Source organism: Ostrinia furnacalis, unplaced genomic scaffold (genome assembly GCF_004193835.3).
Source record: "Ostrinia furnacalis isolate ACB-3 unplaced genomic scaffold, ASM419383v2 OfSCF2515, whole genome shotgun sequence".
Taxonomy (NCBI): Eukaryota; Metazoa; Arthropoda; class Insecta; order Lepidoptera; family Crambidae; genus Ostrinia; species Ostrinia furnacalis.
This window is the reverse complement of record NW_021132754.1, coordinates 78635-193863: the sequence shown is the minus strand read 5'-3', so window position 1 is coordinate 193863 and position 115229 is coordinate 78635. Positions and strand designations below refer to the sequence as shown.

Below are 115229 nucleotides of genomic sequence, written 5' to 3'. Positions count from 1 at the left end.
TTTTATAGTCGTGAAAGAAAAGTGTTTCACAATGTGTTAAAGTATTTGTCGAAGAAGAGAAATACTAAGGGTTCGGACAATATTTTCATTGAATAATTTTTCCGACAAGGGTGTCAAATTGACTGACATGTTTATCGTATAGTACAGTCCACTATGAAAATTAGCTGTTGTTTGTTTCAACTACCTATTTTAAAGCTTTTTGACACTTTCTAAGTGTTGAATTTTATGGAATTGGGAAAGAAGTAGTTACCGAGTTTTAAGCGTTCATGAGCAGACATTGCAGTTGAATATTCAAGTTCTGAATTTGATTATTGATGAATAATAAAATAAATCGTACTAGCTCGATTGATGTTTTCATTTAATTTATTTAAACCAGGTTACCTATAAGGGTCATTCCACAAAAATATGTCAACTCTAAGTCCGCGCCACATTTCACATGAAATATTTGTTAATATTTTATTCCAAAATTGTTAAATAACAGCTCGCAATGTGCTTTATTCATCACCCATTTATATTTTTTGAAACTATTTTTAAAACATCTTAAATTCCTTTTGAATGACCCAAAACGTCATTCCCTAGGCATGTCCGTACTCCAAAAGTTTGTGTTTTGGGACCCACATTTATAAAAAAATCAACTTTATCCTTTGTTTTAATTAACGAATAATNTGGGGTCTTTTGATAAAAAACCAGTAGAGTTAGGCACCACAGGGTGTCCAGCTACAATATAATAAGAAGATCAGTGGGTTAGATCAGATGGCTAGTCTATAGAACTTTACCAAATTGAGGTAAAAGGAAAAAAAGCGGTGGATGGGTCTTGTTCGCTTATATGGTGGACATGACAATTTCAAATGCATGCAGACTGCACTGCATAGTAAACCCATATAGTCGCTTAGATCAGCTAGCATTCCGAAAATATATAGTACGCACATATTTGACCTATAAAAGATAAATAAAAGTAGGTAGTCTTGCTCTAGTTGATGGAGAAAAAATATGAAATAATGGTTATAATCAAAATAAACCAGCAAACAAGCGGATTTGACAGCTTAAAATTACTGTGCGTTTCAATAGAGTCAAAACAGCTTATAGCAAGTGCCTGAAAATACTGTGCCAGGATGGAGAAAGCTTTGCTCAATATGACTCATAAGCGCCCATTGTACAAAACTTAGTACACCCCTGAAAATCTAACTTCTGATTTTGTTTTTGGTTTTCTTTCTGTTTAGTATTATTTTTGAAGTATTTTTATAAAGAAAATAAACATTGGCTATGTGAAATTGACCGTAGTTTTCATTTGGGCGTTAATGGGTTAATTTAACACAGGTACGACTGTACTCAGTGTTGCACTATCAAATGCAATTGACGCGCCTCTATGCCAGGGTTTTTATGTTCCTGGTCAGGCTATAGTTTCTTGGTACGTGGAACACTATTAAGTTGTGAGCCAAACTATGAAAACAAAGTAGTTTATTATTAAAATTGTATTGATTGCGTTTATTGGTATTGTCTTTCATGATTTATGTACTTTTTAATGTGTCCGAAACACTTTTCATAGCATTTTTTCCACTCAGCTTGAGGCACCTCCAAAGCATGGTTTTTGACCGCACCGACAGTTGCTTCTGGCTACATAAATCGCTGTTCACGCATTTAATTTTAATATATGGGTACCAAAAGAAGTGTTTAGATTCCAAGCAAGAATTTTGTAGCGTTGGACCTGTTTATTTCATATTTTGAGTGTTCAAATAGTCAGTTGTTTGACGAGACGTGTAAAAGCTCACATTTTCGTCACGAATGGCGATTCGACTATGCTGGTCAGTTTCCCTTATTAAACTGAAGACTTTTGGAAAAAAAGTGGCTGTTTACTATTAAGAATTAACCATTCTAAATTTCTCTAGTGACGTTTCTGTCATATAATCGGATATTTCGGAAAAATAGGCGACCGTAAGTTTCAAAGTGTTCCGAGCGCATGGGACTTTTGTTGGAATTGGTTCATCTTAAAACACCTCCATAGTCGATAGCTGTTTATTTTCAGGATCATTATGCATAGATCCTTAATTCGTCAACTGTCACAATTTTAAAAACGGCTTTTAAAGCTTTTTAAACGTATTTATCAAACATTTCCAAGGACTAAACGACACAAGTGTCCTATTGAGCGTTTGAAAAATTTTGTGACATCCAGCGAGAAAAAAACGTATTAACCATAATATGGTCATACAATATTTTATTACTGCTAGTGGAATTAATGCCTAGGGTTATCTCAATCCTACGATATATCACATGACGAGGTTTCTCTTCCATTTTTCTGACAACATCAATGTTTTCCGCCACAATTACCTAGTCATTTTGGACGACTTTCGCAAAGTTCACTGGTGAGCCAATGACATAAAATATTATACTTCTTAAATTAGCGTTTTACAATGGTAAAGGATAGATCTTTATCACCAAAAGTGAAATTTAGCTGACCGCTTCAGTTTTGTATTGATTAACCACGTCGAAAGTCATAATAAATCGTCGCGCGAAAATTTCCGCAAGTCAATTCCATGTTTTTGTAGTCAAGATAATTTTCAATTCAATGTTAATAATACAAAACGTGCTCAAATGATAAAAAGTTTTGAATAAGGTTGTAGTCAAAAATGTCAAACTTTTCATTAAAAGTATCAGATGTCGTCTAACAACACGTTATGTTGTCGAGGCTCACAACTTAAATAGTGCCTACTAGGGCAGATCAGAATGGCCCACACACAAACACTAGCATGAACACAGATCTGTGAGCATGAATGCATTCTGTAGCTTAGACATTATTTTGAGGTCCTCTACCTCACCTTGATGGGAATACATCGAGTTAACTGTACCTAGGTAACCTTGTATACTGTGGTGATTTATAATAAATCTGGCCATACCACAGAATACAATTAAGTTTAATACTGAGGGGTTGGGTTTTTTTAACCCAAAGTCGATGCTGCACTATTCTGAATTCTTTGTTAAAAATGTTCTTCACTGACCACTTGCATTGTGCTAAAGGATGAACAAAGGGCCAAATTTAGTTTTTCATACATTTAGTAGCATTGTTGATATAGTTCCAAAATACTGACACTATGCATGACATTGACAGTGGGGCGCCACCGTCAATACCGGATCGCTAGTTCCGATTTTTGCCATGTTGGAAACCATATAGTTGAACGATGGTAGCGCCCCCCTGTCATTGAGTTTGGCGGGACAGTTCAGCGTGGGTCATCTATAGAAATGTTGTGCCTGTAAGATATAAGAAATGTACGAAATACCACACTTACAATGTTTCCAAGTTAAATTAAACGTTGTTCTCCATCTCGTGAGTTTTTCATTTTTAATATTATTATAGCGATTGATTAATAGATTTACTAGCGACCCGCGCTTGAATCACTCGTTTAGGATGTGCAGTTGCAATGAAGAAATTATGATATGTAAGGTTTCGACTTATTATTCACTCAAAAAGAAATTCATTACATACTTACTTGCCCATCATGAACACCTTTACTTTTTACCGTTTGGTGTAGGTACTTAGTGATTCGAAACGGACATATCTGTGGAAACGGACTATTAAGCCGAGAGGTTCCGGGTTCGATTCCCGGTCGGACAGATTTAGAGTAGGCGCATACCGTTGATTTTAGTTGGCCGATAGTTGTGCCCGAATTTAATTTGTATGAAGAATCGTCCAAATCGAATCGGCGTAATGTGCGCACTCCCATACTGATCAACTGCCCGACTAAACTATCGGCCGATAAAAAATCAACGGTGTGCGCCTACTCTTAAATGAATTTTAAATAGGTATCTACATATCAAAATGTACCTATTTAAAAAAGTAGTATATTTGATAAGAAGAATTAAATAAAAATACGTAGTTTCCTGAACTTTCATAATAATCTATAATCCAAAAATGAATCGTAGGTAAATTGTAAGCGCATAACTCAACAACGCCTGGACCAATTTTACCAATTCTTTTTTTTTCTTTTTCCGATCATTCGTTTAGAATTTTCTCCTGCTAGAACAACGTTACTCTAGCAGGAATCGTTTTTTTCGTTTCGTACCAAAACTGAGGCACGCACAAATCTCTAATGCGGCGCACATTTACACCACGTTTGGAACTAATTATACGTTCTACTCATATCACTCTAGGAGCTACTTTCCAGCTGGAGTAACGTACACGTTCGTTGAAGTCTAAGGATGGTTTTTACGGCAAGAAAAATTCTAATAATTTCCGGGAAAACCCCGAGCGAAGCCGCGGGCGGAAAGCTAGTACATAATAAAACTACCTACCTACTAAATAGGTCAGTTATTAGTAATTGCATGTGCATGTGGATTGAGTGATCCTTGCTTCAATCTTAACAAAAATCGAGGAAGTTTTACTTAAAATATGTTAAAACATTGCGATGAAGTTTAAAAATTTGTTAAACCTAAGATAAAAATGTTATGGCCAATAAATAGGAGCACTCATACCGCACGCTTTAAGAAAACGTCAACATGTTTATTTCAGAAAATAAAGCCTTTCCACTTCTTTTTATAGTATAGAAAAATTGTTAAGAATATGTTAAAACTATTAACAAATTCAGAAATTCCTTGCACGTCCCGTTCCAAAGTTATGACGATTATTTAGGATCACTCACACCGCACACGGGCCGTATTTTTTTTCTGGCTACTGTTGCAAACTGTAGCGGTCAAACCTTATGTAGTCGTAAGTACCTATGGTGCCTAACATTACTACATAAATACTTTTTGCGGGCACGCGCGGCCAAGCGAGTAATGGACATGCAAAATTTTAAATATTTTTATTTATTCATTATTGATTTTAATGCACTTAAAGTAATTATTAATAGATAAATATACTAAGTCTAACTTACTACAGCCCCCTATTACCTCATTTCACGCTAAAACCTTTCAAACTAAAACATAAGTTTGTAGGTACCAGGTAGTCTAAGTTGTTTTTATTGTCATTATAATATTCACTACTGGTCTACTGGTTATCGCGTAAGATAGATGAGGTAGATATCTACCCTTTACCTAGGCATATACCTACTTCTTGGCACTTATAATACCGACATACATGATTAAAAAAAGTCTTCAAGCAAGAACCCTTGACTTCAATGCTTATGAAAGATTTTTTAACTTTCTAGAGTAGTCCTGAATAGATCCTTAAATCATTTTGACTGTCATAATCGATTACAGTAGGTAATGGGTTCAGTAAGGGTTTCAAACCATATAGTAAACAATACATTTTTATGGCTCTCCATTCAGTTAGTCAAATAATTCCATCATAAATGGAAATATCCGTAACCCTTTTCTACACATTATTCATCATCCATCATCATTTCAACCATATAACGTCCACTGCTGCTGAACATAGGCCTCCCCCAATGATTTCCACAATGGCCGCTTGGTGGTGCCCTGCATCCAGCGCCTTCCTGCTACCTTTATGATAATCCGTTGGGCTATGTCAACGACTTTGGTTCGTTTACGGATCTCCTCCTCATTAATACTGATTCGATCTTGTAAAGAAACACCGAGCATAGCCCTCTCCATAGCACGTTGTGCAATTTTGAGCTTATTTATAAGGCCTATATTGAGAGGCCACGTTTCCGAGCCGTATTGCCACACATTATTGCAGATCCATTATGTACATCTCTCCTATACCTTGATTTTTTAGAATCCAGCAGAGATGTAAACAAACATTTTCATACACAATTACACCATAATCACTTACGTGTTCATAATATCATACACATTATTTAACAAGCCCATGAAACCAACTTTATTTTCAAACCGCCTTATCGCAGGCAGCCCCCGGAAGTCCTCAAATCAATACTTAAATAACAATTTATTCTAAATTACTAAATCGTATACAATAAAAATTCTAAAATAATTACATTAAATAATAAACATGAAATATGTAATTGAATATAATATAGAATAAATTCTAAAACCACTCTAATATCTGCAACAATTTCCAGGAAGTAATCAAGTAAAGTATTTAATTTTAATAATGGGTTTTTAAATTCTACCAAAATTATTACAATAACTATTTATAAGCAACTAATAATCGTATAAAATACAATATTAATTCTAAAATCATTACATTTGTATGAAAGATTACGCGGTAATCAGCGGTTTACGAGGTATTAAAAAAAACTACTTACTAGATCTCGTTCAAAACAATTTTCGTTGGTAGTTTTTATAGTAATGTACATCATAAAATACCTATGTTTTTTTAGATTTTTCATTTTCTTATTTTAGAAGTTAGAGGGGGGGGGGGGGACCAACTTTTTTCCACTTTGGAAGCGTCTGTCTCGCTTAACTATTCGGTTTAGAAAAAAATTTTTTTAGAAACCTCGATATCATTTTTGAAGACCTATCCATAGATACCCCACACGTACGTTTGATCAAAAAAAAATTTTTGAGTTTCAGTTCTTAGTAACCCCGAGTCCTCAATATTTATTATTATTTTTTAATTTTTGCATCAAAATCTTAATGCGGTTCACAGAATACATCTACCTACCAAGTTTCAACAGTATAGCTCTTATAGTTTCGGGAAAATATGGCTGTGACATACGGACGGACAGACAGACATGACGAATCTATAAGGGTTCCGTTTTTTGCCATTTGGCTACGGAACCCTAAAAATGATAGAAGGTAATGTCACTTCAACGTCGATACCTACCATTAAAAGGTAACTGAGTTAACTGAGGTAATTTGATCGAACAGAAGCGTCAACACGCATGCGAAAATAATCCAGCGTTTTCGGGTAAAAGCTAGTTGTATAGGTAGGTATCTAGTACCTACCAGTGTCATAACAAGATGGTAGGAGGGTATCCATTAATTACGGGTTACGGGAGACAATTTTGGCTATTTTTGGTGAGATTCCGTGAGATTTTGCTCAACCCCCTCCACCTAATCTCACGTGAGATTTAAAAATGCATAATTGCAACTTAAATGAGTTAATCTGTGTGCGTTACCTCAGCGACATGGTGACGCTAATCAAGATGTGCATCTGTGGAAAAGTTAGTGCCTTATATCCTGTAAATGTGCCGAGAATCTTGCATTTGTGCCCAATAAGGTTTCGGAGTAAATGGAGAAAATAAGATTGCGCTGTAGTAATGCTTGAAAACGTTACTGCAGCGACATGATTTTTACCTATTAGCCTTAGCCAGATTTAAAGTATCTCAATAGGTAGCTTATATTTGTGACTTTCCATGGTCAAGCAGCGACATTATTTGTGCCCCCCTTATTTATTTATTTAAAATAGGTACACAAACAGATCACTTTCAATTATATAGCCATGAAATTAACAAAATATTAAATAACTAAACAGAGATCCAAAATCAGCGTACACAACATGTTTAGTACTAAATTAAATTTTGAGAAATTGTAAATGTCGCTGCGGTAACGTTTCGCAGATTTCCATATCTTCGGAACGACTTGATGGACATACATAATACGATTTTTTGTCAGCAGGTGGCATGTGATTAGTGCCATAGTCATTATTCCAAAAAAAAAACGTAAGGCTTAAATTCATATTATAATAGGCATCATATTATGAATTAGGTAGATGTGAAAATCGAAAATAGCCTCTAGCTCTTCAACCGCATAAGAAAAGCGCTCTGTGATTGCAGTGGCAGATGTCTATTAGAAATATGTACCTTCTGTGAAAATTTTGAAACCCTATGTCTAATTTTCGATGAAATAAATCAATATTACAACTAAAAATGGCTCACTTATTTCAAGCCTCAAAAAAGGCAATATTTAAGAAGATAACTGTTTTTCATGGTAATCAATCTGCAGTGCTTATATTCAAATAAATGCATACCGAATTTCAGCCTTCTACGGTTTGTAATTAACCGATAATATAATCAATAAAACAACGCAACGAGAGCTTTTCGACTATTATACGACCAAATACGGAAGGCCATAAGGCTGAAATTCGGTATACATTTATTTGCATGTAAGCACTGCAGATTGATTACCATGAAAAGCAGTTATCTTCTTAAATATTGCCTTATTTGAGGCTCGAAATAAGTGAGCCATTTACAGTTCTAAAATTAATTTATTTAATCTAAAATTAGACAGAGGGTTTCAAAATTTTCACAGACGATTAGACAGACGATTCATATTTCTAACAGACATCTGCCAACTGCAATCACAGAGCGCCTTTCTTATGCGGTTAAAGAGCTAGAGGCTATTTTCGATTTTCACAGAAACCCATCTAATTCATATGCCTTGCGTTTTTTTTTTTAATAATGACTATGGCACTAATCACATACCATCTGCTAACAAAAAATCGTATCTGTCCATCAAGTCGTTCCGAAGATATGGAAATCTGCGAAACGTTACCGCAGCGACATTAACAATTTCTCAAAAAGTACGGGGGGCACAAATGTCGCTGCTTGACCATGGAAATGCCACTGTTGCCTGAGAGGTAAGTTAGCAATAAAAATATGAATAGAAAATAACAGCATTTATTTATACAATTAATAATAATTATGTAACGTACAACTCGAGTGTAGGTGTGACAGTTTATATTGACAATCCTCTGAGGCGTAAGTCCGCCGCGCATCTGTCTCACTTCACTTCTAGTCACAGATAAGGATAGATGCAGCATGTGTCAAAAATTGTATGAAGCCGAGCGTGCCACTTTTTAAACGTCATTAGTGTCATTTTAGCGAATTTTAGTGATTGCCGCAACGTAAAAGTAATCGTATCATCGTACTGCATTTGCAAAGTCATCGAATGATATCGTGTGACTCGATTCGAAAATTAATTAATTCCGATAAAACTGATAATTTGTTAAATACAAAATCAAAAACATCTTTATTTACCTTTTTAAAATAAATTAATTCTTACAAATCGTCAAATCTCGTTATTTTTTTTACCCTACCAGCGTTTCAAGACATACATTTGTCAAGTGCATGAATACAGACAAGCATCAGTGTGTGTCTTATTGTTATGAGTAAGTACGGTTCCTTGGGATCGGTATGAGTGCACCACATACAGGGACCATGGTTTTAACTCTTAAGAGTACATCGCAGGATATGTATTAAAAACAATGCTACTTTACACTTCTTCTACTGCTACTTTATTCTAATTAATTATTTGTTACTTGTGCTGTTAATTACAATTCTCAATCCGTAAATAATTTCTTCTTTCTACCGTGTTCGTACTACTGTCCTCGTAAAATCATCGTAACCGATTGTTGTAATCGGATTACATGAACATCACTCGACCATGTATGTCCATTTGGACATATCGGAATGGCACGCTTTGACGATCAACTTGCTGTATCTACTCTAATCCATATCTGTGGTTCTAGTAGTAGTACTGGTAGCAGCGGCGTTACGTGTTTAATTCTTAGGCACGTTGCACCGCACCACCCAACTTTAACAGTAACTATTAAGGTGCGTACGGATTGCGCGTACCCTGGTACTCGTACTCAGTTTACGCGTATCCGGAACGCCTAGTCCATACATACATGGAGAGTACGAGTACCAGAGTACGCGCAATCCGTACGCACCTTTACGATAACCAGTGTATTTTGTAAAGATTTTGATAGATTTTTGACGTTTGTTAAAGTTAAAGTAACTTATTTTAACTAAACTAAGTATGGGCCGTATATTTGTAGGGGCTGTAGGGTGGGTTTACCCAGATTATTTCTGAATTGTATACTCCGACAGTTAGTTAATATAATTCATTGTTTTCTGTCACTTTGGCAACGTTATTGTTATCCAACATTCTGTGCATGTCGTGGCAACCTTTAATTAAGGCAACACCTTAGCTTAATTTATTTATAAGGAAACTGTGAATGTATGGTGTATGTTTTGTTGGTTGTCCTTAAATAAATAAATTAGTTCCAAGTTAATTGCAATAATATTGCACATATTTTATATTGCTTTGTGAATTATTTTCGAGCACGTGCCGGACTTACTCTGTCGCGATAGATAAATAATACTATACGAATAAATAAAAGGTACGTATGCAAGTTCAATCAACATCTCATTTTCATAAGAAGCAAGGTGAGATGGAAGTCTCATTAAAATGTCACATCTTAATTAAGGGAAGTAGAGTGTTGTTGTGTCATGGGGATGGTACGTTTGCATAAAGTAACATGCGTCTAAAGCTATTTGTGAGCACTGACACAATAGTGTCGGTCAGGCCGATTCGAGATCCGAGGAATGCTGGTTTAAGTCCCGCCACTCGCCTGTTGTAGTGAACCAAATCGTAACACTAGCATATTTAGTTTAGTATTTTCAATTGAATGATTTTCATTACTTTTATCGTTTCATCGCCCATGTACATTTCCATGACCACAAATCGTAAGAAAACGTGTAGGTACATCCATAACATTAAGTGAACACAGCTCCGTCTCAAAAACGTGTTCCAACGATAAATTAGAGTTATACATCAATTAGATTACCAGAGCAACAATTACATGGATATACATTACTTAATTCTAAACTGCTTTTCGGATCGATTAATGTGTTATTTTTTAAGTTAACAAGTAAGTTCCTAATTTTTTCCATGTCATTTTTTCTATGTTCCACTTGAAAGTATGCAAACAATTCTTTGTCTTCTGCAAATTTCAATATGATTCTGCTCAACTCTTCTAATTGTGTTTTCAGTCTATCACATTCGATTTGAAACAATTTAATTTGAGCGTTTCTTTCTTCATCGCGTTTTTTTAATAAACTTCTTTGCTGTTGATACAAAGCAACATATTCACATATAGTATCTGTTTCATTCTGTAACTGAAGAATAATATGTTCCAAATTATGCTTTTCGTCTGATAGGTCGGCTACTTCTCCCATTATTTTCAAAAAACGTTCTTGTAATTTTATCATGGCATCTTCTTTAGGAATGTTTAGTTTTTCAGTTTTTTTTATTATCTCATCTAAACTTGCATTGTTATTAGCTGTGTCCAATATAGAGTTGTCGAAATTAGCTTCTAATAAGGAATTTGCCTCTTTTAAGCTTTCTTTCTGTCCATGAGAATCGCAATGCGTAGTTGTTTCATAAGTTTTCTTAACATCATTAAACTTGTTTTCTAATTCTTTCTCCATTTCCCGATAGTTCATTTGCAATCGAATCATTTCTTCATCCTTAGCTCTTAGTTTCACATGAAGGTCTTTACTCCTTTCCTCAATGTCAGCCAACTTAATCGTTAATTCTCTATTTAAAAATTTCTCGGCAGCTAGCTTTTCAGTCAACTCCAATTTATCTTGACTCTGTAAAAATGTTCATGTGAATACATTTATAATAAGTAAACTTTTTGAAAATTAAAATTGATAATATTGTTATTTGTTATACTTTTATAACATTCCTAAAAACCGTTATAATCAAGTATTCAAGTTAAAACGATAATACACATTGTTTTAATTGGTATAAAAATCTGCCCATTGCGGACACGTGGCGGACACCCACAGCGTGCGGTGCGCCCGCACATGCATGGAAAATGCAATTCAATTAATTATGCTGCTGACCAATTTATTAATTCTTCTGACCAAGTAGTTATTTTACGGATTGACTATTTATTACGCAAACCCATATTATTTTATGCTGCCTATTTTACGATTAAATTGCTGAACAATATCAAGATTATTTGCGACACAAGGATTTCTGAACGATCTTTTTTTTACAAATCAAATATTTGTTGGCTAACGGTAACCAAATGATTTTGATGCTGTTTTTAGTGGCTAACGAAATGTTATTACGGCTGATCATTTAATTATATCACTTTATAAAAATGTAGGTATTTTAATATTTAATTGTAGGTGCTCCAAATTTTGTTGTGTGCAATAGTTTTTAAATAAAATAAATATGCATAGGACACACCCAGAGCAATAAGTTCGTGTATACAAAATGACACACGTTTATGTGAGGTATTACAAGAGTATTATTATATTAATCTAAAACCTTTGCATAATACACGAACCACTCGGCCAAACGACCGATAGGCGTATTTATTCAGGTTCAGTTTTAAAATTACTAACCATTTTAACAAATGATTCCTCAAGTTCTTGTATACTGGTTTTTAATTTTTTGTTTTGTTCAGTAGCTCTCTGCGCAGCAATTTTATCACTGGCAATATCAGCTGTTAATTTCGTCAAGCTTAGATTATCGTGGGCCTTGTTGGAGTTGATTTCCTCTTGTAGCTCCTGAACTCTGAGTTCACTTTTTTTGTATAAGTCAAAAAGTTCTTCGTATTTTCTCATACAATCTTGCAGTTCATTCTGAAAAAAAAAAAGGTTAATTAAATACTTATAGATAGAACCTTAGGTATTGCGGGTCTTACATAGTAACAAAAATGCAAATGATCGCAAACACTTCAACCGCTCGCTTTAGTGGAAACCGGGCTTTACTAAAAGTATAAATTCAAAAGTAGGTTTACTTATTATTTCCCTCAGCTTTAGCGTCCACGATTTTAGGGAAGGGTAGGGGTTGGGAGGATAGAAGCTACCCCCTAATCAGTGTTGGCACTAATCAATTAATTTTTTAATCAATTAATTAATTTGATTAATTTTAATCATGATTAAATTATCCTGATTAAAATAATCATGATTAAAAAAGTAATCATAATCATGATTAATTTGTTAATCATTAATCAATAATCATTAATTTGATTAACTTGATTAACTTCTTAAAATCGAAAACAATGTTAAATAAAACATTGAATTCTAATATTAGATGTTTGGTTTTAGGTTACAATTCTATGACAGGTCATACCTAGATAAATATAAGGTAACCTAGACTGCCCCCCGCCCCCTTCCCTCGCTGAAACTTCCGGTGCAGTCTTCCGACCTCCCGTAGGAGGATATCAGTCCACTTTAATTTCACCGTTCCAGCACTTACTTGCAACCCCACACTCCCACCACCTGCCCCCCACCCCTAGCCTCCCCTGAAACTTCTGGTACGAAGTCTCCTGCACCTCCCCAACACGCAAAACCTCCTAGTTTAGCACTTCTTAGGGGCTGGCTGACGATAGGGGACTTCTCCCCTATAGTCAGCCAGCCCGCTTAACTTCTTTCCTGACCCATTTTTGCTGGAGGATACCGGAAGAGTAGAAGGAATTGTGAGAAACAAAACTAGTGCGATGTGTTTTGATGGTTTTGAGTAGTGAAAATTGACGCAGTTTTTTGGGAAAACGACAGTACAACTCCAGATCCCCCCTTTGCTAGACATTATATAAGTACCTTTTCATACACCCCCAACCCTTTTCTTATGAAAATAGTAGATAGTTAATCAAATAATCAAATTAACGATTAATGATTATGATTAATTAATCTTAATCAAAATTTTTGGTTAATGATTAATTAATGATTTTAATCATTAATCAGATTAACTTTTTGCCAACACTGCCCCTAATAGTCCTCCCCCTCTCGGTAATGCTGAGTGAAATTAAACCGACTCCAAAAAAAGTGCACTAAACAGTAGAAAAATAGTTAAGTTATTACCTAGATTAAAGATTTATTATTATTATTTACTTTATTCATATTTCTTTCTTAGTTTGTCTGACACAGAAAAACTTTATCGCAGGGCATAGCGGGGGGGCCGGGGTGGCACGTCGGGGCGGCAGTCATGAGATGAGCTATATGATACTACCCCCCCCCCTTTAAAATAACCCTAGATAAAAACTATCCTGTCCTTTCCTGGGACTCAAATGATCTCTATGCCAAATCAAAATCGGTCTAGGCGTGAAAGCGACACAGAGAAACAGAGACAGAATTTGATATCCCCTAAATCAAACATTTCCAAGCAAGGTTTTGGAGAAGATGCCACGTACCGGAAAGTGCAGCGTGGGACGTCCACCCACAAGGTGGACCGACAAACTACAGGAGGGCGCTGGATGCAGGCCGCTTAGACGCGGTTATTACCAGTAATTATGAAATTCATTGGGGGAGGGCCTCCTCGGGAGGCCTATGTTCCGCAGTCAGGGTTCGAAAGGATAATTATCGTGATAATAACAGATGGATAATTATCGGTTGATTATAACAAAAAAATGCGCTCATGAAAATGAACTGTATTCGAAGTTTTCGAACGTGTATTCCGCACTTGCGTCTAGTGGTGGGTGTTAATCAACATTGATAGTTACAAAACGTATCTATTTAGCTCCACAATGATCAGAATGATCAGTAAGTTATCTAGCGTCAAAATATTTATCTATTTTCCAAGCTTTATGCGACTAGCAATAGGTAACTTGACAACAATCAGCAACCAAAAACATAAAGCAACATTCGCAATCTGAATTTCTTATGAAACAAATGTATCTTATACTGTTGATAATTATCCGATAATTATCTGATAATTATCCGATAATTATTATGAAGCGGAATTATCTTGATAATTTCGAACCCTGTCAGCAGTAGACGTCCTATGGCTGAAATGATGATGATGCTGAAAGGGCGAAGGGGTATGATGGAGGGGGGAGGTAGCTACCCAAAATCTAAGATGCATAATCTAAACTGAAATCATTACCATGGTTGTGACAAGCAGAAGGAGAACTTACCTGAGCTTTTGTACATTTATCATGAAGTTCTTTTAATTCTCCATTGTCTATAGTAGTGATTTCAACAGTTTTATCGTGATTTCCTTGAACACTTTGTAACCTTATTTCCATCTCACTAATTTGATCAATGAGACTACTTTCCCTGTTAGAAAGATTACAAATTTCTTTTGAAAATTCTTCATTTTTTAACATAGTAGTCTTTAACTGCTGATTTAATTCTGCAACATAGTGCTCATAATGAGTATTAATTTGGTCTTTCTCTTTTTGTGTTCCTTTTAAAAGTTCCTCCAAATTCTTTATTTTTTGTATCAATTCTTGATTATCAACTTTAGCATCATTATGAGCAATTAAAACATTTGATCCACTTGTAAGTTGCTGCAATTGTAATTTTGTACAATCTAATTCATTTTGAAGAAAATGGAGTTGATTAAGTAGACTGGTGTTTTCTGTCTCTTTTGAAGTCAAAATTGATTTGGTGAATTCTAGTTGTTCAGTCAAATTGTTATTATCATCAGTAAGGGATGTTTTTAAATTATTTAACTCTTTAATATGTTCACTCATTAATAAACTGTTTTCCGTGGCAGCCCCATACTTATCCATCAAATCTTTTAATTCGTTTTGCAAAAATAACACTTGTTGTCTAGCATTATTATGATTGTTGATTTCAGCCTTATAATCTGAATCTAGTTGGTCACATTTTAATTGTAATTCTGCTACCTGTTCTTCTAAGTTCCTTTTATTGGCAACAAGTATTTGCGTAACATTTACATTCAAATCTAAAGGTTCAGATTGATCAAATATCTTAGCAGCATTATTATCAACATTTTTATTGCCTTCAGTAAGTTCACTGTTATCAAGAGCACTAGGGTTCTGTGACAAACTAGTACTATCAATGGTATCCACTTCGGATTTATGTGTAGTAATTAATTTTTTTTCTTGATGATCCCTGAGCTAAAATAATGCAGAAAATAAAAAGTACTTAATTAAGTTTTAAGCCACAATTAACACATTCTAAAGTCAATAATTTCAAAATAGCATTGACCAAAAGGTATGTTAATCTCAAAATGAAAAGCAATGTAATAAACTAGACACTTATTTATACGATGTCAATGTTGTCAACATGAAATTGTGAACTCCCGTCAGTTTATAAATAATGCATGAGATTGTAAACTAACAGGTTAGGTTAGGTTCTAGATTGTGCCGGGAGGGGCTGTGGTAGAGAAGGCTATGTCCGGAAACCCACAGTCTCCTCCCACTTATGGCGAGTGACGGAGCACCGGGGTCTTTTTAGTGGGTATGCCTCGTCCTTCTGACGTGGTGAGCCCCACATAACCCCCTGTCCCCGCAGGGTAGGTATGCGATTCAACGCATTTTTTCCCCGTAAAAAAAAAAGGTTCTAGATTGTAATCCAAGTACGGCAGATTATAATTTGACGAAATTCAAAATTTTACGGTAACTGTACATCATAACTAGTATAATAAATAAAATTCTTTGATAACTAACTAGTAAGAATAATTATATTTATTTATCAGTTGTCAACTCACAACCTGCTGAGCCTAATAGAATTCAGTGGGAGTTTGTATGTGGATTTCTATTGTGGCACCTACAATTGGAAGGTTACCTACCGTATCTACTTATCTACGTATTTCTGATCATCCCATCTATATGGGATGATCAGAAATATCTATTATGTTTTTTTATAATTCAAACTAGGTACCTACTACAGACTTATCTTTAAATATCCAGTCGTACAGTGACGGATACTTGTGTTAGCTTTAGTGGGGCAAAGGATGAGACAACATCATAGCATTCTGCCGAAGTGTAGGTAATCAAAAATTCCTTACCTTTTTTCTGGCTAATTCTAGTTTTGCTGCTCTCATGTCCATCTTTTATCAAATATAAATCATTTAACATCTACAGTTGACGATAATTCGTATTAAAAATTTTAATATAAATAATTATCTGCGAAAATGACGGATTTCACACACATTACACATCATCACATCAAATTCATTATTTTTTTTTTTATTACTAGTAGGTACTACGCTTCTATTGCAAACGATTCTATTGAAGTTATCGAACAAATATCGCTCTTTTGGCCAATGAAAAACGTCTAAGTGTTCATTAATAAGAATAATGGCCAATTGTGGCATTGACGTTTGGTGACAGTTTAAAAAACCGCTAACACTGAGAGCGTGGTACCGTCCTTTTGACAAATAAACTATATACGTTCCGATTTGCGTAGTTTCGCCTTCTATCATATTATTTATTTAGATTTTTTAGATTTCATTTTTGTTTTCTTTACATCATTGTTGCCTTTTTTATCGTTTTAGGACAAGAAATTTTGTCTCTTAGTTTGCTATTTGTTATAACCATGAATTATTTTTATTTATTGAGCTTTCTAGCGGCTGGAAAAAATTGCGGAAAAAATATTCCAAAAGTTATTAGGTATGTCATTGAAGAAAAGGATTTTTGGGTTTCGGAACGTTTAATAAATGTCATTCAATATACCTAATTACCTACTATTTTTTTTTGTATTGATTACGATTACGATTGATTACGATCATACGTTAGCGATCCCTCCTCTTTCATTCATTGTTTGGTCAGTGTTTGCGAACCGTGTTTTACGAGTTAATCTTTTGATTGATTGATATGTAATTTCTACCAAAAATCATCGTCAATAAGATAAGAACAGATAAGCCATTTGAAGTGTTGTTATAGGTTATTATTGAATAATGGCTTTACCTTTGCCTATTCCCCCTTGTTCTAAAAGGGATGGCCTTACTGGACTTGGTTGTGAACGTTTTGAATACGCCAGCACCATGGCAACAACATTACTTGCGCCAGTAAAAACGGAAAGACAAATTCTTGAGCATTCCATGTCAGAGGATGATCCTAATGCGAATACTCAATCATCAAGTGAAGTAGGCACTCAGCCACGCTGGGGTCCACGGCACCGTGGCGCACAAGAATTGGCCGAACTTTATAGTCCAGGTGAGTAATAATTAGATAAATTAAAAAGAGTTTTTTAGGAGGTATTGATGTCACGTCAAAGTCAAACTTATTTGAATGTATAAAACATTTCAGTACATGCAAAATTTCCGATTATAAACACTAGGCATATTATAGCTATACATTTGCCAGTTTTAATGCAATTTTTAAGCACAACATACTGTATAAAACAATGTACCTATTAAGTACTAACTTTGTAGTATGTCATATAGTTATTGAACAGAAATCATAAATAAACATATAGACATGTATACCAAGGGTGTTGTGTTACTGATGTAAGTTGTTGATATACTGATTCCTACCTACACCTACTGAATATGTGTTGACGTGTGCATAACACATGTTCAGTAGGTACATAACTAGCTGTATGATATGATTTCAAGATAAAAATGGCAATATTCGTAGTGGTTTCGGTTTGGTATATAACAATTTTTTTCAACAGGCAAAAGGCTCCAGGAATGGGTGTGTGTGGTGGTTTGTTGCACATTATGTATTTGTGCTGGAATCCTCATGGCCAGACACATATGTGCCGATGTGTCGCTATTATTTGCAGCAGTTGCCGGTGTTTTAACAGCAGATTTTGCTTCAGGCGTGGTACACTGGGCTGCAGACACTTGGGGCACTGTTGACTTACCTCTCATAGGCAAAGTAATCATAATATTTTTGATAATGCAATCCATAAGTTGTCATCATGCCACATGCGTGTCTGCTTTGCCTTCTATTCTTCAATGATCCTGTATATCTTATTTTTCTATAACTTCTCAAGATAAATTAATAGTGTTACATTGCTGTGATAACATATTAATCTTCTATACTAAAAACACAAGATTTTTGTTTTATGTTTAGGCTTGAAGACTGATACACTGATAACTGTTTTTGTTGTTTGGTATTTTAGAGCTAGTCTTTGTAAAATTCCACACAATTTTGGCCTCTATCAACTGGCCAATCTGGAAAACATTGGGGAGGTCTATGTTTAGCAATAAAATGTCCTGTGGCAGTAATTATTCAGACAAAAATGAAACGATAATAATAATAAAGTGCTTGTGCATAATATAATTAAATGATCTTTCTTCCACAAATCATCTAGGCACGTTTTATGTGTTGTTTGAATGAAATTTTTCTAAAGCTTTACTCTACAACCATGCATAGCTGGGTTGCTTGTTAATCATAAGCATTTTTAATTTTATAATAGTTTCAATTGAAGAGGCTTTCGTGCTACTATTACATAAACTTGAATAAGAATGAATAAAAAATAAATAATTAGAATAATTTAGTAAAAAAATCGCTACCCAGTCGAACGCCGCGATCGTTGCTTACCTACTGGTGCTGTGTTTGACATTTCGTGATGTTGAAAACATTATACACTCGCGAGCAAAAGTATGGAATCACTTACATGAAGTTGTTTCCATGCGATCTTGTGTACTAACGATTTTATTAGTAACAAAAAAGTGACACCATTTTAAAGATTAAACTTTTAACTTTAAATTGATACCAAATTCATTTAAGTCACACCAGTATTTAAAAAGATATCCCGGCTGATGTGAAGAAGTAAGGAAAAAGACATAATATCAACTGTTTGATACGTCGCGAGTTGCGGCCTATTTACGTATGAAAGCACGTGTTTTAGGATTTCTTCTTCCACACGTTGATCCAAACACATCTTCGCTTCTTTTGACACTTTACCTGGGATTCTACACCTTCAGAAGCAGCATAAATCGTTGCACTATTGCAAGAAGGGCTCAGCCAGCGGGCTGTCGCACGTCAGCTCCACAGAAGCCAGTCCTGGGTTTCGAAAGTAAAGTTTTAAGACGTTTTCGGGAGACTAGTGGCTTTATCCCGAGACCAAGTTCTGAACAGCGCCGGTGCACATCGCAGAGAGATGACTGTTTTTTCATGTCAACCTCTCTATGAAATCGTCATTTGACTGGTATCGACGTCCAGTAAGAGCTCAGAAAAATTCGTAGGATAGCTGTTAGCAAGTGGACAGTTCGTCTAAGATATAAGCAATAGAATTTGACTCCAAAAAGGCCTGCAACAGGCTCGAAACTGACGGCAGGTCACCGACAAGCACGCTTTCAATTAGCTCGCACTTATTTTGATGGGAAGGTGAGTAATAGGCGAGTTTTGTTCTCCAATGAATGTGCAGTAGTCGAAGAGGTCGGGTCTATAGGCGGCCTGGGGAGCGATTAGTGCAGTGCTGGTTCACTGAAACAGTGGCTAATGGGGGTGGGTTGCTCGACTTCCCATCGAGATGTGTACTAGCAAATTGAAAGCGTGCTTTTCGCTGACCTGCCATCAGTTTCGAGCCTGTGGCAGGCCTTTTTGGAGTCAAATTCTATTGCTTATATCTTAGACGAACTGTCCACTCGCTAACAGCTATCCTACGAACATTTCTGAGCTCTTAGTGGACGTCGATACCAGTCAAATGACGATTTCATAGAGAGGTTGACATGAAAAAACAGTCATCTCTCTGCGATGTGCACCGGTGCTGTTCAGAACTTGGTCTCGGGATAAAGCCACTAGTCTCCCGAAAACGTCTTAAAACTTTCGAAACCCAGGACTGGCTTATGTGGAGCTTACGTGCGACAGCAGCCCGCTGGCTGAGCCCTTCTTGCAATAGTGCAACGATTTATGCTGCTTCTGAAGGTGTAGAATCCCAGGTAAAGTGTCAAAAGAAGCGGAGATGTGTATGGATCAACGTGTGAAAGAAGAAATCCTAAAACACGTGCTTTTATAGGGGGTAAATAGGCCGCAACTCGCGACGTATCAAACAGTTGATACATGTCTTTTTCCTTACTTCTTCACATCAGCCGGGATATCTTTTTAAATACTGGTGTGATTTAAATGAATTTGGTATCAATTTAAAGTTAAAAGTTTAATCTTAAAAATGGTGCTACTTTTTTTGTTACTAACAAATTCGTTACTACTCGTACACAAGATCGCGTGGAAACAACTTCATGGAAGTGATTCCATAGTTTTGCTCGCGAGTGTATTTCACTGAATGGGATTAAAATATAGACCAAAACTAGAAAGACAGTGATGTTCTTTTTTAAATCCATCAAGAAATGGCTGATTAATTATTTAAATTACCTCCATAATTATTTTCGCGTGGAACTCAAACATAGGCGGTACTGTGACGTCACGCCACCTATTCAAGTTTCAACCACAATACTTACCACCCCTGCACAGTGTTTTATTTTGGCTTAGAAGCGGACATCCCTGTTTTATTAATTCAATCGTTAGATATTACTATTATGTATAAAATTGATGAAGGAACTAGTAGTTGTATTTGCTTAGTTTCGAAGAAATATTCGATTTTGTGATTTTATAAAAAAACAGTTTTAGAAGCATATTTTCTAAAAAAATTGCATTAAGTCAGAATTTTGTAAATTTTACCTATCACTATAACGTCTACCTTTATGCAAAAATAAATGGTTATTGCTGCAGTAATTTAGGAATTATTTAATAATTTATGATTTTCAGAAAACATTTTTTCTCCGTTGTCCTAGAAAATTGGCATCCATTCTTAATTAATATTGATGCATGATATAATTATCTATAATGCCTGAAAATATTACTTGCCTATCCCGTGGGAGTTCGATGAAAAAACTATGAGCAGTACTATTCGTTTCGCTGTAAGTTTGCCGCTGGCGATATGACGTCACTCGAAAGGAAGCATCTATGTATAACTTTATCAAACTACATGTAAAATAGTTTTTATTGATAAAAAATGTGTATTTGCGTAAAATAAGACACATTAATTGCGGTTGGGGAAGGGGACGCGCATTCCACGGACCGGCGCACAGTAGTTTGATTTAAAAAAAAGGTGGACATACGATCGAAAGTCATAATTTCATCGAAACAAAAATTGTTTTGGATAGCATTTTGAATGCTGATCATCATTTGTCATTATGCATTTTTCGATAAAACGAGCCTTTCATGCTTAAAAAAAATATGACAAGAAAATTTGTATGGAGAAAAATCTTTTTTATTTTTTTTCTGGCTACTGTTGCAAACTGTAGCGGTCAAACCTTATGTAGTCGTAAGTACCTATGGTGCCTAACATTACTACATAAATACTTTTTGCGGGCACGCGCGGCGAAGCGAGTAATGGACATGCAAAATTTTAAATATTTTTATTTATTCATTATTGATTTTAATGCACTTAAAGTAATTATTAATAGATAAATATACTTAGTCTAACTTACTACAGCCCCCTATTACCTCATTTCACGCTAAAACCTTTCAAACTAAAACATAAGTTTGTAGGTACCAGGTAGTCTAAGTTGTTTTTATTGTCATTATAATATTCACTACTGGTCTACTGGTTATCGCGTAAGATAGATTAGGTAGATATCTACCCTTTACCTAGGTATATACCTACTTCTTGGCACTTATAATACCGACATACATGATTAAAAAAAGTCTTCAAGCAAGAACCCTTGACTTCAATGGTTATGAAAGATTTTTTAACTTTCTAGAGTAGTCCTGAATAGATCCTTAAATCATTTTGACTGTCATAATCGATTACAGTAGGTAGTGGGTTCAGTAAGGGTTTCAACCCATATAGTAAACAATACATTTTTATGGCTCTCCATTCAGTTAGTCAAATAATTCCATCATAAATGGAAATATCCGTAACCCTCTTCTACACATTATTCATCATCCATCATCATTTCAACCATAGAACGTCCACTGCTGAACATAGGCCTCCCCCAATGATTTCCAAATGGCCGCTTGGTGTTGCCCTGCATCCAGCGCCTTCCTGCTACCTTTATGAGGTCGTCGGGCTATAATCCGTTGGGCTATGTCAACGACTTTGGTTCGTTTACGGATCTCCTCCTCATTTCTGATTCGATCTTGTAAAGAAACACCGAGCATAGCCCTCTCCATAGCACGTTGTGCAATTTTGAGCTTATTTATAAGGCCTATATTGAGAGGCCACGTTTCCGAGCCGTATTGCCACACATTATTGCAGATCCATTATGTACACCTCTACCTATAGTTTTATATGCCAGCTAACGTACACAAAAACTGCTGATACATGGTGCAGATAATGTGATAACATTTTGGTGTACTGCAAACCTGCTTATTGGATTCTTTCGGAAAAACTAAGTATGTGAGTGACTTTGATTATTTTTAACACTCTGATCAAGATAAGTGAATAGGCTAAAATATCTTTTTTTGATTGTTTTTTGAACGAAGATAATAATAATTGAAGACATGAATGGAAGAAGGTGAAAAATGTCGGATTTCAGATTTTTCTCAGTTAGATGATTGGGTAAAGGTATGCTTTATGTTTGAAGCTACTTATAAAGGTGTTATGTACGTTATCTTTTAAGACGAAGGGAAAGAAACTTACACCTCTTTAAAGGAGCCAAAAAAAAAGAATATTTTTGCGAAAGTATAAGACTATTCAACAGAAGAACTGGAAATTACAGTTCTATCAAAATTGAAACTATCCCGCTACCTACTGTAATCGATTATGACAGTCAAAATGATTTAACGATCTATTCAGTCAGGACTACTCTAGAAAGTTAAAAAATCTTTCATAACCATTGAAGTCAAGGGTTCTTGTTTGAAGACTTTTTTTAATCGTGTATGTCGGTATTATAAGTGCCAAGAAGGTATATACCTAGGTACAGGGTTGATATAAATCTAATCTATCTTACACGATAACCAGTAGACCAGTAGTGAATATTATAATGACAATAAAGACAACTTAGACTACCTAGCACCTACAAACTTAGGTTCTAGTTTGAAAGGTTTTAGCGTGAAATGAGGTAATAGGGGGCTGTAGTAAGTTAGACTAAGTATATTTATCTATTAATAATTACTTTAAGTGCATTTAAATTAATAATGAATAAATAAAAATATTTAAAATTTTGCATGTCCATTACTCGCTTCGCCGCGCGTGCCCGCAAAAAGTATTTATGTAGTAATGTTAGGCACCATAGGTACTTACGACTATATAAGGTTTGACCGCTACAGTTTGCAACAGTAGCCAGAAAAAAAATAAAAAAGATTTTTCTCCATACAAATTTTCTTGTCATATTTTTTTTAAGCATGAAAGGCTCGTTTTATCGAAAAATGCATAATGACAAATGTTGATCAGCATTCAAAATGCTATCCAAAACAATTTTTGTTTCGGTGAAATTATGACTTTCGATCGTATGTCCACCTATTTTTAAAATCAAACTACTGTGCGGCGCAAACTTAGCGCGAACGGGTAGTACTTATCGGGATATTTTGATCTACTTAGGTTGAAGTGGACAACTAAACTTAAAATCCAGTAATTGAGCATATAGCAAGAGCCTTAGACTTAAGTATTTACTTATCATGTCATTGTTTAAAGTTCGACAAACAAGTCCTGCTGAATTTTTTTATGTAGGTAACTACCTCTCTCTATCAATTCAATTCTCTATCTCAGTGGTTCTTAACCGGTGGTCCGCGGACCACTGGTGGTCCCTGGAGGCATTGCAAGTGGTCCACGAAGACATCGTAATAAACAAGTGACGTGACGTGATGAGTCGAGTCAACACAACGCAAACGGCGCACAGTGGGCGAGAAATGGACCTCTCCTTTCATAGGATTTTGAAAAAAATATAAGTGGTCCCTGACAAGACAGAAATTTGATAAAATGGTCCCTCGTCACTTAAAGGTTAAGAACCACTGCTCTATCGAGACAGATTACAATGGGATTTATACTTTGATTTATTCACATGTATCTGTTATGACCTGCACCTGCACCTGCACCATTAGCTGTCTTATTATCACAGCAAAATTTTGAAAGCTTAGGCTGTGGCAATCTTAAACACCAACAAGTCCAACTGAGGGTAGATAAAAGATGGAGGTATTTAACAATAAATTTAAAAAATACAAATAAAAAAAATATAAGTTGGTCTTATTATGACTATGTTAGGAACAAAATAGGATTCTAAATCTAATTCGATGGCTCCTACGTATACTGGCGTAAGTGAAAAAAGTAAATTTTACAGGAGAGCCATTTTAGTGGCCAGAACCATATTTTTGGGTCATATCTTCTGACCTACTAAAACGAATTTAATGAAATTTCACATTTAGCCTTAACATGTAATGCTTTTGCTACTGCTGTTATCAATTTTTATATTTTTCTTATATATTTTGAGATTTTACGCATTGCCCTTTTACGTCGGCATATTTCTATAATTTCATGTATATTGTTCAACGTAAAGAGACTTAAATGACAACGTAAATATAATATTTTAAGCGATTACTCTCTTTATTTATGCATGTAATTATTTTAATTGTTATCATGTGCTATATCAATAATAAATCAGTTAGAAAAAGTCGTTTAATGTACCGTTTTACGTTTTAACGCAAATACGCCCATATACTGTGCTCGAGATTTAGTTAGGTCTTTTAACATAATGTGTCATATTTTTAAAAAATATAAATAACTTGAAAAAATCGAATTGCCTAAGGCGGGAATTGAACCCACGATGCCTTAGGCAGTTCGATTTTTTCAAGTTATTTATAATTTTCAAATTAGTTTGAGATGCGACTCTTAACGCTAAAAATTAAATAACTATATAATGTGTCATAATTTATAAATAAAACAATTTGCTAAATATTTTCATGGCTTTATTTAAGATTTGGATTATAAAAAATATATGTTTATGTAAGCAACTACTCGTATAGATTGACGAATCGTATGATTGGGCTTTATACGTGGCGTAGTTTTGCACATACGCCTATTTGCCTAAAATTTTATTTTGTATCTAATGGAAAAAAAATTTTTTTTTCTTACTGATGTTATAGATTAGAGCAAAGTGAAATAATTGCTTAAATAATTGGAAAAAGGCGTAAGCGGCAGTTTCGCCCTTATACGTAGGAGCCATCGAATTGTGCCTTTTTTTTTCAAATCGGTCCAGTAGTTTCTGAGCTTATTCTACCTATACAAATATACAAATCTTTCCTCTTTATAATTATATTCGTAACTCTGCCTCAGGCTATGGTTCGTCTTCATTCATCTTCAAATCAGTAGCCCAACGAAAGGGGATTGGCACTTTAAACTTTAATAATTTGCAAGTTATTTTAAAAGACCTATCCAACGAAACCCTACCCGATGGGGTAGAAGATGAAAAAAAAATCATCCCCACTTTACATGTAGGGGAGCTACCCTAAAAAAGTGTTTTTTTTTTTTTTTTCAAAATTTTACTTTACCGTTTTGTCGGCCACCTCGGCATACCTCCACCAAATTACAACTCTCTATTGCCAATAGTTTCCAAGCAAAACCTCGGACAAACAGACAGACATATCGAAACCATATTAAGGGTTCCTTGTCAGGACTACGGAACCTTAAAAAGTTAGTTTAGTACTATCAAATATCATCTTCAAATCAGTAGCCCAACGAAAGGGCAGGTCAGAAGCAAGAAAAAAATGCATCTCAATTTTTTTCTTACTTTTCCTACGGTTTAGGAAAACTTACTAGTTAAACTTTAGAAAAAACTAGCTTTTGCCCGCGGCTTCACCCGCGTGAACTTTCGTTTGTCACAGATTTTCATAAATTATAGCCTATTTATGTTATTCTGGGTTTTAAACAATAATATTGTAAAGTTTCATCAAAATCCGTTCAGTAGTTTTTGCGTGAAAGAGTAACAAACATCCAGACATCCAAACTTTTTCTCAAAAATGTATCTTAATTATTTTTTTTACTTATTTTTCCTATTAAATAGTCATGACCATGTTCACCCTACGGCGCCGGCTTATCGTTGAATTTTGGGTTAACAGTATGTATTACACATAAGAAAATCATATTATACATTAACTGAATATTTGACTGATACTAATTTGTAATATAATTTTGACATGATAGTTTTGTAAGCATTAAATTTAAATTCTAAAAATTGACATTATGTAACTATTATTTTTTTTGTATCTTTATATGGGACTTATAATTTGTATGCCACTCATAGGCCAAACATAGAGCTCTACCCATTATTATGTACCACCTGATTTATACATTTACCTATGTTTTACAAATAAATGATTTGATTTGATTTGATTTGATTTATAATATGCGGAACATAGTATGTATGCTGGCATTTGAATTGTTTGATAAAGAATATAAATAATTTATTGACAAAGTTATCAATTTTATTACAATTTTATTATTCAATGCTTATCGATATCTTGGTACCTACCTACTAAGTTTGGAATTTTTATACAGTGTGAGTCACGATAAAGTGTACATATGAAAATAGATGAAACTAGACCTATTTTTATCGACAAAAAGAGGTCAAATTTTTATTGAGATTTTTTTATTTTTTTTATAGATTTTTTTTTATCCAATTACTTATTGTAAAGAAAACGTAATAACTTTTAAACTAAGAGGTATATCCTGATAAAATAAAAACAATAATAGTGCTAAATAACAGGCAATACTAAAAAAATACATAAAATACTCAGAAAATGGCAACAAATAATAAAAAATGATACAATTTGAGAAAAATCTGCATTTTAATTCGTGTTTTTTTGGTTATTTGATAAATTTCTCCAAATAATGCCCCTGTATTTGGAAAATTAACCGAGCTGAAGAAAGGGCAATGCCTGTATTTTTTATTTCTCTTCTAGATTTATTATATTGTTATTATTACACTTTATAAACTAAAGCCTCAGTCTTTCACGCAAATTAGCTGGTGTGATTTAGTGCACACACACAAACACACATTTTTAGCATTACATCTGATCATATAAATAAAGTATATCATTCAGGTGTCCATTGCTTTATTCTAACGGCTATATTATTAAAGTGTCTGTAAAATTTCGCCGTTTAATACATTTTATAATTAAAACTTGGTTTTTCCAGAATTTCCTTCGGCCGTTTCGTGAACACCATATTGATCCTACTTCAATTACTCGTCACGACTTCATAGAAACAAATGGCGACAACTTTGCTATTACCATACCCGTGCTGGCTCGAATTGTATGGCAACTAACAACTTATGATGACATAAACATCAACAAGCAATTTCACTGGATAGCCTATTGGTACTTATGCTGTATATTTGTAGCAATGACCAACCAGGTGAGTAGGTAAACTGCCATGATGTCCTTATTCGACAAAACTCAAAATAAATTATGTAAAGAAAGAAAGAGAAAAAAATATACAACGTGTCCCAAAATTCAAGGATAAGCCGGCGCCGCAGGATGGACATAGTCATGACTACTTTAGGAAAAATAAGGAAAAAAATATATCTCAATTATTAAGATAAGATAAGATAAGATAAGATAAATTTATTGAATAAAGACTTAGCCTAAATACAAGAAACTTAAATGTAAAGGTAGTATTTTTTAAGTTACACAATAAATTACGAAATTCTTCGAAAATTGACACCCCTTATGATATTTTACATTACCACGACTACCTACCATTTTTCAAATATTTCTGTTTTTTTGTTTGTATCGGCAACTTAAGTAATTTCATAATTTATTGTGTAAGTAAAAAAATAATTGAGATAGATTTTTTCCTTATTGTTCCTAAAGTAGTCAAGACTATGTCCGTCCTGTGGCGTCGGCTTATCCTTGAATTTTGGGACACGTTGTATAATAAAGACTTGCGAATACTGATACTGTTACTTGCCCTGTTTGTTACACCACAGAACAATAATAAGTATGGTTATACATCATGTAAAATAAATAAATATCATTGATTCTCATGGTCTGTGCTGCATTTAGTACAAATATTGTCTCTCTTGAGATTATAATGAGCTGAGGGCTCAATAAATTGAATTGATGACGGATTGCACAGCGCCCCTAGCGGAAACGTTCAAAAACTAAAATTTTCATACAATTTTTAAACGCTCACACTCAGCCCACTGGTGAATTTTTGAAGTACCTACTTAAGCTTGGTTACAAAATTAACTAGACATAGGTACTTTTATTTTGTTTAATAGTAGTACATATTTATCTTCGCAACAATTAAGTAAAGGTGATCGCACTCCCATCAGCTCTGCATTGTAAATGAATACTTAATATCATGCCCAATAACTTTTCTATTTCAGATCCACAAATGGTCTCACACGTATTTTGGGTTACCAACTTGGGTAGTGTGTCTGCAAGAATGGCACGTGGTGCTGCCTCGCCGCCACCACCGGATACACCACGTAGCGCCGCACGAGACTTACTTCTGCATCACCACTGGCTGGTTAAACTGGCCACTGGAGAAACTCCACTTTTGGTCTACATTAGAGTTCATAATTGAGGCCCTAACGGGATGTAAACCCCGTGCTGATGACATGAAGTGGGCGCAGAAACGATCCTAGAACATAATCTGCCTTACTATTCGTTCGACCACGGCTATCAGGAGCATCTTAGCTTATACCTAGATAGTGGCGGGCTTTATAAACGGATGACAATTGGCCCTTGTATGATGCATGACGAACGCCACGCAGACAAGACGTGATAAAACTAAAGCAGTGGCCTGCTTATCGCTCCTGCCCGCCGGTAAGTTAAGAGTCGTGGTCGAATAAAACCATAGTATTTTGACTTTGGTACAAAATAACCTTTAAAAAAGGTACAAAATGGTTGATACCAGCTGTCAATTTTAGCATTTGTGAATTTTATATTGCTATTGCTTATTTACGAATTATTGCTAAGCAATATAATATTTTATTACTTAGGTATTTCTTGAAACATTTTATTGCATTCTTGTCACAATTCTAATTTACAATAAGCTGCAAAGTTTGTAAGTAAGTACAGTTAGCTTCAATTATCAATACTTATCATTATTACTCATTGATAATGAACTTTAGCAACGCTGAGATATGTCATGCATTTATTAAGACAGCTCTGTTTTACTAATATAATAAGCTATACAGAGTGTGGTTTTGTAAAACAACGCCCATCTTAGGGGTTACCCCTATCAGCAACTAAAATTCATTATCAATGAGGTAGTACACATGAAAGTAAGTAGAAGAAAAATATAAATAAATATTTAACTATTTCTTTATCAGTAAAAACCTTGTTCAAACGTATAAAACTTTCGAGACGGCGCTTGTTGCCGACCGCACCACGCCGCGTATGCTTCACCACCGAGCACATTTGGGGTTAACCGATAGCTCCCCGCGTAATAATACCATATAGTATAGATGGACGCTTATTACATGACATGTTTTATACTCCTTTATTTAGTGACTATGGAGCTGACTGTACTTACAAATAAATAAAATTAATGGTCACTATTAGAAATAGGTAGAATCTAAGTTACTACCTACATGGATTTTATACAGTTAATATGTAAGTAAGTGAATATTATTGTGTAATTAATATACCCGTTATAACACGTTATTTTCATATTATCTACAGGTGCATATTACAATAATAATGATAATATTATATTTCTTAGGGTTTACACAAATTACTGTACCTTTTATAGATCTTTAGAACGAAATATAGGCCAGAATTAAACACAAAAATTGATCAAATCGGAAATGATTCCAACAAAAGATTTTATTGCTTTAATGGCTTCATTGGTTGCCCGCTAAGACTTTCCTAGGTTTTCGACTTCGACGGAGTTGTGCTTAGTGGTGGGGGCCCCGAAAGGAGCGTTTTTTGGGTTTTCCGGTTATACATATATACCGCGTAAAGGACTTACCCTATCGAAAACTAGTCTTCATGACGATTGAAGGGCACTTAAATCCTGCAGGATTTGATGAAATTCATGTCTCGGACAAACCGTTCTCGTGCTTATCTTCGACAAAGTAGAAAATGTAAGTATAATTAATGACCCTCTCCACGTCCAATGGCTCGTTACCCGCAGGCTTCCAAGTCTTGAAAGGGGCCGCTTCAACCAGTGTAACCCTATCAAGGCTTACGAGCTGGATGCGGCTGGGCCGAACAAGGATAGGCTCCTTGTTCGGCCCAGCCGTTCCTTAACTACGGTTGCTGCACCTCTTACTTGCACTCTCCTGTACGACTATGTGTTATCTACTATGGCTGCCTCTTCCTTGTACCCTCCTTTAAGACTGCATTGCTTAGCCGTATACCTGGTCCAAGGTTCGACGCCGCAAAATCAACTTCGTACGCGTGAAAATACCCCCCCACCACTTAAGCACAACTCCGTCGAAGTCGAAAACCTAGGAGAGTCATAATGGGCAACCAATAAAGCCATTAAAGCAATAAAATCTTTTGTAGGAATTATTTCCGATTTAAAATCTAATTCTACTGGCCTAATAATAGCGAGTCTTACATCTGATGTCTAGTAAGTCCTACAGCAGGTATTTGGATAATTTAGTTTGAAGTTACAATTAATTGTAAAACAGATGAAACTTTTATTTTATTTTGTACGGGATCAAGTTCTAGTTCTTTATTGATTTTATGACGTGAAACTCTTAGAACCTGCAAATAAGCAGGGATTGAAATTTGAATTTTAGTTGCGTAGGCGAGGCTAATGACGTTCAAGGTAGCAGGTCTTACATAAATGGTCTCTGGTAACCGGGTTGACCGCCAACCTGATGGAGACAGGATGGATAAAACTAAAGTTATCGCAGAAAGATCTATAGGTATGCGATTGGCTTTTTGAGAAACCTATAAGATTCAATTGGGTAAGAGACGCAATCATGGATACGGTTGGATGACGAATCTCTATTTTAAGTAGAGCGGCCGCTCAAACGGAGACCCTGCCTCAACCAGAGGCACGACTTGCCACGAGGCGCGAGGCAGAGACTGTCACCGCGGACCGAGCCAGATGTTGTCGGTTTTTGCGCGCGCTCTAATGCCTCGTATCCCGTTGAGCAGCTACAGTCTGCCTTCAATCTGCCTGGCTTGAGTCTGCTCAAGTGGATACAAGGTTTTATAATATGGTAACTTACTTGACGTCAGTATTTGAGATTACGTATGATATTATCACTAAACAGCCTATAACCAGGCTTGATTTATTTTTGTTATTTCCATTGCAATTTCAAGGTGGTACCTACCTAGTTAGATAATAATCCTTAAGTTAATGCGTTTGCTTTTCTAAAAATTTGCACATAATACTTACTGGGGATAGGTCCTTACTCGTAACATCAGAAGACTGTCAAAGGTTATCAATCTTTAAGTTCTTCAAATAAGACCAACGCTGTACCATAATAATTATGAAACATCCTGTCCACATGGTAATACATATTACCAAATTTTGGCTGGGTTGTTATCATCTTACTTTTACAAACGTCAAAACTGACAAATTCCATACAAAAACACCGATTAAGGTTATACCTAGTTACGATTAAAGTGGTGCAACTCAGTCTAAAAATACGTACCTTCTCTATTTTGCTGACAGACTAAGTTAGAATAATAATTACTTAGGTCATGCAACGTGAATTCACACGATCACTCACTTTCTATGGGAAAATAAAAATAACCAAGTAATGCAATAATTAGGTATTTAGATTAATATTTGTTTTACAAATTACTTATAAATATCTGGAAGAAAATTCTTCACTAGCTTTCGAGACATGACTTTCGGTAATATACAGGGTGTTTGGTGGAAGGTTAGACAAACTTCGTGGGTGTAAGGTCATTTTAAGAATACAAGTTCGCCCATTTGTCTCTAAGTGGGCTACATTTTTTTCATTGATATTTTTGTTTTTATTTATTTTTTTCTGAAATTTGACCTAAAAACTGCTTCAATTTTTTCTCGCGTATACACCTACGAAGTTTGTCTAACCTTCCGCCAACACCCTGTTTACACCGATTTGGTAATTTTGGTATCGGCCGATTCTTCATACAAATTAAAATCGGGCCCAACTATCCAGTCTCATCTGTGCAACTATCGGCCATCTATACTGCGCCTAGGCCCCTAGCGGCTAATTTCAAGAACTAAAATTCAAATAATTTTTTGACGTACTCGCTAGCGAGCATACCTAACGTAAACTCATGGTAAGCACACAAAATGTAATGATGTTCCAAAATTAGCACGTCACACTGACACTGCCGGTGGCACACACTGGCCTGTATCTATACCTACTAATATTATAAAGCTGAAGAGTTTGTTTGTTTACTTGAACGCGCAAATCTCCGGAACTACTGGTCCGATTTGAAAAATTATTTCAGTGTTAGATAGCCCATTTATCGAGGAAGGCTATAGGCTATACAACATCACGCTACGATCAATAGGAGCCGAGCAATAATGAAAAATGTTGCGAAAACGGGTTTTCACGCGTACGAAGTCGCGGGCACAGCTAGTAAATGTATAAAGAAGCTGAAAACATTTAATTTTCGGATAGATCTGCAAGCAAGATATTATTGATACTGTTTGATAGAGCTCGTGAAGCACTTTCACGGTCAGTAGGAACCAGTTTTTAATCGGGGGTAGGTCTTGCTTACGGCATCATCAAGGAAGCACTTAGTCTTAGTCATAATCCGGCACTGAATATGTTAGCGGAATATGGTGGTTTTTTTAGGTCCAAATCTGGAATCTGGTCGAATTTTGCTTTTAATCTAGCGATTTAATAAAATCCGAGGTGGCAACACTGCTTACCTTTGGTGTAAGTGTAACTTGCTAATTTTGGGACACTCATATTTAACTTCTCGATGGGAAAGGGAAGCGTTATGTTCAGAATTTTTATTTTTTCTAAAATTTGTGTTTATTCGACTAAATAATGTGTATGGTTGATTAACCATTAGGTAACTTTATTTACCAGATATCATTTATTTACTACCATTCAGGTTTCTTTCCGACGATCGAAACAATCTTCTATAACGAGTAAGGCTTCTTAAACACGAGCGGCTCATAGCCGACCGGCAGTGGCAACGGCAGCTTTTGCCACCTTTTGGCGGCAGCTGTCGATGGCAGCCGTCGNTTTCACTTGCTGAGACTTCTCGCGTTTATTATTCGCTTCCTTTTCTCAGTTCTTGCTTCTTCAGATCACTTGTTGCTTGGAGCACTTGTTCTCTGAACTGAACATAACATCTGAACACAACATAAAATAAACTTGTCTCCCGGAGCGCCTCGCTCCGTATTTATAGGGCCCCGGGCTATATCCATCCCTTTCTCTCCCGATATTCCTGTCTCTGTCTCTCATGTTCTGGACCATAGTTCTGGAATGTTCGAAGCGAGAGGTCCGATATTGCCGTCCTGTTTCTTTTTCTCTCGAATATTCCAGAAGTGTGTGGAAGAGTATTTGATGTGCAAGCGAGATGAGAGATAATGTGAGAAAGAGATGGAATGTTATTTATACCTAATCGACTCTAATTGATTATTTTACAACATTTTCTGACTGTTAACGTTGCTAATCAATTCTAATTAATAAGTTAGCGTATTTCCTTGGTCGACGTCGCTAACAAGTTTTATACTTTATTAAAAGTCTATAAGAACACTAAAAGATAAAAGGGTCATTCCATGAAAATCTGTATATTTTCGACGTCATTTTGTCCCAAACTTTTTTAAGATGCTTTTGAATACTTTATTAGTGTAAATTATAGTTTATTTATTAATTATGTTATGTCTAAAAGGGCCAGTCACTTTATGCTTTATTTTAGGAGAAATTATAATTTTTAATTTTTTCATACTACATTACTCCTAACTATATGACTTTTAATAAAGTATAAAACTTATAACCTTAACATTTATAGATAAGTTAAATACTTCATATAGTTGTTTTGTTATTATCGCTATATAAAAAATGTCATTCCCTAACTAGTAACTTAGTCCCTAGCGCCGTTTAAAGCTAGAGCCTGACGGTCTAGGGACTGACGATTTGGAGTAAAACTTAACACAAATGCAGATTAACTTTATAATATAAGATGCTTAATACGATGTGCCGAAAATAGCCGAAAAACCACACGTAAATACCATTAAATTATATACAATTTCCTATTGTAATCAATAAAGGTACTCAACTAGGGACTGACGAAGTGACTGGATCAACACATGTTTCCGCAACAACTGGCACGTTTGCACTAATTCAAAAAACGGCTGCCGCAAAGCCAGTATGGTCTGAGTATAACTTCGTATCGTACTTTAAACTCAACTAAATGTCATTCACTCTAAATACATATAAAAGCGCAAAATTATAAAATCAGTGCGTGGCGAGGGAATGACGCTAAAAACTGTGGACTCTTTTTTAACTAAAGAAAATCAAATTATTGTTTATTGAAACTGCAAAATATTAATAGAATTTGGTGTTATTCGTTACTTAAAACAAAGGATGAAGTTGATGTTTCTGTTAATATGGGTTCCAAAATACAAACTTTTGGAGTACGGACATGCCTAGGGAATGACGATTTGGGTCATTTAAAAGGAATTTAAGATGTTTGAAAAATAGTTTAAAAAAATATAAATAGGTGATGAATAAAACACATTGCGAGCTGTTATTTAACCATTTTGGAATAAAATATTAACAAATATTCCATGTGAAATGTGGCGCGGACTAAGAGTTGACATATTTTTGTGGAATGACCCAAAAATAAGTTGTACCTACCATTCGTAGTTTTGTGTAGGTACCTTGGTAAATGGGAAAATATTCGGTGACTGGTATTTTATTTTAACTTCAGTGACAGTGTTTAAACCGTCTGCTAAAAATATATAAAAACTGATGCAATAAAGGTGCTTTACATTATATCGATAAAATAAATTCATTTTTTTAAATGGCTGTGATAAAAGCATAACTTAATGTGATCAAGGTTATCCGGATAATAATATTAATAAGCTACTTATTGAGCTCGATTTCTAAATTGTTAATTATGTATGTTAGTAATATAGGAAACGTCTACTACTTAGATCGGGAATGAAAAGAAAATAAATTGATTTTATTTAAAATTTTGTCATTAATTAACAATTTTGAATCGGAACCAATTTCAAAGCTTTTGATCAGCTCGGTTTACTACTTTTATGTATATTATCATTGCCCATGTAATTGAGAGAAATAAATAAATGGACACAGTTTGAAAACTTGTTTTTGTTAAGTATTCTTACATACCTTACCTAAAACCAAAGTATTTATACAAATGAGCAGGTTATCTTCATAGGCTTTATTAATCCAAGCTTCATAGAAACGCACCGAGCGCGGTTTATATGTGAGTGCGCCGATACGGTTCTACCTTTTTTCGCAGAACTTTTTTAATCATATTTTACTATGCATAACAACTGATGGCATAATCTTCTTTACGCAGAAATTCGTTAGGCATACACTCATTTGGTATACATTTAAAACTAATAATTTTGTAAGGCAGAATCATCTTTAGGCATAACTTTAATATCCCGAATAATTAAATAGCAGAACCATCACATCGCAGAAAGTTCTGAGTCAGAATCGTCTTTTGGCATACTATTAAAGGTAAAATGTTTATTCTCCTATCGCATTATTAAGGGTTGTAGGGATGAGGTGGAGGGAGAGAGGGGGGTAAGGGAACTCCCTTGTGAATGGGGGAGATCAGAAACTTAGTTTCTGAAAAAACTGAAAATGAAATTTTGAGGTTGAGTTGCGTTTTTTGGGTAGTTTTTATTGGAAATCAACTATTTATGTACTATNGTAGATATCAACCCTTTACCTAGGTATATACCTACTTCTTGGCACTTATAATACCGACATACATGATTAAAAAAAGTCTTCAAACAAGAACCCTTGACTTCAATGGTTATGAAAGATTTTTTAACTTTCTAGAGTAGTCCTGAATAGATCCTTAAATCATTTTGACTGTCATAATCGATTACAGTAGGTAGTAGTTCAGTAAGGGTTTCAACCCATATAGTAAACAATACATTTTTATGGCTCTCCATTCAGTTAGTCAAATAATTCCATCATAAATGGAAATATCCGTAACCCTCTTCTACACATTATTCATCATCCATCATCATTTCAACCATAGAACGTCCACTGCTGAACATAGGCCTCCCCCAATGATTTCCAAATGGCCGCTTGGTGTTGCCCTGCATCCAGCGCCTTCCTGCTACCTTTATGAGGTCGTCGGGCTATCNGAACCTAACCCACGCGCGAGTGCGTGCGCAGCACGCGCGAGCGTTTCGGGTGATTGGGTGATTTTTATCATGCCAGGCAGCGCGCCCCCCGCAGCCCCGCACCCGCGCGTGCGCATGCACGGAGCGATTCTCGTTTGTCACGGGGCCTTTATTTTCCTTCAAAGCATTTTATTTTGTGTGGGAGTTTATTTTTTAAATTGTGGCATTGTGATAAAATGGATATTTAAAATAACAAAATGTAGGTATGTCAAGTAGCTTTAAAAGTATTATTACTATTTATTATATTTTTACTTTAATATTTAAAATACATTATTTAAACAAAAACATTAAAATTTTATACAATAATACTATAAAAGTAATAACATAACCTACTAATATTATTAATGCGAAAGTTTCTATGAAAGGTTACATGTTGATTCTCTGTCACGATAAAACTACTGAACTGATTTTGATGAAACTTTTCAGTATTATTTTACACACATCAGAATAACGTAGGCTATAATTTAAGTGAGAAAATACGACTTGAATTCTATAGGTTACACCAACTTATTATTATTCTGTGGTTACACTTACATTTCTTTTACAAAGAACTACTCACATTGCACATTTTACACACATCAGAATAACGTAGGCTATAATTTAAGTGAGAAAATACGACTTGAATTCTATAGGTTACACCAACTTATTATTATTCTGTGGTTACACTTACATCTGGGGGCACGGTCGTGCCCCCGCCAAGTCGAGCGCGAAGCAAACACTGCCGTACCATCCTTTACTCGAACCATTTCGCTGCATTTTCAGGCCCCTATTTGAGAACCTCTGGATAAGACCAGAACGCAGAAATTTTCGTCATCTAGTAAGCTATAATCACATACTTAAAATCCAAAATTTCAAGTCTGTAGGTCATTTAGTTCCGAAGTTAAGCGAAAGCAAAGTTTCGCATTTACGACACTCACTCACTCACTCACTCACTCACTCACTCACTGATGATCATCAAAATAGAACTAGTACTTCCCATTAACTCAGAGAGCTGAAATTTGGTACAGAGTTAGGGTTTAATGGCCACATAAAGGGAAAACTATAAAAACTAGGAAAAACGTAGATCTGGAGTAACCACATTCATAATCAATACTACTCCGACACCGTGGTGTTCGCCTGTATCGCTCACCGCTAGATGGCGCTAGCACTAGCAAGCGGTGTCCAGATTTTTATTCTTTCTAGAGAAAGTCGTCGATTAAGTTGAATGTTGTGTAATTTGCATTTCGTTGATTTCGTTTATTATACTTGGCCAACATACCTTTCAGCATCTTTGGGAAGCGAAAAAAAAGATGAATCCGGTAGATTACTTTTCGAATTTAAACACCCGAACGCCGCACAATATTTCTTTCTCTTTATGTCCATTTTTAAATAATACTTCGATCATAGAATTATAATCATACTACAACGCACGCCAGCGTCCTGAGGAGCGCGCGCGTGACACTCGACTGATATAATACCCGCCGGCGGGGCGCTTCGCTGTAGGTAATTATCGGATGTACCGCGCGGAGTGATCCAGGCCTGGTATCGGCACAAAATATATCGGGCATGGGTATCGGCACAGAATAAATGTATCGGGTAGACTGTTCGGCACCTCTGACGTCGCTCCGCGTTAAGCCGCGAGCGCGAGCGGAGCGGGCCCGCGCCGCCGCCGCCTGTGCCGCGCTCCTGCTGCCGAGCGCCGCCGCGCCGCCAGTCCGCCCCGCGCTGTGCTCGCGGGAACACGCTGCCACTCGCTCGACGCGCGCGCGACGAGAGTTCCGATCTACCGGTGGCCGAGTGACAGTTACAGTGACACAGCATTCAGATAACATCATCGAAGTGCGCCAACCGTTCACTGGAAGTTCTCGCTGTTGTGTTCACTTTTTGTGTAAAACATAAAATAATATCGAGGAGAGGGTAGGTTTGTATACAAATAAGCGGTGCCGGCCGGTGCGTGCGGCGTGTTGCGGGCGCGATGCTGTGCGCGCGCGAGCGGGGCCGGAGCGGCGGCGGCGCGCGCACGAGCTGAGGGCGCGCGCGGGCGNGTTTATTATACTAACTATAAGGTTCGCTTAGGTTATGTTATTAAAACAATTCTGATTCGTTGTCCATTTTGAAGGTCGTTGAGTTTATTTGTGTTTAATATCGTAAAAAAATGTCGATAAAACGACGACGTTAAATAAATTTGCCACGTTCTACAAAAAGAAGTGAAATCCCACCAAAAACATTCTGTAAAAAACTAGCCAAGTCTCGATGGAGCTGCTTGTTTATTTCTAAAAAGTAATGAAATCTAGACAAAGTCGTGCCAAGTCTATGGTTCCTTACTGCGATTTCTTTATTATTATAGTTAATGTTGTGTGACTTGGCCGTTGAACAATCTTTATTAAGATAATCATACATTATAAATACGCAGCTTTACTGAACCCACAATTAACTGGTTATTGTTGAATCAACGTTTTCCAAGTGGCAATTTTCCATCGTCAATGGGTAGCGGTTCTGGCGACAGATTGGTGCAATGGTGTCATGGAGCACCTGGTTTGGTCACCCTTCAACGGCCAAGTCACACAACATTAACTATAATAATAAAGAAATCGCAGTAAGGAACCATAGACTTGGCACGACTTTGTCTAGATTTCATTACTTTTTAGAAATAAACAAGCAGCTCCATCGAGACTTGGCTAGTTTTTTACAGAATGTTTTTGGTGGGATTTCTTTTACAAAGAACTACTCACATTGCACATATAAAGCAAAAATTATTGGTTCACAAAAATATTATAAAGGTTACTGTACGAACGATAAATCCAAAGATTCGTAAGTTCTTCTCACACAGCGGGTGTGGGTTAATATTCACTATTATATAGGTCTTAGTAATTTCAGAACAGAGATAAAGAGAGGGAAGATTGCTGCATTCTACAACTACAAACAAACAGCGTACTCACCCGTTCTGCAATCAACCAGAATCAGCATGAACCGCGGTTCCCAATCTCTTGTCTGCCCTCGAAGATGGAAGATGAAGAAGGACCAGGCTCGACTCAGTCAATGAAGGCAACGGGGATAATAATTACATAATATGTACAAAGCGCACTTCACAAAATAAGAAGCGGTGACTCGGTGCGGCGCGACGGCGTCCGGAGTCAGCTACGTCAGTTCGTAGACTAGTGCACAGAATAAGTAATAGTACAGGTACAGAAGGATTACTCCGCAAGACGATTTAAATAAATGCGAGTCTTGCTACGACGCGATACAGTGGAATTCAGCTCGCACAGCACTACGTACCTACAATTTTATTCACCTACAAGTTTTGTCTCTTTCTATCGCGTGCCTCTGAACTCTTCTTACGCTGTTAGGGTTGCTGTCTAGTGAAAAAATATTAATCTACTTATTTGTAATGAGTTACGTATGTAGGTAAGTATGCATTAATTATGGAAAACCTTGGGAGAGGCCTTTGTCCAGCAGTGCTGCTGCTGGTGGCGGCGCTGGCGGCGGCGGCGGCGGCGCTGTGTCCGGCGCCGGGCGGCGGCGCGGCGCCGGGATGCGCGTGCGGCGACGGCGGCGCGCGGCTGGACTGTCGCAGCGCGGGACTACGCCGGATACCTCCACTGCATGAGAACTTGCTGGCGCTGTAAGTAGTAGACTGCATGTCACACCCTTAATACATGACAATACATTAAAATATGTAATAAAATCATCCCAACAAATGTTTAAATAATATAATAAGGGAAACCTATGTTATATTGCCATACTTTTTGTCTTTTACGAATACATATCATTATAATTTCTAAACATTACTGTCACTGGTTTTTAATTAAATAAATTGCATCGATTGAATAAACAAATAAACAAACAAAATTGATCGAGAACAACGATCGACTGATCAAGTGACAAACAAGTGAGTTCGTAACTCGTAGTAATTCAAGAATCTTGACGAGTGATGACGACGCGTTGATGTCTTTTGCACTGACCATGATTTGACCATTTTAACTAATTATATTATCCAATCATATTAATATAGAAAAATAAATACATCAAGTGGTCCTTGACTAGTTAAAAGTGTTTGACTGACTGATTCATCATTGCACCCGATAGAGCGGGAATCAGTTTTTCAGATGCTTTTTCCGGCACTAAGAATAGTTAATGAGGACAAAATCTAACTCCCTCAACCAGCCTGAAACTTTATTAAAAATTACGATCAGAATCTTCAGTAACCATTACAGCGATACATATAGTACCTACATGAACGGCCGTGTAAAGAGTGTAAATTGTTCCCTCCGAATAAGTTAGAACTCGAGACTCATTGACACAATGGTTACGTTAAAAGTTGCAGCCGCACAGTTCGCGAGCTTTCTCGAAAGCGTCGAACGAGAAGTTAAAGTTCGCGGTCAAGGAGCGCGGCAGGCTCTCGAGCTCAACGCAAATATTTCAAGATAAGTGTCGGTGTGCTGTGCATTGAAGTAAAATAATCAATTTTATTACGTCTGGTATGGTAGCTACCTATACTCGTTGTTAAAATACAGTATTAAAACTGTCGGGTGGGTAAGTCTGCTGGGATATCAGCCCCTTCGGAAGGCTTTGGTGAAAATTTGACAGACATAAATAGTTTTAGTCATGAGTAATTATTTGTTTTCTAACAGCTTCTGCTTAACCTTGACTTTAGGGGTCAAAATGAGATGTGTCGCCTCGGCAGCAGTTCGCGCGGCGTCTGCGGCTGTCGCGTGATTGATGACGCCCCCCTCCCCGCGCCCTCTCCCCGCGCCCCCCAGAGGGCCCGCGAGGAACATTCGCGGTTGCTCTCGTATCGTATTCTTTTAATTAAGGCGACACTTTGCCATTTTTATTACACTAGACATAAGTACCTATTAACCGTTTCATTTTCCGTTCGTTGTTCGTTACGTTCGATTTAACATTTTGCTCTTTTGACATTATGCGTCTAAAGTTCTAAACCTATTCAAACATCAGTCTGGAAATAGAGAAATGCGTATAATTAAATTATGTAGAGTCCATTATACTAAATTTTATAAATAACTAGCTGACCCGGCGAACTTTGTTCCGCCTTAATGGCAATAAATAAGCAGACTTTTTTAAAAATTTCGAACGGGATAGCTGACCCGGCGAACTTTGTTCCGCCTTAATGGCAATAAATATGCAGACTTTTTTTTAAATTTCGAACGGGATAAAAAGTATCCTATGTCCTTCTCCTGGCTCTAAACTACCTCCCTGACAATTTTCAGCTAAATCGGTTCAGCCGTTCTTGAGTTATAAGCGAAGTAACTAACACGACTTTCTTTTATATATATAGAGATGGTTTAAGATCATTGTTCTGATTATGAAATACAAAAACCTTACTATAAGAACATAATAACAAATGGAATTTAAAGAAAATCGTAGGAGTTGTGGCTAGAACCAAAATGGTCAGGCACAAAACAAACTTCGATCACGGATATAGATTCAAAGTGCGCTCAGTGTTTACAAGAAGTGGCTCGATTCGGAATAAAATTTCTATGTTTTAGTTAATATTTTAGGAGTGATAAAATATATAATTGTAATATTAGTAAAATATAAGTTACGTAAAAATAAATAAAATTATCACAAAAACCATAAATCTTATTGTAAAAAATGTTTTGTACAAGTTGCATCAAAATCCGTGTTTTAGCACAGAACTAAAACTGAACTTGAAATGGAATGTACCTACTCGTATCATGAATTCATGACGCGGCGGCTCAGCTGTGGCCGGCGCCGGCGCACGCGCGACGCGGCGCCGAGTGCTCCCCGAACATAAACCCGTCGCGCTAATCCGCGGGCGCCGCCACTAATTGTTATTGTGTTACCAGGGCCGCCAACATTTTCAATTCCTTATTAAGTTATACATAATAATATGTACTAAAATACTAGCTTTCCGCCCGCGGCTTCGCCCGCGTGGAATTTTGTCTGTCACAGAAAAATATTATCGCGCGCGTCCCTGTTTCAAAAACTGGGATAAAAACTATCCTACATCCTTTCCCGGGATTCAAACTATCTATATGCCAAATTTAATCAAAATCGTTTCAGTGATTTAGGCGTGAAAGCAAGACAGACAGACAGACGGATAGACAGAGTTACTTTCGCATTTATAATTATAGTATAGAAGTATAGATTTATAATATTAGTATAGATGGGTAATTGAGTATCAATACTGAATGAGTATTCAACATAATAATATGTTTTTTTTATGCAAGACCAGGCAGGTATTTGACCGCAATCGCACCTGCTGTTAAGTAAGATGTAGTCTAGGATGTATAATATAATCCAACCAAAAGATAATAATTATGAAGTTACAGAATTATGAAAATGAAGTACATAACTAGATTACCTACATAAAAGAAGTTGTGGTCAACAAAGTGTACTGAATATGTTAACAATAAACAAATAACTTTTGTAACTGATAGGGAGGCTCTTACATTTAGGTAATTTACTTAAATAAGTACGTTGATTTTTTAAAAATTGACTCTGTTCCGAAAAATATTATGTATATTCACTAAACTTCACATCAGCTGATATTCTTGTTTAGATCAACAAAATCCCGTGGACAGCCCTGGGCGGCATCAGCCCGCCCTGCGCCGTCGGGCGGCCGCGTAAATCAACACGCAGCTTTATAGCCATGCTAACAATATCGTGGTCTTTCGCACCGAGTAAATCAATTATACGATAATTCCCTGTAATGTGAATTATGGAGCTGTTATTAAACGTGTTTATTGTAGCGGGCGCGGGCGTCGAGGGTCGCGGGAAATGCTGGAACAACAGAGAGGCATCGAGTTCGATAGAGCGGGGTGCCGGGGTCGCGTGCAGCGGGCGCGGGGGAGCGAGGCACTATTTATAGAAACTGGATGCGAGGACGAGGCAATTAGTCGCATCGAACGCCCCGCGCCGCGCCGGGATTACGCCGCGGGCCCCGGGGAGTCCGGGGACGGCCCGTTCGCTTGCAACGAGATACTGTTGATAGTGCTACTGATTTATACTTTGGTGCAGAAATAGACTCGCCCTCAGTTCTCGTTTTCTCAAGTAAATAGGAGAAGCCGCAGCCTTGACATAATTAATGCAGATGTGCTGTGAGATATTATCAATGACGTCAGTAGATGTAATGCGCCCGAAGGATGCTGAATACTGGAATACATATTGGAATGTGCCTGAGCTTATCTGGGAAATTGCATGCAGGCGATGCATCATCTCTGTTTATTTTTAAACGAGTATGCAGTTAATCAGTATTTAACACACGTTATATCTCATACTTAAACTTTATAAACAAATATAGTTTAGGCTCCAATTAGGTTCTTGACAAGAGCTCAGAGGTCGTTATAGATAATTTATATCCGAGTAAGATTTTTATTTATTCATTTATGTAGTGAGAACTCTACACGCCCTAACTAAACCTAGTTAAAATGTACGGCTGATGCGGCGAACCGAATTCGTTTCTTGGACCTCGAGTCGACTAGTATGACACCGACCACTACTGGGCTATTGTCGCCTTTGTTATTCGACATAACAACATAAAACCGCATCGGTATTACACAGACTATGTGGTGGGTGACACAAAGATACTGTATTCAGAATGTTAAATATTACAATACAGGATTGATACGAGCCTTTATTCTTAAATTTTTGCTTTGTAACTTAATTTCATGCTTGGAACATTCCAATAAACGAGTATAATATTATTATAATACATATAATTTATATGATATAAATAACTTGCGATGTGTGCTGCACGCTGCACCGCGAGGGCCGGCCGCGCGCCCGCTGCGTCACGCGCCAGGTTGCAGAGGTCGCGCTGTTCCGGTGCTCTCACAATTTTCCTGTTGCGAGGAAAGCCTTGGTCGATTACGTGGATGATGTTACTAATTTTATTGCGATTCAACAAAATGTAAACAAACTAGTAAAGTACTTCTAAATAATCAAAACGCGACCTTTCATTTATGAACTTTTTTGCGAGTAATTAGTCTGAAAATGTTTTGTGACTTGTTTTACCTTGATTTTTTATTCCAAGCCCATAACGCAACATGTAGAGCAAGAATGGTATCCTTATATCCTCGTTGGTTTATGATTTACAACATAAATCTATTCATATAATTATAAGAGTCTCCTATAGGATGCATTTTCGCCGAGACTGGTCTACATCCTGCAGCCTAGATGTCTACAAAACTATGTATTTTTGTTACTGAGATGTCAACTAAACTTAAAGGATAGGGAGCCCTCTTTCAACTAATGTACAGGGATACGTGAATTAAAAGTCTGATATCTGTAATATAAAGTCCAATTTATTATTTTTCACAAACTAGGTAGGTAATGATATATGTATATTACTTTAAATACATACGAGTAAAGTAGATATAGGTATAATTTTGTTTTTAAATAATGGTACATATTTGTTGGTACCTTATTACTTACATTACCGTGAATATGGTAGAGATCTTAGGGCAAGTGACATAGGTACGAACCTAGGTACGAGTATAAGTTCAACCCAGGAATTGTAGTCCCTTATCTTTGTCGCACAAAAGAAAATGATTCATATAAATCCTACGTGTTTGCGGCCCGCGGCCCGCGGCCCGCGCTTCCGCTACCCGCGCGGAATAATGGCGCGCTATTACCGCGGGCGCGGAGTGCTGCGAGCAGCTCTCGCTCCGAACATTACATCCACACCATGCGCATTATTTCCCGAAATTATTCACAATCTCACACAGTGTTCAGAGCACTTACTCATGCCTGTTTTGTAATAGGTGACACTTATCTTGAGAGATTTTAGACAGAATCTTGGACACAGAGTCACATAAGAAACTTTTTTATTTAATTAAGATTTAAAAAATATTTACAATTAATTAAATATAGGTAGGCTACGTAGGTACCTACGACTGTTTTGGAATTAGTGTTGTAGTTACTAAAAATTTAATTCAGTGACTTGGATATTTATATTTTGATTATCTCGTTTACATCAAATTAAATTGTAGTATCAAGTGAGGAATAAATTTTCCAATGAAATCATTTACTTTCGTAATCGGAATTTGCTGGACAAACAAATGTCGGGAGCGTTTAGTTGTTTGCGGATGATCACCGCCGGGATGCGGGCGCGTCCCGGGCCGCCCGGCGCCCGGCCGCAAATATTGAACCGCAGCTGCAGTGGACGCGAGCTCAAGTGCTGGGAGGGGAATAAAGAACCAAATGTTGCTAGTTTTAATTATGGATATAAACAAAATTATATACCCAGACCAATACAAACAGATACGAGTATGTTCATGCACACAAATGTTTGTAGTGTGCGGTATCGAACCCGCGACCTCTGGCTTAGTCCTGTACAAAACACTATATCAGACGGCCGCTGTTTTAGTATTTTATTACTTTACATGGGGCTCTATGTTGAATTTCATAACATTTGACCGCGAATTATTGCACGACTTCGACGCTTTTTGCATAAATGTTTTATTGTATTTTAGAAATTTCATTTCATAAATTATGTAGATTCATTTTCATTAGACAAGTGATTTTATTTGTAAGTATAATACTCAACTCTCTTTTAGGTGGCTATATCAACACAGAGGTAGTTGACCGTAAGGTAGGTACACACATCCCACTCACCAAAGTGTCGTGTAGCGATAACACAGCAAATATTGTGTCGCTTACACTCGGTCGGTACTCCGCTCGGTCATAAATAAGGCTTTCAGCGAGCGAGTGGAGGCTGGCGCGGGCTGCGGCAACCGTAGCCACGCGCGCATCGAAAATAAATAAGTACATATTTACATCTCGAGGCAATGTTTACTGAATAGCCGCGATAATTGGATTATTTGTGGTCAGTCAGTTTTACCAGTCCCACCGTGTCCCACGGAGTTGGCTTGAAAATACGAGTACAAATAAGTAAGCTAACTGTAATCGTCGCGTGGCATGCGTCATTTATTACATACTTATTATTTTGTAACACACGCGCTAAAATCTCACTGATAACACCAAGACTGTTAGTGATAGGATATAATATATTTTATTAGGATACACCACCCTATTTATTTTTAAGCAACACCAAAAGCACAAAAAATAAAGAAGTACCCGATAAAATATAAATAAATCACGATTTTCTGGGTTTCCAAAACCACCAATGGTGAAAACAGGCGTATGTACTATGTATTATCTATCTACAATAGTGTATGAGGCGCCGGGCGCCCATGGAGTGCGCGCGCGCCGGGATGCGCGCCGGCAGGACTTGGGTGCGCGCCAGCTCGCTCGGCCACTCGCTGTGCTACTCGTATATCGCCTGTGATTGCAACACGATTGCAACATAGCGCAGTGACAAAACTGATATAGCTGATACTTTGGCAGACGCACTCGAAAACATTGCACGTTACTGAATAAATTGTATGCGCCTCGTAAACGGTTTCCTTACAAAACCACTGGCAGTAATGCGATAAAGTGATCATGATGAAAGATGACATTATAACTTTTTTTTACCGTAACTGTGTACTTGTACCTAATGTGATTGTTTCCACTTTAAAAAAACCCTTCTCATTCTGGGAATAGGTACAATTTGCTTCTTTGTGATTCGTACTCGTACTTATTCATTTTTCATAAATCATCACCGGACATAGACTTCCATTTCAGGGATTCATTCAAAAAGTAACTTGATTTGTTATCACGCTGCTTAGGCGGTAATTTATTATCGCTTAATTACGGCGAGTAGCTCCACACAATCGGGTCCACGGGCGGGCGTGAATGAATTAATTAGGGGTAGGCGCGTTTGACACGGGGTCGGCGCCCCGGCGACCTCGGCCGGCTGCAGCCCGAGCAGGTTATCGACAGTGCACGCCGCGACACTCGGCCGACATCGCGAGCCTCACGGTTACCCGATGATCACAATGTTTCATCATTGAATGTATAAACCCAAACATACTAACAAACCTTGCATAAGCACTTGGTGTATTTAAATATTTGTATTGGATAGGAAGGTACGCAATTTGAATCTCAAGTCGAATGACAAGGAAACTTTCGGCCATTTACTCGTACTTCGAAGGCTGACCCACGCCAATAAACGGACAAGGGAGGCAATTTTCGCTTATTCGGTACATAAAAAACTTACAGAAGCTATTAATTTCCTTGCGCAAAAGTGTCAATCATTCGTTAAGGATATCGCGATCACCGTGAAAGGCGGTCCGTGAATGAGGTGCGAGTAGGAGCAGACGGCGCGTGTGCGCGCGGGGCGGGGGTGCGGGTGGGTGCGGGTGGGTGGTGTCTGCGGAGTCGGCGACCGCGATGATGGATGGCGGCAATAACGACGGCCGCTCGTTACGGCCGGCGGTGAGCGTCAACACTCCGCAGCCTCGCGCCTGACATGGCTCCGATACAATCTCTGCTGAGCCGCGCGTCGAACCATGTTCGGGCCAAAAGGCAACTTGCCATGAATGATATTTGGATCCAGTTGGCAACACAACACCGAGTTCAAGTCAATTACTTACTTGAGATCTGAAAAATGTTCTAGTGCTGTATCTCTACGTTCCCGTTTGCGGCGTTTAAACCGACTTCAAAGTCGTAGAACAACCTGCTTTTGAGCTCGATGGCGCGTGGCGTCTTGAAACCTGCTTACGGGAACACTTGTTTCCGCAGAATCCATGAAAAATTAAGTAATATTTTCAAAATAGCCTTGGGACATTGGGGCTGAATAAAGGCCTCCCAAGGATTTCCACAATTTAGTACTTTCCGTGACCCTCACCAGATCGTTGGTCCAATTTTATTTCTCATTAAAAAGTTATATCCATTGATTGAAAAATCAGCATCAATTTCATGGAATCTTCAATAAAAGTGACAGGCATAATATTCTGTCTTAACGTCTTAGTCATTTGATTTTTAAACCGATTTTTTTGATATTAATGTATTTATGTTTTATTATATTATGTAGAGTCGGTTCCTGATAAAAAACGTTACAAAATTCTACTTACCTAAATGGTCTTTCAAATAAAAATATGTCCTCAGCGTAATCAATTCTACAGCCAATGTGTCACGGCCCGTGGACGCCTTCCACTGCGCGAGGAAATTCCTTTTCGCGGTACACTGTATTTTAGCAGCACAATGGCACGCGAATACGAAACGCCATCCGTCTTCAGGCAGCTGTTTTGCATTTTAATTTAACAACTACAACGTGACCTAGACTGGAACATCGAGAATAATAAGCAGCTTGATAACTTCAGTAAAATATACGATACGTACCGACCTGAAGAAACTTTTAAAATACTCCGGCACACCTTATAAAGTCATAAACAACCAAAAGAAACCAAGAACATATACGAATAAGAATACGAGTGAGCATTTATTAAAACATTATAATATAGAGCAGGATATTTTATTATTCGTGAATAATAATGGAGCTTCATAAGAGCCACCCTTTTTAGTGTGAGGATTTTGCTAACAGCAGCGTATGTTAATATCCCACAGGCAGTTGGCGTGATGTGATATGTCACACTGAGATAAAAGTTATGTTATAAGAAACATTAAAACTGTCTTATTCTGCGGGTCTCGCACTCCTCACCCCTCTCTTTTTTCCATGCAAGGTTTGAAAAAAGCGCTTGTAAGCAGCTATTAGATTGCTACAAATTATCAAAGCGTGGTGCTGGTACAGGCGCGGTCGCGACAGTTCTCGCCCCGACGCGATATTTTTTGCGTTATAACCGTTTTATGGGCTCTCGAATCACCGCCGTCGCTGACTGCGCTGTTTTCCTCGCCACTTAAACGTTCTTCAGTGTCACAATTATCATAGTTTTTTTTTTATTGAATAGTAATACTGCGATATAGCAATAGTTTTTTACGAAAATAGTAATTAAATTATGTAAAAATGTTAGTTTATAACAAGGTCCAGTTCATTAAGTGACGTCGTGTTTTGTTGCAGGGACGTGTCCAACAACAACATCAGCACGCTGCCGAGGGACGCGCTGCAGCCCGCCGCCGGCCTGCGGGACCTGTGAGTGCACGCCGACTTGTTCGAGGAACTTGTTTCATGATAACGTCAGACGGTTTTCCAACAAAGATATAAAACGACAACCACATTTTACATTGGGTTGAAAATGTAAAATAAGAATTACAAACAGCCGAGTTGTCAAAGTTTAAAAAGTTAATTCGTCGACTTGCACTTTTAACGGGCATTCGTCGCCTACTGGATAAGTTGCCTGCATGCATTTTAAACACACGACGCCGCGGCAGAGTCGACCCTAATTGCAAATAAGTATAAGTATTGTTTTTGAAATTACGCCATCCGAAGCACAACAAGCAAGCCAGCCCGATGCTGTATCACTTTCGCGATCGTGACCCCAATACAGATCGCGATCGCACGGGCAATCAGCGTCTGCGAAGGCGGCGCGGTGCACGCGGCGGGGGCGGGGGCGGGGGCGATGCAAATGTGGCTAATTCCGATGCGGCCCGCAGGTCGCCACTTCGCACGGCGCCACCATTACACACAACACTGTCCCAATGATGCCAAAGGATTCCTCGTCACAGGGCCCGGTCCGGTCGGACCTGGCAAGAATAATTAATATATTTCACAAAAATTGCGAACGATGTGAACGGATATGCCACATGCTTTCTGACCTTGGAAAGTCTGGCACAAAGAAAGTAGAAATGTACGCGCTAGTGTTTCCGGCAGGAACCTTTCTTCCAACCGCCTGGAGTCGATCTCGTCGGGGGCGCTGAGCGGCGCGGCGCTGGCGCGGCTGTGGCTGGACCGCTGCGCGCTGCGGCGGCTGCCGGCGCACGCGCTGCGCGACCTGCACCACCTGCACTTCCTGTGAGTACTGCGGGCTGCGGCCCAGCCACGTCCGAGGTACACTGCTTACACACGAGTTGGAGTGATGGGGATTTCCCTTAAACCCCTATTTACATGGGATAATTTAGTAAAAATTAACAGAACATTGGAAAAAAACGCCTAAAAATGTACAGCATGCTTTCGTACATTTATACGAGGAAAACCTTATCTATTATTCGCCGAACACTTTTATTGCGAAACATGAGTGAGGGGCAAACTTTGACTACACCGTTGTATATCCCCTCGTCGGCATATGTTTTCCTTTTATTTAAGCGTGAGCCGCACAACAATCACGTTTGAGTTATCAAAGTTGTAGCGTGGAGATAGCTATGTACTTAGGTTACTCTTTTTCTAAGGTTATAGGAAGTTTGACAAAAATAAGAATCCTGATAGATATAAATGGAATTTGTTTTTTAGCATTGGTTCTTTTTGATCATAGATATGGTGTTCAATAAGTGTTCAATAAGTGAGACAATGTATTATTAAAGCTCATCCTCGCACTCGCACCGCACACTACGCATAATTTAACGGGCGGTAATGAATAGCGAGAGGAGGCGGCGGGCACGCGTGTGTTTAAACAACCGGCTCAATTCATGAAAGCATTAACGTTCATTATTTTCTGTCATGAGCATAGTCTTAAGACTGAGATGGAGACATTAATTATTATTCGAGCGCAAGATTTTAATAAAGAGCCTATTGGTATAGATAGAGAAACCAACTAGACGATGCATTAACTTCGTCGACATAAATATTGATTTAACAAAAGAACTTCTATGGGAGCTTCGTATTAAAGAGACGATAATAAATAACTACGGTACATTGAATAAAGGGATGGTAAACAGAAAGTCCCATATTTCGCGTCGTCGCCGGCAAAGTGATGGTAAACAACGCGGTCGCCCGCGGGCGCGCTCGCGGCCTCTCCGCCAGGATCACTGCGCTCCATCCACGACGTTCAATGGGACCGTAGTAAATATTCTCATCGGGCTAATGTTATAAATTTCTGTCCAAATAGCCTAGAAAAAATTCACATCGAGGGACCATATAGTCACGAGTTCATTCTCTTTCGCATTAATAATGAAAGCATCCGTTGTCGAGTTGAGTTTTCTCCGGGGAAAATATTAGCGTGAGAGTTTGCTGCGCTCGGGCGGGCGGTGACGTCAGCGGCCGGCAACTATTAAACTTTGATCGTGTTTTCTTCAATCGAGAAACTTGCGCGCATGCAATATAATGCTTGCCCGACGTTTTATGTCCAGAAAGTTATAATGACTTTTCGTATTTTTTATCTAATCTCGTTGGTTTATCCATCATCATCATCATTTCAGCCATAGGACGTCCACTGCTGAACATAGGCCTCCCCCAATGCTTTCCATGTTGATCGATTGGTTTATCCAAAATTGAAAATTCACGAACAAGGCAAGTCCTGGCAGGCGGGCCGGCAGGTGAGCACTGTGGCCCGCGGGCGCCGCGCGGTGTCGGTCGCGGTGACGCGGTGCAGCGGCCGCGTATCGATCGACACACGCGTAATGGACCGTGCAATCGCAACTCGGGTGCACTATCTCTCTTAACATATTGCTTAAAACGCCATGTTTTGTTGTTTTGTTTCAGAATCTGGCCTCGTACGTTCTTATAGACTGAGCGACAATCTGAAAAGGACTTAGAGTTTCATCTTAGTCCTCACTTCTAGTTACGCATCAGAAGAGATAATAATTTTATTATTTTATCATTTACAAGGTCTATCCTATCCTGTCTCTCTCCGCCCTCATTATAATAGCAAGCTCAGATAATAGAATGGATCCATTCTATGATCTGAGATAGCAAGTAATAGATAACTTTCATAAAATTATACGATTTAGCCACTCTATATGCTTCAAGGTAGACAAGTCATAGATATTGGTCGTCATACCCACTACAGGGTAATATAAGGCATCGGTAAGCGTCGGCAAATCGGCAGCGCCCTCAATATTCGGCTATTATCCTCGTATCTCGAGTGTCGCAGTGAGTCAGCAGAAATCACTCACGTCATGGTGTCAGAGTCGATTCAGACCCGCGTCGCATCGCCGCGACGATCGCTCCCGTACGTCGCTCCGTATCTAGCTCTCGTATCGAGCGCGTATGTCTCTCACCCGTGGGCAGTGTGGGTACTCCTATTGCCTAACATTTATTTGAGGTTTGAACTCCCTGTAATCCCCTTAAAATATATTAGAAAGGCTTCAATTGCAATCCTATTGAGTTTTAGCTTGGAAATTATTTTCTTTGGTCGAGTTTAATCAGCTAGTAACCAAAATAAAAACTTGTAAAAAATTCATCACCGTCATCATTTTGTCACGGGCTGAACTGAACATGCCTCCCAAATAATTTCCAGATTTAAAAAAAATTTGTACAAGTAACGAGTAAAGTTGAATATTATTTTTTGTTGTTAGTAATTTTAGTAAATCTAAGATCCTACTCGTATTACAAAATAGTTAAATAACAGGCAAGTTTCAGCAGCCGGTATGTATGTGGATGGTGCCGCAGCTCCGTAGAGATGCATCCAGGAGCCGCTCGATTTAGTCCAGCTCCGGCCGCATTACACTAGCACACTAGCCGCATGTGCAAGTAAATTAATTATCCCCGCAAGAGCGCTCGCGGGAGATGACCGCCGAAGTTTGTAACGAACTAAACGCTTCCCTCCGAGGAATGCAAGTTGTGCAAGAAATACTGGTTAGTTTGTCATGTATGTTATGTGATTTCTCCAACGCTTAGAACGCGTTCTATTACATAGATTAGGTACCTAGAATCAGAATTTAAAAAAATCGTGAATGCAGTAAAATGTAGAGTCTTCTAATTTACACTCTTTCATAAATAATAAGGACGAACATAAAATACCGTAATTTTTTATGCATCTTAACTTTACAGTTACACAATAAAGCTCACAGTAATCTAATTAGTGTATAGGTACTTACATCAGCTACGAAAGCTTTCCACAAATAGACGAAGACATAAGTGCATTAAGTGCGAAGGCAGTCAACATCAAATATTTGACATACATTTTATTAGACCTAGTTGCCAATAAAAGTAAATATGTAGTCGTAATATTTAGTTAATCGTTGGACGTGTGACAGCGGAGAGCGGGGGCGTGCGATCGGCGCGCGCGCAGCTTTCGCACGCCACTTGCGCAACATTCGCGGACCGGCGCGGGCTCCGCGGATCCTAGAGGCGCGTGTCGCAACCGCGAACGTTTCGCGAGCAGCTCCTCGCAACCGCAATAACCGAGGTCGCGTGTCTGCGCGTCACATGTTTCGCACAAGGGCTAATGCTGCCAAAGCTTAATCAAAACAAAAAGCCCAAAAATACTAGACCTTCCACAAGACCAAATGTAATAATGATATCTGAAATTAAATTACTATAATTACCTTGCACAGTTATCTGCAATTATTCATAATTAACTACAGAATTTTGGATACATATCAAAACGAAAATGATAGACCCCATTGAATCTGTTCTCGCCAGGTTCTGGCGCGATGGCGGCGCGTTCGGCTGCGGCTCACGTAGGGCGCTACAAAGGCGCTCGATCTGCTATTATTCGCTAATGGCCGCGCTCGGCTCCCAATGTCTGAGATATTTGCAAGGGGTTAACGGACGCCGCGTAAATAAATACTATTCAAGCCGGCAACGATTAGCTACGAACGAGGTCGAAATAAGAAACTCTTTCCACACTAATGTTGACATAGCCTACCTATCTGAAAATTTTATATTTTTATAGCTTTTTTTAAGTAGGTAGTTTAAAGTGAATAACAAAGCATGTAAAAAAATGAAAGCCTGTATTAAAATATTAACAGTCATTTATAAATCTCGAAAACCTATGCTTGCTGTTGAGATAAAGGTGAAGGCCTACTCGGGCGCTGTCGATTCAATACTCGTTGATTGATTAATCTGTCGATTGACGGTGGTCGTTGATCAAATACTGTAATTAATATTAAAGTATTAAGTGTTGTTGGTGCTGACTGGTGGTAATGCTAGCAATGATTTCATTATTCAATTAGTATTATCATTTTATTTTATTTTATTTTATTTATTTATATGGCATACCAACAACATATATATTATACTCTTATGATTAACATTTATGAAGATAACATTATCATAATATTATGATAATATTATCATGGGTCAATTATTACGGTTCTAACAGTTCTAACCGCAGTGATACGCCGTATTCGGTGGTGAACTACCACCGAATACGGCGTATCACTGCGGTTACGGTTACGGTTCGGTTACGGTTCTTCTTAGTCGGTACACTCTTGTCAGAATAATCGTGCTCATCATCATTGTGCATCGCGATGAGTGATGATCGTTGCAATACGATGCCATTCTTCGCAGACTGCAGTTTTCCGAACATTCGTTAACCGAGCAAGTGCTCGGTGCCACAACTAAGTAGTAGCGGAATTGATAGTTATAGTCTGTACATCTCATTGCTGTCTCCACGTGGTCTGGTGCCAGCAACTTTTCCGTTTCGGGTAGCAGGCCATGTGTATTGATTCAGTGGTAGTATGCTCTTTAATAGTCACAGTTGTATGTAATTGATATTGATATACAGGGTGGAATTTTGTAATGCCACCTGGAAGGAAAGTACTCTTAATACTGTAGATAGAACATTTTAATGAAAGTACCTATTTTTTGTAGAAGTGACTCTAGATCCTTCTAAAAACACATTTTTGGGGTAAAAACCTATCCTATACCTAATGAAATGAAGTTTAGAACCAGGCTTTCAAATGGAACCAATGTTGATGGGAAGTGGGGATGCATACGTTTGAGAAGTGCTTGTTGCGGGAGGTGCGATATATTTGATGCCGAGTGTAGTTGTAAAAATAGTAATCACAACACAAACCATTATAGGAATAATACTGAAAACGGATTCAATACAATATGAATCTTTAGTTGGTTTACTATGTATAGCATAATGAGAGAGAGATATTACATGTTGTCATATAGAAATTAAAACCTATTGCCGAAAGTAAATTTTTCAACCTGGTAAAATTATGGAGTTTAATGTGCAGGTCGGCAGAGGACAACTACCTGTCGTCGGTGGAGGCGGGCGCGCTGTCGGGCGCGCGCGCGCTGCGCACGCTGCGGCTGGCGCGCAACCAGCTGCGCGACGTGCCCGCGCACGCGCTCGCGCCGCTGCACCGCCTGCAGGCCCTGTGAGTGCTACCCGAAACGACTGTTGCACTTCGCATTACCTAGCAAAAACAAACAGAAAACCTGTCAAACTTTAAATACATCTCTTTTCATGTCGGGACTACGAAACATTTATCTACTTACGGTTGCTGTTTTCTGCATTTCGATAACTGCTTTAGCAGCGAATCCAAAAACTTACCAAATCTAATACCTCTGGGTCGTCATTCATATTAGACAAATCGTGGGACTACTTATCATTGAACGTGGGGGTGTCATTATTCTATGTTGAGACCGATTTTTCTGCGATGGATTGACCTACCTAAATAAAAAAATGCAATACGTTTAATACAACAGTCAAGTATAAATAAGTCTCTGATATGGATTCTCTGTTTTGGATAATTATTCGCACAGAGAACGATAAACAGGTATCAGGGACAAACACACGGAAAAGTCAGTGCGAAAATTAAGGCTCAAACTTCAGGGTGTGCTAATTGTTGGCGAAACACTCGCGACTGACAGCCAGGATTAATAGTAGCGGGGGTAGGCAAGATTAATTAAACGTGTGAATGAAACTACAATTGTATGAACGTCAATAGAAGCGAGCCCTGCCGAGATCAAATTATGATGAATAATAAATAATGTAAGCCTTTTCATGCTCAATGGGTCAAGACCAGAACATGCATATAACAGAATTGACTGAGATTGAAAAGATTTTTGAAGTTGTTTTGTTATGTAATATGGACCTCAGAGTGTAATCCAAGCCCCGCCAGGTGATGGATGGACGCCTCGACGTTGCACAAGTGCTCTCGAGCTGGACAACAGCGATCATTAGCGCGCTGCTTCACCTCATGTCAATAACTGCCGCCAACGAGATAACGATGTCAAGATAATTATTTGATATCATTCAAGTGCCTGGACGAAACCAGTTCAGGTGAAACTGTGTTTAATAATTTTATTTGCAAGCTGCAAGCAAACAGTTGTTTCAATAACCTGAACAGCTGACGCTAGAAGCTGTTTTGTAACTGGATTCTTACTGTAAAATTGAAGAACTTTTTTGTAACATGTGGATTTTTTGTGTCACCCACACAATACGCTGAGAGAAAATAGTGCTAGGTACGTAGTAATTGTAACAGAATTATTATGAAATTCAGTAATACACAATTTGAATTATAAGGCAAGCATTCCACGAAGTAATATACATCAACATAAATAAGGTATAACAAAAGGATACATAGTAGGTATATTGTCACACATTCACTAATTTCATAGTAAGACAAATTATTCTACTAGCTTTGCCCGCGGCTTCACCCGCGTGAAATTCAGTTGTCACAAATCGTCATAAATAAATTATAGCCTATTTAATTGTGTTATTTATTTTTTACATCCAAACTTTCGCATTTATAAAATTAGTAAGATTACAATATTTATACTATAGGTGTTCGAAAAAAATACACAAAAATGAAGCCACCTACCGTCAATAGTTTTAACAGATGGATTACAGTTTGCCATTTCTTAGACCGCCAGGAATTAATTTACGACGACATTATTAGCGAACGAGTCGGCGAGAGCTGCCCGGCGAGCGCGCGGCGGCGGCGACCCACTTGCCGGTGCCGTCTCGGACCTCGCTCCTACAAGTTTTTATCGATAACAAGTAGTAAGAAGCGCATGTTGTTATAAATTAAACCAACGTCAACTCAGACCCAATTAAAAAAAACTCAATCCAACTATAATAATTCTGCAAACTTATCATCAAACATATCGCTTCATAAATAAAGCTTTTAAATAGAGCTTTTTGAGATATGTTGATTCTAACCTGAATCTTTGCAACATTTCATTTAAAAATATGAACGGTAAACTTGCTGTTTATCTCTTCATATTCACAGTATAAAAGAAGACCATCAGCTCTACATCACGATGCACAAAAGAATTGTCACGTCGATCTCGCTATGAAGATATTTGTCTTCACATTGTTCCACGCGCGTGGGAAAGCTTCTATTGAGCTGTTACTAAGTTATTAATACACTCACTTATTATTATGGTCTGGGATGCTGGTGCTGGCACATTATATTATGTAGACTCTGTTGTCGGTTGTCCTTGTCAGGTTTTGAAAGACATGTTTTACGTTTGATTAGTGGGACAAGTCCGTGTATCTAATTGTTATAATCAAATAAATGCCACACAAGAACATAACATTAAATATTAATAGTTATTACGGGGGGGGGGGGGGGGGTAATCCCTATCAATACACGCGGTAGTAGGCAAACAGCCCTCCCGCACCTTTCAATTTAATTGCCAAACACTTAGCGGAACGGGCGCTTTCGACGTTCACTCTCATTATTCTCTCAATACAAAAGCTCGCTAAAAATCCAATGAAAACCAATATTTCCTGTATTTATTTATTCAGGACTCATGGCTTTTACACGCATCGGTAATATGTTAATTCTTTTTACTCGAATTAGATACGATTCTAATTACCTACATGATTACTTAAGAATTGGTCCAGCTGTCCAGCTGATTGTCACACGAGAATTTCATATTACGTATTAGATTGGATGTACATATTTAATTGGCCAAATTACAACCACAGTAGTATATACTATGTTACAACTGTAAAGCTGGGTTGCACCATCTTACTTTAATTTTGACAAATGTTAAAAATCTGTCAAACTCTATAAAAAAACACCGGTTAACGTTATAGCATCAAGTTCAAGTAGGTCGGTCTTGCTGTGAACACTGAATTTCATGCGAATGAAGCCACGAGCAATAATTATACATATTATTAATAGTAAAAAGCTACAAGTAATTAAAAAAACATACTTTTCTAAAAGCGAGAAAAACATTATCTACATAAAAAAGTAAATTCGTAATGAAGAGTTCATGCTTTTGATGTTTTATGATGAAAGTTTTACGCGGATCATTTCTTTGACTATTTTCTTTGCAACTAATTAAAATAAACAAGAACTTCAACCGACAAGATGAAGTACCACCGAGACTAACAAGAAAGAGGGGTTCTTTTTATGTCGTGATGTCTGGCTGTCACAGGCATTCCCGTGGCGGTGCCATTGATGTAGGCGCGCGTCGCGGCGGCCATTGACGAGCAGCGCGGCCGGCGCACGCGCACGCGCCGCGCAGGAAGCGGAATGGGAACGAGTTATTCTGAACTCTTTGATGTGGACACGCACGCGTGAATAACATTATAATTTTGACATCTTGATGGAAACGCCAGCTTTGCTGAATATTTGTCATTATTTATTATATCTAGCCGCTTTATTTATGCGTGTTGGTAGAGTCGGGTCACCCCAATGTGTAGATCACTGCGAAGTGCCACTAATAAACTATTCGAGCCATAACAGTCGAGGAAAATTGCGCGCTCGGATGTGAGCAAACATCGAACAACGCGCGGATAACATCTGCTTATACCTACTTCACGTCTAGAGATGCGGATAGCCCATCATAATATTTTTAGTACTCGTATCAGAATATTTATTACGCTATAAGCAATGTAATTTATTACAAATCTAGTGCCTATTTATATACAAATCTACTATCACTTTCAGATCGACGCCAAAAATAAGTCCCATATGTCAAAGTAATCACCTATTATCGGACCTTTTATCATGATTCTTTGTATTTACGTTGTCACGATATTTTTCTCAAAATCTATCGATAAGTTGTTTATGTTAATACTTTGGTGAAGTAGTAAGAATAAGAAGACAGTAATATATTTTATATAGTTAATATTTCTTGCTAGCAACCACCAATGTTATCTATAAGAGCATCAAGCTTTGCGTTCTATTTATACTTGTTACAAATGCATTTCAGAGGCTGGATAAGTGCAACAGTCGTGAAATAAACGACTAACACAAACAGAGTATTATTACGACAAATATTGCATACAGATGGATGGCGTATAAACGTGCCTACTGCCTACGCACTGCGCTCTACATATTAATTTGTTTCAATGACAATTTTAAAAATTATCAGCCAAAAGGCGAGCCGACAAAAATTTATAGGAATTGCAAAAATCAACTCGGTCTGTCTGTCACGCGTAATTTTATAGTCCAGACGCATTTTATATTAAGTAGACAACATAACATTCTGTACTATTGCACTGGTTTCTATAGAAAATAATTATAACAGAAGTAAGCAGTTCTTTTCCTTGCAGTGACCTGTCGGGCAACCTGATCAGCGAGCTGTCGGACGCGAGCCTGCCGCCCCTGTCGGCGCTGCACACGCTGTGAGTACAATTCATATGCTAATGAGCAAACCAGAGCCTGGCTGGGCTCATGGGTGCGGTGATTTGCCTTGTGTGGTTCATGACGTATTGGAGCTGCAGCTGCTCGTATATTAGTGAAGACATAGCAAACAAATACTTTACAGAGATCATCGATCTACGTTGTACATATTTAGGTAGCAGTACGTATATCTTATTTGAATTTCAATAATGCGTCATTGTGCAACATGAAGTGCGCACCGAGCACCGAGCACCGGGCCGCTTCAATGGGCGATGCGCGGGCCGAGGCCGCCGATCGAGATCGGAGAAAGATAACTTGTCGCGTGCGCCGCCATTCTACCTAGACACGTTGTTGTTACACGCAAACACTTGAACCAACACATGGTACCTCCTGCATTAGGTAAAGTGAAAAGTGCTCTACCTATTATGCTACTTTGTTCTTTATAATCAGTTTCGCATCTACGTTTCAAATAGTAATTGGAGTGGTTGGCGACACTGCGCGGCCGCAGCCCGGCGCGCGAAGGCAAACGGGCCCGGTCACGACGCAGGCGCAGCGCGCGGACGTGCGAAACGCATGTCAACAAATTGACGTTCAAATGTTTGCGCGCCGTTTGTATAAATAAATGCATAAATAAACAAATGCGCACTACTTAAAAGTTACAGATTAGACTTCTTGCACAAAATATTATTATGTCAACTCGAAAGGTTTATTGGCAGACAGGAGTTTCAAACAGCATCCGGAGACCGGAATTCCGGATAAATTTATGCTGTGGTTTGACTGCCTGCACAGTGCACGTCGCATAACTCGTCCACGCATGCGCCAGCGCACGCAAGGTCCCTGTCGGATTCGTTCATTGTAGAAAGACTACCTATTTCCTTGATTCTGCGTGATTACGAAAATCTATGTGCTTCATCCTCAAAAGACAACAACAACGTTTGGGAAACCTATTTCCTTATTTCCTTGCTTCGTCCAAAATGCTTGACATACTCGTACTTGAAATCTATACATATAATCCTTCCACCATCCAAATGATTAATCGCAAATATTAATTCAAGCAAAGGAGAGTTTATAGTTAGCTCTACATACCTACTTTAATAACGTGTTGCTTAATAACGTTCATATCTCCCAATAATAATGCAAATTAACTACCACTTGGAAAACTTTTAACGCTGTAATACTTACTATATGGATTAATTTTAATCATCATGTAATTAAAAGTATCCAAGCTGTAATAAGGCCGCTCGGTGGCCGCAAGGTCACCGACTCCGCACCGTTCAATACGCGTATTAGGACGTAGAGTCATTCGGAGAATTGCAAAGATAAAATCGACGCAAATATAGAACCGGAGTATGTGTACCGGTAATAGACGTCCCCTACTCTATCTAGAGCATAAAATATTCCGCTGCCCTGACATAACAATCAAGCTTGGACCGTTGATGCTCGAGCAGCGTCCGAAAGGCAAACAAATTGAAACCGCAGCGTAAACTGCGAAGATAATAGAGATGCCAATCACTGTCGCCTGAGAGTAGGAAACACGTGTCCAGATTTGCAAATTAAAACATGCTTCGAAATTAACTTTACTATGTACATACTATAATTAATTTTGTATAAAATAAAGATAAAGGTAATTAATTGACATTTAATTAATTCTATACCGCCTACTTTATTCTCAGTTTGGCCCTAAGGTTGACTGGCAGAAAATGCCGAAAGGCATTAAGTCCGCCTTATGTACACCGTTCTATGTGCATATAAGTTTTAAATAAATAAATAAATAAATAAATTAAAAAAGAAAAACAAATATGCAACTAGTTCAGTTTTAATCATTTGAAACCTAACTTTGTGTTGTTAGTTTGCCAAGAGTCCATTTAAAACAGTAATAGCAAAATTCCTGAGCGAGTAACCTTTAAATAAACAAATGAGATTTCGTCCCTTGAATGAAGGGCCTTCATCGGATAGGGGCTGCATGTAGGGTATGTTTATATGACAACGTCTATGTTCATGATAGCCGTACACAAATATTTAGCACAAATGCCATTTGCGACAGACAAATCGCCTCGGCCCAGTGCGCTCGGCCGGCGCTCCGCCGCGGGCGGGTCGGGCTCGGATGTGTCGCCGGATGTCCTGCGGACTAAGGACTGGCAAGCTCAGCCAGATACGCTGATAAATAAACTAGAAATACGCCTCCATTTCGTTCCTCAGATAAACTAAATAAAACTACGAGTCTACGAGTAAAACCTAAACCTATTTCATAAGCTCTTCGTTCATGTGATTTTCTTTAGTGTAGGAAATTACATCTCCTCTTACTTTGATCAGTTAGATAAGACAGGCCTATTAATTAACCATCTTTAGGTAACCACCTAAGTCCTAATTTAAAATTAAATTAAATAACAAAAATGTCTACTAGCCTATTGGTCAAAGTTAGGCATCATAGCAAAAGAAGTATAAATCACGGTGTATTTCATGTTTTCCTCCGAGTGAGTTATCGTTGTTCCGGACGTGTTAGCGCGGTCCCGCGGGACGCAGCCCAATTCGCGCCCGTGTCAAACGATGTTTATCAATACAACGGCCCAACTAACTTGCAACTTCATATTAACTTGTTTATGAGTCTGACTGATCAGGGCAACTCACAGAGGAAATACCTACGTCTTAATATTATGAAAATGCCTAGAGCCTATTGGAAAAGTGATTTTACAAAACTTTAATAATTATTATGGGTAGTTTGCTCGTCCTATACATTGATTAAAGTGTAAGGGCTCGTTTTCATGGCAACCTAGTAATGCAGAAACAGCAAAACAGGACTGTCGTGAGAACACACACAATATAATCACGTGTGTTTGAATTTCGAATTACAAATTCGAACGGATCGGTATTTAGCGGGATACAAACGGGATGATAGATAATGATGATGATGATACTACTAAACGGGATCCTGCAAAAAATATCTCCGTGGGAACAAGCCCTAATTGCTTTGTGACGGTAACTAATAGGCATTTCAACAAATTAACGATGAGGACCTAAAGCAAAGGTTTAAACTAAATTATTTACCAAAGTAATTTGAGTTGTAGGTCAGATATTTTTAGCCCGTAAGTTGAGTCAGTGAAGTTCATGAAGTTCATTAAGCTGAGCGCGACACGTGGGCAAGCTCACTGGCGACCGCTCCGGGCGCCGCGCGCGGCAATAACCACGTCGTAAACATCGCGTACAGATTCGAGTAATGCGAAATTATACATTTGATCGCGTCTCGAAATACATCGAATGGAACCACATCGCCAGAACATAAAATGGGACTATATGGAATTAACCAGTCAAGTGGAAAATCCGATTTTTACGAGGGTTATCAATTTCTTGCGAGGCGTCCTTGACTTTTCCTTACAAAGAAATCCACTGAGCAAATTCATGTTTTTATTTACAAGCCTAACATGGCCGCAAGCTACAGTATTATTTAAACTTTGGTGGTCCGTAATTTTCATCTCGTTAAAGTTTTATTGGCTCTACAGTTCTACACGCCCAGGGTTAATGACAAAATCAGTTTAGGCAGTTCTCAGCGATATCCATCACGAACAGGAGATGACAGTGCGCTCGCAGGAGGAGTGCACAGTGCCGGAGGTCCGCCGCGGCCGCGCGCGGCGCCCAGGCGGCCGGCCGCCGGATCGAGCGCGGCGGCCGCGCGCCCGCAGGTCGTCGACCCCGCCCGCCCAAGCGCGCCGCCCTCCGAGAATGTCTCAAGATAGTAACTAACTGGAAAGGAAAATTAGAAATTTATTGGCGTCATTCATTACGCGATGTCCGATAAACATTGTGACAGTTTTAGCGGCCATTCAGAGATTTTATTACGGCCAGTGAAGGATGGCCACGGTGAAACTACTCCCACTATACATCTTTTGTGTTTTATTAGCATCGAGATTATTTACATCGGGCACCTCCATAAACTATTTTTAATTATGTTCACTTCTCCAGTGTATAAAAGCAAACAAATTTGTTATCTATCGAGAGCGGAGCGTAATAAAGAAGCGATCAATAGCGGCGGCTGGTGTTCCGGCCTATAAATCTCGCGTGCGTATTATGAAGCGAACTCTTCAGCATACATAATGTATGGGCAGCGACGCGGGCGCTTGATTTACAGCGCGCGAGCGAATCACGCATAATCACTCCGAAGTGATTCACCGCACCAGCAGCGCCCGCTCCTCGTACGTTCACTCCCGCAAGCGATCGCATTAGTTATTCGTCTCGCAGTATTGTCTCATCCCATTGTTATCTGTATTTATCGAGTGAACCTTAAAAGACGAGGCAAAAGGGAATCCTGTGTCGCTCTCGTTTCGAAACATAAAAGATTTATTTTAGAAAGAGATTCGGCGTGTTTGTATTGTGATACGAAAAAATACTGAAAGGTTTTTTGTGTAACTATTCCGTAACATTGTTCTTGAATTACCTTGATTTTTTTTAGCACATGTCGGATCGATGGGGACTTTTCACAGTTAATTCATAATGGTGCTCCAAACATTCGTACCAATTTTCAGCTGTATGCGAATTATTGCAGGGTTCATGTCTAATTTGACTGGACTATGTGTTTTTCATGTGTTTTACACGTTCATCTGCATACACGTTCATTTTCATGAATAATATGCCTACATAATTGCTTCTTTTGAAAGAGCTAGAATCGCTGCGTACGATACGAGATTTGAATCGGGGTTTTCTGGTAACAAAATGTGCTTTGCGTCAACGTCAACGTTACGTCTGCGCTGTGGATCACGCTGCAGCTGGCCTGTCCCAGTCTGGGGCCAATGAGGCGGTGCAAGCGATGCTCCCGGTATGGCACTCGGCAGACCGTCGCGCTCGCCTGTAATGGGCCATAATAGCGTCTACGTCTAGCATCTCTATACTCGGCTAGAATATTACTGTGGGATGGTAAAAGTTAACTTACAAGACATATCACTTCAATACCTTTCACAGTTGAAAAAAAAAACGCAATATTGATGGTGATCTCAAAGTTTCAATGTGAAATAAATTTTCAGTCGATTTGATGCTATTCGACTGTCATAGATAACAAAAAGCATGTCAAAAATCGTGCTAGAGCTTCTATAGAAACGAATAACTGCGCTCACCAGATTATAAATCCATTTCATAACACCATCCCTCATCTATAGTCGGTCCCCCTCATGTTTACGCGCAGCACTCGGGCGCCGTGACACGCGGCTCAGCGCGGACTCGCCATCCATTACATTAACGAGCGCGGCTCATCCTCCTCCTGTTTATGGACTCTTCTGATTGTTTTGAGACGATTAAACTTAATCTACGACTAGTTCGTAACAGAATTGGGTTTAATGTTGTCGTTTTATTATTCTCTAGGCCGGATACTTAAATGAACCATATTCGAAGACTGAAATGTATTATACCTACCGAAAGGTTAACACCACCAACAAAATATAAATAAGTTGTCCGTGAAGAAGACATTTTTTTTATTTACAGGGACCAGCTTCAATTGAATTAATTTTAGGTGCTCCTAGTAAAGTCTTTGTTAGCTTTGCTCGTTTAACATTTTTGGGAGCGTCTGCGATGATTTACAGGCCGCCATTAATTTGTACCTGCGAAGAATGCGGCCTTTGATCTCGAAGAATGCTAGGGAAATGGCAAACAGGTGGTCGCGCGAGGCGGAATCGCGCCCATCGAACCGCTAAGGCTAAATATAGTGCCCTCAAGACCTATTTATTGCACATCTTATTCTTTGTATCTAAACCAAATTCACCTACGGTGACCTAATTCAGACGCAATTAGTTAAAGAGCTAATCAAACGAATGGTGTGCTAAAGCAGAGTTATTCGTAAATAAACAAACAATCTCCTATTTTCCAAAATAGTTAAATAAAATTGAGCTTCCTCAATAAAAATGCGTAAAATAACTATGAAAAAAGGTATCTAACTTTAATGATGTTATAATAAAAACATATTTATTACGCAGCTACTGCATTTTTGATAAGACTATCTATTTTAAGTAAGTCCGCAGTCTCCATATTTAATGTTATTCAATGAAAATACTAACTGCCAAAGTTTGTTGCAGAATACTGAAGAGGAACCGCATCACGCACATTGACGACCGCGCCTTCGCCAACGCGCCCAACATCCGCGTGCTGTGAGTACTCGACTCCTCCTTACTTTCCAAACCTCTTCCTGTTTAAATACTGTCTACTACATTACAGCAGTTAGTACACTACATTTTGTAGTGGACGTCATTAGTTTAATCTAGTTGTGTGTTCTTCGTGAACGTTCAAGTGTCCATCTCCGAGTTTTCCGACTGTGGTATACAAACGAATAAGTCAATAACAATCAATTATTTGGTACAAGTTCGCAATAACTTATAAACGTTTATTGGAACAAATCTATCTGATAGGTACTCCAAGTTTCCCAAGAACTTAATATCTTGATTGAAAAAGTTGTACGGACACGAGCGGTGAATCAATTATGATTTATGAATAGCTCACTTAATTTGTCATAAAAGTTACGTGTGATAGTTATAGTGATAGGGCTAGAGATTTATTATTAAGTTTATGTACCTACCGGAATCGTTCATACCTAATGGTTATTTTGTTTACAACTTCTCAGAGCCAATCAAATCAAATACTTAGTTTATATTTGGTACATAGGCCCATAGCTTTCCCTATCACCACTTGAGAAGAAGATACTCAGTCGCCTTTGTCAGCATAATGGGGCCTAATCGAGTTCATGTTTAAAAGAGATTTCCGTGTTTATCCTACATTTTTTAGAGTTAACCTAGAAACCTTACACAAAACTTTCAGTAGATAATAACATCTAAAAAAACAACAGATCGGCATCATAAACATTAATATGTTTTAAACAAGAGGTTGGTAACCATTTATTCAGCATCACATGCTCGTTGTCGCATGCGTCCGCCCATGCAAACGGATGCAGTGGAGTGTTCAGGCCCTCAGAGCCAGGGCACATAAACCCGGTGAGCAGTTAATTGCTTTTGCGCTGGTCGGCCAGTTAGCGGCTAACGAGCGCGCGACTTGACATACGACCGCTCGCACAAGTGTCGTGTTGCACACATGTTTCCTCATCCATCGTGTAGTCTGTGAAAACGTATTTAGCTGATAGATTTGTTTGATACGACCTAACCGAACCTAGTAGGATTGCTTACCGGAATATTAGGTTGGCTTTTAACCGATTGAGTCCCAGACGGCATTAATTAATGTCATAATAATTGATTATCTATTGTGTCTAGATTCGCGGAGCTTGAAGGATTAATATCCTACGTAGGTACTTTACATATTTATACTTATACGCCATACATACAACTTAATCAAATCATAATTTAAAGCAATGTACGATAGACAGTCAGACTTGAGCCTACCTACAGCATAATTCTACGATAACGAAAGTTAGCAGCGCTAACTTTGTCAATAAAGTAAGATGAATTCTGCGAGACTTTGAACTGGCGCTCTTTGTAAAAAAAATCCTTTCGACAAAACTCTTCAAAAACAACTATTTAACCATTAACTGTAATACGTTATCAATACTATTATGTATATGCAAATCGGTAACCGTGAAATAACGTATATAATATTACCTAATGCCCAATTTGTTTTGTTTCATTTCCACAAGGGGAAGTTGACTTCTAAATAATAGCTATGTGATAATCTTTAACAACAAAACATTATCAGATTCGTGTTAGATTAGATCATTACAGACTTCTCATCAATGCAAAGCTCGAGCCATTTGAAATTTAAAAAATAATGAAATCCTGGAACCTATGACTTTAAAATACTACGTTTCTGCCCCTTCTTGATTCTCAAGTCAACCTACAGCTAAAATATTACGTAATTGCTTAAAATTATCGATTATGTTAATGAGGCGGTGATCAGGCGCGGCTCAAACAAATCACAGCGGTGCCATTATCTCCTCGTTTATTTACAAATTATTCACTGTGAAGGGATGCCTGACAAAAAGGTTAATGGATAAAAGTTTTGAGAATGAAATTATAAGTAGGTACAGTTGGTAACACAAGTTACCTACCTACGTAAGTTATTAATTACATTTTTTTATATTTACTATGGTTTTAAGTTTGCATTTCCACTCACAACATATTCGATTTGCACGTTCCCCCCCGGATCAAACTGTCCCCTCCCTGAGCTAAAAACTAGGTTTGCCCATTAGGCGTCCCGTCCCAACCAATTCTCTCCATAGAGTAGGTACTTAACTTTGTATAGGTTCTCTCATCATCTCAATTGTCCTCTGACTTATAAAGCCACTTATATTAGTCTATCGGGCTAAAGAACGACGTCCCATTCACACTCGCGTTTGTTACTACACTACGATCACCGCTCAAGGAGTCATTAATCGAGACTACCAATGTCATTTAATATAAGTGAGCTCTGAAGCTTTGAGAAATGTGCTTATTCATGACTGTACTTACTTATGCGAAGCCTTAACGGCCAAAAAGTGGGCCTATTAGTTAGCGCCGCGCGAGCGCCACTAATCATCCACGCTCCGCTATCGCTGCCTGTTTACAAACAAATTAATAAAACTGATAAACGCCCGTCATTTCACTAAAAGGGAATTAAACTAGAACGTTTAGGCGGTACGGAACCTCGAAGTCGTCGATAAGAGGGAAGTGGCGCTATTAGTCTCCGTCGCGGCCGCCGGCGCAGCCACAGATCAGCCGCACGGTGCCACGCCCGGACAATTAGTAGGTTTACTGACTTATCGATTAATAAAAACATTAAGACTGCTGCTGTTTTACTTGTTTATAAATTCTAATGAGATTATAACATGGTCATAAATATGATTTAAATTATTATACTATGTAGAAGAAGTACTTGAAGAAGAACATTTATTATGTAGATCATAATATTAAACTCATACCAACAATAGCGTAAGCTAATAACTTAGGCTCCATATTAGTACCTTACTACAGAGTGTCACACGTATCACGCACGTGTGCTCATCAACTGCCGTCCGTCCGCCGCGTCCAGCTCTCGCGTGGGCTGCAGAACTCCTGCGGTATCACACTGTCGACGCTTATCGCGTTATTATTAAACCTGATAGCTGCATATACGAAAATTGCCACCATCTGCTTGGGGATTAGATACTTCCATTCATTTTACTCGTAAGGATAAGAATCACCTACCTTCATAATACGTATTTCAGTCAGTTACACTTTTTATATAGGTACCCAATATAGTTTATTAAAATTGTTTTTAAAATATAAAGCGAACATTAATACAAATGTCTACACAGTGATATATTTTTATTAAGCCATCGCAAATTCAAATACTTAAATCAGTCAGCAAGATTCTTGGCTAATTTTATTATGTACGGTAAATGTGAAAGCTTTTAAAGCACACGCGCGCTGAATTTATAAAAGCGACAAGAAAATTATCGGCTCACGATTATCGTTTCTTCACTTTTTACGACGTAAAACATGTATGAAATGCGATTTACTTTAGTAACGATATAAATATACGCAAAGCCACGGCTTAAAAGGAAGATAAGATTAAACTTCTTATAATGTGGTAAGTATTCACTTAGTTTAAATTGGAATGATACCTAAACGTTAGTTTCACATTAATGCCTGTTATGTGGGAAAATTTCTTTGCGCACTTCCTAACAACTTGAGTTGATCATAAGTAGTCGTAGATCATAATAACATTAGCGGGCGGCACACTGTTCGGGAACAATCGCGGCGCGTGGCGGCGGCGGATAGCGGCCATAAATCTGGCGGGTGATCACTGCGGGCGCGGGTGAAGGCTCATCCTCCGTAGGGTTGGCGTCTTAGTTAGGTGCCATGATATACTCACTAAGCTTGTAGCTAAATCAAACAAAACGTCGAGTCAAAGATTATTTACATTGTATTTGTTTTCTTTAAAAGCTTAAATGGCTCAAAATTAATAACTGTACCACGGAATACCTACCTAATAGACACTCTGGTCCTTACGACCACGTTAATTATAACGCTATGAATCAAGATCCCAAGGCCGCTATAGATTGTTTACTTTTTTATAATTTCTCCTGATGTTTAAAAGTTCCCAAAAAATAGGCTTTTGAGTCTGAGTCTTAAGTAATAGTTTTACAGACAGGAAGGTAAGGAATTCTCAGTCCGTTGATAGTTATTCACTACTCCCCCAGCCCTAAAGGTAGCAAGCACCCATCAACGTGTCCCTCGATGGCACTTATCTGCGGCGAACAAATTGCCCGTCGTCAAGCGCCGGTCGCAGCGACGCGCGACGCGGCCGCGATCACTTGCGATTTGTTACGTGCGAACTGCGGTGCGAACCCGACGCATTGTCGACGCCTAGCCTTGTCGATGCGGGAGGCTATAAATTGGAGTAACGGCTTCACTCTGACGAAAACGTGCTACATCTAATATGTACAGTTAGGCGGCTTATATCACTTTATCAATCAGTTTTCGCCACACGTTCAAATTCTATGCAAATACCACCGTTATTCGGCTACTTTGCCACATTATCGTTCATTGAAATGGTCTTTTTGGGTTTTGTCCTTTATCATTGTTAGATAAAGAAATAATAGCCAGTCGTATAATTTTAACTGTCGAGTGCGATAATGAGTACTAGGTAGTTAGCTTTCGCATTATAAGTACCCATTAAAGTGAACATAATTTTAAAGTTGCCATAATTTGTGTGTTTGTCGCAGACGCCTGGAAGAGAACCTGCTGACCGAGGTGCCGCCGGCCGTGCAGCTGCTGCCGCTGCTCGAAGACCTGTGAGTGCCGCTCAATGTTAACCTTAAATAGGGAAATGTTGAAGTTTCGGCTCCGAATTGCGTGCAAAAAATATTTTGGATTCTCGAAACGAGATTATAATTTATTTTTGTTTATTTAGATTAAGCCCAAGATATTTATCACGTTCCACGCCGACGAGAGATTCGTGAACAAAATACCGAGGTGGAATCCAATTATGTACCTCTGTATCAATTCAATTCATTTATTTCACAGAAATACACTACCATTATATGTTTGTTTTAAAATATACGTATACCATGTTCATGAAGCGATCCTTTTGGTCCTCTATCTCTGTGATGAATATTTATAAGTGTAAATTATAATATGTCACACATCATTTGGCTGAAACGTAGGAAGCTGTGTTTGTTATATTAGATAGCATACTGTATTAGGCATCCCTCGCTATTTGGAGCCTAGAGCAAACCGCTCCGCCAGCAGCGCCGCTCAGCCGCAGTCGCAAGCGGTGAACGGGCTATCACTTGCCTGCAGACCCCATGAAGCATGTTGTGACAGGTCGCTGGCGAGCAACCGCGTGGAGGTGGTGGCGGCGGGCGCGCTGGCGGGCTGCCGGCGCCTGGCGCGGCTGGAGCTGCGCGCCAACCCGCTGTCGCGCCTGCACGCGCTCGCGCTGCAGCGCCTGCCGCACCTCTCCGTGCTGTGAGTACCGCTCGTACCTCAAATCCTCACTTTTGCAATATTATTATATTGACTTTTTAGCTTTACCATAAAACATTGACTCCGCATTTTACCGTTGCATCTTTCCAATCAAAAGCTCTGCGAGCCGGTGTACTCTACGAGCGAGCCTAACGTCACACGTCAATAAACTTCATTACTTATATCATCTACGAGTATTTCAAACTAAATGAGCAACATCTAAGTCAATAACTTCAACGAATATAAAAAAATAGTAAATATGAATGGTGTTCATTGAACCAGAATAGCCGCTCGACAAAAAAATCATGGTAAAAAAATACTATTACGCAAAACCGGTCACTAGTAGTTATAGCGGTGATAAACCTCGCAAAAAGTTAAATACACTATAAAGTTTATGAGTATGGTAAGACCGCCCGAGGGCTGCGAGCGAGCGGTGGCCGCGGCCGGACGCTCCCGTCGCGGCGCGTCAGGCCGCCGTCGCGTGCGTTTCGCCATGACTGCACATCTGGCCGGTGGGCTTATTCAAATTTTGTGACAAGCTATACTTCTACCTACTTTCCTTGTCTTTGTCATGAGGCAAGTTTATGAATATTATAGGAACAATACGTTTCACATGTTCAAATTGGCTCTTTTTTGAGAGCTTAAAGCTCAAGTAAGCTTGTAGAAGCAAAGTCTACAACGACATCTTGTTAAACTGTTGTGTTTACAACAACCCATACGATGGAAAGAAATGGTGATGCGACACAGGTATTCTATTTTTGGCAAGTCATCAATCTGCGTTGCCTATTAAGGCATGATTGTTGTGAGCCGTGGATCCAGTCGCAGCGCCGGGCGTCCGGAGCGGGCGGCCGCGACCTCGCCTCGTCGCCGAACTTACGAGCCCATTCATTCGCCGGCCCACGAGCGCGACACGGCGCGAGCGTAGACGAGGGAGGTCAACGCGTGGACCAACTAATCCGGCACAATGGCACTGAGAAACACGCGTCACCGAAAGCCATGTTTTCTAGGTCGCCTTCCTGTGGGTAATGAAAACTGACCATAAGCTACGAAGAATCAAAATTGTCTTTAAACCAATTAGGGCCGTCTTTTACGTACAAAGGCACTGGTAAAAGGATCAAGAGGTACTGTTTAAAAACAAGAGCTTAGTAGTTAAATTAACATTCAATAAAAGTGTGCCAAAGAACATGTTCCCAAAAAGATGATACAAAATTACACGGCAATCAAATACAAGAATTTACACGTCTTTATAAGAACCAGCAGTCGTAGAGAGATAATAAAACACGTGCTGAATCATCCGGTCACAGTAAGTACACAGTTTTGCATGTCGGTACTCAGATGTCTGACGTCACGGGCGGTGGTGACTCTACATTGAAAGCTTTCGGCTTCGTCGCGGCGGCACCCTTTGGGAGCAATCGCCACTCGAGAGATTTGGATGCCGATACGCGCTCGTAGCCTGTAACGGAGCGAATTACATGAACATAGACCTTTGGGACTGTGAAGCCTAAGTCGACATCTGTTACTGTTCTGTAATGTTGTACATTACATACAAATTGGTATTCGGTATACGCGTATTATCTATTCATTTTTTTCTTTATTGAGAAAACAAACAGCAAGAATTAATACATACGAGGGGCGGCTGAAAAGTTTTGAGCCTAAGTATCTTCAAGTGTTATTATTCAACTATTATTGACTCGCACTAAATTTCATTAATTTGCCAATAACCTCCTTAGTATATGTACCAAGTTTCATTTCATTAGCGTCATCACGCTTTTAGTAATTAATCCGTAAACATCATCATGTCTCAGTCATCCGCGCAATGTACGAAATTGAAGTACACAGTTGTCATAAAATTCCACAAAAAGGGAAACAAAACGCTGACGGTAACATTTGAAGAGATGTCTACAGTTTATGGGGAGTCTGGGCCTTCATTTTCCAACTTGAAAGATTGTATCCGATAGTTCAAGCATGGCAGAGAGTCGCTAAAAGATGACCGCAAGTCAGGGCGGCCAGATTTCGCCATTAACGAATAAAATAATGAAAATTTATAGAATCTTGCTTTAGAGATCAGCGAATTAAGCTGTAACAGATAGCTGAAGCCATAGGCATTAGCAAGGAACGTATCAGCGATATTTTTCATACTCATTTGTACATGAAATAGGGGAGCACGCGATGGGTGCCAAAAATGCTCACGCCGCTCGACAACCAGCGTCGAGTCACAACTTCACAGGAGTTTTAGGACATCTTTGGCCATAACCCTAACAATTTTTTTTCTCACATTGTCACTATTGATAATAATAGATCCGGCAGTACGATTTAGAGTCAAAATAAGAGTCAATGCAATGGATTCAAAAGGGAACACGCCGCCGCGGAAATTCAAAGTGGAGCGATCGACACCCAAGCTCATAGCCACTTTTTTTGGGATTGTGGAGGAATTTTATTAATTGACTACCTATTTAAAAAAACAACAATAAACGGGGATTATTATGCTGTACTGCTGATAAGAGTGCGTCAAGTGGTTGTTGAAATATTAAGAGGCAAACTGGCGAAAGGAAATCTGTTATTGCAAGACAATTCGCCCGCGCACACCGCGCATGTTGCAGGGCTTGCCTCGGGTAAAACTGAATTTCAAGAAATTAATCACCCACCACACAGTATAGTCCGAATCCCTAGCTATTTTGTCTAAATTCTCAAATTGGAAAAAAGACCTCCAGGAACGAAGATTTTTGAGTGACAAAGAAATGAAGGCGGCGTTAAAGGCTCATTTCGAAGGCAAAGATTGTGAATTTTTTTTCAGTGGGTTAAAAGCTCTTTTACACAAATGTAAGAAGTCCGTTGTAGTAGAAGGAGACTAAATAGAAAAATATAATTTTTATACTTTTCTATCGGCATTTTTAATACACTAGGCTATTTGCACATCGTATGTACGTTAGAATATGTTGGTAACTTCTCTTTTTATAACCATTTGTAACCGTATTCTGGCAAATAAATGATTTATTATTATTATTTTTCGCATCTTTCCTCCACCTTTTTAAGATGGGTTATTACATCTGTTATGCGCCCCTCGTACATGTGAACTTAAAAAATATGATTACCTACATGATAAAGAGAAACAAGTTGTTATGAATAGAATCAGCTTTTTTTGTCACTGTGGCAACTTTAATACGATATTATAATTCTCATCATTATCTATAATATTAATAAATTTATTTCATGCCTAATACAAACGCACCTACCGACTATTCCAAGCGCGCCGTTCCACGTGGCCTATTACAACGGTATAATTAGATAGAGTCTGCAAATTGATTTATATGTAATGGCTCTGAGATGGAACTCAGCATCTTAATCTATATAAATAAAAATGAATTGTTGTTCGTTAGTCTGATTAAAACTCGAGAACGGCTGGGCCGATTGAGCTGATTTTGGTTTTAAAATGTTTTTTGTGGTCCAGGGTAGGTCTAAACGGTGAGCAAATACGCGCGCGATATTGTTTTTCTGTGACAGACAAAATTCCACGCGGGCGAAGCCGCGGGTGGAAAGCTAGTTGGTAATAAAGAAGGATGGAAGATGATAATAAATCCAAAACGTTTATTTATAATTTTAGAACGTTTCATCTCCCTTGCAAAAAAATTACGACGATTGCGCCAGAGAGCCGAGACGTCGATATATCGCCACAGAATAATGTGTAGTACTTGCCCCATACTCCACGTAATTACTTATAGGGTTCGGGATGAACATCAAGTTAAATTTTATGGGAGAGTCTAATTTCAGCTAAAATCGAGTGACTATTCATCAGATTTTCCATACAAACAAGCCTAGCCTATTTGTTTTAATATGAAAAATTACGATAATTCGTGCCTAATATTTAGTCAACAACAAATTTTACTCGTAAATCCAATGAGCCTTTTACATATACGGAACCTGTTTAGATGTACGGAAAACTGGCGCAGAATTTTATTACAAAGAACCTTTTTATTCTATACAAAATAATTGAGTGTGAGCTTACGTAAGTTGCATAATAGTAGAGACTCCATCAGCACCAAATGACAGCAGCATCCGCTTTCGTTTCGTCAACAAAAGTCATCGTCCTTGTTATTGCCAGTGTTGCGCGAACTCTCTTATTTTCGTCCGCAAATAAAGGGCCAAGGTCGCGCGAGTGATCGCGGCGACCTCCGCGCCCTTCACGGCCCTCGCAGCCGCCATCGGCTCTCTTCGAACCTACAGATGTACAGTTGTACACGATCGGGTGGACAGCCGCCGAGATTACTTCGTCCGGAGTAATCTCATTTCCGAGGCGAGGGAAGTCGCTCGCGCTGACCCGAAAATAAATAACAACAGATCCGGCGGTTTATGCCAACTGAGCTTCCGAATCACCGGCAAATGTGTCCTCAATTAACACAATTTAGAAAGCACTCCTCCTGACAACAAATGTTTTTTTGCTGCTTAATATTTTATAATTTTCTGTTTAAAATTTTATATACTTAAATAAAATAATTCTTGAATAAGTATTTAATTAACATTGTGTATTCTAAACTACTATAGTATTGTTTTGATAGTCAATTTTACATTTGTCAAGTCTTAGAAAGCATAAACATCAATTCAATAAAATGAAGAACTTCTGTTTCAGATAATCATGAACAAACTCTCTTGCCTTTATCCTTGTTATCGTAGCCATAAAATCCAAAAGGAAGTTATTAACAGGTTTATACGTAAAAGTAGTAAAGATGGAGATCTCCGATATGTAAGAATGAATCTTTGATTCTTTCTTACAGTTGAAAGTTGAAATCAGTTCGTTTTAACTTTTGGAACTCATAAAATAATATTTTTAGAGGCAGCTACACCATCGTTTAATTTTTATGCCAAAAGTTAGACAGTTAACTTGACGTCCTAAAATATCAGTAAATGCAGTAGGTAACTTATAACTTTTGGTTAAAAAGTATGCTGGTGTGTTTCCATCCCTTACTTACATAATGTGGGTATTGAGCGCGGAATGCCGACTGTAGAGCACAGTGTCGCAGCTCGCGAGGCCGCAGATGCGGACCGCAGCGGCAACTGCACAATGCATGTATGAATACTTTCGAAGATGACAGCCGCCGCGTCTAAAACTAATGCATAACTTAGGTGACTTTCGCGTTCTGCTTCCATGCTGCCATTGAATCTCATAAGGTCACTATTGTTACTCTGCGGTCTGAGAACGATTTTCATAAGAAATAGTGCACGCAATACACTAACCAATGGTCCCTCCCCACAGCATCCTGTCGGAGGCGCGCGGGCTGCGCGAGCTGCCGTCGCTGAACGGCACCACGCGCCTGCGCACGCTGCGCGCGGACCGGGCGCGCCTCGCCGCGCTGCCGCCGCGCCTGTGCGCCGAGGCGCCGCAGCTGCGCACGCTGTCAGTACCACTATTCGATACTTACTTAAAATATCCGAAAAACTAAACGAGTAAGGTGACCTATCCTTCATTGATCATTGAACATGGCACTGACAGAAACAAATTGTTTTTAAACATAAATTGGTTATATCCCGTTGATGAGTGGTCGTTATTTGTGCCGCAAGTCCGCAAGGCGCAACAAAACGAAATGATTATACAATCATACTCTTGCTAAAATAACTTATCTTTTCATAGAAAATAGAATCGAGCGATTGTACTCGTACGTTAGCTATCAAGGTGAGTAACCTTAAGGACGTATACGTACCTATACACCAAGGTCGTGTGAGTGAACTAAACATCCACACTGAGGGGTATTACCGCGCGACACGGGCGGTAATCCGCCAGCGCCGCGTGCTTTGCATAACCCGGGCGCCAGCGGAGCTGCAGGATTCCGCCGCCGCCTCGCCTACGCTCACAAGCTTACCGTGGAAAATCTTGGGCCCTCACCCGAAGCCGAACAAGATCTATTTGCTAACGAGAAAACACGATCCTGTTATTGTTTGTGGGTCTCTTTTGTTTTTACGACAAAACGGCGAAATGTAACGGTGTTGTTTACAGAATAAGTTACAGTTCTGTCTTTTCTGAAACTGATGATGTATCATTTGTTTTGTGGCTAAGAACCGTACACCATAGCTATAATATAACATACACAATGTAGTCCGAAACAATATCACTTATTATGCTACACCCTTCTCACTGAAACTATCGCAATTGGATGCCAGTGTAGATAAGCGTTCCGTGCGTCGTGTCGACATACTTAAATAAATATAAATGCAAATAAGTAGAATTCATTTCATTCCGTTGGGTTCGGGTCGGACAAATACAAATAGCGGACGGTGGGTAGACGCAGATGGCGCGATTGCGGCGCGCTGCGAGCGCGCGGCCGGTCGTAACTCGCGACCTTAGATACGGCCGATCGGTATTCAATTGTCGTACCATTCCTTAGGGTAAGCCAGACAATTGGTCACTTGTTACAGAGATTTTATCATGTTACTTTATCCCATCTTATACACATAGCTGGGCGTTAACTCGTTAATCCGTTAATCGTTAATTAACGAAGTTAACATTTCTATTAACGGATTAACTTTTAAGTTAACTTTGAAAAATGTTAACGGACTCGTTAACTTCCGTTAAATTATCCTAAGTCCGTTAATCGTTAATCCAGTACCTACTATTTACCAAAAAGATACAGCAGGCACGCTGAAAAACGTTAGAAAAACGCGTTCTGACAAGTAAGCTCGAGGTTCCAGAACTTCCAGAAGCCAAAACAACAGTTTTTGTAACCAGTGTGCTTACCATGAGTTTACGTTAGGCGTGCTCGCTAGCGACTGCGTAAGAAAATGACATTAATAGGGATGATGACTGGGTAATGGAATCGAAATTCTATTTAGTCCCTCAGACAGATAATTAGAAAATATTAGACTCATATTTTTAATTTTTCCAAAATCGAATAATTACAGTATTTATTATATTGAGTTGAAATGTCGCGTGACGTCACTTTTGAGTAAAAATTCTACTCAAGCATGACGTATCGCGCCATTTCAACTCGATGTAGCACTGTTATTATTTAATTATGAAAGAAAATAAAAAATATCAGTCGAATATTTTCTAATTATTATCTGTCTGACGGACATATATTATTTTTTGTCCGTAATTATTATTAATTGAAATTTGGTTATCAGCACTATTGTATGACATATTGTGCAGCGCCCCTAGCGGCTACTTTCAAGAAACATAATCTTCATAGACATTTTTGACGTACTCGCTAGAGTCGCTAGCGAGCACACCTGACCTCCTAGACAAATCGCACTTTTTGATCGAATCGAAAATAGAATCCGTCAAAACTCCATACAAAAAGGGGCTTTTCGACCACTTTTCGACTGGTTTGCGATAATAAATTGCACTTTGTCTAGACCCACTGAACGTAAACTCATGGTAGGCACACAGATCACTAACGACACTTTGTTAGTATGTGTGAGACAACAACTCTTGCAACTGAATTTAAGACCAGTTTTCCTGAACCGATTGAGCTGAAATTTGGTATACTTATGTAAGTACGAAGACAAAGCAATGTTATGGTACCATTGAGCTGGTCTGATGATGGAGTCATGAGGTGGCCATAGGAACTTTTAAATGAAACGGCAGCATCGCATCCAATTTGGGTTCGTTGGATTTGTCTTTTCGAGCACTTTAGTACTAGATGATGTCCAGGGTCCTGATGATGGAGTGAGGAGGTGGCCATAGGAATTCCTAAACGAAACGGTGGAAACTTATCGAGTTTGGGTTTGCTGGATTTGTCTTTTCGAGCATTTTAGTGCTAAATTGTATTGTAATTGAACCAAGGCTCTGAGATTTAGATACTACTAAAAAGTGTAAAATAAAATTATAATAATTAAAAAACTTTTTTAAAAACAAGCTTTTATTTTGAAATGCAGTTGTACTAAAACCTGTGCTAAAACGAAAAAAATAATTGTACATTATGCATGGTTCAAATAATTTCGAAAGCTTGTAGCGCAAACATAAAAAGAGGAATAAATTCCATGCGCGATACAAGCTTTCGAAATTATTAGAACCTTGCTTAATTATTTATTTCGTTTTATTATCATGAAAATGTGTTAACGGATTAACGATTAACGTTAACTTCCGTTAAATATTACGAAATGTAACGTTTTAACGTTTAACGAAGTTAATTTTTTTATTAACGGTTTAACGATTAACGAAGTTAACTATTTGATTAACGGTGCCCAGCTATGCTTATACATTTATATTGATAATAATGAATAAAACAGACCTTTAACAAATATATCTCAGCAATTAATAGTTTTCAGCTTCAGTTCCCTATGTAGAGAGGACGGCTAATCCGGTCGTCCGCCGGCCCCTGTACTCTTGGAACTTTATGTGAGTGTGAGCTTCATGTTGCAGGGACGTGAAGTCGAACCAGCTGGAGAGCGTGCCCGAGCTGCACGAGTGCGCCGAGCTGCGCGTGCTGTAAGAATTTTACTTTATTCATTAGAATTCCTCATTTTAACTTAATAAACCCACAGAATAGTTTTTACGTCTCGGTTTTATTAAGTGATTTTTTGATCCATTTCAAGCGTTTTATTGTGATGATAAAGCGGTTGATTTAAATTTTATAGCTCTTAAGATTTTTCGCATCTCGGGTAATAAAATCTTTCATTGCCATAATATTTTATTGCTTTCGAATTCAGCAATGGCAACCTTGTTACAAGGATTAGATTTGAAAGAAAACATATAATAAAATTATAATATTAATTGCTGATTGAGCCTTTAATTAATAATGTCATCGTAGATTATGAAACATAAGCTTTGGGGATAGAGAGCTTGATGCAGCCTTTTGGTGTCGGTGTGGCACTCGAACGGCTGCAGTGCGGGAGGAATGGCGATGGATTGTGAGGCTTGCTACTGGAGCGGGTGTGACGACCACGACCACTCTGGCAAGATTGTAGCGACGAAGAAGAAGAAGTGGCACTGGGTGACTGTCGTGTGTTGCAGCGAGCTGTCGGACAACAACATCGCGTCGCTGGGCGCGGGCGCGCTGCGCGGGCTGGCGCGCCTGCACGACCTGCTGCTGGCGCGCAACCGCCTGCGCCGCCTGCCCGCCGACGCCTTCGTGCACACGCCGCGTCTGCAAGTGCTGTGAGTGATACATATGTCACCGTTAAATTGTGAATTCCGTCAGATTATAATCTGACGTAGTTAAATTACAATAAAATCTAACGCGTTATATTATAAACTGACATAGTTCACAATTTCACGTTGACACATACATTATATTATGTACAGTCACGGAATGAAAAGGTTCGTCAGTTTTCAAATTGATTCCTTCAACGAATCGCGAGCGCATATTATTATTACCTTTTGAAACTATGTTACAGAATAATCTCGAGTTAGAGAAAATAATCTTTAACTGTTTGTCAGTAAAGTTCAAAATTATTCAGATCAAGTTGTTTGACGATTTAACTTGTCAAGAAGATTATTATGATTGATAAACTAAAACCTTCTTGTTGGTTCAACCTGCCATTATCTATTAAATAAAAAAAACTACATTTTGTAACATTATTGCACTGATGGGATAGAAAAATAAACAAGCAAAACTTTATTCGTTAGCAAACGTCATATTTATTTAAATGTTAGCAGCACTGTTTCTTGCACGGTTATGTTGGCAGGTTTGACTCTTACAGTACCTAGCGAAAACCGACACTAAGGTGACGAACCTTTTTATTCCGCGACTGTACATTGATTTTAACTACTTTACAAATGGAAAAAAACTAAACAATGAAAAATGTTTCAGAAGCTCGCCTCATTTCTATCCGGGACTTTGTAATAATGATGTCCTGAAACTGGTTTTCAGCGTTAAACCCGTTCGCTATTGCGACTGACAAATATGATAGAAAGAAAGTGCAAATAGACAAGAATACTATAGTCATCAGCAGTAACTCAAAGTGGGTTTTATCGATACTCTGCCCTCTACATAATACAGTTAGTTCGTTTCACCGAAGCTACTCAACGCTCCGGTAGCGACATGATTCAAACCCTTTATGAAGCTATTGCTACCATAATATAATTTGTAAAGGTTTTATGAGTTTGAACATAATTATGTAGGTATTTAACACAGCCAGGCGGAATGGCAAAGTCAATTTATGCAACAGTTTATCGCTCCGTATCTCTTGATTGCGATCCGTATTTACAATAGCTTATTCAGTATCCCCTAATGGGGCACGAGTGTTACTATTTCCACGTTATGTAATCCGCTACAAAGCTCCTGTTCCCGTTGTTTACTTTGATAACAATCGACGCCAAATTATAATGTCAACACTCTGCCGATGCAAATTACAACTCTACACACGTAATGAAGCCTGAAGCGATCGTAACGAAATGTAAATTTTCCAATAAAATTTATATTAATACAGATACCGCTTTGCTTAAAATTGGAATTATAAGAGGCCATTTAAATTCAACGTTGTTACGGATGGTAATTCGGAAGATCCTCCGCTGGCCTACAAGATATTGAAATTTCGGACTCGGAAAACTTTATCATTCGGCAGTTCGGTGCGTTATTAAAAAGCCATCCGCTTCCCTAAGCGCCGAACAATTCGCAATTAGACATGCAAAGGGAGAGCCCGAGCCAGTTAATTGGAAAAACTTCATGAATGTCGCGAGAGGGGCGGGCAGTGTCCGCCGCCGGGACGTTACGTAATAAGTTTTACTCGTAGTTCCACTGAGTGGGATACAGAATAAGAGTGATATCTGAAAAACCTTTTATCTTATACTACACACTCAACGTTACTCGGATTATTCTTTATAAAAGTCGCACGTGATCAAGATACAATAGTGCTTGATTTGTTTCAGAAATCTCGAAGAGAATCAGATAGAACACATAGACATGGAAACCTTCGTGCCAATATCTAAGTTAGAAGACCTGTAAGTAATACGTATGAAATAAAGCTATTGTCCAGAACTTTATATCTACTCTTTGTTGTAATACCTAAATGCAAATTTAATTTATTTATCTCCTAAAAAACTTGCAACCTGCTCAAGCTGCAATAATGGCCCTAGCTTAATGTTATAATTAATTGAAATTATACGGCCGGCATTACTTGCACCAGGAACGTGGGCAACAACGTGTTCCCGTGGCTGCCGGCCAGCGGGCTGCAGCGCCTGCTGCACCTCAAGGCGCACAACAACCCGCACCTGCGCCGCTTCCACCCGCCCGAGCTGCTGCCGCGGATACAGGTACTGAGCGGAGCTGCACTAGCGACGTGTTCCCGTGGCTGCCGGCCAGCGGGCTGCAGCGCCTGCTGCTCCTCAAGGCGCACAACAACCCGCAGCTGCGCCGCTTCCACCCGCCCGAGCTGCTGCCGCGGATACAGGTACTGAGCGGAGCTGCACTAGCGACGTGTTCCCTGCTGCACCTCAAGGTGTTTTACACTTCCCAATTGCATAACATGCTCTACTTTCATTAAGGTTGATGCTGAAAAAATGGGCAGAAAATATTGTATAATTTTCAAAATCTATAGGTACTTAGTAGCACGACATCTCAGTTTTAAGAAGGTTCAGGGAAAGAAAAAATAGAGATAAAAAAATAGGGATCACTCGAGCGTTGTGAAACGATTGCCATTAATCAAGCAGGGCTCCAGAATTAATAGCCTTTATATTCTATCCACTGAGAAATTGCTACCTATCTTAAACTTTCAATCACTTTTTATCGTTGTTACTACATTATCGAAATGAAAAAACGTGGGCTAAAAATATTTATTTATTATAACGATCAAGTTCTTTATTACAGTCAGCTTTACAGTCCTTTTAATAAAAGAGCTATTTTGTTTCGTAGCATTTGCCGGATGTTTCATCATCATCATTTCAACCATAGGACGTCCACTGCTGAACATAGGCCTCCCCCAATGCTTTCCATGTTGATCTATTGGTAGCAGCTTGCGTCCAGCGCTTCCCTGCTACCTTTACGATGTCGTCGGTCCACCTTGTGGGTGGACGTCACACGCTGCGATTCCCGGTAGGTCCATTCCAGAACCTTGCGTACGTTTGGCGAAATCAAAATTACATATCGCGTTTAACGCCGACATTGTGCAGAAAAATAATTATAGCACAGGAGACTACGATCTATGAGATAGGTATAACAGAGAGAAAAAATATTTTTAGCTTGGAGCCGCAAGACGGCTGCCAAAGGAAAAGACTAATTAAAGTTTTTATAACCAAAGGTAACTTTATTAGTAGTAAGTAAGTTATGAATATTTTCCGTAGACGCTGGTGCTCTCGTACGCGTACCACTGCTGCGAGTTCATGCCGCTGATGGAGGAGGCGGCGGAGGGCGCGGAGGAGGAGGGCCTGAGCGACCTGGTGCTGCTGCCGCCGCAGAGCCTCGACCCCGCCGCCTGGGCCAACCTCACCGACATCTGGCCGCATCTGTGTGAGTATATTTCGCCAAAGAAATGTTCACAAACATTACGAGCTACATAATAATCAGAGTTTGTAAATACTCAACAATTTTACCTCAAACTACTCATAACTTTATTTTATGGTTTTATAAGCACTCATAGTTTTATAATGCAGCATTGGAAAAGTTCGTAGTCACTGACCGGTACTCCTAGCAATCTATCTCGTAGCAAATATCGAAAATTCGTAGCACATTGGGGTAGTCCGTAGGCTACGGACTACCCCAATGTGCTACGGACCGTAGCAAACATAGATTTATGGATAATTTCTTTCTAACTACGGGACTTTCGTAGCACTGTCTGGAGAGAGAGTAGCTGCTCCATCCAGTAGTAGTTGTGGAGGCTACGCTACGACAACTACGACGAAAAGTAAATCATCTCTAAAAACTATACCTGATATTTTTAGCAAATTGATAGTGAAGCTATGTCCCCTGAGTTTACGAAGAAGTCGTAGTCCTGATGAAGTTTCGAAACAACAACAATCTGCGAACACCTGGGCCCTAATCTTTGTTAGATCAACTTACACTTTCCAAGTTCGAACGTCAACTTCGAACTATGAATCGGTTAATATTGTGCTTGGAGAACGAGAAGGAAGGTGTATAAAACTTTGATGAATGAAAATTAATGATATAATTACTTACTAAGAAGTACCTAATGTTAAGTTAATTATTTCAAGTAACCTAGTTATTTGGCAGCTAACTAGGTACTGAATAAAAGGACAATGTTTTTAATCTGCAACATACAGTCGAAACGATTTCGAAATTCATGTACTGAAACGCAACACTTCTACATTTATGATATTGTGTATCCTTAAAGTTTTTGGATGATGCACTGCTGTAGCTGAGTGTAATCACTCAAGATGGTTAATGTTAACCCTTATATCGTGATGTTCCTGCTCGCAGTGAACGCGTCGGGGGCGAGCTCGGCGCTGGCGGGCTGGGGCGCGGGCGGCGCGGGCCCGGCCGACGCGCGCCTCGACGCGCCGCGCCGCGTGCACTGCCTGCCGCTGCCTGGTCAGTATCCACTATTCATTATTCACTGTATTTTTTTTACAAAAAATGGATGTGTTTTACACTGAGCACGCACTGAAATTAGTTCCGAAGTAGATCGAGATTGATGAGTTTACGAAAGGAAACTTTTCGTAGCTCCACTTCAACAGGTGTCCATTATAACAATCGTAATAAATCTTGTACGTCTAAGGCAGCTTAATACAATTACTTACCTACTATTCCGGAAACTCCACTAGTCCGTTAATGAGGCAAAGATTAGGCACTACATTAACGGTAACTCACCTAGTTAGTTAACGGAGAATAATAAGTCCGTTCAAGCAGTGAGGTTATAATCGGATTGAGGTTATGTTAAAAAATAAATTGAAAATCATGCTCGCTACATCCTCGTAAATAATACAATCACTGTGTGGCCAGGCCCCTTCCTGCCGTGCGTGGACCTGTTCGACTGGTGGACGCTGCGCTGCGGCGTGTGGGCCGTGTTCCTGCTGGCGCTGCTGGGCAACGGCACCGTGGTGTTCGTGCTGCTGTGCGCGCGCAGCCGCGTCGACGTGCCGCGCTTCCTCGTCACCAACCTCGCCGCCGCCGACTTCTTCATGGGCGTCTACCTCGGTGCGCCGCCTCGTCGAGCCTCTCGGGTACCCGCTCCCTGACGACTCGGACTCACTCCCGTCGTTGCGTTCGCAGGGTTCCTGGCGGTGGTGGACGCGGGCACGCTGGGCGAGTTCCGCGCGCACGCCATCGCGTGGCAGATGTCGGGCGGCTGCCGGCTGGCCGGCTTCCTGGGCGTGCTGTCCAGCGAGCTGTCGGTGTACACGCTGGCCGTCATCACGCTGGAGCGCAACTACGCCATCACGCACGCCATGCACCTCAACAAGCGCCTGTCGCTGCGCCACGCCGCCGCCGTCATGGCCGTGGGCTGGGCCTTCTCGCTGGTGGCCGCCGCGCTGCCGCTGCTGGGCGTGTCCGACTACCGCAAGTTCGCCGTGTGCCTGCCCTTCGAGACCGGCACGCCGCTGGCGCTCGGCTACGTGGTGGCGCTGCTGGCCATCAACGGCGTGGCCTTCCTGGTGCTGCTCGGCTGCTACCTCAAGATGTACTGCGCCATCCGCGGCTCGCAGGCCTGGAACTCCAACGACTCGCGCATCGCCAAGCGCATGGCGCTGCTCGTGTTCACCGACTTCCTGTGCTGGTCGCCGATCGCGTTCTTCGCGCTCACGGCCGCGTTCGGCGCGCAGCTCGTGTCGCTCGAGGAGGCCAAGGTGTTCACCGTGTTCGTGCTGCCGCTCAACTCGTGCTGCAACCCGTTCCTGTACGCGATCCTGACCAAGCAGTTCAAGAAGGACTGCGCGCTCGTCTGCAAGGCCATCGAGGAGTCGCGCGTCACGCGCGGCATCGGCCGCTGCCGGCACTCGTCCAACTTCAGCAACCGCCAGACGCCCGCCAACACCAACAGCCTCAACGAGCGCTCGTCGCGCGGCCAGCACGGCGCCACGTGCGCCTGCCGCCGCCTGCTGCCGGCCGCCGACGCGCTCGCCGCCGCCGCCGCCGCCGCCGGGGGCGGCGGGCGCGCGGCCGCGGCTGACGCGCCAGCCGGCGGTGTCGGCGGACGAGCCGCCGCTGTCGCCGGGCGCGCCCGCGCTGCCGGCGCCGCGCCACCTGCAGACGATCCCGTCGGCGGCGGAGCCGGAGCAGGCGCCGGACGAGGCGGACGCGCGCTGACCGGCCGCGCCCCGGCCCGGCGCCGGGCCCCGCGAAGACTGAAGCCTCCCTCCCCGGCCGGTGCGCGGCGTGCGAGCGCCCGTGGAGCCGTCCAGTAGTCATCCGCCGCGCGCCGCGCTCGGAGCCGTCTACCGCCGAACTGTTCGAGAAGAATGGCGGCGAACGTAGGAAACGAAGTTGACAAATAAATAAGATAAATGTAATTTGTACAGTATTAAACGGTCCGCGAGACGTTTATTTAGTAGAAAAGGATAAAAATATAAAATATTGTAACGAAATAAACTATTTATTTAGACAATTATACGACAAGGATCTGTTTAAGAATACGATTACACTCGTTACGCTATATTAAACATAGTGTGTGTACCGGCCGTACTGTGTACGTCTACAATAGGTGATATGTAGTGTATATTTTTGACAAAGATTAAATTGTATTGTTGTTATTTATAAACTACATTTGTCCATGCTGCTGAATAATATGCTTTATCTGTGAATAACTACGAAAGAACACAGTATTCGATTACCAGTATAACAATAGCTTTAAGGATCTTGATCGTTGCTACAAAGAGATAAATTTTATATGATGTACATGATTGATACTTAGGAGAGGAGGGGTGGGGACCTGCACTACGTCGTCTCGCTGGTGCCATTAATTAGTCACGTAAGCTAATTAGAAACAAATACTTTCACTAAAGGACAATGTTCATTTCTGGCCTGGCGTGGACAAGCTGCTAATGAAAATATGAATTTGCCAAAATTTTTTAATTAATTTTTAAAGTATTCACTTAGTGTAACTTTGTATCAATTTGCCTTTATAAAAATCCAATTTAAATAGTACTTTATGTGATAATTACAACTTCCTGTCTTTAACACTCATTTCAGTGTTGCCAAAATGAATCTTATCGGTAAGAATCGATTTATATCGATTGTTGTTTGACTATGACAATTATTATTTTTTTAAATACGTATTCATTTAAAATGACATTTATAAAACCTTTTTAATATTCTAATAACACTACCAAAAATATTTAAATAACTAAATGAAACCTTATTTTACACACACCTTGTTATACACCTTATTTCGAGTCATCAAAAATACAATCGATTTTTATATCGATTATTTTTATTCATCTCCACATTATTAGCATGGCAACACTGAAAATATTGTCACAGCTGTTATCTGTCATTCGCTTTGTTTTGTATTTTTCATCGTGAGTGTTGTTTAGTTCTCAAAACCAAGTCTTTGCCAAAATAAAAGCAGAAGAGTGTTGTATAAGTTTCCCTTTTGACGTCTTTATTTTTTTGACCATGGTCCTCGATGCTTCCCTTCCCGATGACCCTGGCATACTCTCGAACTACGAATCTCACTCAACCAATGACCAATGGCTCACTTTCGGACATCGAACCTTGCCTAAACGCCGACCACGGCTTACGTATGGACTCCGACCCGAGCCCCAATGTTAACCCCAGCCCGATTTTGGATAATGCAACTAGCAATTCCTCAACCTCATGAGGAACCTATGATATGTATCAATTGTATAGCTGACATGATGCAGAGGAGGCGACATAGCCTAGAGCTTATTAAGTTCAGTTGGTTATAATGTCAGTGGATGACTCCTCAGCTGGTAAGTTATTGAATGAGCGTGTGGACTTGTTGAATACCTTTTACAATGTATTTGATCAACTACCTTTACCGTAGATTACCATAATCCTAATAAAACTTTTTTTTTAGATTGATAACAGCAGTGTATGTTGTCACTCATGTTGGACCGTGGCCACGGTGTGGCTCTGCACCAATCAAGGACAAATAATATTTCAAATGAAGAAGCAACCACTAGCACTGGTCACAGTTAACGTGGATTGTCTTTGTTACAAATACGTTCTATAGACTGCATATTAACACGGAAAGAGAATCACATATTCGAAAATAATGTAATAATGGAACAGATTTCACCTCGTCAAGTAAGTTTTTTTATAATTATTTTCATTATATTTTATTAAAGACATTGGCTTGATATATTTGAACAAAGTGTATATTTTTTTCTATACAAATACTTCTTACTGATAGATAAAAATTGACATCACATCTCAATATCTTAAAGAATGAATTTTGAATGATACCATAATTAATTTCTTTGTTTCAGCTGCGGGGATCTGACCAAATATGTCATCCTTAAGTGGCAGTGAGCTGATCGAGCTGCTACACATGCTGTGGAGCCCCAACAAACACATGATGGGACGAGGATTCATTTGCCCTGATATTGGCCGAATAATAGTAGGTTGCTGTGCTCATGTTATGACAATTTTGTGGTTTTTGAGCTGGGAAAGGTATCAGGAACATGTATTTCCACCTGCCTAGTTCTTAGACAATATTTTATTGACCCATGAGTCACATTAAAATAATAATAATAAAAAAATGGTGTTTAATTTGCTTCTAACCTTTCTAGTCTTAAGCAAAAAAAATTTTTTTAAGGACTTGGATACAAAATGATATTTATATTCTGTTTCTTACTGGTATAGACTATTTAATAAATAACAAATTACATGCTGTAATGTCTGTCCACCTCAGGCCAAAGGTCCCATACTAAGTGGGCATAACCCTTTGCCAGCAGTCAAGTACGACGGCATAGAATCACTCAATAGGAACTATAATAAGAATATTAACAGTGATTTTAATTAAATTACTACAATGATATGCTCAACTATGAGACTTAAATATTATAATTTTCTTAGTACGTACTACGAAGTGCCAAAACAAGACCCTTCTCAGAAACATCTAAATCAAATTAGCTGTCTGAAACTCAAATATTTAACTCTACTCTCTACTTTGTTTTTTTATGAAGTACAAAGAGTTTATTGATCATGTTCTCAAGAGTATTTTTTACGGAGTCTTAATGCCTCGTAATAATAAATAGGAATAAAGCATTTACAAATATTTTTTACCTGTAGGTAGGTACGAGTATATTATACTTGCAGTATTAGTATTAGTAGGTACATTATGAATAATACCTATATTATAAGCTTGGAAACTGCCGTCTGATGTATTGTATTGATCTTCGTAGTATACAACTGTTACACGTAGTGCGACGCCCCGCCCCGTATACAATATGTATAGAATATATTGTTAAACGTCAGATATATTGTTTGTTATAACTATTTTATAGTTAGCCGTAAGTATGTTAAGAGTTAGTTGTACATAGCCATGTCTATTTATTGATGTGTCCGAGGACGAGTGATTGAGAGTGTTATTTAAATTATTGTACAAGCCATTAATAAATAAATGAAGTCGTCGAACACGATGGACGTTTTACTGAAATCCTCTAAGATTTTATTAAGCCTAGTCTTCACTTATATTTCCTCGCTGACAGTGAGTATTGGCTCTTTCAATGAGTATCTAGTTAGTCTTTGTAGATATCATTAAGATTTTTAAGAAATCGCTTATTTAATTTCAACAACAAATCGCAAATACCATTACAACTTCAAGTAGTTTCACGTGGAACACATTAAATGTAAAATAAATCAGTTAACAAACGCTCTACGTTATTGTTTCCTACACGATTACAAGATTAATTAAATCTACATTTACACTTAAAACTAAAAAAAAATACAATTCGTCAGTCCCTGTGTTTTGTAGCCTATCTAGGCAAAGCAACTTTTTAAATAACAGGCGATAAAAGAATTTAGATGCACCAATATTATTAACATTCCACATAATTTTTTAAGTAAGTAAATACCTACATACATAGTATATTATGTTTGTAATCCCAATAAGGTGCCGTCTTTGGTGTTCAGCTGTACACTCCAAGCAGCTTTACACCTAGCAAAAGGCGAGTAGGTAACTAGGTATCATCTTGAATTAATTTTAGTTCAGTCTGTGATTATTGCCTGGCTTACCCTATTAGCAAACAAACTTTGGATAGTGACCTACAAGATAGCGACACACACGTCATCCAGGAGATTTTAGGTAATATAAATTTAAGTCTTGTCTTGGACGGCAGAACACGTTTGCAGACCTTTTATCTAATTTCTATGCAGTTTGCAAATTGAATAAGGAGTTTCCTCCCATCAATATCGGGCGTGTGACGTCTTCGAGTACAAGCAACAATTGTCCATGGGAACAAGCTCGCGCTCCGCTCTCAGGTGGCGGGTGCGGCGCGGGACACGTCAGGCGCGGAGGCGGAGGCGGGCGCGGGCGCGGGCGCGTCGTCGGGCTCGCGCTCGCGCAGCGCGGCGGCGCGCGGGCGGCGGCGCCGGAACTCGGCGAACTGGCGCGCCAGGCGCTCGTCCAGCACGTCGGGCCGCCGCCGCCGCTCCTCCGCCGCCGCCGCCGCCGCCGCCTCCGGGCAAGCCTCCTCGTTCTCCTCGTCCACCTCCTGAGGAAGGTATTGAGAGAACACGATGTAAACATTTAAATAATAATTATGTCAATAAGCCCGGAAAGTTGTTGAACTAGTTCTGTTACTTTTTCTATGCCTACATGCACCCACTCTAGGCGCTACAATCACATGAGCAAAGAAACCAAATTTATTTTCGCATATGCTACACTATCCCTACTAAATAATAAGGACCTTCAATCATCAACGTCATTAGGTCATATTTCAGTATCAACTTCAGAAACATGACCCATTCAGTCGCAAAAAAGGAACTCTGTTTCCATTCCAAAGTCCATTTATTTTTTAAAAACAGCATCCAGCCAGGGTCTGCCTTTACCTATATTAGATCGGGCGCAGAACACGACAGGAACTCATGGTATGTACCTACTCTCTCTTTTTCTCTACAACTTTACTTGTAAAAATTACAAGTGGTTCGTTGTTTTCCAATAAATCGATTGTAATACTCATAGATAGAAGTATGTACGCGAACTGTCTGTCTGGAACATGATCTACCTAAAGTCATTACGCATTTAGTAGTTAATTTAGTTGTTAACCTTCAGTAGCATCTATTTTAGGCCGTCGGATGTTGATCGATTGTAAGCTTGGACGCGTAAGCGCTTATAATAACATAATCAAGATGCGCCCCACAAAACGTTAGGGAGAGCTACAATAATTCGTAAACGTAAGTAATTAACATCGCTTACGCCCAAACTCCTTGAAATGATGTCGACGTTTATAAAAGTTATTAAAACCATAATGTCGATTATATTTTCGCCAACCTTCAATTTTAATTGATTGCACTAAGAGTACTCAATCGAGCAGTCGGCCTTGACTTCCATCTCAAATGGCAATATCATTATTAATTTGCACACCTGGTAAGACCTTGACATCATTATGATTAATTTGATAAATCTGATTTGAGATTCCAGTGTTAAAATTTAAAAATGGATAAGTACCACGAGTAAGTATCCCCTAGGTAGTTGTTCACGTTTTATTATTTCTCCGTCCATAGCGCATCATAAATTACCTACCTACAAAAGCGTACAAACAAGCTCACACTGAAGCTTTACTAACTAGGTAAAGTAGCACAGTATACTAGGTTCGGTTTGTATCTATCATTTGAGTTGCACTGCAAGAAAACTATTCTATTTTCTTCTGACAAAAATACCGCAGCTGCAGGTCCAATGGTGACGGATAAAATCTCTCCTCCGGTCTACTAGGCTAACCTAAACTTAAAGCATCAGCGATGTGGTAGTACTTGTGTGCAGTAAGTAGTGCAGTCATGGGGCATCACCTTGATCTCGGCGAAGGTGACGGGCACGGTGCGCGTGCGCGCGCGCGGGTGCGGCCTGCGCAGGCGCCGCCCGCGCGCCAGCGCCGACGCCGACGCCGGGTACACCGCCTCCATCAGCACGCAGCTCTGCAAATATCCACAGGTTACTTCTGGTAACGACACCAACAAACATGTACATCTCAAAACACATTAATATAAAGCACCTAGCTAAAAACTCGATTCGACTTAGAACTTTAACGAAGCTTATCAAAATCCTCAGGTTTTGCTTCAAAATTCTAGTTTTGAATAAGGGTTACCTTTTCTTTTTTTATTATTTTCTATTGACGTTCATAAGTGCCACTTGTGGTCTAAACTGAATAAATATTTTTGATTTTGATTTTGAACTAGCTCGCGCTTTGATATAACTACACAAGGTGAACTTAAAAATCAGTTTGCTACTCTCTCCTAATGTTTCGAGCGAACCGGTCTTCAAGTATTTTCGCATACAATGCGATGGAGATGAATGATGGCCCCGCCATGGAGATGAACAGCTCACACAAATGTTATGGTGTGGTGTTATACAATCAGTACTCATAAAACTACTTCTACAAATATAGTGCTCTACTTTTAATAGTAATTAATATAAATTATCGTACCTACATTACATACATCTAATTTATTAGATTCACCTGTACTTTACCGTGTAGTAAACCGACTCTACATTTGTCACTTGCGCATTTCTATGAAATAGAACCTTATACACCGTATCACCCCACACACGCAAGCAGTCTGTCACATCCATAGTTAGTAGGACTTTATTTTACAGAATTTATAGTATTTAAAACATAGAGAATGTTTATCGGTGGGGTTACAATTATAAAATTAAATATAGGCGGTAGATTTCTCTTAAAAATAACCGTACATATAGAACTTATACCTAGTAAAGCGTTGAGATAAATCTTAAATGATCATAAGATTAACATAATACACGTCGTATTGTAAACGTAATGTAATAAGGCAACCCGTTTCATGTGTTTTTGCGCTACTTAGTCTTCGCAGAGAGAGCCGGAGCGGGTCAGCGTCCTCGCCGCCATTGACGGATTACTTCATTAATTAGGGTCTCTCTGCGGGGGAGATTGGGTCTAGCTCAGCTGACTGATTCGCCTGACTGTATAGCTGATAGCTTGTTAATCACTGGCATTCACTGGTTATATCTATATTTTATTTTTGAGAGAGTTACCTAAGTTTAATAATTTTTATTCTTTGTGAGAAAATGTATGAAGCTACCAATAGTTAGTGCACCATGTTTGTCGGTAGACATGGATGTAGCAGATTTATTTTCCCCCATCTAATTATTTGACCTCATAATTGTCTATGTTTGACCTAATCAAAGTACTATTTTAAATATTTCAAAGCGTGAGCAATTTTCATAAACCTGACTCAGTGGGTCAGTCTGTAGCTAAGTAAGTAGGTACCTACTGACCGCGTGCGTCACCAAACGAGAGCGTCAGCTCACTCTATTGCATTCAAATAAATTAATATCATATTAGTAGTTATTTGAACGCAGCGAATACATAGTCATAGTCATAGTCACGTGGTTACTTCCTAACATGGGACCTGGAAGCCGTTCATCGCATTTTAAGATCACAAATTGATTTCCGAGAATCTAATCCATCCAATCCTTCTGCAACGATGCTCGCCAAAGTGTCACCTACAATTCTGTGCAAAAACAATACACTTGGTACATGTTTTAAAACTCGACATTGCAGTGTTACGCTCCGATGGAGTGAAGCAGTTAAATCCGCCAAGCTTGAGCGCATAGAAGTTCAATTCCCAGTTAAGTCAATTTAAATGCGAAAAGTCTTCAAGATAAGTTCGGGCTTCGGTAATCGGGGAGCAGCCGGCCATTTCCATTTAGTACGAGACGAGACACATTAATTAGATAAAACTGCACAAGTTTTGTTGCTCGTGTCATCAATGTTAATAAAAAGTAAACGTCAACAAACAAAAAAGATCGCTATGTTACAAAAACAATTGGAGTTATTTACAATTTACAAGATTCTTTTAGATACAATTATGTACAAGTCACAACGCAGCGCTTTTTTGATTCACGGTTCATAAAGCATAACGAAAACAGATTGTCATGCTGAATGTGCACTTTCCTTTCAAAACATTACAAAACATGCTCACCTAAATCACTTCGCAGACTCGTTTCTTCCAGTCCAGTGGCCGTGACACGGGAGCGCGTGCCGCGGGACTAGCGAGGAGCCCGCTGGCAGTGCGGGCTGGCGACCGAGGACCTCCCGCCACCACCGCCGCGCCGCACCAGCGGCCACCGACCACGAACCACGGCAGAACCTTCGCTAATATCTGGAAATCGATATCGCTAGAATATTTGATGCGGCGCGCGACGGACGCGGCGAGGCGTCGGGCTCTGCAAGTGCTCGTTATTTTTTCCCGAGAAATCCGTATGTTTTGGTGTGTAGTGTGTACGCATCCTTTCCCCATATTAGGCATAAACCACTAGTATATAAGCTTAGGATAATCTTCATTCGGACAATTAAACCTACAGTGCGCACATCTAACTGTTTTATTGTGTCTCCCGAACGTCACACATTACATGGCGACCCTGCCAGTGCTGCCTACGGGCAGCGCTGCGCAATCAATAAATCATTAAATAAATAAAAAGTGAATTCGCGAATAAAATTTAAAATGTGAACGGACCGAATTACAAAAGACTTTCGTCTACAAATCAAATATGAAGTGAACATTATGGTGAATTATGGAAACCAAATTTTGGATGGCGTAAGATGGAAGCCGCGTTATACCTATAAATGAAGAAATTTTGAAACTGTGCTGGGCGTAGCTGCCGGGTGACGATGGTGCTGGAGGACATTGGCTGACGTGAGAGGATATTTAGCTGCCGGGAGATGCAGGAGGTGCGTGATGATGGATTGGCGCCGGGTTGTGAAGACAACAAGATAGAAGTTTGGAACACGTACACGTGACCAATATGTTTAACCTTTTATTATTTTAATTAATATTCTTAACTTCGTATAAGTGGCCACTATACATAATTATTGAAAATCATTTATCTTTGTAATTAAGGTCATATAAAAGTATAATAACTTTTTTGACGTATGTACTTATTCATAATAACGTAGACGAATCATTTTTAATTAAATTAATATTGCAGTAAATATTGTCATACATAATACGTGGAGATTTTCTATTGACATTTTAAAATATCGTTTATAATTTTATGGAAAATACCTAATGGCCACCATAATGCAATTTATTTTTATAATTAACTATGTGAAATCTTTTACATACATAATAGTACAAAGCTTGGTAACACAATTTTATTAGATTTACCTTGATAATAATTTATTATAAAAAGTGTACGATTTTGAATATACCTAAAGAAAAGTTCAACTTTATATTGCTGGTAATTAAAACTTTTAAAAATTCATAGGTACTTAATGATACTTCATGCAGTCGATAAAGGTAAGTTGTATTAATAACTTTAACTAATAATTTAATTACGAGACATTAATTTCATAAAATGTACTACATTCTCCATATTAATATCGAATCATACCAATTTATCCTGCGAATCTAATAATTAATTTAAATTTTATTTCTTTGATCATTTTCACGTAACTGAAACATTTTAACAACAATCATAAGCATGATTCAATAAAAATTAAATAAATTAATAAAGTATTCACTACATTGCATAATCTTATTGTTGAAAAATTTAAAAATGTTATCCTTAGTTTTTAGTAACTTCTTTGATTTTTTTAATGGTCAATATTTTTATTTCATTTGGATGTGGTTACCCATAAACATAATTATTTTTTTGGCACTGAATTTAGCGCAGATAATTATAATGTGAGCTTATTAAAAAGTCGAAACTTGATCTGATAGCGATCATAATGTCTTTTTATTTTAACAGCAGAATAAAAATTTATTGTTTAGTAAGAACTTAGAACCTTCAAAAATATTTACGCAAATTATTCATAACTTTCCAAAAGTTTTAAATTGATACGACTTAGTAACATTGAACAAATACTTATACACAATGTTTCTAAATTAACCTCGAATAAAGTTTTTTTTTTCTCGGAAGATATCAAATTTTCCAATTTCGATTATAACATTTCAATGTTGTACATAATTCTATTTTTGTCGATTTAAATTAAATATAACTTATAAATAACAGACCAATGGTTGACTGGTTGATAATGCCATACAACATTAAGTTCGCTGTTTGTACTGTATTTCTGTATGCAAAACTTTTAATAATTAATTTACAGAATTGGCTGAGAATACTCTATTTTTAAAACAGATTTGTTGAATATTAATGACATTTTTATTTTACATTTTAAATTATTATTCTAATATTATCAGATGCCTATCTACATTTTGAGTAGTCATAGAATTTTCAAGTAGGTAGTTCAGTATTTAATTGAAATGACTTGTTTCGTCATCGCAAAATATTTTGAAACATTGTTTTAAAACTTTTGGTATCAGTTATTTGTTTTCCAAGATTTTATAAAAATATCTTTTCTTAGTTTACGTTGATTTTGAAAGTAGAGCCAATGAAATATTCAATCATTTTTTTTTCTCTTCATTACAAAGAAATCATTTGTAATAATCACGTAAGTATTCAAGTAAATCTTAATTGCATATCAATATTAAATTGAATATAATTAAATGACATTATTAAGTTATATTTCCTACATAACATAATAACTTTTAAAATTGGTATTAAGTACGTAGTAGGTGATGCATTGCTGCATTCCATTCCCACATACATCGACACGTGTTAACGCATCTGCATTATTTTGCTACCGAGACCGACGACGCGACGTATCTAGAACGAAACTTGAAACGAATAATAACATTGATAAGTGGGTGCACCAAAGTTCACCTAAATTTTCAACTCCGAAAATTGGAAGTCCGAAAATGTTCTTCCTAAAATTTTTCATCCTAACAATCACAATTCCTAACTACTCTATCTCTAATGTTCATAATTCCGAATCATTCAACTTATCATAATCTCATTAGCAATAAACATCTATTACACTTTTATTTGTTCTCCTAGATTTTCTAAACATAACCATATTTTACACTATTATTCAAAGTCATATCTTTTTTGTTTAGATTTCTTTCTCTAACAATATATTAAAGTTCAAGTTTGTTGGCATTAGCACGTATACTTAAGTCCCGCTCCATTCATTCAGTCAAGTTCCAGAAACGAATCAGTTGGAAGAGCAGTCGCCCGGCAAGCGGAAGGTCGTGGGTTCAATTCCCGCCTTAGGCAGTTCGATTTTTTCAAGTTATTTATAATCATTCAATCAAGTTCCAGAAACGAATCGGTCCTATTCATAATTATTGGTTTAGGTTAGGTTAGAACTGTNCCCGTTAGTAAAATAATAAATAATTTATAAAGATAAATAAATGGTACAAGGTACAGTGTAGGGTACAGATCCTTCATTTGATCATGGTGCAGACGAGCTTCTCTCCGTGAAAATAGTTGGAGATCAAAATAAATAAATAAAGATCTTAAAACATGTCCCTATAAATTATAAGACTATGCATAGCAAATGACTAAATGTCTAATAAAATATAATTAAAAGTCGACTATAAATAAAATAAAAAACTGTACCAAATATTATGAATGTTTATAAAAATAAAGGGGCCGGCCCAGTGAAAATATTGTGTAACGAATATTGACAAAATGATAATACATAATAGGTACCTAATGAAGACTTATTTATAAGCTACGAGTCAAATGACCGTGCTAAAAATTATCTTATAAGACAATGACTATGAATAAACTTATGACTTATGAACTATGAGTATGTAACGGATATCTGATAAGGATAAGGCTTATTGAGTGTGAAATTTTATGAGGAAATGTGATGCAAATCAATATGAATATGAAGTAACTAATATCATAAAGAAGAGTATTAATTTGAAAAGGAATGTTTCTGCCATTTCATTCCCTTATTTTTTTTAAATATCTATAAAATCAAACACTACTTAAACTATTTAAAATGTCTTTATCAATTTTGTAGTTAAGTATTTTTACAACAAAATAATTATAACTTATACCTACATTGGGATTATTTTACAATTTAATTGAAAAAAAAAATGGGATCATAAAACTCTTAAATAAGATATATTTATATATTTTATATTTTATGATTCTTTAAATTTTGAGTAGGTACCAATAACATTGTTACTAACTTTTGTAAAAATTTAATGATTCGTCTTCGTCTTATTTAGTTAAGCATAGTGATTAATAATATTCTTTATAATAAAATAATGGTTTTTTGTAGCCTAATAAAAATAATAATATTGTAACTATGTTAATCAAAATTATAAATTGAAATGACTGTTCAGTTAATGAATGATAACCTAATTGTTCATGTGAAATTATTTCTTATTTTTACTGTGAATTTCAATGTTTATTTGTATTTAATTATTAATTTGATTTAAATTACATAAATGTGCAATTCAATATAAGATTTGGTTTATCAGTTAATAACGAAATTATTCTAAAATTCTAAATTATTAAAATAACCAATGTACAATTTTTGGCAAAGTGTATTTAGAAAAAGTTATAATTTTTTCCAACCATAAAAAATGTAATTGTTATGTAACATTAATTTGGAATTAAAGTTATATCATAACATAGGTACATAATCATTTTAGTATATTTTTTAAATTGAAAATTTATACAAAATCACTTAGTAATGAAATAATGTACTAACTTTTTTATATTGTATACTTTATACAGTCTCTACAATAATTGTTTTAATTGTAATTGCCTATATTTCAACTTGATTATTTTACTATTTTATTGGAAATTCAGTTCAGGTTCAAAAGCAGCAGGCTTTTAATTTTTATTGGCTGATATTGTGATGAAATTATTTAGCAATCTGTTAAAATCTTGATATTATTATTACAAAACAGTAACCTAATAATGTTCAAAATCAATATTTTAAATATACCATTCTACTCCAACAATGTAAAATTCAAAGTTTATCATTTCTAAAAATCGTAATGTTCAACTGAGACAGCTTTTTATTACATCTATAGAGTATTTTATCTATTTCATTTGCATTTTAAAATTTAATTAATTGAGCCAATTTGAAAATGTATTTTATCAATATAATTTCAATCATATTAATGAAATATTAGTATTGTGTCTATAAACATACATATTTGGAATTTACAAAATTTTATTTGGTTTGAATTATAATTTAAAATCTAAATTATTATTGTATTGTATAATTTTTTTAATCAAATAAAAAAAAACTATAATGTTTTTTCTCAAAAAAAAAGGGGGGAGGTGTAGTGTGTACGCATCCTTTCCCCATATTAGGCATAAACCACTAGTATATAAGCTTAGGATAATCTTCATTCGGACAATTAAACCTACAGTGCGCACATCTAACTGTTTTATTGTGTCTCCCGAACGTCACACATTACAGGTGTGTGACCGCGATCCGGTGGCGAGGTGCCAGCGCCCCCCCGCCCCGCGCTGGAGTGAAGCGCTGCGATAAACAACGGAACCGCGATGATAGCTGATAAACAATAAACAACATACATGTACCTAATCACATTTATCAACTCTACATTATAACTTTTACCTTAAGTAAATTAATATTCTGAAAAAACATATTTCATGTCTGATTTTCCATTGACTTAGTTACAATGACTTGGACTATTAATAGTTTGCTGTTGCTTGTCGATAAAGCGCTGACCTAATTTATGGGTTTCTAAGATCATGGCGCAATTACTACCTAGCTACCACTTAATAATTTATTTTTTGGGTACCTACTTACTCTATCTTCTATGTCTTGCGTCTTCTTTTTGTCATCAAGTGGAAAGCGATTTAGGAAAAACCATTTAACTCTTCTCTTACCTACATTTTAATTGATATTAAATATTATAGTAAAGAATAGAATAGAACACACAGAAAACATTTAAAAGTTGGTAAAAAAGGTATTATTTGGGATAGCTGAAAAAAATAGCATGTTAAAATTTTTGCCATTTTAAGTTATTCTAAGTTTATTTAGACTTACCGGCATCGTAAGGTTTGGTTGCTTTGTAAAATATTATGAGTTTCCTTTGTTTTGGTATCCGTCCTACTGATATTAATGGATTAAGCCACAAATAGTAGAATAAAATGTCTGCAAAAAATCGAAATCTACCCCCAATAATTAGAATATCTATAAGTCCCACAGAACATAGTACATAGTAATTACAATTATAATTGCACTATTTAATTTTATTTACCCACACCTAAGCACGTTTTCACTTGATTGGAAAATAAAAAAAGCTAACGTTTTTCCTTTCCCGCCCAAAAGTCCGACTTCCGTCTACGTTCAGAAATTTACTGGCGCTGATTACACAAAATACATTCACAAAATTATGAACTTGGTCCTAGACAACTTTATGTCTTAGACACAAAGCCATATTGAAAAAAAAGTTTTGTTGATTTGACAGCTGACGTCAATCTGACATTAATGACATTTCACTTTGTTGTGTTGTGCGACTGCGATTTGTGTGCTGTGTTGTGGAGCTATTGGCTTGTTTTTATTTGTTTCTAGTCTCAGTTTAATAGAAATTCAAAATGAGTTACATGCTGGGACATCTACATAATGGTTGGCAAGTCGACCAAGCAATCCTTTCGGAAGAAGATCGAGTGGTCGTAAGTATATTTCGAGGTTATGAGATAAGAGAGAACATTCTAAATTTTAAGGTTCTGGAAATTCCTTCATTGGCGTAAACTTAATACTCGAAATACTTTGCAGGTGATCCGTTTCGGCCACGACTGGGACCCCACCTGCATGAAGATGGACGAGGTTCTGTACAGCATAGCAGAGAAAGTGAAAAATTTTGCTGTCATTTACCTAGTTGACATTACGGAAGTTCCTGACTTCAACAAAATGTATGACTTAGCACCTACGCATCATGTTGGGCTAATATAGGGGATAATTATAGTATAATTTTGGATACGATTTATTATACGATGTATTGTAGATATCTTCAGAAATTCCTAATAGATGAATTTACTCCAATTGACATTGAATTCCACTTGAGTAATTAAGTAATTATTATTATTTCACAGGTACGAGTTATATGACCCCTGCACAGTAATGTTCTTCTTCCGTAACAAGCACATCATGATTGATCTGGGCACGGGCAACAACAACAAGATCAACTGGCCGCTCGAGGACAAACAAGAGATGATAGATATCATAGAAACTGTTTACAGAGGTGCACGCAAGGGCAGAGGTTTGGTAGTATCTCCCAAGGATTACTCTACGAAGTACAGGTATTGAGTCACCAGTACTGAAATTTGGATCTCACTCTCTTATTCACTTATGCTATCTGATGTGATTAGAAGTGTAACTGAAACCAATGTAAGGAATATTGAACATTGTTTTAAATGTTCCAAGATTCTCGTTCTTGTATCTATTGTCAACATTGCAAATTTGACTTTGATATTAAGTTGTAAGGAAAGAAAGTAGCTTATTGTATTTAAAGGTAATGATATGACTACTCATGTGTTCAAAGATGTAAATATAAAATAAATCAGTCTCTAAATATAACAATTTGTATTTTATTTTTATATAACCTTTTATGATAGGCAACTGTAAGTAAGAATAAGTGCATACTCACAATTTTGTATTTGATATAAATCAAATGGAGCAATAAAGACAACCTAGTTATATAAAAAAAAAAACAATATTTTACTGATTTGCTGTAAATTCTTGAAATTAAAAGTTTGAAATTTGGATATACCTATTTCATGTTACACAAGTAAGTAATATTATGAAAGTAAAGTCCTATTTTCAACCGACTTCAAAATAAGGAGGAGGTTCTCAATTCGACCCGTTTTTTTTTTTTTTTTTTTATGTTTGTTACGCGATAACTCCGCCAATTATGAACCGATTTGAACAAATCTTTTTTCAGCGTATAGGTAATACCTCAAGGGTGGTCCCATTTAAATTTAATAATAAAAAAAACAACCCCCAAGGGTAGAAAATTGGGGATGAACTTTTTATACGCAATATCTCCGCCGATTATAAACCAATTAGAACGATTACTTTTTTGTTGAATAGGTATTATCAAAAGGGTGGTTTCATGCGAATTTGAAGAAAATATTTCACCCCCAAGGGTGGAAAATTGGGGATGAACTTTTTTATAATATACATTAAGAATATGGTCTCAATGTACTGCCTACCTTCAGTGGTAACATCAAGGTAATAATTAGTTAACTAAAAAGCAAGAAATAAGTTAAATTTTATAAAAAAAAAAACCGACTCCAAAAAACCTACACTAAAAAAACATACGGGTCGAATTGAGAACCTCCTCCTTTTTTGAAGTCGGTTGAAAAGTAGAATAATAATTACTAATTACCTACTTATTTATTAGGACGAATTATTAATATTTATGTAGGTATACCATGATTGATACTTCTGGAGTCGGTGCCAAGATTATGAAACATGTAAAGTTTGCCTGCACCGACTCCAAAAGTATCAATCATGGTATACCTACATAAATATTAATAATTCGTCCTAATAAATAAGTAGGTAATTAGTAATTATTATTCTACTTTTTAGTGTAGGTTTTTTCACTATCAAAAAATGGCAAAGAAAACATACATTTTTGCAGTTACAGTAGAAAAAATCCTGAATGTTTAAAAAAACATAATATTGGTAATAGAAACGTGATAGCATTTAGTGATTGTAGATGGGGCTGGTGTGAGAGAGATACAGTAAGGAAGAGTGGTAATCGGATATGCAAGTTTTAAAAAATCCTTGTTTTTAGACCTTGACACAAGGCAATAGTTTAAAATAATGTGGTTACTATACTACCATTGAGCGATCGAGGGTTAACAATTAACATCACTATTTTTCACGAGATGGTATCAGAAATAAAATGGCAGCATGCTCAGAAACGTAAGTTTATTCAGTCTTAGGGACGACCGAGCGAGACGGCGGGGCGTCGAGACTAGATGCGTGCGCGTCGGCGGCGGCGGCGGCGGGGTCGGGCGGCGCGGGCGCGGCGGCGGCCGGCTCGGGGTCGGCGCGCCAGTCCAGCGCGCCCGGCGCCCAGATGGCGGCCAGCGAGCGGAACGGGTCGTAGGCGCGCGGCGCGGGCGGCGGCGCCGCGAACCCGGGCGGGGGCCGCACGCCCGCGAAGCCGCCGCCCCACGCCCACGCGCTCGAGCCCGGGCCCGTCCACAGGGATCCGTATGCGTTCATGCCGGAGTTGTCGTCTGAAAACATTCGTCGATTCTCATTTTACAGTGTGTTCACACATTATTTTCGCACCGCAAGATCATAGGCAAACTGTATTCACAAACATTACTATGAGGTGATCTCACAGTGCGCGTGGACGCACAGTACAGTGGTACACGAACTAATCACAGAGCGCTATTCAACGCTGTGCGTTCGATTTGTTGCTTCACTTATGCAAGCATTTGTGAATACGAGCGATAATCTGCGAGTTCGTAGGTCGAAGCGGGCGAAGGGTGACTCACCGAAGTCGTTGCGGTAGTCGGGCTGCACGGGCGAGTAGGCGGGGCGGTCGCGCGGCGCGGGCGACGGCGCGGGTGCGGAGGGCGCGCGCCAGGCGGGCGCGGGCGGCGCGTCGCCGTTGAAGTAGAACAGCGACTGGTCCGCCGCGCGCTCGCGCTCCGCCTCCGCGCGCCGCCGCACGTCCGACCCGATGGGCGGCAGCGGCGCCGCTCCTGCATCGGGCGACGCGGTTATCGATTTTTGTTCAACTAGTTCAACATCCGAAACGGCCGAAATAGACGAGAAATAGCAATAAAGAATTGAATTAAAAATTGAAAATAATTTTAATTTAAAATAAATTGCGAGATATGTAAAGTCTGGTCCGTATATTGCTATCGCGACTGTGCGACGGGCGCCCGCAGTGAGTGTGCGAGCGCAATAGCAACATAATTACGCGCGAGCGATAAGGATGGGTAGCTTGGGGTCATTAAATTCTACGTGCTCACGGACCAGGCTTCAGTTGGCGGCTGATTCGCTGTGAAACGACGTATTTGCAATCTACTGTGCAAAGATGCGTTCGAGCGTTTCGTATTAACATTTTCCATTCTCCCAACATCGACGCAACGCGACATCATAGATTTTTTTAATTGAACCAGTCTAATCAATAACTAGAGATACTTCAACAATATAAATCAGCGGGCGACCGACCTCCCGCGGGCTGCCCGGGCGCGGCGGCGGCGGCAGCGCCGGCGGCCACGACGGAGCTCCAGGTGGTGTCCCAGCGCACGGCGGCGGGCGCGGCGGGCGCGGGNTAAAATTCAGATCTTATCATTTCTAAAAATCGTAATGTTCAACTGAGACAGCTTTTTATTACATCTATAGAGTATTTTATCAATTTCATTTGCATTTTAAAATTTAATGAATTGAGCCAATTTGAAAATGTATTTTATCAATATAATTTCAATCATATTAATGAAATATTAGTAGTGTGTCTATAAACATACATATTTGGAATTTACAAAATTTAATTTGGTTTGAATTCTAATTTAAAATCAAAATTTTTATTGTATTGTATAATTTTTTTAATCAAAAAAAAAACTATCATTTTTTTTTCTTCAAAAAAAGGGGGGAGGTGTAGTGTGTACGCATCCTTCCCCCATATTAGGCATAAACCACTAGTATATAAGCTTAGGATAATCTTCATTCAACTACGAATAAACCTACAGTGCGCACATCTAACTGTTTTATTGTGTCTCCCGATCGTCACACATTACATTGTAGTTAGGTATCATTATAAACCCTTTAAAATATTATTGAATTATTTTAAGTGGAACAGCCCGCGCAACGTCATTGAAGTTTTGAAAAAAAAAAAAAAGTTTCAGTATCAACTTTTACACCCTAAGTTACACGTTTGAAGTTGGGTATAGTTTAATGTTTTAATTAGTATCCATTGAAATACACGTTACTTCTGTTAGAAACCGTGTTGTTTATTAAAAGACAATTTTTTGAGGTAGGTAAGTACATTCAGGCTAGTTTCTTCTGAAATCATGTGAAATTGTAAATTTTGTAATTTTTGTTTTATGCTTTGGAAGTTAAATTTTTCTATCATGTCAGATAATAGACAGTCATACAAGTGCCCTATATTAGTAACTATAGAAGATATAAAAGAAAACGAGTTACCAACACACCAGGATGTCATGAAATGTTACGAGTGGAATAGACTACAGGTAAAATTTTAAAATAGCAGTAACTAAGAGCCCCCGTGTCCCGAAATTGCAGAAATTGTAACCGAGAAAGTTGAAGGAGAATGGCAAAAGGCATCAATTACTGTAGTCTCGCATACAAGAGTCATTCAGCTCCTGAAAGCTTATCATTCTGTCAGCTGAGAAAAAATCTGAGTTCTTGCAGTTAAGCGAAACTTTGATCGATATTTGTTCATGCAAATGTAAGTTAATAAGTCAGTGCAATTGTACCAGAGAAATTACAGTCCCTAAAGAAGAACACAACTTTTTGATTAATCAACAGGGTGAGAGAAAAATGAGAATCGGCCGTATTGATCGCAATCGAACAAAAAGTTTACAAAAAAAGATTGTACGAAAGCAAGCTTCAACAAAATATCTGTCTGAAGAACGATAACAACTCACCCAAAATGCCAGAACAAGAATTAATGTTATCAACGAGTAGTGATACTGATATTAGTGTTTCTTTTCCGGAAAGCATATAAGAGAATCTTGCAGCTAGAAAAATTCTAAAAACGCGTAGTTCACCTACAAACGGGAAAATTACCACGTACTTTTGAAGTGCTAAACTTAATTTTGATGCTAAATGTTACATTGATCTAAAAAACTGGCAAGATACCAACTTTGATCCACCTATTCTAAGTAATCATACCAATGACGAACTTATTCAGATAATAGAGAAAAAAGGTGACGATAGGATGTTGTATATTAGGCTGCCTTGACATACACAGGCGATTGAACTATGTGTAAGGATAGTGACAGAAGCTGCAATATCGGCATGTGATAAAAAAAACAAGGAATGGCATGATTCATGCAAAACTTGCTTCTAGGAAAGTTATGCCGAAATAACAGTAAGCTGGATTTTTTGTACAAAAATAAAAATTTTTTTTGATAACCTATTATATGTATTGGTTTAAGTTTTTTGTTTTAAACGTTAATATATGTCTTTCACTAAATATTTGCATTGTTTCAATAGTATTTTAAATAATTTATAATAAAAAACAATGCCATTTAGTAATGCGTGTTTTTTTGAAAAACCTAAAATTTTGAAGCGCATGCGCGGGCTGAAGATGTATGTTTAAATATCCGTTTTTTAGCTAAAACTACTTTTTATAGTACACTACAACATAATATTACTATTAGAATTTGATTCACCAACTTTTATTTTTTTCCATACTAGTAGAGTGACCCACACTAGTGGGCAGGCTTCCCACTTGGTGGACCGACGATCTGGTGAAGGATGCGGGGCAGCGTAGGACCTGCTTGAAGGTTTATAATTTCCAAATACATTTAAAAAATGTATGAAACTATGGAAGATAAGTAACCCAAAGATAACAATACCATGATTTGTTATATCGGCTCTCAAAGAGCCGTGCTTCAACTAAATCGCCTCCCTAAACTTTTGAAAACGACGCAAAAATTTGTCATTCAACCTTCTTATTCATGCAGAGCAGGAAAGTTGAAAATCATCAAGTTAATAAATTAAACCGTTATGGTACTGTCTACCGAATTTTATGCGTCACGTCATCTGGATCTTGTAGAGCAAACTCGACTTTAATGTCAGAGGTTACAGTGTTTTTCAGCTTGGGGAAAAATTTACAAGCTCACGGAATACTGTTCTATCCGAAGTGATTACTGCAGGTAGGCCTGTTATTTCAAGTCTGAATTTTTATGAGCTGTGCTCGAAAATGTCTTTTTCACAAGATTTTTTCGTTTTGTTCTATTTATTTGATTATATTATTGCTGTATAATGATCTAATCTCAATCTGGGTTCATTTGTTTTGAAAAGGAATTCTTGTTAGTGAAATCATTATTTTCAACAATGTTTCTATTTGTTTTGCAATATAACGATGTTTTTATTTTTGTCATTTACTTGTTCAAATATTTGCCGTTTCAGTATCCCGACTAGTCAGCTGAATAAATAATTGGATAAGTTTATGATTGATGCAGATTTTAGAGTAGTTTGGAAATAGTTTAAACATTGGTAGTTGAAATGAAAATGTTAATATTTAGTTAAATTCGACAGTTCACAAGTTTAAATAAAACTGAAATGTATTTCAAATAGGAAAATCTAGTGCCCATTCTCTGAGTACCTTCATATTTCTTTTTAATTTCACAAAGATCAATTTTGTTTGACAAAAATCATCTCCACACCAAAAATAAACTTCGCATACGCTGCAAAACTCCATGAAATTAAAAAAAAGTTTCACCCACAAAGATTACAGTGATGCACCCAAAAATTCCAATTGCGTATCAACGATTGACGAACGGCCCGAAATGGCGCGTGCAAATCGCCAGCCCATCGATCCGACAGCGAAAAGGAAGTGAATGCCGATTCAAAAAGCGAAGTAAGCAAATTAAAGATAAACTTTTCGGAGCCATTAATCACACGATTCAAAGTGCCCGGAACAGTTCCACTTCCGAAATTTTAATTCGTCCAGCGGAAGGCGAAAATGTTAATTCCGCCGACAATTATATCCGCGGCGTTCGAGGTGCTGACTCGATTGCCGTGACAGGTGGTGGCTGTCACGATGCCGCTGGTTTCCATTGTCTACACGGCTTATCGATCATGGCTTAATTTGTTTTAAATTTTGACAGTCAACGTAAACGCAATTATTTTTTCTGTCTGATGTTTTTGTATTCGGCTTGGCATCAGGCACGTCCATAATTATAGTTGTTTCTTGCGATAATGTTAACGAACTAAAGAATAATGTTTTTGGTACCAATATTTCGTTAGTAAATCCATCTATTTCGATGGATTAACTATGAAACAAAAAATATTCAAATCAAGCGCTTGCTTCACTAAACAATACGCTGCATTGTCCTAAACTAACTACTAAAGCAGTGCAAGAACAGCACAGTTGCAGATAGCAACCGAAGCCGCACAGACGCAAAGTTAGCATTCAATATTAATACCTTTTGCGTCAAATGTCTAGAGTCCAGAATCTAGAACAATGAAACGGGTATTTCGTTGGAACGGCATTGGAACGCAAGTGTGCACGGCTTCTAAATTGTATTGTAGTCGGTGACGTAAAATGATCCCTGTTCAATAGCTGCAAACGGTGCCGGCCATGCTCAATTGTCGCAAGGAAATTCAGGGATTTGGCACAATTTAGCACAATGCACATTGGGTTAAGAAAAGCGGCGGGTAAAATAGCTTGTTGGCTACAGTTGCGTTAGCATTGTAGTTAATAGAAGTTGGCATCTTGGAAACTTGTCATTTCAAATCTGTTGTTATCTTATGAACTTAAATCTACTCGTACTTTCTAAATGTAATGATGATGATTTTATAATAAATCTTGTAAGCTTGTATGTCCTTCTATCTTAGTTTCTCAGTCTGATTTTTATGTAACTGTGTGCCTTTATTTAATTTTGATTACGAGCACATAGCATGTTTGCTAGCTACGAGCGAAAGTGATTGAGTTGCTTGTGCTACTTTTTCTCAGTACTGGCCTACATTATTGTCCCGTAGCAGTAGTAGGGTTAAATAATTGAAAGCCAAAAATCTTTATCAAAAGCCTCATTGCAACTAACACGTACTTTGATAAAGCGCTTTTTAAGACCTTTTGAGACGAAATTGTTAAATATTTTAAGGAATCTTTAGCCTACAAAGTTTCGTGTAACACTGGAAACTTCCAACCTTTAGCATAGCGTGACTCTGCTAAAGGCAAGATAGAAGTAAGTTTGGGCTCAATTATGAACCTCATTTTAATGCCCAACTAATTATAACGTTTGCCTGTTAATTGCGAGTTTACGTTCCATCCGATGAACTCGTTTAATTCAGGTTTCAGACTTGTTTTGACAGACTTTGGGGCCTTGAATTTTGAATTCTGACAGTAATTGTTAAAGTTGAATTTGGTTTATTAGGATTGGCTTCCTGAAATAACAACTGATATAACGAAATACTTAGGCTGGATTGCACCATCTTATTTAAACTTTAACAATCGTCAAAAATCTTTTAAACTCCTTACACAAAACATTGGTATCGTCAAAGTTAGGTGGTGCAACTCAGCCTTAGAAACAGATTCTTATTCGTCGAGTAAGCTTTCAAGCCGAATGAGGAATCGCCTCCAGCGGGAGTTAGGGTCAAATTCGTGTTTAACTTTTGTTAATTGTTTGCCAGAGGATGTCCAGAGCACTTAGAACCCCAACCTACAACATTTCCTCTTGAATCTGAGTTCAGGATAGAAACGTGAAAGACCAGCTTTCGTTGGACGCGTCTAAGCCCCGAAAACCGATGTAACATGGCAACTTTTAATGTGATTAATATTTAATTTGTTGTAGTTATCGGCTTCCACTTGTGTTGCCATGTGTTATCACACTTAACGTGATAAATTGGTTAAGTTTATCTTTGGACAATATAATTTGAGACTTTCTTAGCCAAAATGCCAGAAGGAACTGCATGTATGGCAATAAAATGAAGTAAACAGACCTCTATTGACTACTGCGTCTTCTCTAAAGAGTTTGCACATGTTTATTGGTCAAAGATGCTTTTTCTCAAGTGCCTCTTCAGGTAGTTAATAACTATTATTGCAAATATTATCAGATCAACGCTTCCATTGTGCATTCTGGAAAACCTTGGAGGCCTTTGTCCAGCAGTGGACGTCATTTGGCTGAAACAACAACCCTTCCAAACAGAAATGTAACAAACCAACTCATCGATTTTGCATCTAATCTGAACCAGCCTAGTAACTGTTAACTATAAATTAGAGGATCAATAGTGTAATAATGACCCAATTAATGCAACAAATGAACCTTTGTAACCCGTTTACAGGCTTTTGTTTTAACGTACAGTGGATTATTCCGAAAAACGTTATCCGAAGTTTCGAATGTTCCCATCCCTCTCACGCAATACGAGATGTAGGTACGCATGAGCGACGGTGACGGACACACCTGAAACTACGTCAACAGCAGATCGGAGTAGTCCTACAGTTCCGAATGAATTTATTTTTGATGTAGCGAAAGGTCAATGTGAGTTAAATGTTTTTCGCAAAATGTATTGTGAGTGTTGCAATATTTTATTCTTTTATGAAACATGACAAAGGCCACGTTTTCAGTTAATAATATTGAGCAAAGAGCTGGAAGGCGATAAGTTGCTTTTAGTGTGATCTTCAGTTTGTGTAACTAAAAAAGTCCATCGGTTAGACTAGGTACTCAATGGCAAATAAAAGTTCGTGCGATCGAGTCGCAGCGGAGACAGTATTTTTTAGATATTTACAATAAAATAACAAGATAAATTATTGTCAGCACGACATCCTGAAAATTAGTATTGATACTAGTACAGTCATCATCATCATCATCATCCATGTTGCACGGTTGGTAGCGGCCTGCGTCCAGCGTCTTCTTGCAACCTTTACCTTTAGCTTTTTATTTATATACTGTGCCTTTACGATGTCGTCGGTCTACCTTGTGGGTGGACGTCCATGGATGCGTTTTCCGATACGCGGCCACCACTCCAGAACCTTGCTGCCCCATCGGCCGTCAGTTCTGCGTACTATGTGAGATGTAACTGTCACAGTTCAATTGTTTCGGTTTGTTGCCCGTATTTCATTTTCCCATTTTCGCAAATGAAAAATCATAGTACTGACACAATTTACGTTTTAATCTAAAAGAATATTGTCAGTTTCGCACAACGGCCGCAAGGCTGTTGATTATACCGGAAAAATACATCGCACAGCAAAATTACAAAAACGAAATCAGAAATTCATGGTTTGTAATAAATAATTCATGAATTGTAAAAATGCTATTTAAATTCGTTTTAAACGTTACTGGGGTCATATATCAAATAGTGTCAGCCGGGCGGGTGACATTGTACGTGAGCCATGTTTTTAAATGTTTGGACAGTGGTGGCCATTCGTCTACTAAAAAACTAAAAAAGTTGTGTCGTAAACAAAAACACGGCGCATTTTAAAGAATAAATGAAACAATTGCATTAAAAATTAGTTTAAAAAAACCCTACTTAAACTTTCTTGATATTGTTTAGAAACTGAAAAATTTAATAAATATACTATTGTGGACTCATAGAAATATTTAAGACATTATTATAAGTAGGTAAGTTGATTCTTGGTCAAAGGTTCCCTGACCAAAAACTTATTGCCCACAAAAGAAGTGATGAATTTCCCATACAAATTTTGTTCACTGTTTATAATTATTTGAAACAGGTTGTAAATTCTTAAAATAAGACGATGATAAATTTCTATTAATTAAAATGAATACCTACTGGACTTCAAGCGTGAAACGCAACCGATACACTGAGCTACTTTTGTATTTTTGAAAAGAAGATTAAGATAATTTTAGCAATAAACTTTTTTATCTAGACTTAGTCCGGGTTGCACCACCTTACTTTAACTATGACAAACGTCAAAAATCTGTCAAACTCCACACAAAAACCACCGGTTATCGTCATAGTTACGGTCAAAGTTAGGTGGTGCAACTCAGCCTTAGAGTTTATTTATTTAGTTGTTCTATAAAACAAAAATGTCTGATCCCATAAATTCAAGTCCGAAATCTGTAGTTACCTCAGAGTCGGGTGAGGTAATTGCCAAAGTTAAACAACGAGGGGTTCCGTAATTTACCAGTGACCGGTAATCACCAGTCAAGGACCCCAAAAATACCGAGGTGGGAATGAGGCTGGTTTTTTAATGCTACCCTCAATTTGTTTCCCGTTTCGTTTCAGGATTAGCAGACGATTAATTATTTCAGTATGTGGATTTGAACGTGTTAAAGGTGGTGATTTATTGCTTTCAACGACTTCCAGTGGCTGCTTTACTTTAACTGACCATTGATAAGATAATACTAGATTTTTTTCCAACATCGATGTATTTAAATAAATATAACTCAAAGGTGACTGACTAACTGACTGACATAGTGATCTATCAACGCACAGCTCAAACCACTGGGCGGATCGGACTGAAATATGGCATGCAGGTAGATGTTATGACAGGATTTTAAAGAACTCTATCACTAAGGGGGTAAAACGGGATCCACGCGTACGACGTCGCGGGCGGCCGCTAGTTTTGAATAACGAGGTAAACTAAACGTAAAAATCCTTACAAAATCGCTCTTATTACAACTATGTAATACGGCACAGTGTTTAGCTTGATGTGACAGGTTCGGAACGGACTACTATGCCAAAAGGTCCCGGGTTCGATTCCCGGCCGGGCAGAAATTGAAATGATGAATTTTAATTTCTGTGATGGGTCTGGGTGTTAATATGTAATACGTAATGTATTTACAAAAAAAAGTATTTAAGTATGTTTACCTATATCCGTTGTCTAGTACCCATAGTACAAGCTTTGCTTAGTTTGGGACTAGAAGCGTAGTGTAAAAATGTCCAAGGATATTTATTTATATTAAGTTACGGCATTTTTCTATGCTCCACTGGTAGGGGCAAGCAAACATTGGTAGATTGGAAGTCTGCTATTGAATGTTTTTGGTCAAACATTCTGTATATCATCAAAACATTTATTTCCCAGAAACGATAGCCGTGTGTAGAATTGATACAGTGCGGTAACCGTAAATTATTTCTTTGGTCTATTTTTACAGTGGAAAACTAATTATAGTTTTTATTTTCGTTTTTTATGTCATCATCATCTTTTTAGCCACAGGACTCTGCTGAACATAGGTCTCCCCCAATGACTTCCATATTGACCGGCCTGCATCCAGCGCCTTCCTGCTACTTTTATGATGTCGTCTACGTGTAGTTTTTTATGTCCTAACAAATATGTTAAGCTTGGAAAAGATAAAACATTAACTAAATAAAATATTATATGACTAAAAGTATCTTTTTTACGAAAAACTTTCTAAAAATGATGTGTAGAAGCATAAGTGGAATAACTTGATAAAACTGACCATTATACTTTCTCAAAAATCCCCGGAAGCATCTAGTTGGGCAAAAATAAAGGATAAGTTAAAAAGCACGTTTTAAAATTCTAGAATTGACCCCGCAAATGGAGTCCCCAAACAAGCAATGCGTGTACCCGACCACTCCACACATTCAGCACAAAATGACACATTGTGGTGAGAGCAGCAAAGTTCCATGGGCAGTGCGGGTCGTACGATTGTTGAAACTTTGTCCGAGTGGGGGCGTTGATGGAAATTATTATTGTTGTTCCCTTGTTAGCTAGTTAGTTAGGTCTATAGTCTTTGCACAGTGGAGCTGGGAACTTTTCCATTTGTCTTTAGGACTAAGGTCGGGAACTACGAAGAGATTATGCTTCTCCCTAATGATAAATTCAAGAGTGCTGCTATAATTTTATTAAAACAATGTTGACTTTGAGTCATAAGTAGTGAAGAAGTTCTAGGTTGTAAACTTTCAGGAACTTATTTTAGTTGAAGCACGTTTAGAAGTTCTGAAACTAAAATATGTTAACAAAAACATTCATTGCTTCTTATTTAAGACTTTTGACAACGTTTTTATGACTTCAATCTTCTTCCACGCCGTAAGAGAGACTTTACATTTTTGTACCATGAAGGCACTTTCATCATCATGATCATCATCATCGTCATTTCAGCCATAGGACGTCCACTGCTGAACATGCCTCCCTCAATGATTTCCATGTTGACCGGTTGGTAGCGGCCTGCGTCCAGCGCCTTCTGCTACATTTATGATGTCGTCGGACCACCTTATGGGTGGCTCACTCTGCGTTTTCCGATTCGCAGTGGAAGGCACTTAGATTACAGATATAGCTATAAATCGACACAGCTAAAAAGATGCAGTTGTTAATAACAATTAACATTTTATTTTTGTTACAGATTCGAACATAATAAATCGCAAGATGGCTGACGTGCCGCAGTTCGAGAAGCCGATCGGGAACCAGACCTTCCACATCGGCAGGGAAGCGGTGCTGGGGTGCTCCATCGTCAACTTAGGGAAACATAAGGTAAGTAGATTAAGCAGAGAATTCCATACAAATACTTCTATGTACATAATGTACTCGTAGGAGCGCTACCAACCGGTCAATATGGAAATTATTGGGGGAAGCCTATCAGCAGTGGACGTCCTCTGGCTGAAATGATGATGATGATGATGATCATGACGTGTGCGACCATAATTTAAAGCTGCAGGAATGCGCTGGATGCAGGTCGTCGCTACCAATCGGCTAATCTAGAAATCATTGGAGGAGGCATACTTATGTTCAGTGGACGTCATATAGCTGAAATGATGATGATTTCTATGTTAAAATCAAATATTTTATGACACTCAAAAAGTTGACATCACGACTTCAAATTGTAACAAAGACGTGTTGCGAACTTGAGTCAGAATAAGATGCCTAAGAGAAGTTTAAGTCTATATCGTAGACGGTATTTAAACGGATTTTTGAGTAAGTACCTACTTATTTAAAAGTAATTTGTGATAACTGTTTCATAAAAACCGCACTTCAAGCTAAGCGATGTGGAAGTAACAGCTTTATTTTTGTCCCGTTAAATGCACCAAGAAATAAACTTATCCCCAACCGAATCAAACGAACCAAGGAGCTAAAAACTTTAATTGGCCTCCGGAACGGATGCGGTATTTGTTCGCGCGTACCGTAATTACGTCTTGTTTATTACCGAATACCGGAGTAACGGCACAGTTAGCTTTGACGACCACCTGAACAACCAGTCCATAAAACGAGCACAGTGAGCTTTGTTCGAGGATATTACAGCTGTACCGTTTGATGGGGGCGTTCAAACTTGTGATATTTCAGTTTATGTTTATTGAAGCAATATTGCATTGGATTTATTGTGCGAATGATTTGTAAAGACGAGTTATTTGATTATACATTTCTGTTGCTAATTAATAGGCCTTTGTCCAGCAGTGGACGTCATTTGCCTGAAACGAACAAACGATTGAACCTATATTACATATTGATATCGTATCAGTCGTTGTGGAGGCCTTTGTAAGGCAGTGGACGTCATTTGGCTGAAACAAATATTGTTGTGATAGCGTTCGTCCGACCGAAGCTTGGCTTACTTCGTCCAAAAAAATTTAAATCAGCCAGTTTGACAGATGTTGAATAAGTTTTAAGCATCTGCTTAAAACGAATGAAACGAAATAAAACTAAAAGACCTGGTAGAAATTGGTGAAAAAACTTTTGATGGTGTTGTTCGCGAT

At 38.3% G+C, this 115229-nt stretch overlaps 6 protein-coding genes and 1 long non-coding RNA gene across 8 annotated transcripts; 4 read left to right on the top strand and 3 right to left on the bottom strand.

The window, feature by feature from the left end:
* Nucleotides 1-9837: 9837 nt before the first annotated feature.
* LOC114355809 (golgin subfamily A member 2) lies at nucleotides 9838-16541 on the bottom strand. The gene is made up of 4 exons (XM_028308829.1): nucleotides 16357-16541; nucleotides 14513-15463; nucleotides 12000-12239; nucleotides 9838-11234 (listed from the first exon to the last, which is right to left on the bottom strand). The coding sequence occupies exons 1-4, from the start codon at nucleotides 16396-16398 to the stop codon at nucleotides 10407-10409; spliced, it is 2061 nt and encodes a 686-aa protein (XP_028164630.1). The 5' UTR covers nucleotides 16399-16541; the 3' UTR covers nucleotides 9838-10406.
* A 522-nt stretch (nucleotides 16542-17063) lies between these two features.
* Nucleotides 17064-32357, top strand: Kua (Plasmanylethanolamine desaturase Kua). 2 transcript variants are annotated; one of them, XR_003656140.1, is made up of 5 exons: nucleotides 17064-17506; nucleotides 17967-18172; nucleotides 27375-27593; nucleotides 28570-29903; nucleotides 30622-32357. XR_003656140.1 is itself a non-coding variant. In XM_028308820.1 (4 exons), the coding sequence occupies exons 1-4, from the start codon at nucleotides 17248-17250 to the stop codon at nucleotides 28828-28830; spliced, it is 945 nt and encodes a 314-aa protein (XP_028164621.1). In that variant the 5' UTR covers nucleotides 17064-17247; the 3' UTR covers nucleotides 28831-32357. The 2 variants fall into 2 exon arrangements, 1 of the variants encoding a protein (XP_028164621.1); XM_028308820.1 differs by having other exon boundaries at nucleotides 28570-32357.
* A 5712-nt stretch (nucleotides 32358-38069) lies between these two features.
* Nucleotides 38070-86202, top strand: LOC114355803 (lutropin-choriogonadotropic hormone receptor-like). The gene is made up of 19 exons (XM_028308825.1): nucleotides 38070-38321; nucleotides 39992-40104; nucleotides 49369-49440; nucleotides 50119-50259; nucleotides 55314-55457; nucleotides 59600-59671; nucleotides 65723-65794; nucleotides 70333-70401; nucleotides 70934-71077; nucleotides 76323-76463; nucleotides 79425-79490; nucleotides 80016-80159; nucleotides 81873-81944; nucleotides 82130-82256; nucleotides 83283-83448; nucleotides 84376-84486; nucleotides 84898-85092; nucleotides 85168-86015; nucleotides 86059-86202. The coding sequence occupies exons 1-19, from the start codon at nucleotides 38070-38072 to the stop codon at nucleotides 86200-86202; spliced, it is 3093 nt and encodes a 1030-aa protein (XP_028164626.1).
* A 1219-nt stretch (nucleotides 86203-87421) lies between these two features.
* On the top strand, nucleotides 87422-88424 carry LOC114355805 (uncharacterized). The gene is made up of 3 exons (XR_003656141.1): nucleotides 87422-87827; nucleotides 87935-88164; nucleotides 88347-88424. It is a non-coding gene; the product is annotated as an uncharacterized LOC114355805 (long non-coding RNA).
* A 621-nt stretch (nucleotides 88425-89045) lies between these two features.
* On the bottom strand, nucleotides 89046-94184 carry LOC114355804 (uncharacterized). The gene is made up of 3 exons (XM_028308826.1): nucleotides 94039-94184; nucleotides 91870-91995; nucleotides 89046-90575 (listed from the first exon to the last, which is right to left on the bottom strand). Exons 2-3 carry the CDS (start codon nucleotides 91981-91983, stop codon nucleotides 90339-90341), a joined length of 351 nt encoding a protein of 116 aa, XP_028164627.1. The 5' UTR covers nucleotides 91984-91995; nucleotides 94039-94184; the 3' UTR covers nucleotides 89046-90338.
* A 6219-nt stretch (nucleotides 94185-100403) lies between these two features.
* Nucleotides 100404-101475, top strand: Dim1 (thioredoxin-like protein Dim1). Its single transcript, XM_028308830.1, has 3 exons — nucleotides 100404-100576; nucleotides 100680-100816; nucleotides 100997-101475. The coding sequence occupies exons 1-3, from the start codon at nucleotides 100499-100501 to the stop codon at nucleotides 101208-101210; spliced, it is 429 nt and encodes a 142-aa protein (XP_028164631.1). The 5' UTR covers nucleotides 100404-100498; the 3' UTR covers nucleotides 101211-101475.
* A 1347-nt stretch (nucleotides 101476-102822) lies between these two features.
* On the bottom strand, nucleotides 102823-104226 carry LOC114355802 (translation initiation factor IF-2-like). Its single transcript, XM_028308824.1, has 3 exons — nucleotides 104103-104226; nucleotides 103418-103795; nucleotides 102823-103153 (listed from the first exon to the last, which is right to left on the bottom strand). Exons 1-3 carry the CDS (start codon nucleotides 104224-104226, stop codon nucleotides 102840-102842), a joined length of 816 nt encoding a protein of 271 aa, XP_028164625.1. The 3' UTR covers nucleotides 102823-102839.
* Nucleotides 104227-115229: the final 11003 nt, after the last annotated feature.

Excerpts from the sequence above, each read along its gene's own strand:
- LOC114355809 (XM_028308829.1), bottom strand. The coding sequence starts at position 16,398 with ATGGACATGAGAGCAGCAAAACTAGAATTAGCCAGAAAAAAG. Across the intron at positions 15,464-16,356 it reads TAGAATTAGCCAGAAAAAAG|CTCAGGGATCATCAAGAAAA; the intron begins GTAAGGAATTTT and ends GCATTATTTTAG. Across the intron at positions 11,235-11,999 it reads AGGAATCATTTGTTAAAATG|AGTCAAGATAAATTGGAGTT; the intron begins GTTAGTAATTTT and ends ACATTTTTACAG.
- Kua (XM_028308820.1), top strand. The coding sequence starts at position 17,248 with ATGGCTTTACCTTTGCCTATTCCCCCTTGTTCTAAAAGGGATGGCCTT. Across the intron at positions 17,507-17,966 it reads GGCCGAACTTTATAGTCCAG|GCAAAAGGCTCCAGGAATGG; the intron begins GTGAGTAATAAT and ends TTTTTTCAACAG. Across the intron at positions 18,173-27,374 it reads ACTTACCTCTCATAGGCAAA|AATTTCCTTCGGCCGTTTCG; the intron begins GTAATCATAATA and ends TGGTTTTTCCAG.
- Dim1 (XM_028308830.1), top strand. The coding sequence starts at position 100,499 with ATGAGTTACATGCTGGGACATCTACATAATGGTTGGCAAGTCGACCAA. Across the intron at positions 100,577-100,679 it reads CGGAAGAAGATCGAGTGGTC|GTGATCCGTTTCGGCCACGA; the intron begins GTAAGTATATTT and ends AATACTTTGCAG. Across the intron at positions 100,817-100,996 it reads GTTCCTGACTTCAACAAAAT|GTACGAGTTATATGACCCCT; the intron begins GTATGACTTAGC and ends ATTATTTCACAG.
- LOC114355803 (XM_028308825.1), top strand. The coding sequence starts at position 38,070 with ATGTATCGGGTAGACTGTTCGGCACCTCTGACGTCGCTCCGCGTTAAG. Across the intron at positions 49,441-50,118 it reads GCCGCCGGCCTGCGGGACCT|GAACCTTTCTTCCAACCGCC; the intron begins GTGAGTGCACGC and ends TGTTTCCGGCAG. Across the intron at positions 83,449-84,375 it reads CGACATCTGGCCGCATCTGT|TGAACGCGTCGGGGGCGAGC; the intron begins GTGAGTATATTT and ends TCCTGCTCGCAG.
- LOC114355804 (XM_028308826.1), bottom strand. The coding sequence starts at position 91,983 with ATGGAGGCGGTGTACCCGGCGTCGGCGTCGGCGCTGGCGCGCGGGCGG. Across the intron at positions 90,576-91,869 it reads TCACCTTCGCCGAGATCAAG|GAGGTGGACGAGGAGAACGA; the intron begins GTGATGCCCCAT and ends TACCTTCCTCAG.